The 135,988-nt window shown below is 43.6% G+C and overlaps 1 protein-coding gene, 1 long non-coding RNA gene and 1 pseudogene across 6 annotated transcripts; 1 reads left to right on the top strand and 2 right to left on the bottom strand.

The window, feature by feature from the left end:
* Nucleotides 1–3,991: 3,991 nt before the first annotated feature.
* Cyp19a1 (cytochrome P450 family 19 subfamily A member 1) lies at nucleotides 3,992–105,400 on the bottom strand. 5 transcript variants are annotated; one of them, XM_076925247.1, is made up of 10 exons: nucleotides 105,227–105,400; nucleotides 29,895–30,078; nucleotides 23,366–23,516; nucleotides 16,940–17,094; nucleotides 14,789–14,965; nucleotides 11,778–11,892; nucleotides 11,132–11,246; nucleotides 10,253–10,415; nucleotides 6,624–6,865; nucleotides 3,992–5,054 (listed from the first exon to the last, which is right to left on the bottom strand). In XM_076925247.1, the coding sequence occupies exons 2-10, from the start codon at nucleotides 30,037–30,039 to the stop codon at nucleotides 4,827–4,829; spliced, it is 1,491 nt and encodes a 496-aa protein (XP_076781362.1). In that variant the 5' UTR covers nucleotides 30,040–30,078; nucleotides 105,227–105,400; the 3' UTR covers nucleotides 3,992–4,826. The 5 variants fall into 5 exon arrangements, with proteins under 5 accessions (XP_076781362.1, XP_076781360.1, XP_076781359.1 ...); XM_076925245.1 differs by lacking the exon at nucleotides 105,227–105,400 and adding an exon at nucleotides 73,982–74,125; XM_076925244.1 differs by lacking the exon at nucleotides 105,227–105,400 and adding an exon at nucleotides 73,795–73,965.
* On the top strand, nucleotides 73,769–81,338 carry LOC143439220 (uncharacterized). Its single transcript, XR_013107567.1, has 2 exons — nucleotides 73,769–73,906; nucleotides 80,230–81,338. It is a non-coding gene; the product is annotated as an uncharacterized LOC143439220 (long non-coding RNA).
* On the bottom strand, nucleotides 104,684–105,236 carry LOC143438757 (large ribosomal subunit protein eL43 pseudogene; annotated as a pseudogene).
* Nucleotides 105,401–135,988: the final 30,588 nt, after the last annotated feature.

Consider the following 135,988-nt stretch of genomic DNA (forward strand, 5'->3'; position numbering starts at 1 on the left):
GCTATTTTTATGTTATGTTTTCTTGGTAACTCCCTCACCCCGCCCCCCCTTGGTGTGTGGTTCTGCTCTATATAAACCCTCCACTCCCAGCCCACAAGGTCAGTTCCTCTGCCCCTGCGTGGGATACAAATTGACCATCAGTCGACTGATCCAGAAATATACCTCATGCTGTTGTATCAAGAATGGTGTCTCGTGAGTTTTGGGGTGGTTGTGAATTCCTGAGGCTTCGGGGAGGTCCTCCCTTTGTGGGGGTGAGGGGTCTTACACTTGTGCTTCTAATAACATAGCATTTGCTGATACAAAGGCAATCGTAGTCTACAGTGTCTGTATGTCCATCCATCTGCAAGTCTGTCTGTCTGTCTGCCTGCCTGCCTGCCTGTCTGTGTATTCTTTCATCCTGTGTTCTGTTGATGAGATTTATCCACGTTGTTGAATGTAGTTGATTTGTTTGTTCCCATGGGTATATAAAGACACAATTTATCTTTCATATAGTGGGCAGACATTTGAGAAGGTTCTACTTTGTGATTATAGTACACATATTTCAGCCCACAGGGCCCATATTTTTATAGAATCTGCTTAAGGATTTGTGGGTTTTGTTTTGTTTGGCTCAAGTATCCCATAGCAACTGTACACCTCTAATGTGTGCTAAGTGAAGCCCAAAGCTGACCTGTTGTGGCTCTAAGGTTTACATGTGACCAGTGTTCTATATTCACATCGAGGCAGCAGCGAGCAGTATCAGCTTCCCAAGGCAGACTCAGGAACTCTGCAGCTGACCTTGTGACTTGTTTTGCAGTGTGCAGGTAGTGCTTTCTATGCCTCTTCTCCTGACCGAACTGCTTGACTGTGTGGCCCCCTCTCCCTTGGTTCTGCTCCTAAAATGCATAAAAGCGGCTTCTCTTCTAGTGGGTGCTTCTCTTCTCGCTCACAGCCTCCTCCCTTGTCTCCTCGGCTCACGCAGGCTAGATTTGGTCCAGGTCTTCCTTTTTACAGTTTGCCCTGTGCTGTGGATTCAGCCTGTTCTCCTCTGAGATGCTTTGATCATTGGTCCTTCTGTTCCCACCCCCCAACCCCCACCCAACCCCAGAACTTTAAGTCATTTCCTTAACTTAAATCACCTTTTTCAGATTGGCAACCCTCCTATTCCCAGAGTGCCTGGCTCTGACTGTTCACCAGGAAGGGTAAAGCACAGATCTTGACATGAAACAGGCCAAGTTAAAGGTTTGCGAACTGACCAAGTAAAGTGTGGGGTGTAAATAAAAGTGTGAGGACAACTAGAAAGATGTGAGTCGGACAACTACAGAGACCAAAACATCAGGAAGCACTGGACTTCAGTGTTTGGAACTGAGCTTGTAACAAAGGCAATAAAAGAAACTATAGATTATAGTGTGCTGTTATTAGGACAATAAAGCAAATTTTCAAAATAATATTTACAATAGGGTTAAGAGAATATCTTATTTATTGTTATTACTCCTAAAAATCCAGCATAGCAATGGCCTATAAATATTTTCAAGGCTAAATTAATAAGTTACTATTATCCCTGGATCATATGTCTTGAATATTCACTAGACAGCAGGTAGTCTCTAGTGTGTCACAACTCGAGCAGGTGAACACTATGCTTCAGCAGTGTTCAAATGTAGAAAACAAAGCACAGAAAGTAACTTTCTGTCTCATTGCTCCCAGTGGACAGCTTCTGATCTAAACTCGGGTGAACTTCTGGAGCCTCTTAGGAATCTGAAATGATAAAAATGGGTATTGAAGGGTATTTCCATTTACCAGGCAACAATATCAACCAAACTGACCAGCACTCTATGTAGTGAGAGACTGCCAGAAGCTTGGGAAAGCTGCACTCCCTCTGCTGGAAGCTATCAAACTTTAAAGCTCACAAACCTTTGCTGTGTCTGTCCCTGCTGCCTGATTTGAGAACTGCTGTTCTCCAAGCTTGGAAGTAAGATGAAAGTAAGGCTCAGAGAGCTCAGAGAGCTATCCAGTCCTTTGTCGGTTTTTAGGGAGTGGTGTATTGCCTACATTCCAAGTTGGAACCTCTGCTCTGACAAATAATGTCTTTGAATAGGCTCTGGGAGACTGGCCACTGTCCTGGCTATTTTATGCTTTGCAGTATCAAGATAGGAGATGGAAAAGCTAAAGGTCGTTTTTAAGAAATTGGAACAGAAGTCATGGGTTCCAGTTCTAACTGGATCACTTATTCAAGTGACAGATTCAGTTTAAAAACCGAGGTTTTTTGCTAACAGAATCTGAAGATGGCCCATATGTGATGGGTAATGTGTGCATAAAAGAGGGAAACATTAGCCAGTAGGTAGTAAACAAACACAAACAAACAAACAGGGATGCTTCATAAAATAACAAAATAGAGACAATAACTTCCTAAATTAAATTGAGTGCCTGACTGAAAATATCACATATTCCAATTCATCACCAATTTCATCTTAACAAGTCTATCTGAAGGTCTAAGTCAGAGGACAGCCTCAGAACTGATACAAGATACAGAAGAGAGTCCAGGTAGCATTATTTGGGGATGGTCAATACCACACACTCACATAGTGAAAAATGATTCTTAGAAATACAAAATGGCAATTTCCAATGGTCATTTACTAATATGAGAAGAGTTCTGAACCTATTTTCCATGTGGAAAGAGAAACAGCATCTCCATGAAAACCTGTGGGAAGTGATCAACACAGTTGAGAGGAGAGGGATAGTCATTCTCACAACTTGACCGTGGTAACGCTTACGTTCACGTATTTTACTGGTAACACACAATCTACTTCGTTGAAAACTGACCAAAATAGAATCTCAGTCACATTTGTTAATTAATGAGCACTTAGGATTTTCAAACATGTGTCCATCAGCCTACTGGAAAGCCAATAGACAGATTCCTCAGCTGTGGGAACATATGGTACTTGTCTAAAGAGGCTAGGCTCAACAATTGATCAAATATTTGATAATGGGAAATGTTTCCTCAATCATCACTTCTCTTTCTGTCCTCTCCATGTTTCTACCTCCAACTTCTGAGATTTTTTTTCTCAACGTATTTTTGTGTCCCTCATATCTAGATATAACTCTTTCAACTTTTCACTTCAGCATAAAATATTTACATGTGAAATAAAAGTAGCTACTCCAGGAGAATTAGTGAGTAAAGAACACTGGTAAGAGGTCTCTTCGACCATGCACTCTAGAGGACAATGCAGGTAGTATACAGAGGATTATCAAGTGTAGTATGATATGATCACCTTGATCATCGGAGCAAAATCTGGATGGTTATCTAGACCTGTAAACAGACAGATTTGGATGGATAGTTATATACCAGCTCTTTTTAAACCATATAAATTCAATCCAAATATGTCCTTTCTCACAACGTTCATACTTGAGTTTTTAGACTATCTATGAGCAAGTATGTCTATGCCAAGCTGATCTTGACAGTGAACAAGAAAAGTTAGATTGGAAATGGAGAAAAGATAGAATAAAAAAAATACAGTTTGCGCTGTCAAGGCACCTACATATATTTTACACTCAATTGTGGCCTTGTTGCTAAACAGTAAGACAAAAAGAACATTTGCATGGGACATGATGGCTGTCCACTCAACGAAAACATGTCATGTTTGTAATTGAACTTTAACGTTCAGTTTTTAAGTTACTGAACACTGGCTATTGTATACATTTATAGTGACTTTAGAACACAAAGCAATGTAAAGAAAATTAATCCATTTATTTGACTCCAATTCCATTTTACCCATGGCTACGGCGATTCAATGAGCTAGTTATTTGTTAAATCTCTAGGGTAACTCTTAAGTCTGAGTTAGGATGAAAAAAATGATTGTGAGGGTTTTATCCTTATTCTTTGAAAGAACAGGATTATGACAAAAAAAAAAGATGAGAAGGTACGTCAAAGGAAGAGATGATTCTTTAGAAGTTGGGGCTCACTGGCCTGCTGCATTTCCTTCCTCAGACTAATAAAGGAAGTAAGCAACAATACAAATAGTTTTTTTAAGACTTATTTATTTGAAATGCACCATGTGATTTTCCCCCTATACCACACATAGAGTCCTAGCTATATTTACTCAGGCTAATACTACTTAGGCATGTTTCACCTTAATCTATACCTACTACAGTCAAACTACGCATCTGAGAGCAGGAATTGAAAGTAACAAACGATACCTTCATGTTTAACTTTTGCCCCCAAACAGTTTACATGTGGATCCACCATAAGTAACTGGGCTTAACTTGTGGGAAGAGTCTATATTGTTACTTCCCACCCACTCTCACCACACACACACACACACACACCATGCATGCATGCACAAGTACACACCCAGTCTTGCACATGCACATGGCATATGCATGTGGACACACACACACACATGCGCGCACACATACACACACAAATGAAAGTTCCTTTGTTCATTTCTGCCTGGTCCCACATGCTGGATGTTGGCCTGGCCTTTCTAATAACTCCAGTACTTCTGCCAAAGTCATTTAAATGTGCCAATAATAGCTGTGAGACTCTAGCAGGACACCAGATGGATTTTACTGATGGCCTGTCTTTCTCAATGTATATTTTGTAGAATTGGTCCTTTAAGGCTTCAGTTTCTTCACTGGTCCCCAACATAGACTCCTTTCTTTTGCATCTGGATGGATGCCTGGCTTGCTGACAAATCACAGGAGCTATGATCATAAAATGCTTCAGATCATCAAATGTTCATGGTGAGGTTGACAACACCTACTCAATCAAATTGATGGCTTCCATGTAATTACTGATAAGTAATGTTCCAGAGTAGATAGACCACATTTGTTCACTGTTTGAGGTACTTGTCTTAATTCCTTGGAGAGAAAATTATTTCCACAAGGTGGCTGTTCTCATTTGGGTGCAAGGACAAGTTATTTGTTTTCGGCATGTTTTCAATACACCTTTTTTGCAATGTCTTCACATGGAATCGCCTCAAAATTGTAACCAGGACAGATTTCATCATCACCATGGCGATGTACTTCCCAGCACAGCTGCGAGGCCCAAAGCCAAACGGCTGAAAATACCTGTAGGGAACCTATGAAAATGACCAGATGATTAGCCAGAAGCATGAAACCATCTTTCTTTGATTTGTCTCTGAAAACACGGGTCAGTCAGAATATCCTGGCTTGACACTCTGCCATGCTGCTTCCTGCCTGAGACCAATGGCTATGGTTAATGAAGCATCCTTTTTAACCACTGTGCCTCTCCTGTGACACAGACCAGCCACAGATAGTCCCTAGTTTTGTTTTACATGTCAATAAGCTGGGATTTTTGCAGTGCAAATCACCACATTTTGAGCAATATTAGAAACCACGTAGACTAATTTCAGCTTTCCTGGTGCTTTGCAAGTTACTAAGGCAAAGTTTGTTTTTGCTTGACCTCATATAGTAGATAAAATGAAGACAAAAGCTATGGATGCTCAGACTATTAGTGTCAAGCTTCTTGTGTGCATGAGAAAGAGAGGGGACCTCAGTGGCCTGGGTTAGCCCCAAAGTTCTGATCCTCTTGCCTCTACCTCAGAGTGCTAGGATTATAGTAATATACCATTACATCAGGACTCTGAAAACTTTTAGGTACTGTGAAAATTAATGAGGATCATGTCTGTCTGTCTGTCTGTCTGTCTGTCTCTCTTGACTAATATGCATTTACATAACCTCAACATTTGCAAAAAAAAATTTGACCAATTAACTGACAAGGGATCATCTGGATTGCCTGTCTAGAATCACTAATTAGAGTATCAACCGTATCAACAATGGGTCCTCATGCTACACACAAGTAGGAAAAGAGGTAAACACAGAGAGCTATTTGGAAAATTCTGTCTTAAAAATATTGTTCTGACACAATGGAAACAAAAATCTCTCCTATACACCAGCTGTATAAAAAAGAATGCTGATTTTTTAAATCATTGAGTTTTATTGAGAATAGCACCCATTGTCTGAGGCTATTTGAAAGAATAAAGACAGCAATAAAACTAAGTCTTATTTGATTTCTATCTAAAGTAGAAATCTACAGTTGAAGCTAGATGATGCCAAAGTGATGCATTGTTTTCTTTTACTTCATTATAGAAAAAGTGACAAGTTTAGGGCTGGAGATATGGCTCAGTGGTCAAGAGCACTGGGTATTTTTCTAGAAGACCCAGGTTCAGTTCCAGCACCCACATGGTGGTTCATAATCATCAATAAACTCCGGTACCAAGGGCTGTGATGCCCTCTTCTAAACTCTGTGTACCAGGCACATAAATGCTATGCTTATGGACATGCAGGTAAAAACACTCATACACATAAGAATTTTTAAATTAAATGATAAATTTGAATGAAAGAAAGTGTTGCCTTAAATAAATCTTTGCCAAATTAAGGGCTTTTTATGTTTTGCTTCCCTGGGTGGCAACTATACAAACATTTTACAGAGCTACAGAGGCAACATCTTTGGTTTGGGCTGAAGGTGAGAGCCATATTCTAAGCTCTAGGACACAGCTGCTCCCGTGATGTAGGAGTAGGGCTGGTGAAGCTCTCTAAGTGTGTGGTGCAAGCACAGGACCGGAGCTGCTAAGACCATGGCACCAGAAGCAACATGCTCAGGCCTAAGGGGGGAAGGGGACTCTTACATTCTTCTCAAAGTTTTCAAGAGTAAATTCATTGGGCTTGGGGAAATACTCAAGCCTGTGCATTCTTCCAATGTTCAGAATGATGTTAGTTCCTTTTTTAACGGGGTAGCCATCAATCACATCATCCTCCAGGGCTCTGCGCATGACCAAGTCCACAACAGGCTGGTACCGCATGCTTTCATTAATGAAGTTTTCTACCACTTTTAAGTTTTGGACATCATCAATCCTTACGTCTCTGTCACCTGTGGAACAGATTTAAAAAAGGACAAAGAGGGTAATGTTACTTTCGTAGTGATAAACACTAAAGCTCTTCTTTTTCCATGGGACAATTTGTTCTTGATTAGAAATAAAAATGCCTTTAATTCTAATGCAGACCACTCACTGGGAACAAATGTGTTGTATTTGGTCCACAAAGGGCTTTATAAAAGTTTAGATGTAAAGCCATTTCTGGAAATTTCATAACAACCGCAACAAAGATTTCCTAAGATAATCTGAAAATTTGCTCCTAGTAGACCCACATTCCCAGCTGCAGTCAATGGGCAGGAGATGGGGCCAGCCACCTTTTCAGAGAAGACATGCCCTCTGCAGTTTTATGTGGGCCACACCTACTCTGCATCCCATATTCCTCTTATCTGCCTTAAGTCTTCAAGTTTTCCACCTACTCTACATTCTAGGGAACATTTACTTTGCTTCTTACTATATGTGCCAACTAGTACAGTAGCCACCCAGACAAGGGTGCAGAGGAGGCTACAGAGTCAAGTGAGATCGTGCACTGAGTCCAGTACATAAAGCCCACTCCTCCTGCTGCCTTCCCACACATGTCACTGACAGGCCCGCCACATCTGACCTCAAACAAACTGTTGCAGGAATGTGGCAAAATGCTTTCCACTCCTCTTCATAAACAGTGAGTGTCCCACCTAGCCCTGAGTGCTGTTGAGGAATAACAAGACAGTCCCAGTGCAGCCTGACCTGACATTAGTCAAGGAAGGTTAGATTGCTCCAGATATGACAAAATTTTCAAATACCCTCAAATGAGCCACTTTAACAAAATCAAAGTATCCTGGGGGTTCTGAGATATCCCTGTCATTCATATATATATATATATATATATATATATATATATATATATATATATTCCATATATATAATTTCCACATATATATAATTTCCACATATATAATTTCCATATATATATACATACATATATACATATATATGTATGTATATATATACATATATACGTATATATGTATATATATATGGAAAGAGAAAGAGACAGAGAGAGGGAGAGAGAGAGAGAGAGGAGTCTAGTTCAGAAAATTCTAAAGAGAAGCTTCATCTCAAGTACTGTGCTCTGTGCCCAAGGACCCAACAAGTATGCATAACTAGGTTGGAGAGATAAAGGGACAACCACAGAGGTTTCCAAAAGTATTTCCTATAAAGTAATGACCATGGACCACAAGAGGAAGCATAGAGGTTGCAATCTGTTCTGCATGTGGACCACAGGAGGAAGCACTGATATTGCAACATATTCTGCCTGTGGACCACAAGAGGGAGCCTGGATGTTGCAACATGGCCTGATGTTTTCCCATCTTTGCAGAGTCAGATGAAGAGTCCAGAGACGCTGAGATGAATGCATCTCACTCTCAAGGAACTTCACTAGTGATCTGATAAAAAGCATGCTCTCAAAATCAGTTTCCCCTCCTACACCTTCCTACAATGCCTTCTCTTTTTATTCCTCTAAACTAACTTCCTTCCTTCCTTCTTCCCTTCCTTCCTTCCTTCCTTCCTTCCTTCCTTCCTTCCTTCCTCCCACCAGTTTACAAGCCAGCAAAATGAGTTCTGTTTCATGCCTGCTACATAGACCCTGGAAGCCATATGGTAAACACTGAGAAAGCAGTCTGAAATTTGAAGCAGAGTTATCCTGTTCCTTTCTCTGCCTCACCGGGCATGTTCTCCCTTATCAATGCATCTACAGAACCCTCTTCTCATATATTCAATGAATGCAGTTTTTCCTTAGTGTCAACCACTTCAAGCAGCAATAAAATGAATGTCTTTTTAAAAGATGGTGCCATTCTATGACCAGTAACTTTTTTCACCAGCACTGTGTAAAGCCAGGAAAGTCCGTCTTGTGTCAGTCTTCTTCCATTTGCAAGTAATGTGTTCCAAAGAAGATCACAGGCGAAGGCAACTCCAAATGAGTGTTATGATCTCATGCTTCCAAAGAAGAGTGGGGACAGGATGCTGAGGCAGAGTCATGAAAATAGGGGAGGAAAACCAAGGGTCTGAATCGAGGACCCCCTACATATTTGTAGTGGACACTCAGTTTGGTCTTCATGTGGGTCCCTTAACAATTGGAGCAGGGGCTGTCTCAGACTTTGTTGCTTGCCATTGGATCCCCTTCCCCTACGAGGGCTGCCTGATTGGTCCTCAGTGGGAGAGGATGAGCTTAGTCCTGCTGGGACTGGATGTCCCAAGGCAAGGTGGTACCCAAGAGGAGCTTCCCTTTCTCAGAGATGGGGACTGAGCAGTGGGGGGAGGGATCTGTAAGGGTGGGACTGGGAGGAGAGGAGGGAGGGGGCCTGTGAACAGGATGTAAAGTGGAAAAAAAATAAATTAATGCATGAATAACACAAAGAACAATAAAGAAAATGAAAATGGGGGCGGGAGAACTGATAGAGCCCAGGGGCTTCTCTACAGAAGCCATGGGAAGAGTCGGGGAAGGGCCAACACCCATGGATTTGTGGAGAAAGAAGCTCAGTACCCCCTGGTCTGTGTTGTTACCTTTTTTATCCTCCCCCTGTCACAAAGTGAACCCACAAACCATAAACAGTAGCCATCTTCCTAGGTGGACCCACTAAAATAACATATGTAACTCATGAGGCAGGCAGAGTGCGTGAAACTCAAGTTCCACGTCTATGGAGTCGACCAACAGCATTCAATGTGCATTAATTGTGTGTGTACTGAACAAGTGCAGCCTTTATTTTGTAGTTACTCTCTAGATAATACAATGCCCTAACTATTTACATAGCATTGCCTTGCATCACACATTATAAACAATTGAGAGGTGACTTAATGTCTATGGGAGGATTAAGTAGGTCACATGCAAGTACTGTATGGTTTTCTAAGATGGCCAAACCTAACCATATCTGTGTCTGTGTGCACATGATGTAAGATCTCAAACTCGGGAGATAGCTCAACAGGTAAATGTACTTCCCACCAAGCCTGAAAACCTGGATTTGATTCCAGGAGGAAGGAGAAATAACTGTCACAAGCTGTCCTCTAACCTCCACATTCATACTATAACATGTACACATGTGCACACCCCTACACACACACACACACACACACACACACACACAACTAAAAAGCTCTTGAAAGACATACAGCAAACAAGTTGCCTATGTGTTGCTCTGGTGTTTGGAGTCCTCAATAAGCATACATTTCTGTTTTATACAACATATAAATAGGAAGGACTGTCATTTTCACCTGCTCAGTCAGCACAGCTGTGACAGAATTACTTTATTTTTCCTTAAGGTTTTATCAGACTCTTAAGCTGTATGGGGCAGCTGACACTCCCATTCCGAGGGTGTTCCAGAGGCACAGCTGTTTGTCTGGTAACTGCTTACCAAGGACATTGTGGATCTCCTTCAGAATTTCGGTTTCGACCTCCGGATACTCTGTGACAAGAAGCAGCATGAAGTAGAGGGTGATGGACATGGTGTCAGGGGCCGCAATCAACATCTCCAGTACACACTGATTCACGTTCTCTTTTGTCAGGTCTCCACGTCTCTGAGGAATTGAAAGAGGAGAAGACATTGGGAAAAGGAATTGAAATTTCACAAAATTATGGGAGGTGGCACTCAAGCACCAGACTCAACAAAATGAAGTCAGAGGGTTCTGTAATTGGTAACAGCATTGTACATATCAATAGTCTGCATACAGATAAACAAATAGCTGGTTACCTATGTACCATTGACCCTCCTTACACTAGAGTTCCACATCAATGAATTCAACTAACGAGGCATCACATATATTTTGGTTGTATTTTTGTTGAGCAGGTAAAGACTTTTTATAATTAGTCTCTGAGCAATGCAATATCATAATTATTTGCATCATATTAGGCTGTATTGGGTATTATTAACCCTATGGAGTGATACAAATTTTTGCAAGTACCATGGCATTTTAGAGATAAGAACATCCTTATATTTTGGTATCTGGGGGTGTGGGGGTGGGGGTTCTAGACTAAAGCTCCCAGATATTGAGAGATATTTTTACTCAGCGTCTTAGGTCTCCTCTCTTCCTGGTTTCGTCAATTATAAAATAGAAGAATTTGAATGATAAATGTCATTGAGCAGCTGTTTGGACTGTTTTGATGGGCTATCATAAGACTGCTAAAGAAACTTTTTAAAGAAAGACCATACCACCTTTATAAAAATGATTTTCTAAATAATGGTACATTATCATAATATATCAGGTGAGCAGTTGTGGTTCACTCAGGCCAATACCTCAGCGAAAATCAAATCAGTTGCAAAATCCATAAGGTCTTCCAGTTTCTCTGTTGTGGAAACTTTGTATCTTTTTTTTTCCACCAAAACAGCTATCTCATCTTTCAAGTCCTTGCTGAAGAAAAAAAAAATCATCAAAATTTTATCAATTTATACTTCCAGCAAAACAGATTCTGCTTGTTGAAAGGCATTAATAAATGAATTTCTATTTCAATTCTTCACAAACAAGTTACATGAAGTATTTATCTTACGATACTGGAGTTAACTGTGATTTCTAAACACTGGTAATAATCTCAAAGCTATAACTTTAATTCTATGTTTCCATTTTTTTTTGATATGCAGAAAGCCCTGACACTTATCAGTATTAGGGTTAGCCATGCTTTTGTGTCAACTCAAAGATAGCACAGTGTCCTTGTTCCCGAGAGCCCTCCGGGCCATATGTCTGGCTAAATGGGTTCTTGGCCAGAGACTTTCTTTGTTCTGTGGTCTGTCCCAATGCAATCAAATTGCTATGAATGTTTCACAAGTAACAGAATCAGCACTGCCCTCTGCACTCTGGGGAGCATAAAGCTTATCAAAGGGGCCAACAGCAGCAAAGACACAATGAACACTGTACATGTAAATCCTCCAGATGTGGACTACTTACATGGCTCTTTCATACTTTCTGTAGAGCCAAGAAATCTTAAAGAAGATGTTTGGTTTGATGAGGAGAGCTTGCCATGCGTTAAAATAGCCTTGGATCTTCTTCACAATAGAACTTTCTGTGAAACAAAAATCAAAGAGCTGAATTCCAGATAGTCTCTTCTAGCAGTGGATGGTCTAGCTGCATAGACTATGCGGCAAATTCATTAACTTATCTGCTCGGCACCCAAATTGGCTGAGTTAGCTGTTGAATTGACAGTTTTCAAGTTTGTGTCTGAGACCACAACTTATACTCTCTTGTATCCCAGTCTGGTTGGGCTTCTCACTCTCTCTGGCTTTTCTGGACAAAGAGTAGTAACTACAGTTATTGTGTCCTTGGTCCTGGTACCTAGAAGGGTGTTGTTTGGACAAGTTAGATGACTTGGTGGTTAAAGGTCCTTGCCTCTTAATGATTCGAGTTCAATTCCTGGAATTCACATGAAGGTGGGAGGGGAAAACAGCTCCAGAGTTGTCTCCTGCCCTCTGTGAGTACACAGGGGCACTCATGCCTCTTTCTCATTGGTGACGATGGTGACGATGACGATGACAACATTTAATTTTAAAACATCAAGCCTGTTACGGTGCTAACACAGTTCAACTGGTTCTGGAGTTAGGTGAGATATTAACTGGACTATGTACTGGGATTATCCACCTAATTAACAGCCATAGTGTTCTTCACATAGCCTTCACACTTATCTATATTTGGCCTGAAGTACAGAATTCATTTCAGCTTCTTCAGTGCATTGTTCTGAGCCCTGTACATTGTTAATAGCAGGTAAGTGATAATAAGTTAAATTGAATACAAAAAGAAAAAGAAAGTCTTTGCCTATTTTTTTAAAGTTACACACACACACACACACACACACACACACACACACACACACACACGGGAAAGGAATCAGGATTTTTTTTTAACTGACAAAATGCCAATCATTTCTAGGTTGCTTTACAGAGCTTTTAAGTTTAATCCTTATAGTCTTGCCAAAGGAGTGATAACATCTTTGTTTTGCAAATTAAAGAAACCTACAGTTGATAGAAATTAAGGATGCAGACAGTATGGTGGGCAGGTCAGCTTGGAAGTTTTAACAAGTCTGCAGTATAAAAAGAAACAAGCGTAACCCACACGGGTCACACAGCTGGGGTGCCATCGCAGTCTGGATCCAGCCACTGACTGATTGGTGCAGGGATTCACACTAACTCTTCCTAAGAGTTTCCCAGAGGACATGGTTTCTGTAGCCCCTGGGAAGTGCAGGAGACTGGCGATGGCAAGGCCAAGGGAGCTGGGAGGAGGAAGGAAGGGCTTTCAGCTGATCTGTGGCAAATCAGGTAATATACATATGGGCCAGATGGTCTCCACAAGCTTCTTTCCCCCACCTAGATTGTTTTTTTTTTCCTTTCGTATCTTCGCATGGCTGTGACTTCACTTCATTAGACCATTTTGAATGTCCTCTCTGAAGAGATATTTTCTGACCAGTCAACTCATGATGGGCATGGCCACACTTCAGTCCCACCTCAGTCCCTGTTCTTTACCCTGATTTGTTCTTGTTTCACGGCACTCATTATCGCCTAACATGTAACCTGGTATTTCCTGCCTCTACTGTTCACGTACCCCACTGCAATAGAAGCTCCTCAAAGGTCAAAACTTTACCCATCTTCCCAATTCTCTCCCCAGAACCTAGAGTATAAAGTAGGCAACCAATACATATTGGTTGAGTGACTGGATGAATCAATGAACTTGGGCATAAATTAATTTAGAGAAATCACATACTAATGTCAACAGCTTTTGGATGGTGGTAGTTATGTGCACATTTTTAAATGTTTGCTTTTTCTCGATTAGGGGAGAAGGTAGGATGCCTTGTGGGGTTGTTATAAATATTAAATGGCAGGCATACACATAAAGTATCTTTTCAAACTGTTTGGTACAAACAAGTATGTTTGGTGCATACGAAATACCTGACAGCTGTTATCACCATTTGTCAGCATCAGCTGCATCAGCACCATCATTTTTTCATAGTGAGACAATCAAGTTCTCATAGAGAGTGACTTTGAGAGGAGCATGTACATAAATACTTGTGTGTGTATGTATCATTTCCCAAAGAATGGTCAGAAATGGTTAAACATATCCAATTTACGAGTGCTATGTTAATGACCACGTTAACTGATAATGTTTACCCATGATAGAACGCTATGTCCTAGAGAAACACAGGAGATACAGAAGAAATGGGGTTGACCTCTACTTTGAAAGTTTATAAATGAATGAACAAGGCTGAAATGTTGGGGTGGGGCTACAGGGGAGGGGAGGTGTTGATTGTAAGGTCTGGTTCCTTAATTGGTTCTTGATTTGGTCAATAAAGGAGGCTGGGACCCAATTGCTGTGCAGAAGGGTCAAGTGAGACTTCCAGGTCCCAGGAGGAAAAGAAGACAGGAAAAGAGAAGACGATTTTTCAGCCAGGCTTTGGAACCAGAAGCACACTGCTATTATGTAAGTTCTCAGGGAAGCAGAACCAGAGGCCTCTGCCACCATCTGATAGCCAAGGAGGTCTGCGGAGGCTAGCTGATACAAGATAGCTGATAAGTTTAGGGCAGGAGATTCTGTGCCCAGCAATTATGCTAGTTGGCAAATTCTAAAGTAATAAAACTGTCTGAGTGATTTTCTTTCCTTGTAGCAAAGGTGGGTAAAGAACGAAGCAGGGTCAGTGCTAGCAGCTTGGCAAAGCTAAGCTGGAAGGAATGAACAAGCCAGGAGTGGGGCTGGCAGCAGCTGATCTCAGAGCTAAGTCAAGAGGGGCCAGAGTATGGGCCACAGTCCCTGGCAAAGTCGGTAAAAGGATTTTAAAATTATATGTAACAGTGGAAGGAATATCCTTAGGAATACTTAGAAATGCTTAACTAAAAGTAGCACTTTGCTTCCATGTACTGTCCCCACATGCCCTGTTTGAAAGGAGTCAGAATACATAAGAATTCAAGTTCCTGTACCGTCCAGGGGGATCCCCAGGAAGAGCATGTTAGAGGTGTCCAGCATGATGTGTCTCATGAGGGTCAACACATCCACGTAGCCTGAGTTGTTGGTGACTTCGTTGAGCCTGTCCAAATGCTGATTGACAGACTTCATGCAAACTTCCACCATTCGAACAAGACCAGGGCCCGTCAGAGCTGAAGAACAGAAATTTGGCCATCATAAGCACCAGGGCACACACAGCAGGTTATTTCACCTTTATATGTCAGGAGCAGTTGTCCTCAACATTACATTAAATAATAGGGTGGGAATTTCTATAATTGTCTCCCATACTTTCTTGTGTTATCCTGATTTTCTGTGAGAAGTACTTACCTTTTTTTTTTTTTACTAAAAATGAGTGCATGAATATTAAAAAGATGATTCAGATTCAAGCCTTTCTTTAAGCTCTAATCATTTCTGAGACTGCAGATAAAACATTAATACTTCTAGGATAATAACCAACCAGTGTTTTTTACATTTACTGTACATGGTTACCTTGAGGCGATGGCTTGGATTTTATTGGGGTCACATTTATTTTACATTTCAGCACGTAGATGGCTATTAATACAAACTGGTGAAACTGGTCCTTAGCTTTTTCCACCTAAGGTTCCTAGATAGCAGGGTTGTATAATGCCAGTCTTAGAAATGTTGAATTTGTGTCCTTCTTCTATGCTTAGCCTCTCTTCAGTTTACCTCCAGATTCATTTTATAGAGGTGGAGCAACCAGAGCAATTCCTCGGTGACTGGGGAACTCCTAAAAGAGGGTGACAACTATTTAGCAGCTTTGTACTTCAACCAATCCTGCATGAGGGACCTTGACACACATTTGTCAAACAAATGAATCAGACAAATGAATGGATGGGTGAACGAATGGATGAATGGATGGATGAATGAATGAAAACAAGTAGGATGAATTGGATCTGTTCTCCTCTTGCTCTGCTCCTGACCTAGCGCTGGCTCTAGTAAGCTGTCATAGTAGAGTTTCTTTAAGGTTCCTTCAGGACTAGTCTCTATTTTTTATGTCTTTCGTTATTCAGATTTGCTGCTAACATTCTTTAAATGCCATGAAAATTTTTGGGGTACCTTAAGGGCAGTATGCCAGAAGATCATCCTCTCAAAAAGAAGAAACAAACAACAAAGAAGTGAAGAAACATATTTCAGAGGACAGATTTTGCAAATAAGAACAGAAGCTTGACAGCATTGGTGGCTCCCAATAATCCCAGCACTCCTGCAGCAGAAGGATTGTTAGAAGTTCCAAACCACTTTGGGTTTAGGCCAGTATAGGTTACAGGCTACAGAGTGAGACCTTGTCAAAAAAGAATGTGGTAGAGGGTGTGTGCTGTTGGCAGAGTTGGGGGAGAGGAACAGAGGGGAAAGGGAGCATCAGAGAACTGGGAAGACCAGCCTAAGGATACTCTAAAGAGTCCCAAATGTGTAAAGAAGGCTGGAGTAGAAGCCTTCCTGCAAGTGGTGGGAAGAAACAACCTGAGCATTCTCTGTTCTCTGGGAATGATCACATTTGAGAGAGAAACATATCCCTCAATGCCCTTTGTAGGGAAGGGTGGCACCACATGTCATTCCTGATCTCCGTCTGGGTGAATGCAGGAGTTGCCTTTATGACAAGGAACCTGAAGATGATCACAGATGATCAGAATGCAATTTGATTGCTTATGGACACTGGTGTATGTAGATATGATTTAGTGTTTAAATGTGCCTAAAAATACTCTTACCTTGCTCAAAAGAAGATTCAGCAAGTATTCACAATTCATCAATAAAGAGCTCTTGTGGCAGTTTCAGTAAACAACTTCTGAACTGAAACACTAAACTCTTAGTTGAAATGACCCTGAGTATGCAGATCCATCTCTTCAGAGTTTATTGTGGCTATAATCATAGACTCTGTGGTTGTATCCTGGGGTTGCATTTACTAATGTCAGAATCTCAGGCAAATAACCTAACCTACGTGAGCCTTAGTTTCCGATCATTTTATGAGGTTGCTGTGGGATTAACAGTCAAATGTTTAGAATGTTTGTCCATATTATTTCAAAATTATGTGGCAGCAAAATTTAAAGCACAGCCTTTTTAAAAGAAGTACCATCGCAGACCTAAGAAAATAGTGTAGAATCCACATTTACCTTTCATAAAGAAAGGACGAACTTTTTTCCAAAGGTTCGGATTGTTGTTAAATATGATGCCATTCTCATGCATGCCAATGCACTGCAGCGCACGCTTGCTGCCGAATCTGGAGATGTAGTTACTGTTCTTCATTATATGGAACATACTTGAGGACCTGTAAAGAAAGCGAGCCATGCTGTCAATCCGACAGAGGGGAGGGCCTTTATGGCAGTTCACCTGACTGTGTGGTGGCTTTCTTAACAGAAGCATGTTGACCCAAATGGAAAGTATGATGTCGTGTTCAGGTTAAATAAGTATGCCAGGTAGCCTGAGAACATCCCTGTTGAGTAAGTCATTTCTACTTTCTGACTCCTTGGGTATCACTGAGAGGCCCTGAGCGAGTGAAGAGGCCCTGGGTGGATGTGAGCTGCTGGTAAGGCCATGCCAGTGATCAGAAGGAAATGGTAGAGTATTCCCTTCAAGTCCAAGAGTGGCTGTTGATAGTGCATTCAGAAAACATCCACCATCACTCTCTTCCCTGAATATTTAGAGACTGAAGACTGTTCCCCTATAGAGACTGCTCCCCTATAGAGACTGCTCCCCTATAGCGACTGCTCCCTTATAGCGACTGCTCCCCTATAGAGACTGCTCCCCTATAGAGACTGCTCCCCTATAGAGACTGCTCCCCTATAGAGACTGCTCCCCTATAGAGACTGCTCCCATTGAGGTTACCTAAACCTGTCTCCTCGATTCAGCTGTTTACCATAAACTCTGCCTCCTTGTTTACCTGTATGTAGCAACCCCACTTCCTTGCTCGGCTGTATGCAATGACCCGGCCTCCCCACTCGGCTCTATGTAATAAACATGCTGAGCTGGGGGCGGGGGGGGGGGGAGGTTGCCAGAGGTGTATTCCACTAGAATTAATTTTTAAAATGAGGTAAAACTCCAAAATAATGCTAGAAGTAGCTTATTTAGTTGGCATTTATTTCAGAAAAAATTCAAAATAAAAACCATAAAATCAAATTGTCTCTCAATTTAATTCTCAATCATACTTATAAAATGATCTCCTTTTTAATAAACAAAAACAAAAAATCAGATTTTTCAAATTGAATGCCAACAAATTAAGCTGACACTCCAAATTTTACTTAGGTAGAATTATCACTCTATAAAACAAGCTGAAATTACTGATAATTAAAATAAGATTCCTAGCTTTTCTTACCTCTCCTAACTTTCTCTACAACTAAAGCAGAGAGTATTTTTTTTTTGCATTCTTTGGTCACAATGTTGCATTTTCAGTACTTGAGGAATGAACAGAGCATTGGATTGTTTGTTTGTTTGTTTTTCTGCTCTGGTTCCCAGGAATTCTGTACACTACATTTGTCTTATGAACCCAACTAAACGTTAGTTTAGTTGCAATAGCTAATCCATGTGTCCCTTAGAGGGCGCTGTCATCCTGGTGATTTTCAGCCTGATGGTCTGCCAAGAAACCATCAAGGAAATATGGCCAGCCACAAAAATAAGTAGTTTAAACCAAGGTCTTTTCTCAAAGTGAGGCAGAGTTTATCCAAACGGAGTAAACTGGACAGTTAAGGAAAGAAGACTGTTGAAGGAAATGCCCACACTCATCCTGGCCATCACAGAGACTGATCCTGAGGAGAGCCGTACCAGCAATCCTAACAGGGAAATGTCTTTGTTGGAGAGAGTGAGAGTTTCCCAGCAGAATGCCCAAGTTCAGAAGAGACAGTGGACAGTGTAACGCTGCTGAGGTCAGAGGTCAGACTTTTAAATATGATTAAAGTTAAGAGATCACCAAAATAGCCAAACCTTCCCACCCCTGAGGGGGAGGAGGGAGAGGGAGAGGGAGAGGGAGAGGGAGAGGGAGAGGGAGAGGGAGAGGGAGAGGGAGAGGGAGAGGGAGAGGGAGAGGGAGAGGGAGAGGGAGAGGGAGAGGGAGAGGGAGAGGGAGAGGGAGAGGGAGAGGGAGAGGTTGACAGACAGACAGACAGACAGAGATCTTGGTTAAATTCAAGTGGGTCCTCCATGCCATTTGGCATTTCTACTCAATCTCCACCATCCATTCTCTTTCTCTCAGTCTCTGTTGTGAGTCCCTCCTCCAAACTAAGACTTTAGAAATTTTCCTGAGGAAAGAGTGGAAATCCCTTGGACCTAAGCTGTGCATTCAGCCTTCCTTCTAATTGCTATGAGTGAAAGGATATGTCCTATTCAAAGTCAGTCCCTCCATGTGTCCCTGGGACATCATCATATTTCACCCAGCACACGCACACACAGCACACACACAGCACACACACAGCACACACACAGCACACACACAGCACACATACACAGCACACACACACACACAACACACACAGCACACACACAGCACACATACACAGCACACACACCCAGCACACACACATACAGCACACACACACAACACACACACACACACACAGCACACACACACATTTTCTCCTTCATCGGCTGTTCCTTCTGTAGTTCTCCATCCCCATCAGAACTCACAGGAGTCACATGATCTTATTGTCTCTAGTTGTTACTGTGTTTCCTTTCAGACTCTGCCATCTTTGCTGTTTCTTGAACAGTTTAGACAGGCTCTGCCTCGGCGCCTCTACACCTCCTGTTCCTTCTGTATGATGCACATTTTCTCCAAATTTCTACCTGGGTCATGTCCTCACTTCGAGTCTTTTGAAAACTGTATTTATTTTATTTTTCCATTTGTGTGTGTGTGTGTGTGTGTGTGTGTGTACACCCACATCTTCATTTATGAAGGCATACTTGTGTTGGTGGAAGCCTTTGGTTGATGTTGGGAATCATCGTTGACTAGTCTTCCAACTATGTCCATTGAATCACCTCCCCAGCCTTCCTCCTAAGTCAGTAGTCAGTGAGGCCTGCCCCAAACCACCCACACACAATTATACTACAGTCCCTTCAACTAACCCCGCCCCAATCTTTTATTCCTAACTTTCTCCCACATGGTACATAGCTACTCGGTTTCCTCAGGACTGTCTCAACTTATCATTAGAAATCCCCTAGCTTAGAAAATTTCCTAATCTCAGGCAAACTGAACAGTTGGTCATCATGTATACACTCCATAATAACACTGCCATCACAGACAGACTGCACAGTTAACACTGTGACCCCAGGAGATTATGTCACCTGACAACCATCATGGTCATCTTATATATTCTACGATGACAAAGTGTCCTCAGGATGCATTTCTCAGCATGCACCCATATTAAGGAACACATGGTTATACTGTGCATGTCACTTCTTTATACACAGTGTACTAACAGTATGCTCTTCCGTGAGACCGGGAACTTTGAGGTCTTCTTACTCTCTAAATGTAATACTGCTGTATTCCTAGAGAAGAGCATGGTATAACGCCTTCTCATTTATCAAAGGAATAGAAAGTCAGTTACTACTGTTAGTACATAAGCTATCAATATAAGTTGAACAAATTTCTTGTAGATTTATACATAATTAAGACAGATAAGCAAATAAAACTTTCATTAGCATGTTAATTGTTAATTATCCTTTATGAATGATACTCAAATTATTTTATTTTTGTATTTTTGACAAAAATAAATGTACACACACATACTGGGCATATAACCCAGCATCCATAGGCCCTGGTGTGGAACATTAGCTCCCCAAGGGCGCTGTGTATGTTTTAGTGCAGATTCCATAAGCGCCCACATCTAAGGCCTTACCTCAGAGTCTCCAAGATGTCCAGGCAGCATGCAAGCAGCACTCCTGACTGCCTAGCCTGAAATTCTGAAAGAGCTCCTTTGGGACAGGACTAGTTTGAAAAGCTGGACTTTGGTCATCGCACATTTGCAATGATTCTAAACCTCAAACTTTTCAAATGGAAAAGAACTCCGGCAAAATAACAATCTTTCTGAGGTCCAGTGGGGTTGTTTCAAGAGGCACAGGTAGTTCTGGAAAGGACTTGAAGAGCGGGCAAGGGAGGGAGATGGGAACAAACAAGTCCTATTCCAGAGAGGAGCACAACGTTAACAACAAAATGGAGGGCTCAGAGGCAATTAAGGGGAACACAAAGACTCCAACAAGTGAGAGGCTCACTGAGGGAACATAACAAGAAGTGAGCTGAGACAGCTGGGGGAAGGGTAGGCAGGTCAAGTCTGTGCCACTGTTCGAGTCAGTACTGGGCTGGCCAGAGTCACTAACGGACGCTTTCCTAGTGAAGAAAGGTAGGGAATCCTGGCTGTGCCAAGGACCCAACTTTAGGGGCACCCATGCAGGCACCTGTGAATGTGTCTGGTGATACAAGTTTCTAAATGTCCACTCTCTGGGAGGGATTTTATTTACTACTATGTCCTCAGATCCATTATTCTTCATTTCAAATTTAGTCTTATACCAGCCTCTCCTTGGCTAGAATCAAGCATAACACAGTAAGAGGAAAACCCACCAGCACTGCTTAGTTCTTTGTGTTTGTCCTGGAGAAAGGCACTCTTGCCCAGAAACAGCTTCCCTTCTTTCCAGGTGGGAGTTTGCCAAACTCCACAGCTCTCTGGAATTACCTGGAGACCTTAAGCAGGCCTGGTATCTGTCCACAGCCAGGCTAGGTCTCAGGGTCTATGCCCTAGAATCCTATTCGCTCCTGGTTTACTCTAAAGCATCTCCCAAGAGAAAGCAGTACTCAGGCAGGTCTGCATTTGACTAGGTATCACCCTGTTTGCCAAGAGAAACTGGGGAACAGAAGCCATGCTGAATAGAGTAGGGCTAGAAAACTGTTCTCTGTGCTGGGGGTGAAACCGCAGGAGGAACTATCCTAGACAGTCCTAAATGGCATTGGTCACAAAACATTGTTTTAAAGACAATAACCAATTGAAAAGGTGACTAAAACACTAAAGATGGAGAGAAAACATCTCAAATTTGCTTGAATTAGAATGACCAGACTTCAGTAGATCTTAACATATCAAATCAAAGCGTAATCGTGGTCTAGTCACGCTGGAGCGATGCTTCTGAACCATCTGCAAACTTGGTGAAAGCAGACCCAGACCATGGGTGTTCTAGTCCAGATGTTTGTTTAGTAGGTCCTGGTGGGGTACAAGCGTGTGCATGTCTAACAAGTTCTGAGCTGTGCAGCTGTTGCTAGTGAAGGAAGCCCACCAGGAAACCTCTGCCCCATGACGCATCCACTCCCACCCTCCGCCACAGCTGCTCATGGCTCCCGAGATGTAGCCTGCCTCTGCCATTCTTCAGAGAACTACAACACCAGAGGACACCTCAGGCAAAAAGTAGGGAGTTAAATAGATCCAGAACAACATGATTAGGTATTATGTTGGAATTATAGGATGTTTTTCACCTGTGTGCCCTTCTTTGCGTATTTACTTCAAAGAACTGGGCTTCAAGGGCACTATTGTAATCGATAAACGGATGTATACATTCAAACAAATCAATAAAACACCCTGGTAGGTGTTAGCTAGTGGGAAAAGCCCTGTCAGGTTCATAAACATTAAAATATTTATGATAGAGTTGTTGTAGAAAACTTTGCTAAAAGTCAAGATAGCTGAAAGTATAGTGGAATCTTTAAAAATTTCTCCATTTTCTCAGATCGATAGACAAGAAAACTAGTGAGCAAGAAAACAGTTCCTTTTTAACAGTCAACAAGAACTTCGTAAATTCCAGGATGAATGCAATCCAGCCCAGTATAACAAGTCAGGAAGGAGAACTTTGGTTTTTAAAGGGAACTACTGGTCTCAGTTGGTTTCAGATGGCTCCGCCCAGACACTGGCACACAGCCATTGATTGGAGGACAGTAGCTGGTGGCTTCTGCCTTTGCTGTGGTTTTCAGTAGCCTGCAGGATAAACTGAAAGCTACTGGTCACATATCAGCTTCCAATTTGTTGTTTAAGGATTTGCGGGACTGTTTTTGTTTTTGTTTTTTTATTCGCTTACTTGTAGAAATAATACCAAAAGCTCAGAAGCAGGAAACATGGCATGTCTTCCCTAAAGCATGTTTGCCAAAAACCAAGCCATCTGGTCTCCAAGTTTCCACATTTGTGACTCAGAGAAATTTTGAATGATTTCCCAACTTCCTATGGTTCTTTGTCTACGTGTCTCTGGCTTCAACTCAAGAAGGTTTTAATTATTTTGCTTGTCCACAGTATCAGAGTGCTACACGGCCATTTGTCACCTTCATTTCACAGAGGGGGAAAAAAAATGCAACTTTACCAAAATATCAGGCTTCAAAATGAAGTGACTTTTTATAAAGAAAACCCAATATTCTTTTTAAAAATGGGGAAAGCATCAGCCTTGATTTTAAGAAGGCAGTAGAAGTAGTCGGAGCACAAGAGGAGTTTGGGTACTGAGAGTGGAGCCCAGGCCTGGCCCACGCTAAGTGCACATTCCTGCTGAGCTCCGCCCTGGACCACGCTAGCCTTGTTTATTCCCAGACTCACTTGCTGATAATGAGTGTCTCCTCTCCACTGATCCAGACCCTCGTGAACTCTCCATACATCTTATTGTAGTAGTTGCAGGCACTTCCAATCCCCATCCACAAGAATCTGCCATGGGAAATGAGGGGCCCAATTCCCAGACAGTAGCCAGGACCTACAACAAATCGTAAGAACACAGTGAACTTCTTAATAATGCCAAAATAAATAAATAAAAGGTTGTCCTTTCATAGTCAATCTTTTTTATATCTTCTGGAGTCTATATGTGAGTCACTCAATGTGATTGAAAACAAAAGCAAAGATGACACGAGACGCGCCACCTCTTTATGAATGAAAAGCATGTGGCTTCACCGTAGCTCCTCTTGATCCGTCATCAGAGCTCCACTAAACGGGAGGCTATACGATCTTTCTAAGAGTCTGGAATAAAAGTCAGTTTATCTGTTTGATGATGATAAGCATAGAAACTGTGACAGATGACAAGCTGACGAAACTGTATGGCTGCCCGCTGCTCTTAGCAGGAAGCTCTCAGTTGTGAACGACCCAGCTGACACAATGAGTTCACTAGAACCAAGCATGGCTTTCTTTCATCTGAGGGAAGGTCTGCAAGGATAACATCGTCCAGTCTCAAAACATCCACTGCTTTTAAAAGGCTCAGTTTATGAAAAGGTATCTTGAGCAAAAATCTCGTGAGGTAATACAAACCTAAGACCTCATTATTACAATGTAGAGCTCAGAATCTACACTAGGGCTCGCATGCCAGGATCTGGTTTTAGCAGAGGGCAGTGTCCAGCTTACAGCCTTGCTTTCATAGACAATGGGAAAATTATGCAGTGTGAGAACCCAGAGGAAAGTGGGGGGATTATATGTGGTTTATGTCACAAAGCAAACTTGTAGCTTGAATTTGTTCTGTTAACTTTGTAGGTTAGAACACAAAACAATGTGTTTCACTACAGCATTTTCATACACATGTGTAGTTACACTTTGTTGTTTGTTTGTTTGTTTGTTTGTTTTGTGAGACAAGGTTAAACTACTTAGCTCAAGCTATCCTTGAACACCAAGATTCTCCTGTCTCAGATGTCCAAGTGTTGGGATTCTAATCAGACCTTTTAGACTTTATTTTACTAGTGGTTGGTAAAAAGTTAGATAAAAATACTTTCGACACTTTAAAATTTATCATGGACAATGTTTTTTTCTAAATATTTTTAAAAAGTCCATGTTGTCAGTGAAATCGTTATAAAGTCACAAACATGTCTGGTTGTATGAGACTACAAGAGCTGTGTAATAATCTAGATGGTGTGAGCTTTCAGTTGAAACATCTGACCTGGACATTCACTCCCAAATTTGGCAAACCCTGCTTACCCATTCACTTTGTAGTAACCAAGTTCTTATTATTACATTTATCAGACCTCCTCCTCCTGTTTGAAGAAAAGATCTTTGAATCAAAAGATCAATAGAATCAAACTATAGTCAATGGTTTTCAATGTTCTAACTCTAGTAGCACACTATATTATATTATATTATATTATATTATATTATATTATATTTATTATAGGTGACTGCCATTATATTTAAACAATTCCCTTATGTTTGGTCAACAAGTTAAAGAATCAGATTTGATCAAATGTATATTTCTTCAAAATATCAGCTGTATCAATTTTTAATCTTTAAAATACATGTCGTAAACAAAATACCATTTATATTATAACAGTACGTCCCAGATGCTTGCAAGTGTTTTCAAATAGGCAGGGTATGTGTATATAATATAAAGAGTGAATTTTTGAGTGTTGTTTTTCACACACACACATACACACACCATATACACATATACACACACATACACATGCACACACAAATAAGTTTTTAAATGAAATAACAACAATTGTTGTTTTTCCTTAGAGCATTTTAGGCTGTTTTTATATTTAGATCAAAAGTGGCAGAATATTACATAACATATATTTAATCTACATGAGGCCAAGTATTGACTTGACTAAAAAAAGACTTGTCTACAACTATTTACTTAATAGTCAAGCTCCATGAAACACAAGACAATACTTTAAATGACTTCTATTTGAGAGGCACTGTTCCCCTACTAGTATAGTATAAAACATAAAAATTATCAAAATAAAAACATTTTGCAATGGGTCTTACTATGTAGCACCTGGTTGGTTGGCCTGGAACTTGCTATGTAGAGAGGGTGGCCTCAAACTCACAGAGATCTGCCTGCCTCTGCCTCCCAAATGTTGAGATTAAAGGTGTGTGTCACCATACCTGGCCAAAATGAAAACATTTATTTAAAAATATATGACAATGAAGATTTGTATATACTGAAAAATGAAGCTTGCTAGACAATATATGGGTTAAGAGTCTCCGTATTTGGCCAGGCAGCAGCAGTGGTTGTATAAGGCTTTAATCCAAGCACTCAGGAGTCAAAGGCAGTAGATCACTGAATTCTAAGCCAGCCTAGTCTACAGAGTAAGTTTCAGGACAACTAGGGGTACACAAAGAAGCCCCGTCTAGAAGAAAGAAAGAAAAATAGGAAAGAATGAAAGAAGGAAGAAGAGAGAGAGAGAAAGAGAAGAAGGGAGGGAGGGAGGGAGGGAGGAAGGAAGGAAGGAAGGAAGGAAGGAAGGAAGGAAGGAAGGAAGGAGTTGAATGCTCTACCAGAAAGAAAAGCAGAATTTGGGGTATTTAATGACCAACTATATGTCACTTTAGTTCATCCAATAAACATTTCCTTGTTTAAATATTTGTTCCAAGTCAGGGTCTAGAGATAACCACGATACAATTACTCTATATTCTTATAGAGTAGTAATAGATAAGATATAAAAAATATAAAATCAAATAATTATAACACATTATACATTATATCTATGTGCATATATATATTCCTGACATTTAAATATAAATCTTGAACCACAGATGGGTAAAATATGAGGGACATATTCTAGTTGCTTCCTCACTAGGCAGCTCTAGGCTTCTCAGATTGTGAATGCTTCTCTAGGCATAGACTGGACTGATTTCAGGAGAGTCCCTCAGCCCACTCCCAGGAGCAATAAATACTATATCACTATTCACTGATGTCACCAGAGAGCCTCCTTAAAGCCTACAGCTAGCAACACTTAGCAGCTCTCCTAGGTGGGAAATTGGTCTTCACACCTATGAATACACCCTCGAGAGACCCATGCACGAGCTTTTTTACAGCAAGACTGACCTTAGGACCCCAGCTGGAGACACTGTCTGATCTATGAACCATGAGATTTTTGTGCTGCTCAAGGCTGTGTAGCAGTGGAAAGGAAGCACAATGCTATCACTGTCTGGATGGATCCTACTGCCTAATGGGAACCAAAAGGAGACAAACAGTATACAATGTATTGCTAAAATATATTTAAAACAAGACAAAAAAAAAAAAACCTATATTGTCTGATGATGTGAAATTGGGTCACAAACTGTAACAAAACAAGGAAGTAATTGTTACAAAATCCAGGGAAAAAAACCATTTACCTCTGAAAGAGACAGAAGGGAAAAAAAGAGGAGGGAGTGAGGGAAAGAGGAAAAGAGGGAGGAAGGGAAATAGAGGGAGAGAGGATGGCATGAATCAAACCTAGAACAGTTAGCACCCTATTCCTTACACAAGACTCTGATAGCAATTCTGTTGTCAACTTGTAAAGTTTTCTGTGAAGTATTTTCTTAAGAGAAAAAAAGGAGCATTTTGCAATTGCTCCTCTTGTCATGCTCTGTGTGTGTGTGATGCCCAGGGAAGAATATATTATCTGTGGGAGAGAACCAGTGTCAAGATGAGCGGCCATGTGTTCTTGAGGAAGGAAGGGTTTCCAGGGAGAAGGCAACACAGCCTAACTAGAGGATTTGGGATATTGATCAGAATTGAAGTGACGCCGCCTACCACTAGAATCAGTCTTTGCTTCCCAACCTTGGCAGCCTCCTTCCCCTCAGCCTTTCCAGGTCAAGACCCACACCTTTGTTCCTTGTCCGTCCCTTGCAGCCAAGCACCAGATCTAGCTGGACTTCTCAGCAAGCATAAATGACAAGGCTTAGACCCATCCTTGAGTCACAACACATGGGATAAAACCTCTCCTCTTTGACTCCAATTTCTTAAAAAAAAAAAAAAAAAAAAAAAAAAAAAAAGGCACTGTCACCAACATTAGGAGACAGAGGGAGCAGGAAGCTGCCTTAACTGAAATGTACTAGGTAAGGCTTTTAGTCACTACAGCTTTTAAATTCCCTTAGGCTTTTTAGGACCCAGAAGACCTTCAAACTTGTGAACCCAAGAACCCAGAGAGCTATATTATTATTATTATTATTATTATTATTATTATTATCATCATCATCATCATCATCATCATCATCATTATTATTATTAGGAGCAATGACAGAAGAGTTGGGAGGTCAGACCAGTTTTCTTATTTCCTGTGCCTGATGTGAGACAGAGAATCCTGGGCTGTGCCTGTGTAGAGAACTGACCAGACCTCGTATTTCCAGAGCGTGAATGTAAGGTAGGGACTCACAGTCTGAGGTCCTCCTAGAGGTTCCTGGCCTTCTGTCAGGGCTCCTGTCTTCCTTCTAGCTGGGCATCAGCAGGCCATTTCCCTCTTCTGAGATTTAACCCTTTATTTTGTTTGGACTTTTTGACTTCTCTTACTTAAACCTGTTACTTGGCAACACAGATATAGATCATTAGGGGCTTCCCCTTCTATCACACGAAGGAGTTGGGCTTAAAAACCACCAAGGAAAGGTTTTACAGTATCAATCCAAAGGCTCTACCTCAAGCAGGATCACTGTGCTGTCTAGGTGATTGACACTGAAGACAAGCATTACCATATCCCTGGCCCAGAAGTGGTAAGCGCAGGCAGTACCACCTCCCTCCCTGACCCAGGCCCGAGCACTGTCAGGTCTCACTGTGCTTCTTTTAGAAGTACATGTTTTAGCCAGGTGTGGTGGTGCCTGATTTTAATCCCAGCACTCAGGAGGGAGAGGCAGATAAATCTCTTTGAGTTCAACATCAGTCTGGTCTACATTACATAATGAGTTTTAGGCCACCTGAACAGCCAGGGCTGCATAGTGAGACCCTGTCTCAAAAACAAAACAAAATACCCAACAACAACAACAACAAAAAAAAAAAAAAAAAAAAAAAAAAAAAAAAAAAAAAAAAAACTGTTTAAGGTGGCAATTCAAACACTCTGGGGAAGGGCTTGGGAATCAGCTAGCAAACTCCCTCCTTTAAAGTTGTTCTTATACTAAAATTTGAGAATTGTACGGTTTCCTTGACAGATACAGTGCTGACCCTTTTCTGTTTGTAAGATGCCTTTATGATATAGGTAGGTTGGACTTTAGCACCTGAGCCTATGACAGAGAAACAGAGTAGGGGTCTGCTGCACCCTACCCTCATTCTTTACCTTGGCTACTCCTTTCCCCTGACCAAGGAGCTCACCAGGGGAAACGGAATCTGTGGAAGGGAGCCTTCAAGCCGAAGCCATGATTACTGAAGGCTTTCTCCTCTGGAGGTGACACCACCAGGTCGATGTCAACAAGTTAACTCTGTCAGCTAAATTAGAAATTAAAGTGCCAGGCTGAATCAGATAGAAGGGCAACTATGGGGAACACTTCAGAAAGAATCCAGGCACAGCATTTGGTCCCCAGGGTAGCTACCACTTTCAGTTGCCCTGGGCAGAGTCTTGGTGCATTTGTGAATGCGTGGTTACTATGGTATTGAAACAGGCCTTGTTGGATATCCTATGGAGTTAGAAGCTAGTGATAACTGTAATGAACTCACAACTAAACTTAAAGGCATTATCTGAAATTTCTGTTTACTCTGAATTAACTTGATAATTCATCATTTCAGCCCCGGTGGCAAAACTGGTTACTGAGATTATCAGAAGAATTATATTAGTCTCCGTTTTTGACTGACACAAAGACCTTTGGATGACTGTCAGACTGTGATGCTCCCAGAGAATGGGTCTAGTCCCTGCTCTTCTTCCAATAACCAGCTCCCATTCAACTTCTATGGCAACGCCACTGTCACCACGCTGCCAATACGAGAAATAAAGAATAAAATTGAGAGAAAGGATAAACGCAAGGAATGGAGGGGAAGGTGTCGGTGCAGGCAGAAGGGAGGGCAAAGGAGAAGGAAGAGGACAAGAGAGAGGGCAGCCCACAGTCGGTTCACCTGCAGAGCAGGGCTGGAATTAATCAGAGTCTCATGGTGGTTGTTTTAACTTAACCAAAAATTCTGGAATTTGACCTTTGCCCACTCCATCTCAAACCTCCCAAAGCACCCATTTGTGATGTGCTCATCCGTCGTGGGCAGGCCATCAGTTTAACATTTCCTAGTCCTCATGAGTCCAGCTTGTGAACTGCACTGCGAGCACAGCGAGCACAGCAGCAGTTCCCAGGTTTGCATTTTTACAAAATAAATAAATTATATATATATATATATATATATATGACATATTACGCATGCCATGGACCAAAGGGCCCCGTGAAACACTTCTGTAGGTATAGGATTAAAGCAGCGGCTTACCTGGTATTGAAGACGAGCTCTCACAATTCCAAATCAGGAGAAGGAGGCCCATGATCAGCAGGAGTGGCATGGCACTGACAGGCACCGTTTCCGGGACCATGATGGTGACATTATAGTGCATGGGGTTCAGCATTTCCAAAAACATCTTGAGCTATTTGCCCTCAGACGGAAAAATGTAAAAGTTCTACAGGAAGAAAACAGTGAAGTTAGAACGTGACCCAGCAGTTTGGCTGTGGCTCCTGTCACTTGTAAGGGTGCTGGGCTGGAAAGATGGATGGGCATTTTGTTTTATAGTGATTGGACACTTAGACAAGACAAATTTGTGGTTACAAGTCAAAACAAGGATGGCCTTGGGAGGCTCAGGTTCTGCTCAACAGTTGGTCTGATAGAACCTTATCATCTTGCCCTTGAGTGGGTAGAGTGACGTGCACGCTCAATCGTAAGTCAACTCTCTGAAGTTCATTCCAGAGGAACAATCCCAATGCTGTGATTTCATCAGCAGCATTTGTTGAGGCAATCCTCCTTATTTAAAGCAAACTCAATTAACAAAACAAATCAAGAGCAGGTAAAGGCTCCCGACTCAGGTCTAACAACCAGAGTTCATTCCCCAAGACAGACAGACAAACAGACAGACAGACACACACACACACACACACACACACACACACACACACACACACACACAGGCTAAATTTAAATATATAATTATAAAAATAAATCAACATGCACAATGTCCCAATTCCTACCCTTGATCAAAATTACTTTTCCAAACTGTACTCTTCTATAGAAAGAATGCATTTCGTGGACACCACCAAAGTGTTCAAGGTGCCTTCATTAGGGCATCTATGGAATTCAAGATATGTTACACATGACAGTCTTTGTCTGGTGGCTTTAATGAGGACCTAGAACTAGAATCATAGGCTGGTTAAACAGTGTTCACGGGGAGGGGGGTCAGGAGGAGAGGCAGTGGGGATGGAGGGGGCACAGAACGGGAAGAATAAAGAGGGGAAAAGAAAATGATGGGGTGGGCAGAGAAGGAGAACAGGAAAGGTAATGTGCCCAGCAGCAAATCAAGTGCCACTCAGCCATCTGCTCCCAGTGATGGCTTATGCCCTGTGCATGTCATTCCCTTTAGGCCAAGCTACTAGACCTGCTGGTTTCAACAACGGCATGATGCTGAATGCGTCTTCAGTCAGGTTTTATCAATTCCTTTTACAGGGAGTAGCTTTAGGGATGGCAGTAGTCCAGAATAAATAAATAAATAGATAAATAAATAAATAAATAAATCCAAGTTGAAGAAGCTTGTATCATTATCATCAAATGCATTTTCCAGTGGCAGATGACCCACTCCAAGCTTAGAGCCAGAAGTTTAGGAGACTTGCCAAGATTAGCTGAGTTTGACCTCACACTGGTACTCTATGTCTACAAAAGTGATTTCCAATTGGATGCCAGGAGCTCTGTGGATCCCCTGATATCCTCCAGAAATTTTTGTATGTGCTCACATACACTTTTTAAAAAAAAATATTTTATCTGCATGTGTGTACGCACATATTTATGCAGGTGCTTGAGGAGGCCAGAAGAGGGAGCTAGAGTCACAGGCACTTGTGAGTTGCCTGCTGTGGGGGCTGGGAACCGAAAGTGCACATTCTGTAAGCAGCCAGATGGAGTAGGGTCTCTCCAGCCTTCACATGCACTTTTGAGGGGAGAAAGGCCATAACTTTCACCAGACTCTAGGGCGATATGTAATAATGTTTCTCCTCTGACCTGTTCGCAACCTTTGGTTTCCAGCCACCACTGAAATTTCACAATTGAATTCATTCAGTTCATTCATCATTTGTTAACTCATTATATTACTCTACCATTTCAATAATAAAGTTCAAGACACTGGAAAAGTATCTGAGCAGCTTAATTGTTACAGTTTCCCAACTGATGAGGTGGAGAATGAAGAGTCAGCAGCTGTTTGTAGCAGCTCCCTCTGTTCATCAGCAGCTACTTTGAACATGTTGAGGTTTTTTTTTTTCTCTTGCAGAGAAAAAGATGCTCACTAGAAAAAGGAAGCAGGCCAATGAGATAGCTTAGGGAGTAAAGGCACTTGCAGTCTGAATTTGAACCCTGGGACCCACGAGGCGGAAGGAGAGAACCAATTCTTTCATTGTCTGACCTCCACAATGGCACTGAAGCATTTGAACACACAGAGACACACACAGACACATACACACACTAAACAAGTTAAATAATGGGAGAGAAGAAAGGAAGTAATTTGAAATACTTTTGATAACTCTATTTTTTAAAAAGGAGTTCATGTTATATAATCCAGACTGGCTTGAAACTTGCAGGTGCCTGCCAGTACTGGGGCTATGGAAAATGTAACACTACATCTGTCTTAAGAACCTTGCTTGGGCCAGGCAATGGTTACGCATGCATTTAATCTCAGCACTCGGAAGCAGAGACAGGAGATCTCTGTGAGTTCAAGGCAAGCCTAGTCTACAAAGCAAGCTCCAGAGTGAGTTCCAGGACAGGCAGGAACACACAAAAAAAACCCTGTCTCAAAAAAAAGAAAGGCCACAAAAACTGCTTGGAGAGAGAAACAGAAGGAGAGAGAGAGAGAGAGACAGAGAGAGAGAGAGAGAGAGAGAATGAACAAAGAGAAATCACTTTAAGATATAAACTTATAAACTATTGTATATGAAAATATTTTATTATTTGTTTCTCTATAGAAGTATAAATTGTGGTAAAAGTAATGTTTTGACAGAAAGTTTTTAAGGTCATAGAAAATAACAAATATTCTTTAGAATTTCAAAATTGTTTTGCACAATTTCTGATTGCATGGCCATGTTTGCAGTAGTGAACGGCTCAAAGTGGAGGTTGCATATGTCTGTATTCAAATGGGGCTACAAATCCTGGTTCCTCAAAGATATGTAGGAGCCCCACAGGAGCACCCACCACATAAAGGAAAACAGAATACGAATTTTTACACTTCCAAGTACTTCGCAGATGTTAACCCATTTGCTCTTACATCAGCCCTGTGAGCTACAAATGATTGTCCCATTTTACACAAGAAATGGAGCCATAGCAAAGTTGAATTCCCTGTCCCAAGGTAGCCAGCTTTTGTATGGCAGAGTTGGGACTGACACCCATGTGGCCTTCTCCAACACCTATGTGTAATGTTGTTGCTTGTTAGGGAGTTCCTGGGTATCCACACTTCATCTATTACAGGGTAGGTTATTTAGAACGAGCCCTTTCTAAGGATTAAGCTTTCCTGCCCTCTGGGTGCAAAGTTCCTCTGAGACTTCTCTCTCACTACACTTTGGGTTTTGTAGTTGGTAGGTCACTCGAATGAACGGCATAGGTTAGTTGAACAGCAGCAGCTTTTGAATAGAGGAATGTAGAAAAGCCCTCAAACTTCAAGTTCCCTGTCAATAATAGCATGCCCTTACCCCAGAGCACATACACGTAGCTATTTCCTAAGAGTCGAAATGTTCCTTCCCGGAGACAGACAGGAAGCTCAAGATTTGGGATCTTCAGAATGCTGTGTGGTTCGTACAATCCATCTCCAGCATTACAGAACTGAGAAATGAGTGTTAATGTGAGGAAATTCTCTTTGCTGGAGATGCCTGCCACTTGATCAGAGGGTACCAGGTGTGTTACGGCTGTGAGTCTTCCCCTATGCTGGGTAGGGCCTTTTTGTCACCTGTGTTCCTGTGACAGAAGTAAAATCATTGCCTCATTAAGATAGATTTGGGAAGAATCATATCATAAGTCTGTTGTCAATACTCTAGGATGAGTAAATTCATGATTGTTCACATCTCCCCAGGAACACACACGCACACACACACACACAAGCATACTTGCAAACACACGTAAATGCACACTAACACACTCGCACACAAACATGCACACATGTGTTCACACACACTCACAAACGCATGTACTCACACGAGCACACGCTTGCACACCCACACCCGTGCACACAAGCATACAATGCATGCATGCACACACACTCACAAGCACATGCAATACTCACACATGCACATGCAATGCACCCACCCATGCACACACGCATGCACACAATTTTCAAATGCTCAGTGCCTTCAAGAGCAATATAACTAACTACCTGAGTCTTCACGCCCCGCCCCCAAGGGTCATCACCTCAAGTCTAATGCCTTCACTTAATGTCCTGGCCAACCTCAGGCTAATAAAATACCAAGTCTCTATGCAAAGTCCTCAGCTTGGTTCATGGCAAGACCTGAAGGGACAGAGTACAGCTTTGGTGTCCTGACAATCTTGGGGTTAGGGCACAGCCCTAGCTCCTATAGTCCCAGAAGGGAGTAGATACAGGTGTAACTAGACTGTATTACTATATTCTGCTTTTCTGTCTGTCCACCAGGGAGACTAGCTGGTCATTCTGAGTTTGAGGGATGAATACAAGTCTCTCTCCTTTTCATTCTCACCAGTATCCCCAGGCTCCCTCTTTTATGACCCTCATTACTGAAAAAAACATAACTTAGCCATGTTGGTTTCTTCTTGCTGCACCCCTTTCATTGAAATAAATGACTCCTAAGGTTGCCACTAGAAGCAAGACAGTTGTAACCTTGGCTCCCTGGGGATGAGGATCTTAAAAACATAAACATTTATCGAATGGGTTTTCAAGTGAGTGACAACTTCTAGAGAGGGTAGAGAGTCTTTCGGCTGGAGAACTTTCTGTTCTAAGAAGAAAGGGACTGTAGAGTGGAAGGCATGGTCAAGGTGGATGGGAAAGCTTGATGCTAATAAGAAGAAAGAACCATTATCAAGAAAGAAATATAGGAGGGGGAGGGGGAGAGAGAGAGAGCGCAACAGACAGACAGACAGAGACAGAGAGACAGGCACAGAGACACAGAGAAAGTCAGGGACTCAGAGCTCCAAAAGAGGGAGACTGTGTGGGGCACACTGGGCCTGACACACTCATATAGACCGTGGCTGTGGTAAAGATGAGAAGCTAACTAAGTGTGAAATGAGAAGCGAAGAGTGTCACCAAAATTTGTTCCTTGGAGAATATATAAACAACTGGTCCTTTATCAGAGGTCCTAAAGACAAGCTGAGGCATGATCCACCACAGCTCACTCTGGAGAGCCAATGAGTCCATCGGGCTTTACTTAAAGAGACATGGCTGAAAGGCTATGGGCTGGAGCACAGGGGCTTAAAGCCCCCACACTGGAGGGTCTGCACCATGCATGGCTGTTGGCACATAAATGAAACCCGGCCCTAGTCCTTCCTACTTTATATAGTCCAGCCTCTCCCTGACTTTATGTGTAATCAGGTCAAAATTGCACACCAACTGGTTAGGAAGAGTGGCTGGATACGAAAATGCAGATTCCATGACCCTCCCTCCCCTTTCTTGTATGAGGAAATTTCAACAGGCCCTGCTTGATGATCTTTTGCAAGTGGGCACAGCTCAACTCATGAAGATGGCAGCAGTTTGGCTTGACTGTCCTGTACATCAAAGGAGAATAATGAAAGTCAGTAAGCTCACATTTTCAGAAATCTTCAAACACTCTGGCCGCAGAAGAAAGAACATCACAGAGGTAGTGAATGTTGAGGTTGAAAAGAGACACGCTGATCATCTCCACAGTTCTGTAGACAAGATGGGGTGAGAGCATTGTAGGCTCAAGGAGGCCAAAGCCGACAGGCAGATGGGTCAAGAGACATTTGATATTTGAAGTAATGTAAGAAGGCCTTGATTTAGATTTGCCTAAACAGAGTCAGGGTCAACAAGAGTGTTAGGAACCATCCCTAAGCTCCAGACCGGAAATTACTACATTAAGGGATAGTGGTGCCATTCTCTGAGACAGAAGCAGTTCTGAGCCGTGGGAAACTCCTTGACACTTTGAGTTCGAGTTCCAGGAACTGTTCAAACATGCAGGTGTTAATGTCGAGGAGCTCAGCGGCACCTCTGAGCAGAAGACAGCAGTAAAATGTGTAGGTGGAAATTAACCCCTGGGTTGCGAAAAACACCATTCAATGAAGCTGTTCAGACCGAGAATGGTCTCAAAGGACACCAAGATTTAATGACAGAAAAGAGAACATAAGGAGAAAAATGAGTTAACAGGAAACACATGGAAGAAGGGGCCCAGGGAGAAGCTGGGGACCAGAGGAGGCAGACTTAGCCAGCGTCCTTGACGAACAAGGAGGTCCAGCTGATGCACAGCAGTTGGTATGTGTCCAAAAGGTATGAGTCAAGAGGAATAATGTTTTAAATTCTATGCTTTCAATGAGTAGACAGTGTAGAGACAGTGTCACTGGTCCGCTGATCTGGCCAATGTCCCTTCTGGGATGTCCCATCAAACGGTGTACGGACACTGGTTCAATAGTCACAGTAACCTAATAGAATACACTCAGTGCTCTGCCTCTATTTTGGGGGGTTTTTTGTCTTTTGAGACCACACTTCACTGTAGAGTCCATGCTGGCCCTGAGTATATGATCCTCTTATTTCGTTCTCCTGAGTGCTGGACAATGAGGCGTGTGTCAGAGTGAGCTGTGAACACCAACCTTTCTGACTTGGAAGTTCCCTCTGAGCCCCCACCACTCTTTTCGCTCTTTCTACTTCCTACAGTTCACTCTCCAGGTTTCCACGATCCCTGCTTCTCCTTGTGCTTTTATTTCGCCAACGACCCCTTCTCTCTTCTTGACTTACTAGCTCCTCCTGCTTCCCAATAACTTGCGCCCATTGCCTCTCTTTGGACACATTTCCTAGTCTCTGCTTCACCACACCACTGACACCCACCTTCATCCTTTGTTTTTTGTTTTTTAATTATGTGTATGCACCTATGATGTGAATGCCGGTGTCCTTGGAGACCAGGAGGGGGCGTTAGAGCTCTCTAGAGTTGGAGTTACAGACACTTCTGCTTAACATGGGAGCTGGGATCTGAACTTAGATCTTCTGGAAAAACAGTATTAGCCTTCACCCCAAACCCCTGCCTGCCTCATTTTGACCTCACTGTGTGGCACTAAACTCCATGTGCTGCTCCTTGCTCCTCTATATGTCTGTGCTATGACTTGCAACAAGCTTTCCCTTCCTGTCTCCACCCATTCCGTGCTGACTTGCAACAAGCTTTCCTTTCGGCGGCTCCCACTCCTGCTTAAGTCGGAGCTATGGCCCCGTGCATTATTAACCTCTTTGTGGGAACTTCTTCCAATCCCTCCTTGGCCCCACCCCATCCACCTCTCAAGCCCCAGCAGCCTGAACACATAACCACTTAGGTGCCTCACCAGGAGTCCACAGTTATGTTAAAAACAAATTTGTCAAGCCTCTCCAAACCTCCAGACCAGAGCCTTCTTTCAGCGTACTCCCTCCTAGCATAGCCTCCCCATGCCCAGTCACACAGCAAGTTATTTCCCAAAAATATCCTGTCCCTAAATAAAAGTATTTTTTATTTCCTTGGCCTTCTGGACTATATTTTACTTTTTATCAGTACAGGAAAGGTTTAATGGTTGAAGAATTATGTCTCCAGAAAAGCAACTTTTCATGTTTCAAAACAGCTTTGATAGATTTATTCATTCATAAATTGATATTTGTAGAACTTCCCTAATCCACAGAGTATCCTTGGGTTGGCAGCACTGCCGGCAACCTGGAAGCAGGAGACCAATTCAGCATGAACTGGGCATTTCCTATAGCTTCCCTCATGGGCCTGTGTCCTTGGGGGACAGACCTTCCACCCAAGGGGATATGGAGCCCCTTTTCTGGTACCTTTAGTGAGCAAGACCTGAAGCTCTTCATTGTCTACTTGTACAACAGTCACCCTGGTCCTATCCAGCTTCTGTCTGTATTCCTTGTCCTTCCTAGCACTTTGCCTTCCACCTGCCTGGCTGGGAGAGATTGAACTTCTAGTGCCCAGGTAGTTTCTGGAACCCAGCCATGCCCTGGGGATTTCAGGGGCCCAGCCATGTCCCGGGGGTTGATGGGACACAGCCATGTCCCCGGGGTTGATGGGATCCAGCCATACCTGCCTAAGAGGAATGGGGGATAGTTTTTTTTTCCTATTCTTATACTTGCCCATTTTCTTGTACTCAAGCCCAAGTCTCAGTCTGAGGAAGGCCCAAGGCCGAGAGGATCAAAGATCCAAGAGAGAATACAGTGGGCTAGCCCCGATCTAACAATAGCTGTTCACAGTACCTTCTGCTCAATTCTTGATGACAAGGTACAGCAGTCAGCTGAATGCAATTCATATCTTCCTTCTAGATTCGACTCGCTTTTAAATGTTCCTGTGGAAAATCTGAGGATTCCTGGGAGGACAGTTAATCAATCCTCTCTGTGTGGCTCCAAGTTTCAGAGTCTCCAGGAGCTGAGCAGGTGACATGCATGCTGAGGGGGATGGACTGGTAGCCACACAACATGGAGTAGCACAATCTTTCTCTAAAACTACCAGGTACAATGCCAAACAAAGTATCTATGAGTCCAGTGCCCACTCTGGTCTCCTTGAAGCCTCCCCTCAGGCTCAGTAGCTGAGTTAAATGTCATAACCTTCAAAGAACCACATTATGGGGTTTCTTTTCTGAAATTTGTTCAGTCATGCTTAGCGGCCAGAAGGTAAGCTGACCCTCCTAAGATCAGCTCCGTGAAACTCACTTTATCTTTAGAGATGTTGAGAATAATAATCATTTATACTTAGCCTTCAGATTTGGATGTTTTACTATAAAACTGCTCAAACTACTCTCTTTAAAGTAAAATGGAGTATTAACTGATTGAAATTTGTATCTTTCCTTCCATTTTCTCTTCTGCTTAAGGTGAGTTCCTGCAAAGACAGGAATGTGTGTTCTTCAACTGTGTTCCACTTCCTGAACCATAGCCAGGCCTCCAGACATGCTCACTGCAAGCCTGTGACCTTGCAGGCAATTCCGCTGACCTGACCCCCCCCCACCCCCGAAACCAAGCAATTGCCTAGTCATCACCAGCCACCAGATGGGACAGGTGATTGCAGGAGGATAGGAGCCGCCAGCCACACCAGGACCCTCTCTCTGTGTCCTAGGAGTTCCCTCTTTCCTGTATCTCCATGTGTGCTCCCTCTCCCTCCCTCTCTGCCCCTTCCCCCTTGCTCTGCCCTCATGCCTCAGCTCTCACCCACCTCTTATCTTCTTACCCAGGTCCTCACTGTTCCTCCCTTACCTCCAATAAACCTTTCACACCAGGTCTGTTTGCACCTTGTCATGGGCTCGTGAAAGGTAGCCCCGCGCTGCATTGTATTTAATAGCACTGTCCACACCTTCCGCGGGCATTCCTCTCCGGCTTTCCCCATCATTTTGCCCTGCACATTTAGGGCTGGATTGTTTTCAATCCTTTTACTTACACTCTGGTAAAAATCCTTCTTGCTTCTACTTGCTTGCGAGGGTTTCAGACTTATCCTCACTGGCCTCATCAGTGATCTCCACTCACAGCCCGGGTCCTTACTGGCCTATGCACACTCTACCTGCAAGACTTCCTTTCTTTTTCCTCCTCCTCTTCCTCTTCTACCTTGGCCTTCTCTTTCAACTTCCGCCTTCCACTGTTTTATCTCCTGGCTCCTTCAGGTCTTATCCTCTTCCTGAGTCAGCTTCCTCCTTTCTCAAAACTATCTCCTTCCTGCTGTAAACCTCTCCAAAATGGGTCCCGGGGCACTTTTGCTTTTGACTGGGAGGGTATCATAGAAAAAGCCTCAGAAAGTTTCATTAAAAAAACAAAACATTAAGGTTGCTGGGGAGGAGGTCTCATGTCCCTCAACAATGTGGCCATTGTTTAGCTACCCTTGCCCAAGTAGCAACCCTAATCAAATGAAGTAGAACGAACACACACACACACACACACACACACACACACACACACACACACAGGCTTGCCTGGAAGAGAGAGGGATGAGAACAAAGGCAAGATGCTACATCTAGTTCCGTTTCTAGAGATAAAGGAGGTAAGACAAACAAGCCAAAAGTTTCCAGCGGGTCATCTTGGCAGAGCCATGGCCACATAGCCATAGTTACAGCCACAGGCTTAGCTACCCAAGATCATTGGGTTACTAGAGAAGGAAAAATCCTGGGGTCTACACCTTTCCCTTTAGAAATGAGTCTGCGACATGAGACTCAGCAAAGTAAGATTCCTCGTTCGATGTCATTTAAAAGTGGAGGTAGTCTATCCATGGTCACTCCTGACGTTTGCTTTTTGTCACCTGATATGGGGGTCCTGGCCATCTTTCTCAGCAAGGTTCCAATAGGAAAAGCTACTTGTTCTATAGCAGGAGAGAGAAAAGAACCCACAAGGGATAGTGAGATCAATATGTTGTCCTGAGTCAATTTTAAGGCAAGCATCTCACCCACCCACCCAGCAGTTCTGGTCAAGTTCCTAATTAGACATGCAGAAAAGCACAGGGGGAGGGGTACACTGAGAAAGCTCACCCAGTCAGTGCCTCACACAAGACTTGACAGTACATGAGACATGCTGCCCATGCCACATTTAGTGAGCTCATTCATGGTACCCATCAGCTATCATGGGACCTTTCTCTACAACTTTAGGCCCAGTACCCAGCAGGAGTGCTTGCTCATTTCCTGCCTTCTTCATGACGATTTTCCAGTCCACCCCCACCAGGCCTAAGGCAGGGACATCTTTTTGCTGCAGCTTTGTCTGTGCCCTGACAGTGCCTCATTTCTCAGTATATGGTCCAGTTTCTTCCCAGTGTGTTATATCTAATGTTATCTCCCATGGAAGCCAGCAGGGACTGGCCTGTAAGCATTTTAGGTATTGATACTTGAAGGCATTTCAAACGCATTACAAAGCTGATGATTGCTTGGGGATCAGAGTCTTAACAAGGGCTCTAAGATCCAATTGGGGTCTTCTGTCACTGAAACCGTATTTTTTCTCCTTCACTGGATCCTGTCCCATGGAAGGGAGAAAAGAGTTAAAAAACAATTGTTTCCTCTCGCTTTATTTTTTTCTTATATTGCCTGCCTTGTAAGAATTTTTCAGTCAACTTTTGGTTTTTAATCTGAAAGGAGGAAGGGTAGAAATGACAGCATTAAACTATGAGAATTTGGTTGGGACCAGAAGACCTGAGTTCAACTCAGTGATTAACCAGCTCCAGGAGCCCACTCACTTTCCCAAGTGGTCTAATCTCCGGCTTACATTAAGCCAGATCTACTGCAGGGAGCTGAAGTCTGGGGTCAAGAACCTTGCAAGCTACACACCTGCAGCCATGGTTGCCGGTCCTTGATCTTTAAATTCTCCATGACAAGTAGAGCTGTGTGATCTCACGACTTGGACAGCAAGAGTAGAGGGTCCCCAAAAGAATATGAAGTTCTTGGGGTGGTCCAGATACTGTTTCTATTGCAAGATCCATATCCACACCTGAGTCTCTGTATCCAAGACTTTATCACCCTGAAGTGAAGATGCCCTTGCTTCTACTCTTTGGCCTGAATATGATAGACTCTTTTAACGTACCCCACCCCCATCCAAACAGCCAGTTGCCTCTGCAGTGCTTGTCATCACCGCCAGGGCCCTGCCCCTCCTTCCCTGGTGAGATCTTACTTTTATGTCCTCAGCCTCCACGGAGGCTGCCACGGAGCCAGGGATGCTCAGTAAGTGTTAACGAAGTGGATGAATAAATGGTTAACATCTTAAGATTTTTAGTTCGGGTGTAAAAAAAGAAAACTCCAAAAATCTCTAATACATTCACATATCCCTAGAAGAATGTTTTCCTTATCCTATCTGTGATTACAAATGCAAAGTTCCAACAGCTCAGTGGGCCTATAGCTACCACCCAAACAGCCAGATAGCAGCAGCATTACTGGTCTTTCCTTGTGAGCTTATCTGTTGTTTAATGAACAAACTGTGAGGCCACAGAGATGTCCTGGAGCAGGGCCACTCTCTGGCAAGGAAACTACTGAATGACCCCCAAAGTGTTGGGGTTACTTCACCTCCCCAGATCTCCATTTCCTTATCTATTAACAATGGGGGTTGGACCATCATCGGAAGACTCTGCACAGCCTCAGAAACCCAGCATTCCTAGCCTTGCCTTAATTCTCTAGCTTCTACACTCCTTCTCAGTGCCCTGGCTCCCTCTACCTCAGCTCCTCCTTGCCTTCTGAACTACTGCTGTAAAGCAGACAATGGTACCTGAGGGCCTAGGTTACCTGAAGTTGGAGGTGATGAAGGTTGGGGTGACAAAGCCAGGGCTGCCATCTCTAACTCGTCCTATTCTCGTTCAATCCCCGGGGCCCATTCTGATGCTGTGATGAAGGCCCTCTGAAGGAACACAGTCAGGAATCAACAGGCAGTGTTCAAACCCAGTGCGAAATTTCTGAACTCCCTAAGGTCTCTCAGCTGACCTCCAATGGACAACTCAGCACAGGTTTGGTCTGGTGTTGTTTCCTTTCAGCCTTAAATGTCCAATGCCCTGAAGCTCTTTGCAGATCCAAACCACCTCCATTGGCCAACTGAGTATTGTTCCAATTTGTATGTCAGTGAAATTTCCTTGGAGACTGCTCATTTTAACTGGATCCCAAATCTGTAGGTGAAGATTTGATGATAAAGTTCCAGATTATTTGGCCCATGGGGCCAGTAAAAATGACTTAAAGATAGAGTATATCTGGAACCTCAAGACCCCACCTGGGACTCTGCAATCCGTCAGTGTATCACTGCCTCGGGGCTACACTTCTCCCTGGGGATGTCAAAGGTCAATTTCTTTCTTCCACAGAAGAGCCCTGGTCATGGAATGCTCATGTTTGCTCAGATGATTGTCTTCACTCAAAGAATAACTAATGTATCACATCCTAGTCATCATGCTAGACTCTAAGCAGACAGACGAACTGTGTTCTTAATGGATTAATTTAGTCAAGATAATATCACCTCTACAAATACAATAAGAGTCAGGACTTGTACCATTGAATAGAGTAAGCAAATGTAGACAACGGAAAGTCAAACCCCTATGAAGCTAGGGTGCAGCCTTGTGAGCAAACAGCCAGGGGTGTTTTGTTGTTTTGCTTGTTTAAGATTTATTAGTTATGTATACAATGTTCTGCCTGCATGGATGCCTGCACGCCAGAAGAGGTCACCATATCTCATTATAGATGGTTGTGAGCCACCATGAGTTGCTGGGAATTGAACTCAGGACCTCTGGAACAGCAGCCAGTGCTCTTAACCCCTGATCCATCTCTCCAGCCCCAAGGACATTATTTTTGAAGTTACCAGATTGGAGTAAAGGCATATGCAGCTGAGAAGATGGAAAAGGAAATGACAGAGAGCCCATGGCCGCTTGCTCCCCTCCATCACCACTAACCTCTGTGTTCATGGACATCTGTCTCGTGCTTTGCCTCTGTTTCTCCATCAGAAAAGCAAAACCGGGGGAAAATGATGTCTCCTGATGTGGTTACCTCAAGGAGGAAATTAGATAAAGCCTTGTCAGAGTGCCCGGCACATGGGTCCATAAAGGCTGATATTAGGGGATCTTGGTGGTGAAAAGCAACTGTTTCTCTTGCAGAGGATTGGGTTTCAGCTCCCAGCACCCACATGGTGGCTCACTATCAGCTCCCACTTCTTCAGTTCCAGGGATCTGAAGTCCTTTTCTGAGTTCCTTGGACACCAGGCACACACACACACACACACACACACACACACACACACGAGAGAGAGAGAGAGAGAGAGAGAGAGAGAGAGAGAGAGAGAGAGAGAGAGAGAGAGACAGAGAGACAGAGAGACAGAGAGACAGAGAGACAGAGAGACAGAGAGACAGAGAGACAGAGAGACAGAGAGACAGAGAGACAGAGAGAACAGATATACATGCAGGCAAATCATCCATGTATAAAAATCTAAAAAAAAAAAAAAAAAGAACAAAAACCTTTTAAGGCTAATATTGGTCCTCAGTCTTCAAGGAGAGCATAATGAGATCTGAGAATGGCCAAAAGAAACAGGACGCCCAGGATGAAGTTGTGTCCTCGGCAGCCACTATAGAGATGAAGATTTGGGGATAGGTCACCATGCCTCACCTGGGAACCTAGAAGGGCCTGCAGAATATGGCAGTCTCCAAGAGTAGTTGCCTACTCCTGATCCCTTGATCCTCCAGCCAGTGCTATGAAAATAACCAGGAAGAACTGGGGTAACCTGGACACAGTGTGGAATCATTGACATTTGTCCACAGTGCACACCTCCACCTAGGCTTACCCGCACTTCATTTTTCTGGGTCATGGTTTTTATACTTCTTGGTGGTACCAGGGATCAAACATAAAGCCTCAGACCCACTAAGTAAGCCCCTCTCTCATTGGGCTGCATCCCCAAGCAAATTCCAGAACTCTGTGTTAACCATACAAAATTTGTTTTTTCAATTTCTGCATAATTTAGCCTTTATTTCATCAGTAAAGCTTGAGCTGGATCCTCCACCCTCTCTCCTGGCTTCAAAGGATCACTTACCCCTGCCTAATTCAACTCTCCTATCACCAAGCCAAGAGTGAGCCCAATGGGATCTCTGTAAAGAATTACAGTCCTTTTTAATTCTGGAAAATTTTTGGTGACTTTCTTTAAATACTGCCACCTCCTCTGTCCTGCTTGTTTTTCTTTCTGGAATACCCACCAAATATTGGGCCTTCTGCTTCTATTCCTATCTCTTACTTTCATTCTGTATTTTCTCTTTGTACTATGTTTTTGATTTCCCGTCTTGCCAATTGTTATTAATTGGGATTTTCAGTCTACCAGTTCAGACATTTTACTTCAAAGATATTAGCAATGCCCACTGCTAGAATCTTATGAATGCAGTATTGGTTGTGGTGTCTCTGATGCTGAACCATTGAGTTCTATGGTCCTAAGCTGATCAGTAATATCTGTGTCCTCACCTTGCGTCTTTTCTCCTGGCTTTAATCAAACATGTGGTGATTCTTAATTATATGATTACTTTGTGCCAGGGATTTCCATGGGCTGCTTCTGCTTGCCCACTTTGTAGGGAAGGAAGAGAAGACAGATGATTTTCAGTGTGTATTCCAGGCTCTTCCGGAAGACTGTGGAAGGGGCAGCAGACACTACTCATCACAATATATCAGTTGGACCTTGGGGCTTGGGTATACTCTTGTGTTCAGCTCCACCCTCCCATACCCATAGTTTCCTTGAGTCAGGTCTCTAGCCTGTAAGATATCACAGGTTTCCTGCTACCCTCCTAAGCCACTATCTCCAGTGCAGATTCCTGTTTGATTTCTGTCCCACCCATTTAGGCATCCCATTTTATACTGTGTATCATGTGCCTATATATTTACTTCACCAGATTTATTCCATGTTTAGGTTTCCAGAATTTATGCCTCACACATACACACGCACATACGCACACATGCACACATGCATGTACACATGCCAACACATACACGTGTGTACATATACACATGTTCATGCACAAACACACATATACACACACACCTGCCCATGCACATGCATGCACACACATCAATTTAACAATTCCAGAGATTTGGAGTGTGAAGAAATGCTGGCACATCTTAGTTCACCATAATGGTGCAAAAATATTAAGTTTTCAGTCCCACAGATTCAAACAGCAATTTCAGAATGGCTTTCGTGATATTGTTGAAATAAATACTTAGGTGTTCTGATCCTCTCCTGAGCAAGGGTTTTCTGTTAGATGCAGAAAAGATAGATGGTGTTCAGATCAACACTGAAAAGATACATAGTTATAGACCCAAACAAGCAAGCATGAGCAGCCAGGGAGGTCCATGAGCCATGTGGGAAAACAAGACAAAAGCAAATCTACAAACACATAAACAGTTTTCCTGAGAATAGAGAATAGCGGTAGAGATTCTGGACTGACATGAGAATTTCAATAAAAGCAGCAAAAGTTCTACAAAACAGGGTATGCTTGTTAATTTTTGTATATTAACACATATTAGAGTCATTTGGGAATATGGAATCTCAGGTAAAGAATAGTTGCCTGCATCAGATTGGCCTGTGGATGTATCTATGGGACATTTTCTTGATTGATGTGGGAGGGCCCAGCCTACTTTGAGCAGCCCTGGTTTGTTTGAAAAACAAACAAGCAAGCAAGCAGGTAACCAGCTTTCTTCCATTGCTTCTGCCTCTGGTCCTACTTCAGTTCCTGTCCTAACCTCCCCTGATGAGATGGATTGTGAAGCGAAAGTTTAAGCCAAATAAGCAGAGAGAGAGAACAAATAAGCAGAGAGGGTGTAAAAAGGGCCTCAGGGTGGGGGAGGCAACACTCAGGCCTTGCAGAAGCATGCTGTGCACATTCCGTTTGTTCCAAGTGCCCCTGTATTAGCCAGGCAGTAAATTCCCCCATGGTTTGGTAGCCTTTGAGGTGGTAGCCTCCTATGTGGAGAAGCTTGCCTCAATTGGTAACATCAATTTTTCTTTCCTATTATACGGGCAGTGAAGAGGAACCATAAAAAAAAACACAGAGAAGGTAACTTGAAGGAATCGTTACTCAAGAGACAGTTTGATATGTATACTAATAAGTAGGAAGCGGGGGCTTTCAACTGCTCAGAACTGGTTTCAAGTTAGGTCAGTTGATGCCCTGGAAAGGAAACAATCTCCAATATCTAACTCAAACCTACTTCAGACCAAAGTTGTGACTTGCTGGCTATTGATCCCAAGTTCTACAGGGAAGGTGTTATCAGTGTTATCAGTGGTCTTAAAAATCTGTGAATGTACTTGTCAAACAGCTCTCTTTCTCACTTGCTCCAGTGCCACAGGATGCAGTTGTACCTCATACTGTGGAAACTACCATGCTGACAATTATGACTCTCACAGTAATAAATAAAGATGCCCAAACAGTTCACAGTAGCATCATCTAGCTCAGCGAGAGCTCTAGCTTTGTTCATACAGAACCCAACAAGAGTTAGTCCACCAGCAAACACCATGGCAGAGTCAAAGTGGGTGTTCCCAGAAGAGGCGTTTCTGAACAATTCAGTAACTAATCACCAGCGCTTTGAAAACCTGTTCTTCATCCATCTATCTATCCTCTACCCTGGGAAAAAATAAAATCAGGAGCTGGCTTAAGATTCCACTTTTGAAGAAACAAGAAGCAGGGTACTTTAATAACCTTTATTTTTAGACAGGGTCTTGTACACCTTGGGATTGTCCCAAGTTTGCTATGTAGCTGAGAGTGACCTTGAGTTCCTGATCCCCTGCCTTCTTCCCCCGACCCCCAGGGGTGGGGTTGAGCAGGATTAAAGCAATAGGTAATCACACTAAGGCTTTAATAGCATGCATTTATGAAGCTGTCATCTCTGTTGAAGTTACAGGGCATTCATCGCCTCTAACCTGAGGGCTTGAGACTTAGTATACACGTGGGAGAAGGATAATCCTGGAACCAGCCCCATAAGTACAGGGGTAGAAGGGCCAGGATGAGTGCCTAACAAGTCATTCCTGGCTCATCATTTCTAGATGCCCTGATCCAATTCAGATCTATAAAGAACTCGATGTTTCACATAGTTCAAATAAACACATAGTTCAAAACTATACCACTTAACAGAGATGCAATGTTTGTTGGGCAAGTTACCAAGCCTCTTGATCCCATCGTCCTAAAACGGAGAAGCACCACCTGCCTCTCTTAATACATGAGGACTTTGACATGCACTCTCCCGGAACGCCAAGCACAGCCGTTAGATTTGCTCCCCAGGAAGGGGTAGCTGACAGTAGCACCCTTCTAAAGACAAAGATATTGAGGGTTGAATTTTGGGGAGAAAAAATGTCAGATGAGAGAGCATTGGATAGATAAGCATGAGTGATCTGCCCAAGGGAAGAATGACCTTGCTGTTAATGCTTCCCCCTTAGATCTCAAGTGTCCCGGTTCAGACAATTTATTGTCACTGAGATATGTTAGTTACAGGTGTTGCTGCCACAGCAGTTCATTGCGGCTTTCTCCTGGCAGCCTGGTGCTGAGGTTGTTACTGCCAGAGTGGTGGGGACAATGGCTGCCGTCCACTGCGTTACAGCTATACTTCATAAGGTGAAGTTTATTCTATGGTATGGTTACTGCACAGTCCAGGTGTTTACTGAACCTGATTTGCATCATACCATTCTCATACCATGTGGAACTCTTTGTGGAAACTCTAGAACCATTAGGAGGTGCAGCCTTGCTAAAGGAAGTGTGTCACCTGTGTGTGCTTGCAACATGCCAGCTGGCTTCCCACTCCAGCTGCCATGCCAAACCTGTTATTATATACTCTAGCCTTTGGGAATCCCAAGCAACTTCCTTAAGTTGCTTCTGGTTGTGATATTTTATCACAGAAAAAGAAAAATAATCAATATTATCATCAGGGCCCCCAAATTTCCCTTCTTGCTGAAAAAAAAAAGTGGTGTGCTTGTTACACAAGTGTTGCTTCTTGGAATACATTATGTTTAAAAATACTTGGAGATGGATAATTCTTTTTGGCCAAGTGCAAGGAACTATGATGTAATAAAGGACCTTGGAAGACATCTTGTGCTCCAGTCCCACTTGAGGGGAGATTTGGGCCAGGCAAACTGGACATTACACATAGCTTTGTCTTTGTCGTTCCAAGACAAACAGCTCCTTTGTCAAGGAAGAGGCTCTTATAAGGCTTCTTCTAAGAGCTGCAGTGGGCTGAGAGAGGAGAGGAGAGATCATAACAGGCCAAGAGATACACAAAGCCATAGGACAATCCTGTAAATCTGAAACACTCAACCCTGCAGCTAGCCTCACTCACCAGCTTAAAAATGAACCAGAGCAAGAATTGATGGTGCAGGTGCCAGGGCCACAGGAGCCTGGAAAGCTCTTTAGAGGTAGGAAGAAAATGCCGGGCAGATGGGGAGAATCCACAGGAAGCCGGGGTGTGTGGGCAGAGAAAAGAGGAGGACTTTCTATGTGGGCAAAGGCAACTGATGCAGTTTGTTAGGTTAAAAAAAAAATAGCTGGAATCGTGTTTGTGGTTTACTGACTCACTCGCTCTTCGTGAACTCCAAACTCCAGCTCAGCTCAAGGGGTGCAGCAGGGTCAAGTTTTCAGCATTGAGGGAAGAGGATGGACAGGGGAACACATAGACAACCTTATTTCTGCCTTAAGGCCCAGGAGCAATAAGGCCCAGGGGAAATACAGGAAAACAAATACAGACAGCAAGGGTTGTGTGGTAGTATACCTTCAAGGAAAGGAAACAAGCCTGAAATTACCAAACAGGAACGACAGAGAGATCAGCCTTGCTCAGAGGAGGGCAAAAGAAATCAGAATTCTTTTCCTGAACAACTTTCTGTCAGGTGTACAGGAACTAGAAATCTCAACATAGATGCTGATGGTGCAGAACACAAAGGCAAACGTATCTTGAACATTTCCCCAGAAACACTGGGCCCAGAGAGCTCCTGACGCCTTAGCCAATGATGGGAAATCTAAGGAGGAGTCAGGGAAAGAACTAAACCTGTGCTTTTAAGTTTTGGGGGGTGGGGGTGGCAGGAGTGGGGGGTGGAATCTGCTTAGGTCAACCCAGAGCATATTTGAATTCAATCTGCTACAGTATACATCTGGTGTGACTAAGTGTCTTGTCCCATTTAAAAGGCTACACAGATTGCCACAGCATGAATACACAGACAGCCTGGGAAGAGGTAAATTGGAAGCAGCTGATCTGTAGTAAGATGTAAAACTATTTAAAAGCTGAGGGGTAGTATCTTGGGCTAGTCTGGAGTTGGAGAGTTTATTCTCATCAAAGGAAGGAGTGGAGCAGGATCACCCAGGACCTTTCCATTGACCTCCCCAGTGTTGAGATTAGTCTGTGCCCTGTCCTAAGCTACTTGGTAATGTACACACAGAGCACTGCCTTTCCACACTGTGTTCTGCGGAATAGACTTCATCTTATAGACAGCTTTGGACTCCATCTTGAGAAGATGCAGGGTAACTGTGAACCTTGTTGGGCACATAAAATACCATCCAGCCAGCCAGCCAGCACCACCCACATGACATAGACTGCTACCTAATTCTCCTAAGAGTAGCAAGGGTGCCATCCTATAAATTTAACAAGAAATAATATGGCACCGTAGGAGCTCATGAGTGTACTGAAACCAGAATCGCCTGAGACACACCAGCCCAAGGAAAAGTATACAAATCCATCAATAAATTGCCTTACAGATGCGCTATTGCTTATATGCATGTGCTATAGCAACATGACATGGCTCCAATCCTGTCTCATCTGACCAGCCCCTGTGTATGAAGAGGTTGACAGAGAATGTCTTACTATCCCAGGGTCTTCAGCTTAGCCTTCAGCTTAGGTTCAGGGGGAAGTGGGGAGAAGGCGGGGAACGTCGTGGAGGAGGATTGACCAATGCAGATAGTCAGCTGCCCAACTACCTATTCATCCCTCTCAATCTGCCATTCACGGATCCATCCATCCATCTGCTCCTTTCCCTGCCCCCAGCCCTGCCCTTTGACTCTCCTGCCGGCCTCCTGCACCTCACTCTGGTAGTCTGACTCTGAAAGGACTCAAAGGCGGCATCAGCATCAGAGGTGCTTACAGCAGATCTCCAGTGGAGTTAGCTGTCTGACCTCTAACCTGGCCCCACCCACCCTACTCTTCTTTGTCTCTATGGGTCTACCAATTTTGGCCTCCCAGGCATCTTTGAACTCTGCTGGGGCCTAGCTGTAGGCCTAGCTAGCACCCTGTAGCTATTCTACAACCTTGATATTTACTGTCTTCAAAGATAATTTTAAGAGTTGAGAGTTAATTTTAGTAATTAAGATTTGAACAAAAGAGAGCTGGAGAGACGTCTCTGTGGTTAGGACAGAATACTCTCCTTGCAGAGGAACAGAGTTCAGATCTAAGCATCCTCAACAGGTGGCAAACAAATATCTATAACTCTATCTCTAAGGGATCTAATGCCTCTGGTCTCTCCAGACACCTGCACTCACTCTCACGCACGTGTGCGTGTACACGTACGTGTGTACACACACATACACACACACACACACTTTAAAAATATTTTTTAAAGATTTGGATGAAAGAGCCTGCATTTCCTATTAAAGAAACTGATATTACTTGTCAAATTTACATTGATGCCTACAAAGCAAACATCGCCTGTGAAATTCTTGTTATTCAACAATTCTCACACTGTAGCAAGATAAACATGTTTATATTTCTGACATAGCATGCTCTTGACAACCAGATAAATGAACACTAAGCATTATTAACATGCACTTCATCCAAACTGTGTTAAAATCAAGGGCAAGGATGTGTCTGCCCCGTGTGTTCACCTAGTGTCCTTCACCAACAGTGACAACTATCCATTCTTAGATTTCCAGGATGCCTTCCCATCCATTCCAGTTAGAAGTTGCCATTTGACCTCAGATAGCAGGTATGATGCTCTGATAAAGTTAGTATACAAATCCATGTTGGGCACTTGAACAAGCCCTGGGAGGTGGAGGATCTGTCACTCTGGGGAAGATAGAACCTCATAGAGACACGAGAAAGAATAGGATTCCAGTAAGACAAGGGGAGTGCCCATTCCAAAAGAACCGTGTGGTGTGTGTTTGTGTGTCCTGGAGGAGGAAGAAAGGTAAAAGAACTCAACATTCTATCATTACCCACCAACTCACTCCCAAGGTCAAGTCTACTTTGATCTTGAAAAGCCTCACCTGTCCCACCTGTGAGAGGAAGGCTCCAACTTTTCATCTGGAAAAGAGTCACAAACACCCCTGCTACTGCTGACTAGTTGCCAGAAACTGTGTGGCTCAACTTGGTGCCCTCCTACTTGAAACTCTGAAGAACACACAAATACACACACGGGTGCACACACGCACACACTTGATAGTAATGTTTTCTTAATACTAATGTAAAATGCCCCCACTTCTAGCAAAAAACAAAATTTTAGTGTCTGTTCCACAAAAACACACAAAACAACAGCTGCCCACTTGAATATACAGAAAAGAGAGAAGTGGCATTTCCTGGGTTAGATGGTGTCACGAAGACAAGCAAAGGTCCAGCAAGCAGAAGTTAGTCATTGAGCTCGGTCACTTATTTTCTAAGTTGGCCAAATAGATTGCACAGTCTTCGTGAATAGGGACCACAGTGCATGGCCTTGGCCCTGATAGTCTAGAGGAGAGAGAAACACTACAGAGATAAACAGCCAAGTAAGTGTCTCGTCTCTGTAAGTGATGAAGTAGTTATTTTAGCCATTGTTAAGACAGGTGCCTAACCTCAGTTACAGGAGAGGTGGCGTTCACCGCTATAGGAGAAACTGAAACTGCCAAAGGAGAGCTCCTGAACAAAGCTTTCTAAGAACTTAAGGATCTGGTCTTTAGAAGGGAGACTGAGTGGGCAGGTGAGACATGGCACCTTACACCAGGAAGCAAAAGACAGTTGCTAGGAGGACAGTGCCAGTGGGAGACAGACATTGTTCACTAAGTAAGTCTGCTGAAGGCTGGACCCTGGCATAGGCTAAAGTGCCCCGCACAGAGTGGACGCAGCAGGAACAGTTTCTTTGATGAGTTGGAAGCCGGAACTGAAAGGAGAAAGGAGAAAGGAGGGGGCTAAGAGGAATTGAGTCTACCGACCCTCAGAAAAGCAGCTACAACTGGTAGGAGAGTGACACCTGGAGGGACCTGTGCATTGACCGAGGTCTAATGGGCTTAACTTGGTTGCAAAGCTCATCACCAAGTGCTGAAGGAGAGAAACCAGTAGTAAGAAAGAAGTTGAAGAATTTACAAATCATATCATCACTGGAATAGGCCTCAGGCCAAGGAGTAAGGAACGGAGGTGTCAGGGGCCTGGTCTTAGCTGGGGGCCAGGGGCGGGGTGCATCATGCAGGTTGCATTGTATTTTCTTGCCAATCTTTTCTCTGGGAGTGGAGGGGTCAGGGTCAGGAGTGGTTGTGGAAGAAGGGGGCAAGAGGGGCGAGGCACAGTGAGGAGCGTGATAAACTACTGAGCACTGAGTGTTGAGGACTCCCCGATTGTGGAGAACGTGAAATTGGAGCAATGCTGCAGCGTCTAGCTGTGTCATAATCTCGATTGATTCTCATAGATGCAGGCCTGGGAAGGACACGTGGGGGAGCCAACAGAGGACAGACTAATATTTTTAGGACACTATAGGAAAAACTCATGGCCTCTGATCCCGGTAAAAATGAAGACTGGAAGATTCAAGGCACAGGCTGAGCGGAGAGGCTCTTGCTGGAGAGCATGGATAACTCAGAGCAGGCACTTGGAGTTGAAAGGTGAGACTTCAGGGGAAGAGACAAAGGGGTGACCAGGCAAATACATGCTGAGCCTGGCACAGTGGGAGAGGGATGAATCACTGAAGGTGCAGCATCTGGCAGCAGGGGAGCAAGAACAGTAGCTGGAGCAGCCACAGGGCCATTGTTACTTAGAATGACATTCCAGCACTTGGGAGGCAGAGGCAGGTAAATTTCTGAGTTCGAGGCCAGCCTGGTCTACAGAGTGAGTTCCAGGACAGCCAGGGCTACACAGAGAAACCCTGTCTCGGAAAAAAAAAGAGAGAGAGAGAATGACATCGTTCATTAGAATAAAATCAAGGGATGAGTGGAGAATAAGACCTGGGAAAGGTACTTTAGGGAGTGAGGGGTACAGGGCAAACAAATGGGTGTGGTTTTTAGATAAAAAAAAAGATATAGAAAGAAAAGTTCAAGGGGTGTGGTTTTTAGATAAAAAAAAAAAAATATATAGAAAGAAAAGTTCAAGGGTTGGCAGTAAGATACCTAGAAAACACAAACTCCAGCTCCCAACTCTGAAACTGGAGCAATGAAATGAAATGAAATGAAAATGAAATGAAATGAAATGAAATGAAATAATGAAATGAAAAACATTTACTAGGCAAAGCAGAGTCTTCAGGAATCTGTGTTGAATGAAGAAGTGGGAGTTGAAAGGATTGTGGCAGTGGTGAGGGGGGGAGATTTTGGTGGTGCTGGGGAAACAGTGTGGGAACTGGTGTGGGGGATACAGAATAGCAGAATAGCAAGCAGGCTTGTTGACCATGGAGACACACCTTGCCCCAAGCCAGGGCCACTTGATACCATTAACTAGATCTGACCCGCACCGTTAGTCTGTGGAGATAGCACTACCACTGAGTGAGCATGAGTTACGTTTCCAAGCTCTGGCTGCTAAGGCTCTTTAAAGTGTTTCCTGGGTCACTCTCAAATCAGATGTGGGATTGATGTACCTGTCCCTGTCACATTTTCTCATATCAAATCCTATCTCATCTGTCTTGCCAGCCCTGTCCCCTCCCACATACATACATCCATATTTAGATTCAATCACACCAGCCCCAACTTTCAAAAGTCGGCAACCTAGACCTCCATCCAGGTATCTGAGACCATTGTGCGTAAAGCTGGGTTTTCTTCTGGGGAGCTAGGCTTCTCATAACACAAGTTGGATTCTTATCTTTTGCAGCAGACCTTGCTGCCTCCTGCACCATTTAAACCACTGACTGGGCCATAATTGACATGCACTAATCATCAATACTTAAAGTATAGGATTGGGTGTGTTTTAATGTCTATGCAGCCATCCCCAAAGCCAAGACAGTTGAACCACCATTACCTTGTTGCGATCCACCTCTTCCTGCCCCTCCACAGACCCACCACCTCTCTGTTCCCTGTATTGTTGATGAGTTCACACTTCGAGAGTCCTCAGTCAGCATAACCACATGGTTCAGAGTCTCCTCCAGTCCCCATGACATCATGTATCTTCATTCTGAGATCCACCAGTGCCAGTTGTTTGGCCCTCAACACTGTTGGGAACTTTTCTAATGTATAGCCAGCCATACCCATGGTTTATCCAGTCCTTTCTTAATAAATTCTTAAGCTGTTATCCAGATCTGGCTGTTTCAAATAAGGGCACTGTGACAAATGAGTAGAAAAATCTTTATATGGCATTTATTTCACTTCTCTTAGGTGAGAAGCTAAGAAAATGGTGGAGTATACATTGAACGTTTAAAGAAAATGAGGTTCTCTTCCAAAGTTACCTGCCTCCCTGCCAGAATCTAGGAGTTCCTGACTGCTCCACACAGTCCTACCAACACTTGGGATGTGCCAGTTTGGGGATGTTAGCCATCTTCGGGGTGTCAGCTGTTACTTTCCTGGTAACTAGTGATTATGCACATTTTCAAATGAACTTGCTCTCTGGGGTTACAGTTTCTTTCATAAAGAGGTTGATCAAAACCTCTTACTCATTTTTTCAGTTAGATTGTCTATTGGTATTTAATGTTGTTTTATAATAACAATAATCTAGGCAGTCGGTCCCAGCCGACACAGGACTCCTCTTGCCGCTGGAACTGCTTGAGGCCAACTGCAGCTCTAGCTCAGGGGGGCTCCCACGAGTTTTAGACCTGCACTGCTGTCTGGAATGTATTTTTCAGGGTGTATCTATGCTCCCCTCCCAACCTGGGTGATTCTGCCCCGGTTGCAGAGAGTCTCTGGAGGTGATGGGATGTAGAGAAGGTAGAAGGTCATCTGAAGTAAAGACTCCACTTGTGCAGCGGTGGAGATCTTGTCATCCAAGCTAAGGTTGAGACTTTTTGCTGATGCAGCTGTTTGGGGGCCATCTGCATGTGAATGATGTTTCACATGCTTTCCTACAGCTGAGCTTCGAGACCTCTCATCATGAAGCTATACTTCTCTGTCTTCCTCTCTCTGCTCTATCACGGCTGCACTATCTGAGCTACTGTCTGCACACACACACACACACACACACACACACACACACACACACACACACCAGGGAGAGCTAACCCAAAAGCAAGCTCATTGTTTGGGTTATCCGTCCACATGGAGTCCCTTCAGTTAAGAGAAGGAACTGCAAGGCCTCCCAGTCCTTTATGAGGTCTAACCACTTCTTCCACAGTTATTTGTTTGTTTATTTGAGGCAGGATTTCACTATGTAGCCCTAACTAGCCTAGAACTCACTAGGTAGACCGACCAGGTTGACATCAAACTTGCAGCAATTCTTTTTCTGCCTATCAAATGCTAGGGTTACCCCCATGTGCCACCACTCTCCTCTCTGCCATTCTCTTGCCTGTATAGGCCCCTACACCCATCGCCACCCCAACTTTTAAACACTAACTCTACATTTTCATAACCTGATACTTCTGTAAACATTTTCAACCTTCAAAATGTATTCCAAAATAATTTTTTAAGTATCTGCTTATTAAGATACTCTGTCATTAAACTGGGTTTGATTCTTAAATAACACAAGCCCCCAAGTTTTTTAGAAATGAGTGCCATTGGAGGTGAGCTTCTTCAAGACAAGGACCATGTCTTATCTAGCTTTATATCGCCAGCTTCTAGCCCGCTGCTGAGGGCAGCATTTCAGCGCACTCAGGAGGATGCTGAACAAACACCACTCTGGTGTGGCCCTCTGTTCTTCAAATGCAGACAAACCTCTGCTTCCTCACAGGCAAAAATAAAAGGTACGCAAAATACCAACATGCCAGGTCATCAATGTCAAGTCTATACAATGGTGTCAGTCACGAAGTTACTCTGGGAGCCCAATGCTGGTGACTTCACAGCTCAGGTTTTTGGCACAATCATCAGAGTTTCTGCAACTGCACACCCCCACGCCCCTTGATGCTCCATCCTCCTGCAGGAGAGTGCCAGACTAAAACACAAGGCAATTAAAATGACCTGTAGGAAGGAAACTTGCTCCAACAGGAAGGCAGTCTGATAGCTCCCTTTCCACAGTCATGTCTGTGGATTGGGCTGTAGCTCTGCAATTTAAACATGCAGATATATCCTTATTTCTTTTCCGAAGATTACATAAATGATCGGTTTGAATACTAGACGTCCTAATGGTAGAGAGTGTTTCCTCTCCTCTTCTGCTTGCTAGTCACACAGGGAGGAAACTGTGTGATTTGGCAGACTGAGGAGCTCTTTAAGGACACCACTCTCTTCAGTTTTACATGAAACTCCACACTTAGGTTCAGCAGAACATTCAAAATGGGGATGGCTAATTGTGGAGGGTTGAGAAATCACCTTCGTATTTTTAATACTTTCCATACATTTTTTAAGTAGCCTTGCCCTTAATCATGCCCCAGTGTTTCCTGTCTTTAAAACTGGGGTAGTGGTCTGTGCTATTACCCTTCTCAAAGGAATTACAATTATCATCATACAGAGGAAAAGAGCACTGGACTCTGAGTCAAGAGAACTGTATTCTATCTTCAGCCTTTGAGGCTTGAGAACCATCAACTCAGTTTTCTTGGCTCCAAACCAGGAAGTCCAAATTATGCAATTTCCAAGTTGGCTCCCAGGATCAATAGTGATTGATACATACATTTAAAAACTAGAGTAAGTTCAGTGGTCCTCTTTTGCCCAGCATTGTCAGATAAAAGGAGGCTTGGTGTGCACTTTATGGTGGGATGCAGCATGAGATACATATGCATACAAGGCTTACAGGGTGTCAGCACACATGTAGCATATGTGTCATAGCACCACACACCAGGCAGGAACACAAGGAGGGAGAGGGTGTCTCATCAGACACAATACTAGGAAACTGGGAGCAAGACTTCTTGTCCAGTTTTGCACTAAGACTGTTCTTATTCAAAAATAAAAAGTACCAGTAAGCAAGTGCTTCAGACTTCCTAAGCTATCTGGCATATGACCAGAGAAAGTATCCATAGGTGTAGCTCAGCAGGGAGGAACTGGAAAAGAGTCAGGTTGTCGCTTATACCTTTTGGATGTGCTAGACACCCTCCTACTGAGATGGATTCCAATGTGGTAGGTGAAGTTCTTTGTCTGCCTTCACTTCAGTGATCATGCCAAGTCCAATCCCTCAAACCATTGGGGAAATGTGCAATACTGCAGAGTCTCTTCTGCCTATATATACACCATCATCCTTCCCAGATTGAAGGAAAACCACAGGGGCCTCACAGTTACATGCACCATCTGTGGCTTTAAGCAAGACTGCCCAAGTCTCTGAGCTGGTTGATGCAAGATCATAAGAAATAGGGTTGTGTGTATGGTTGTCACCTGGGTTAATCCCAGAAGCCCTTACTCTCTCCGACCAGCCTTCTGCCACCCAGAAACTGTTTCAGGAGAGTGTTGTTGAGGGAATCTTGCTAACACCAAATCCTTTGTCAAGGACATTTGAAGGGTCCAGATGGATAAGGACAATACTGTAAGCCCAAGGAGACAGGGCATCACCATCTTCTATGTATGAAATAGTGACCTTAGGGGAAAGCACATTGATTATCATTCTCTTCCCTACCTCCATGCCCACCCAACCCCATCTCTTCCCTCCATTCCAACGCTCTCCCTAGATGGCATGCCACTTGACCTAGTTTGCATCCTGCTTTGGCTTCTTCTCTGCAGGAGAAGCCTTCAACTGCCATGGTCCAGGGTCAGGGTTCCCACCAGGGAGGCCTGCCTCAGGCGGCTCTCACAGAAAGTGTGCCTCTGAGAGTCCTACACTTGAGACGTACATCACGGCAAGGACTGGCAACATAGCTTGTGGCTGTGGCTGCCACAGCCTGACTGAGTGTCCACCTCCAGTTCATAGACTGAGGCAGCCCCTGAAAGCACAGGACTCAAGTCTCTCCCTCCCAAAGAGATTTCTTCTGTGTAAAGATACCCAACTCACCACTTCCAGCCCAGTTCCTAGAGCCTTTTCTTTACTAAGAGGGACTGTTCCAATGGCATTGAGAAGAAGCTTGTGCCGTTGGTACAAAAAAACCTCTCAGGCTTGGGAGTCAGACTGCCCTGCGTTCAACTCCCAATATTTCTATTCACCGTGTAGGGGAATCCTTGGCAAACTGCTGAACCTGGCTTACTTAACATGTGTGTAAAATAGAGACATCTATACCTCCACACAGTTGTTGTGAGGATTAAACAAAACTGCATGACAGCAAGTTGACCAGAGCTCACTGAGGGCCTAGTCAAAGGTGATGCTCCAGTTACAACTCTTGCTTCTCTCACACCACAGAAAGACTATGCTATACCAAGTACAGCCTACTGAAGATGGTTGAGACATTGCTGCCCAAGACTGACTATATAGCATTTTAACAAGTTACAAGCTGACTATGTTAATTTGGACATTAAGGTATCTCGCAAGTAAAACCATCACGACATGTGGTAATTCCTCACAGCAATGTGACAGTGGACCTACTAACTGCACAGCAATGTGACAGTGGACCTACTAACTGCCCCCTCCCCATTCTCACCTCAAGCCTGAGGTTTTCAGGAAAATGACAGTTAAGTTTGTCTAGGGTGTTGAGACATGAATGTGACACAAACTGTCATATTTGAAATGAAAGCTCTTTCTTTTCCCAGTAAGCTCTTGAGCCTGGGTCACCTCCCTTTGACATTTCTTCTTTCCACTGAGATCATTTGTCCATGTGTGAATTTGTGTCCAAAATAGCCAGCCTTAAGACTGCAGAACAAGAACTGGCTCAGCCAGTTTGTTCAGACTGTTTCAAGCATAGATCTCAAACCTTGCGATTGTTTGTCCATCCTAGTAAAAGGCTCATCAAATCAGCCCAAACAGCAAGCTCTGCCATCCCTTGGCCCTTTGTCACCTTTATGCATAGACAAAACTCAGAAGATATGACCCACAGGGGAAATAACCATGGCTCCAACTGAAAACATGTCAAAAGAGCAATGACAAAACCCCCTGCCACCTGCACTACAAATGTTACTACTGGCTCTTCTGCTTCTCTCTCCTAAACCTCCTCCGTGTCTAAGAGACCACAGAGCACTTGAAACTGAAAACACACCCAGCACATTATACAATAGAATTATCTGTCTCTTTTTCCTTAACACTGAAGCCACAGGCACCTTTTTACAACAATCACCACACTGCACCAGAAATTCAGAGAATATTTAGTCCTAAAAGACTATGTGGTCCTCCATGCATTCACCGTGTACTGCTTATTAAAGTTTCTGCAACTCAGAATTCATGAGTTACTAACTCTCGATCGCAGCCGGCACAAGAAGCAATTTTGCCTGGAGTTGCTAGCAAAAACAACAACACAAGCCATAAGAATGTGCTCTTGGGATGCTTCTTAGAGGAACAGACATCCAGCCAAATCTTCAGCCATTTGTCCTGGTCTGGGATTTCCTGATCCAAGCTGTGTACCCCCTCCCCACCTATCTGTCCCCCCTTCTTGTTTTTAGAGACTGTCAGCAAATGATTTGATTTAGAGGAAACGGTGCTGCAGTTCATAGAGAAGCCAAAAATCACCATCACCATCCCGACTCATCTTTTCTGAAGCTGTGACATTCCCTATGCTGCCTGCGGTGTCTCTGTTCAGCATTGCTTCTAAGCTCTATAAAGATTCTTTCACTTCCCTCCCTCCAACCCCCCACAAACCACTTCTTCATTTCCTGTCCATTGAGTACCCCTAAATCAGGCTGATAATTACATAATCTTAACTAAAAGGCTACCGATGAAATAACTGTTTCTCGTTTCTAACTCGAATTTTCTAGAAAGATTTTCAATATCAGCTTTCAGGTACCTGAAAAAAGCAAGCAAGACACAGATGGCTATAATTTCTACTATTTTTATCTCAGGGGTGTACCTTTAAAAAAAAAACACCAATGGAAAAAGAAATGCTTGCTTTTGTGTTTTGAAGGGGAGGGGGAAACAGTCTTACTACCGCTAACAAACAGAATTGATGCTGGATCAAACAGCTCAAGTTTAGAAGTAAAACAATTTTGCTACTCTTTAAATATTTTGAGACTCCAAAAACACACTTGTCTCCCCACTGTGTGCATGGCTTGGGTAAGACAGTTTGCACATCCATCTTCCTACATTTATGGATTATTTGTCCCTTCCAATGAAACTCTGCAAAAGAGAATTTTCTCCCCTCCTCTCTCCTCACAACAGTGAAATGTTTTGAGAGGGTTGTTTTCTGATGACAAAATCCATGTCCAACTTATTTTGTTTTAAAAAAAATCAAGAAGCAGTTATTTAACAGAACACATTCTCTTATCAAAAGTTAGACAAGACCAACAACTAAGACCGAATAAAATGAGTATATTTCAAAGAATTTTGTTCTCTTCAATAGTTGCATGAGGTTTTTTTTTTTTTTTTTTTTTTTCCAGGAAAATGTGCAAATAGCATGGTTACCTGGATCTGCTGGTCACTTCTAGTTTTTGGACTCTTGAAGATGGTGGGTTTTCCTAATGATGCGCAGCCGTTTAAAAACCGGATAGCTTTTCTGGCAGGCACTCTTTGTGTGCCATCTTTTATAAAGGTGCTTCTTGTTGCTAAGAGATCAGTTGCTTAGAGACAAAATCATTAAAAAAAATATATATGTCAGGGGCCAACATAAATTATAACCAAATTGTGTCATTTCATCTCGGCCTCTGAATGTTTGGCTTTGTAATAGATCTCAGCGTACCAAGAGAAGCCAATTACTGATCACAAAGAAAAAAAAAAAAAAAAACTGACCACAAGGAGGGGAAAAGATCTGTGCGTACTCTCTGTGAACAGTGAGTGGTGCCACAGGCTCCTTGTGATGGGGTTACACTATCTAAGGACTCAAACTTTCACTCTCTGTGTTATCCTAGACAAGTTTTCTAAATGCATGGTTTAAAACACACCGGAGTAGGCACTCGGGTGCATACGTACACACACACACACCTCTCTGAGCAAACTTGAGTGCAGTTCTTAGTATGAATATGTGTGGAAATTGTCAACTACTTTAGTGCTTTCCAAAAGAAAATTTAAGATAAAAACACTATACTTAGGGAAATGTGAGTTGTACCAATTCAGTTCTAAGTATGTATGTATAGATATTATATGCATATATATGTGTGCATATATATATATATATATATATATATATATATATATATATATATATATATATGGTTTGGGTTTAGGGGGGCTCTCAGTCTCTTCATGATAATTTTGCCCAAAAGAAACTGTCACCCCTCAAGCTAACTCTTAGCTAAATGTAACACACACACAATGTTTACATCTCAGGAAGAATACTAAGTAAGAAATGAAAATCTTAGTTTCTTAACATTCAGACAAAAGGCACCACGACAAGCTCCTAAACAGGTAGAATTGGAAATGTTTGGGGCAAAATAAGCTAATCCCAAGCCATCTCTGCTCAGTTGCATAACACGATTCTCTCCAATATCTTTTCTACCTCTGTTCTTCAAGGTCTCTTTGTCCCCCATATCACAGGTGAGAGCAATGTTCGCTCATACAACACCAAATTCTTGGAATTGAAATCAAGGTAAGAGATAAGCCCATGTGTGCATGGTGGCACTTTAATCCCAGAGCTTTGGGAATCAGGGGCAAGTAGACCTTCATGAGTTCAAGGCCAGCCCAGTATATAAAGCAGTTCCATGCCAGCCAGAGCTACACAATAAGACCCTATTTCCAAAAAGAAAAAAGGAGGAGGAAGAGGAGAGAACAAGGAGGAGGAAGGGGAGGACGGAAGAGATGAAAAGAATGCCTTAGCTCTTGTTTGTTTTCTGTTTTTGTTTCCCTTTACGCCTCCAGTGAGTTTACCACCATAGTCCTGCATGCCTTGAACTTCATCATTAATCAGCAAGTATCTAGTAATCAATGCCCTGAGGCTAAGGAATTGAGTGGGAGCCAAGTGGGGATGAAGAGGTCCTCTTCTCAGCTCACATTTCAGTCCCAAACATCATAATGACCCATTATTAATCTGCTAAATCAATGAACGGCCCACAATGGGTTTGAATTTGTTTACACAGAGACATCCCTGTAAAGAAAGAAATTACCCAGGTAAAAATGTGACTCACGTAACACCCCGGGGAAAAAAATTACAAGAGGGAAATGGTGATTCCTACCAACCCACACTATGAACGGACACAGCATTTAAGTGTCCCAACGTGAACACAGATGTGTGTCAGACAGATGTCCTTTTGTGGGAGTGTCCCTTTCTAGTTTCCTGCACTTGTCTGCTCTGAGGCTGCTACTTTTAGAGAGGTGGGAAAGCACACACAGAAAGATCAGAGATAGGAGGGAATCAAGGTAGAAAAAGGAGAGAGAAACAATTTGTCTCAAATGGGAAAAATGAGAGTGCAACTTGAAGAGTCAAGGAGGAAGATATGAGTGAGCACGAGGGCAGAAATGATCTTTACCTTCCTTCTCTCCAGTTGCTAGTCCTTTGCAGAGGATTTCACATTAGAATACCAGTACACATTACTGTACAGATCAACTAAGAAACACAAAGGCGGGGAGAGTCTGGGGAATTGCAACTCTTCTTTTGCACTGGACTTTGTGTGAGTCTGTCCTCCATTAGAAACTAGCACTGCAGAGACATTTGTGTTTCCGACAGAGCACACGTTCTTCTTGTTCATCGATTCTGGTCTCTCTGGTTTGGCCCTAGTTTGCCCTTCCCTGTCTGGTGGTCATTCATTTAGAAATCTCAGCATCTATCTCTAAAGCATCTATTTACCTTACCTCTAGAGCATCTACCCTCCTTTGGCCACTTCCTGCCTATCAAGAGGTAACTGAGGCACCATCCTAGATTCAAGACATTGGCAGGCCATAGGCTCTCCTCTGCCTGGGTAGGAGCAGGGAGATGCAATGAAAGACCCATCCAGTTGCTAGTACTTGAGGTTACCAAAAGAAATAAGCTTGGCAAATGCCCCAAGCTCGAAGCTTCCCAAGAAATGTTTCATTACCAATGTAACATTGTACAAAGAAGTAGAATCCACTGTCATTTCAATTCTTGTTGTATGACAGGCTACTTGTCCATGGGTACCTGGATCACAGAATCCCCACACCTCCAAGCCCATCAATGCTGAAAATCTGCCCAACCCATGTAAGCTGCTTCTCCCTGTCCCAAGAATGTGGTAGTTGCTCTATACTTCATAGGAACCCAGAACAGTGAGCATTAGTCTCCAGGTCAAACAGATGGTATATATACAGTGACATCAGGCACCAAGGCATTCTCTGTAGAGATGCCTGTCACTGGAGAAGCCAACATTCCCTGATGTCACTCTCAACTGAGCCCAAAGATCCTGGTGCTATTACTTACTCCTCAATTGCCAGTAGTCCCCACCCCAAACCCCAAAGACTTAATTAACCTCTGGCTGCAACCCAACAGACACCATTTCTAGGAAGGATCAGACATCCCTTCATTAGCTAGAAGGAAGGATCCTTTGTGCCCCAGGAAGGCTCCTGTGTAGTGACTCTGCTACATCTTGGAAGTGGACTCTAAAAGAACAGATTGAAGAGAAACATGGCCATCTATTTAAGGATGGAGAATGTTTCAAAGGTTTAGGCTACCCTCTTAAAGGCTCTAGAGAAACGAGTGGAAGCAGAGTCCCTGCAACATAAGGTCGCTTACTTCAAGCAACTTCAGCCTTTGCTGGGCAGAAATTACTCTTGAAGCCAAAGACCAAGGGAAGAAAGAAAAAGAGGTCTTGCCCTGGAGCAGTCCCACCCACTCCAAAAGCAACCAATCAAGAGTAGGGTTGAGGAAGTGTGGGGAAGCAAAGCATAATGACTCCTCTTGAACTCTAGGCCAAGAGTAGGTCAGGTAGGAGCAAGGATCTGCTCTTCCAAGGGATGGCAGCTTCTGCCAACCAAAAGTCCCTTAGCAAGCTTCTCCCTGCGCTAATTGCCTTGGAGGGCTCTGAAAAACCTTTGTCAAAGTCCCCATAAACCTCTAGTATTCTAATTCTTAAGAGAAAGAGCCTGGGTTCTATGAGTAGCAGACCTCAGGACACATGGTCACAGCTACCTTCTCTGATCTCAGCCATCTGTCAAAGACCACGCAAGTCATTGGCTTTCAGGATCTGGAAATCTCAACTAAGTTTTTACCCCTGTCTACTCAGCTAAGATCTCTTATCCTCTTGATCCCCACCCAGATTCTTCTCAAGTGTTATCAACCACTTGTGCAGAATCCATCTCAAGGACAAGTCAGATGATATCCCATGGACTGTTGAGCCCGATGAACTTCTTAGGAAAGTTGACTTTCATCTCCTTTATTTTTGCCCACTCCACTTCCATCACAGAAAATGTCTTCTGCTTCAGTTAAACCCCCAAACTTCAGCCCGCTGACAGTTTGGCAGCAGACCTGCCATTCAATGGAACAGCAGCCTCCCTCTGCCAGGAAGCTATTGGAGACAGCTTCTGACAGGTTGAAGACTGCATAAAGAGTATCCCAACCACCTTGAGCTCCAGAATCATCACAGATGTCCAACTTTTCTTTTTTATATACTAGACATTTGAGGTAGGAAGTCTCTTGTACTGCAGTTTTGTAATAATATAACAAAGGATCAAGGTTTAATAAGCACCCAGCACAGTTCAATTTTACCACTTTTCTTAGAGACAGAGCCATGGTGTTCTTCTGCGGGATCATTTGGCTCTGGATGACCCTCTTCACAGCTGGTAATTTACATCCAGTTACTAGCTGACAATTCTCATGTGTTAACTGTACTCCTATGTGAGTCTTTTGCTTAGAGAAAAAAAAATACAAAGCATGAGGTGGGAAATCAGAAGGACAGCCATGTGGTAGTGAGGGGACTTTGGAAGAAAAAGAGAAGCCAAATATCTTCTTAAACTCATGAGGGGTCTCCCCTCATGAGACACATGCATGCAGTGTCAATCAGGAAAATATTCCACCAGAACCATTAACTCTGGTATCTTGTAATCTTTAAGAGAAAAAATCACGAGGTAATTACTAATCATGACACAATTATAAGCCAACAATGGTGTTTTATAGCAAAGTACAATAGTTGCAGCTTGCAAAGGTCCCCACTTATCCACCAAAGTGATCTTCATTCTCTTCTTCTCTGACCTCTGCAGTCACCTTTTCCTGTCTTCCTTTACTCTCTACCTATGTGTTCCTCTCAGTCATGGTTCATCTGCAGATAAGCAAAACTCCCCAGTCTCCCCAACACACACACACACACACACACACACACACACACACACACACACACACACACATTCCCTTCCTGTACATAGCAAAAAACAAACCTGGAGGAGACACACATCTTTAATGGAGTGAGCAGAGGAAAAAAAAAAAAAAAGCAAGCAAACCAAGTAGCAGCAAATTGCACTGCTCTGTCCAAATTGCATTTGGATGCTTGGTTTTATTGTGTTTTATTTTGGTTTTGTTTTTCCTCCTTGGAAGACTTGACTCTTTTGTGAATTTGTCTCTATCCAGCAGAGTACAAAATACTTTCGCATGAAGTATGGGGTGCATTTCAAAACTGCATATATCCTGACCAGGCATATCCAAGCATCCCAATGTAAGAGCACTGTCCTTAGAAGAAAAGGAAGAATCCTTCTCAAAAAAAGCCAACACCTCCCCCTAACTGCAAGCCAGGGACTCCTCACTTTTTGTTCTTTGGAATTAGCCCATTTGAAAGCATACAGATTCCTACTGGGAGATTGATGGAAGTCACACTGGAGGAATAAAAGGCTGGGACCTGTGCACAGGAGAGAAGTGGTTTAATTAGAAACATCGAACAATTTGCCCAAGTTATGGTTAATACGGGAAGCTGTAGCAGGTCCTTGAGGTTCTGACCTTGGAGGCCTCTGCAGGGCCCCAAAAATGTTTCTGCTCCAAGCTTATAAAGCTGAAGGAGCCTTTTTTTTTTTTTAATTCATCCCTGGGGTGGCACCAGCTGGAGGGGTTTACCTCCATGTGTTCTACCCATACCCATATGCTGCACACCCAGTGACACCAGCTACACATAGGCATGGGCTCCAGACTAAGTAGAGTCCTTTGTGGTGAATATAATCAAAATACATTATATACATGTATGAAAATGTCATGATGAAACCTGTTCTGTAGAGTTAAATATACACTAATAAAAAAATGAAAGGCCAAGCCTTTTGGAGATTGACTAGGAAACTGATTATAGGCTTTCTCACTTTACTCCTTAATACCCAGTCCTTCCCAGACCCTTGGACCAATGCCCAACCAGAATAATGAAGACTGTATCCTTCAAGGAAAGAGAAAATAATCACTTCCTAATGAGGAGACAAGGTGGCTGAAGTAGCCACCAAGTTAAGAGCATCATTTCCACCAGGTGAGCCCATGGCGCTCACAGGCCCATTCTCTGGCAAATCAGGGCTAGTCTGCTCAGAAGTGAACAGGAAGCAAGACCCCAGGCCTAATTGAAGTCAAGGTATCTTTAAACCTGGCCTCGTCTGGTTCTGCAGGCACCACTGTTAAGGATGTTATAAGTCTCTCCTCTGGATCCTTGAGTTACTGCAGGTGGCCTTGGTGCCACTGCTCTGTGCAAAGCAGCTGTTACTGAGCATGCTCTCTGTACCCCACCCAAGCCATGTTTTAGAGTCTAGTTTCCCCACCCAACCCTACTCAGTCTCCACCTACTCTCAAGGGCCCTCCTTCCTTCCCTCTTTCCCTCCCATTGTCCAGTGAAACCCATAAACCCACCATTAGAAAACTCGCTAGATAGTACATAAAATTACAAAAAAAAATTTTTTTCAAATAATTATTTCCCAACAATATCGGATCATCTCAGCCTATTTGTCCTCCTTACTCTTTCCTTTCCCAAAAATGGGTACATATAGCCACGCTGTTGAAGACCAAGCAAGGCCTTCTACAATGCTTTCATAGGAAGAAGGACTTTGCCCACTGGCAGGGCTCTCAGCTCCCCCTTTAATCCCTACCCTACAACCAGGCATCCCAACCATCCTTTCCTCATCCCTTACAGGAAAAGTCTAAGTCTTTCATCTCTTCTTGTAAATAGGAGACAACTCTGTTAAATTCTTCATCAGTATTCACAAAAGACACATTAAACATTTCACCCTAAAGGATGGGGGTGGGTAGGAGATTGTGTTGAAAGTGTTGGGGGTTAGGGGTAGGCTCCCCTTCCAACTCAGTGTCCTAAACAGTGTTTCTGCAACCAACCATCAGAGGCTGACAAGACTGGAGCTTGGACAGTCTGCTGTTTCTCTTCCCCCATGTTCCCACTCACCACTGAATTGCAGCCCACTCCTGACCTAGTGGAAGCCAGTCATGTTGCCGAGACTGAGTTGTACCATGCATGGCAGGTTCCAGACACCAGGAGCTCACAAACCCTTTATTTCTCAGTTTCTGTTTACCTTAGGTTCCTACTCAGTTTCCCAGAAACCACATAGAAGTGGGGTGGTATTACTCTTTTTAAAGTGCCTGGCACATAGTAAGCACTCAGTAAATATTAGCTATTAAGTAAGGATAGATCCAGTGTGGGGCCATGGGCGGTGCATTGCTAAGAGTAGACAGACCTGGACAGTAGCAAGCTTGAATTCTCAGCACACCCATAGTAGACTCCTGCACTTAATTCTCTGAACTACAGGGAGTTTCAGCTCTTTAAAATGGAAAAAGAATGCCTTTAAAGATAATGGTTACTGGAATCCCATTTCTAATCTCCAGAAGAGTTTAAAGGGTCAGCCAAAGATTGGCTAATCCACCCAAGACAAATGGCTAACTGAGTCATTCATTAACATATCAAAGTTGACCTACAAGGCCAACTGGTTCTCCCAGAGTTCCTTAGTCTCTCTACCTGTGGCTGTGGCCCTACTGGCTGTCATACCCCACCCCCTACCCTGAACTCTCCAGCCTACATATAGGAGCTGGGCTTCCTTCCCCCTAACTCCTCTGGCCACTATATAACTCAGCCATTTGAGCTATGCCAGTCTCTCGGCCAGTCTCTTGTCCCAGGCTGCCTCTCATTTGGCAACTCCTCTCTTGCTCTCCCTCCCCTTCTCTCCTCATGTGGCCCAACTCAGGGTCATGTTCACTCAGGACTCTTCCAGATGTCTCCGTCTCTCCCTCTGGTATGCTGTCCCTTTTATCTACAATAAGCCTCCCCCTCCACCATACCTAGGAGCAGTCATGTCCTTTCCTTTTTATTTCTTTTTTTCATTCAACAACCAAAAAATCTCTCAGTCTTCTGTCTTGAACATCAAATTTCCAATTAGCCAGGTATTACAAAGGGTATCCGATTGGTATCTTCTGTGGAACAAGGTCGTTCTAATGACCTCAAACAAAAAATAGCAAGCACGCTTTTCAAGACACATGCTTAGCACCCACAAATAGAAACAGCCAAGGGTCCCTGCACCCTCAGTATACACAATGAACCTGTCTCTTGTGAGCCAAGGTCTACCATGTTGCTTCAAGTCCTTTCCTTTCCTGCCCCTACCCTCATCATGTTTCTTGACCCAGAGAGGTTGGAATCATCACCACTATTTTCTAAGGTTTCTTGGATTACCTCGTCCTTTTACTTCCTTCAATGCTAAGCTACCTGGTAAGGTCACCAACTTTGATCTTCTCCTCTGCCTAGGACTGCCCATGCCCCATGTGCCCTGACAACAGGAGCCTAGCACCTGCATGGAGATGAAGACTCATTTAACTTGGAATGTCGCTGGGGAACCAAGAGGACTCCTCCTAACCTCCAGAGTGGTTACCTTTGTATAGGACCTTCCACTCCCAAAGGTCCCTCCCTGACTGAGAGACCCAAAGGTGACTGACAGAGCCAGCCTAAATTTGGCACAAAAAATAAAAGTAAATTTGAGGCAGATTGAAAAATAAATAAATAAATAACAAATAACAAACAGCCCCCTCCAAAATAAATAAGTAAAACCTTGAAAACTATGGAATCAAGAGTGAAGGCACTGAGGGGTTTTTGTTTGTTTGTTTGAGCAAGGGAACAGGCTTCATTCAGAACCATGCTTAAGTGGTAGTAGGCAAAGAGGCTAGCTGGGCAGGCAGAGCCTGGGGCCAGGGATGGGTACATGAGCCTAAAACAGCTTCCCTTCGAGATGGGAAGGAGACACTTAAGTGAGAAATGGTACCAAAGAGCTTACATGGACTTGGGAAAGAATTAGGGAAGGTAAAATGTGCTGTTAAACAACTGTGTTGTCCCAAGCCCATTTCAAAGGTGAAGCAGGGCTAGAACCAGAGTTTAGTGACGAGCATGGTAGCTTTGTGGAACATGAGAAAACAGGACTGTTGCCAAAGCCTACATAGGAAAATGCAGAACCAGGATTCCTGCCTAGATGGGTAACCCCATCTTTCCCCTCAAGTCCTTCCTGCGTCTCTAGAGAGGCCAAGAGGAGAAGCAAACTGCAGGGGAAGGCGACAGCTCTAAACACACTGAGGGACCACAGGGAACCTTCAGACACTTGGGCAGGGGCCAGAAACAGACAATAAAAACGTGGGAGGCAATTGCAGAGCCATTGTACTGGACCCCAGGCTCACATAAGTCAAATTTCCAACACAGAAGACAGAGATGGGGGCAATTCTCTGATCAGGTGTGGGAGGGATTGACTCATCTCAAGACCCCAGCACAAAGGAGATAATGAAGCAAAAAGCAAGAGTACAAGGAAAATCAGGGAATGGTCGTCTAACAGGAGTACAAGGGAGTCAGTGTGAAGAGAAAGAAAAGCACAAGAAGTCATAGGCTCAGATCTCTGTATTCTAACATTCTGAGGGCAGGCACAAGGCCCGAGACATCAGTGAGACACCCTGCATTCTCATCAATCTGTTTCACCCAGATGAGGGAAGACAGGCCATTGAAAGAGCAAGCATGGATTCTTCTTTCGAGAAATTTGGTAAAGAATGAGGAGGAGACCCGAGGAAGGGAAGCAAGGCAGAGAAGAAACTTGCTTTGAATGGATTTGTAAAAACAGTTGCACAACTCTTCATTACCCAAATGAGTGTTTAAGACAAAGATAGTCTGCAGCCATATTGCTTGCTGGCCCAGGACAGATCACACTTTCTCTGGGTCTAACTCTTAAGAATACCTCGCCTTTAACTCTTAGCTCCTTGCTGACCATGATTTTGCAAACATCACCAGCCTGCTATTTTATCTCCAATGTGATTCTAGGATCTAAGAGATTGTCATGTCCAGCCTGCCATGGGAGTGGCTATGGTGGCAGAAGCCTTACAGAGCCAAAGGTCCATAAACAGCTCTCAGGCATTTACAGCGGTTGGAAAACTGCATCTTACTTTTATGGATTCAGTCACTTACCCTCAACTCTCTTTGCAGCATTTTAACTACCTGGGAAGAACAGTGCTAAACCCAAGGGGGTGGGATAGACCTCTTTACTCAGGTCACCACTTATAAGGGAAATCCTGTCTCTGTACTCTTGGTCAAGTTTTGTAACTATTTCGGTGGGATGCCTTTGTCTAAATTGCACAAAGGGATGTAGGCTAGTGGGTGCTCTGCCTATACATTTATGTTGGGAGAAAAGACAAAGACAATGTCCTTCTACATGGTTTGAAAGCAGCTCTTTCTCCTCAAGAGACACCATTTTCTCTCATGGAGGCCTGATTCCCTAGACTACAGCTGTTGTGGTTTTCTGCCTTGAATGGAGGAACATACCCAGAAGAGCTCAGACGAAGCCTCTATCTGCAATGATGAAGTGATCGTGGGCAGAAAAGATCAGCCATGGAGGCAGGTGCTGGATAAACCATGAAAGGGGGCTGAGGCAATTTGCTGAGTTGTGAGAACAAGCCTTGGGGAGTTTCATCCCCATCAAAACCTGTTGCCATGTATACAAAATCTACACAAATGATTTTAAATGCCAGTTAGTCTGAGCTAAAAAAAATAAAAACCCTACTTGAACGAACCAGGCTGCAAGAGGTTAAATCATGTGAAAACTCTTGTTTTTAAAAGGAACTACATTCAGTTAAGAACCACTTGTGTAGGATATGTCTCAAATAGTGTTGCCATTTGTCAGGGGGATAAAAGTGCTTTAATCCCTTGTGCCAGAGAATGCCTGAGACATTGTATAATGCAACTAGAATAATTGAGTTTCTTGTTCATTACAAAGACCTCTAGCTGAATACTCAAAATTCTTCAGCAGCTGAGTGGGTTTGAAGTGAATTAACAAGGCTCTTTATAAAAAAAAAACAGTAATAATTTTGAGGTAAAACACAAATTTTACAATAGGATTTTGTGAAGCTATGTTGGATGCTTTTTACTCCAAGAAGCCCTGTGCATTATTCTTTGTTGATACTTTTAGGGTGGATTCAGAAAGACAAGTAAAAAGTTAGCCAGAAGTCTTCTATAGGACTCACTGTACCCCAGCCACACACCTTAAGTCTCCTCAGGATCTGCCTCTACTTCCAGTCTTTGGTGTTGGGGAGTAAGGGGTCCTGCCAAACTGCCTCACAGAGCACACCATCTCTGTGCTCATGGGTCTAAGAGCCCTGTGTTTCATTGTCATACTAGGTCCTCCAAGCATGCAATCCAGAGCCCAGACACTCTCAGGGGGACACTACTGTGGGATACAGAAAGCTAAGCTACTGCAGGATTGAAAACAAAACATAACAAAAACAAAAATAAAACGGAAAACCAAGTCCAAACTCAGGAAGACCCACACTTCCTCCAGCCAGCCAGATATCACTCAAGCATGGTCCAATCCGTCTCTTCTGGGAAGACAAAGTGCAAGCTGAGAGGGAGCCCTTCTTATCCCTGCCTGGGTGCTTTGGGAGAGTTGGCTGAAACCCATCATCACTTTGATGACAAAAGCCTTTGGGAGTGGAGAGAAGAGTGAGAAAAAGAACGGCATTGCACTGCCCAATATGGCTGGACCCAGAAAGGCGGGCGAGAGAACACTGGAAGATGCAGAATGTGACCGTTTTTTTTTGTTGTTGTTGTTTTTTGTTTTGTTTTGTTTTTCAAAACAGCAGGGTCAGACGGAGAACGACAGCCAAGAGGTGGACTCTGAGCCTAGTGAAGTTGAGGTTTTCATTGTTTCTGGTGGGATGAGACAACTAGGTAAGGACTAAGGCCACCCAGCTTCAAAGCTGGTCACAGAGGAGTGTCAAGGGAAGACAGGTGAGAGAGGCCTCTAGTTCAGACTGGGGCAGGGCTAGAATGCATGATAAAACAAAACAATACCCTTCCAGGCTGGTGTTACAGTCGAAGACTTGGTGGAAGGAATTTGAGAAGCACTGGGAAAGGGCATTATTCTGAGCCTGGAAGCAAATCGGAAAGAAAGGGTATGGATCACACCCACCAGCCTCCTCCTTCCTCATGGGCTCCTGGGACTATGGCCACTCCAAGTCATCAACCTTTCTGTTCACTTCCTCACAAAGAGAGCAAATTAAGGCCAGCCCTCAACAGAAGGCAATGTTGTTTCCAAAGTGACCCTCCTCACTCCCTCATCCCCCACCCCCATCAGACCAGGTCTCAGTGTCAGCCAGCGATGATCTTGGCACTAACATGGACCGGGAAGGCTTTTTTCATAAGGCTAGATTGTGTGCAAAGCCTGTCCTTTAGGCTAAAGTTGTGCTTTTTTACTTTCTTTCCTCTTGAGTATTTACAGTGTCCTTTGCTAACCATGAGATGATCGTGATATACAGACCAGAGTTCATAGTTTCCCCCTCACCTTTGTCTAGCAAAAATCAAAAAATGGTATTCCTAGTGACCCCCCTTCACCACCAGCATTTTTATATTTCTGCTTTTAAAATTGAAAGCCATAGTTAAGAAACTAGTGTTCAAATCATTTCCAAAATACACATTTTTTTGGAAACCTTTTTTAAAAATCAAGTTATTTTTGAACGTACAAAGAAAAATATTTCCGGTTAAGTGGCCCCAGTTAGAATTTACAGCTCTATCCCAGTATATCAGTTGGATTGTAACCTGTGTTTTTATGAGGCATAATTCAAAGATGACCCAGAAGGACCAGGTAGCAGACATTCTATTCTGGAGGCATTGGATGAATAGGTCTGTGCTAAGACTTGGGTTCATCTAGCCTGCACTCCCAGAAGTAACCATTAGCATTTATGTTATCCACATTATCTAAGGTCTCTTCAAAGGGAACAGATCCACACAAGGCCTCATAACCAGTTGATGGCAGGGCAGAGAAAGAAAGAGAGAGAGAAAGAGAGAGAGAGAGAGAGAGAGAGAGAGAGAGAGAGAGAGAGAGAGAGTAGAGCCAGGTCTCAATGTCTCCAAGCCCCCCAGTTCAGGATTGTATGTCAGACTCTGCCAAAGCCCACAAACCTTATGCCAAATTGGTGGCCTTCACCCAGGATGGTAGTGCTTACCAGGGGCTACAGACATCCCCTGTGCCGGGTGGCCAACCCTGGCTTGGTAGGATGTCTTCTCTTCTTGTCGGTTCTTCTTGAGACAGCCGAGGGGGAAGAGCGTCAGTGGAAGGTAAGACTTGGTCTTATGAGATATTTAGGTTTGCTGTATAATAAAAGTTTATTTATGCTATAAAAGTTTACTTACTATGCTACTGTAGCTGACCTGCCCTCTGGTATTCCCTGAGGCCAGAAACTTCAGTTTCTGGAACTTAGTACCTCAGCCCCAAAACAGCAGAGGATTAGGCAATGTGGCCTTTATTCTATCTCAGCAGAAACTGTTGGGCTCTAACTTGTGCCTGATAGTCTGAGGTCGCAGGAAGAAAAGACACTTAGAGAAGTTGTTATAGAGTTTATTACTAAGTTCCCTATGAAAAGCTATCTAAGGGGAAAAGTGGAAAGGTCCTAAGTGGGGAAAAGGAAAGAAATTCTAATAAGGGAAAAAAATTCTAAGGGAAAAAATTCCAGGCAGGGGAAAAGGAAAGGAAGGGAAGAATGAGGATGACTACTCTCTCTTTGTCTTTGTCTTCGGTACTTATGCATCTTTCAGAGTACATGGTCACATGTTACAAAGTTCATCACAAGTTCACACCAAAAAATCAAATCATAAATCAAAATAGAAGTTTACAACAGAGAATGTTTACATGCATATCCATTAAGAGTAATTATCTGGCTAAACATCCATCACCTGTCTAGCTCCACAGGTTCACTGAAGGTTTAAAACTATAAGAAATTAGTGAAGCTTTGTATAGATAAACCCAGGCAATATTTTATCTTCTGTCCCAACACCTGTAATAAATTGTGAATTCCCTATTAGTGACCTTTGGTTAACTGTTTTACAACCTCTTGGAATGTGCTCTGAGTAGGAGAAAGTCTGGTTACTATCTAAAAGCAATTAACTGATGACACTTGGGAGACTGGCAGAGTTCTCATTAAAGTTTTGACTATCAGAAAGGGATCTAATAGCAGTCCCACTATAAAAGAGCTTAACAATCATTGATATAATTTTAAGAATTCTTATAGGATCATCATTAAGACTTAAGAAGTCATCTATTTGTCTATATAGCATCACTACAAGACAATACATCTTCATGGATCTGTAGAGATCTGCTCCAAAGAGGTGCACTGCTATTGCTTAGTGATAGTTATATTTGTTTAATAATAATAGGAAAAGCATATTAATAGCAGGAATCTTTCCTAAAATAAGTAAGTCCCTTACAGCCTTGCTGAATAAGGGCTCACTTGTCGCAGATTATATAATAATCCAAGGCAAGCCATTTCAGGGTGATCACCTGCTAATTATTAGCTTGTCCCATTATGGCTCCTGACACCTCTGGCTCCAAGACTGTCTTCTTTCTAAGGACTTGGGGGTCAGTTCTAAGGCCAAAGCCCCAAGAGATCTCATTCTTCACAATTGCAACAAGGCTTTCCTGCAATGCACCCCACACACATGGACTCTGCCCATGGTATTGCACCCTCCTTCCTGATTGATATGTCCCCCAGAATGTCACTAGTCAATTCTACCTGGTATGTGTCCCAATTCCCTAATATTGAAACGTTCTCTTTGTAGTCTTTGAGGCTGAAAGAGCAATGATTGCAAGTATAACTACAGGACCTGTTATCATGACCTTAAATGTCAGGTCATGGGCAGGGGTGCTGTGATGGCATTAGACAAGAGAAGGATTTGGGCCACACTAAAGAGTGGGAGAAGACTCAGGAAAGCTTCATGGAGAAGACATTTGAGCTGTGTCTTGAAGCATGAGATAGAGGAGCAGCAGGCCTTCGAGTCCAGCTCTCCACCCTTTGCTATGGAATTGATCCAGGGAGCAAAGCCGGAAGCGACCCAGGAGCTGAGGCACAGTGAATGTGTTATAGAAACTGGATAGAAACTAATGGCTCCCTCCTTGCACATTCAGGATAGACCCCAAGTTGACATTATAAATTTGTCTGTCCACTTATACAAACTGGGGATGCATGTCAGCCTCTTTTAAGTCATTCTGTACTTGTCTTCTTAGTTTGTAGAAGGATTTACTTTTGTAAAAAAAAAAAAAAAAAAAAAAAAAAAAAAAAAAAAGTGCCATGAAAGAAAATACAAATTACAATGTATACATTTCATGTTTTAACTGTTACATGAACAAGTTCAATGAATAATAATGTTATCTCACCAGGGTTTGAAACATAATGCTATGACCAATCCAGTGGTTATAGCATATTTAGTCACAGATTGTGGACCTATGTATTTAGAGTTTTCTAAAATCAAATGACAGATTTTAGCTGTCATTGGTGAATCTTCATGTGAGGATCAGGAAGACCTGGCCCAGCTCCAAACACTAAGTAGATTCACCCTGTGTCACCATCTGCTTTACTTTCTGTCTGTAGAATGGAAGCAGTTGTTTAGGACTGAAAAAAAAAATGGAGTAGACCATTTCTAAGGACTCTTCCAGCTCTGCCATTTCCAGGACTAAGTTCAAGGAATTCTTTTGTTGAGCAGAGGCCCAGAACGTTCTCTTCACTTCTATCCATCATGGTTATCATTGTGTCTGAAACACTGACTCCCCTTCCCTCAGGAACTCTTAGCCTTGGTAACACGTTGACTCAAAAATTGCTCTACTGCTATTAATAATCACCGTCCTTTCCCACTTCAGCTGGGGGGCTTGAGGAGCTAACAGGGCCAGAGAAAGTGACAGGTGAGCAGCTGGGGCCAAGACAGAGAGTTACTTCAGAGTAACAGGCTGGTTGCTTTGCTTTGGATTAGGAAACTAGACCTGAGCTGACAACTGCTCTGTGGAAGCTTGCTTCCTAGATGTGGAGAGAGGGTAACTGGACCAGACCCCCATCTGCCAGCTCTGCAGAGGTTTGCTGATGCCAACAATGGCATATTTTTTTGTCTCCTTCAGACCTCTGTTTCAGAAGACCTCAGAGTGAGGTGAAGAGCTTTGGACCCTTCCTTCATTCTGAAGCCCTATCTACCCCATCTACTTCTCTCTGTAGGGCAGCTGGATTTCTTGCCACTACTGCCAGACTTTCATCTGGTCCCTGGTTTACATGGCTTTCTACTGAGCAAACAAACATTCCCACCCACAAAGGACAAAGGCCATCCATGTATAAACCTTAACATGTGTCAGCCAGGTGCTGCTATGGACTGGCTCAACTCACAACCTTGGGTTGGGAGTCTGCTTCTTGGTCTCGTCAACTAAGTTCAAATCCCCCAGTAAAGAGCTTATGGAACAGATTCATATATGGTGGTATTGTATGCCCAGATGACTACCTATGTGATGATTAAACAATTCTTGTATCAACGTATGGAAGAAACAATAGCCCTGCTGCAAGTTGCAAGTGAAATCTCACCTCTTAACGGAAAGTGACCTTAAGGAAAGCCTAGGGGAAAAGTCCAGATGACAGATGTCTCAACCTTCTTGTGTGTGGCAGGGCATGTGCTGACCCTGAAGGTGAAAAGAAGGCTCTGTCACCCATCTTCATCCCCCAGTTGGTCAGTTGCTACCAAGCATCATCCAAGGATTTTAACATTTGTCTTTCCTCCCCTACTCCTGCCTCCACAGCTCCTGGCAACTCTTAGGACCAAGCTGTTTCAAGCATGGCTTTTTGTTAAGTCAGCTACAGGAAGGAAAAGATGGCTGTGTGATCAAGAAGGTCAAACACAGCTACCCAAACACTGCATCTGCAGCCCGGGCCTATGCCAGGCTCGTGCCAAGGCAAGCCCATCAGAAGCCCATTTGGGTAATTCTTTCCTCATGCCAGAACAATCTCAATGAGAACTCCTTTGCAGGAATGTTACTGATAGAAAGAGGGTGGGGAGGTGCCACTGTTTTAACTTAGAACCTGGGTGTTTAACAACCCTCCATTCATGCATAGTCCACAGCTTATGCTGTATAGATTTTTTCTTTTAAGTTTTAGGGGAGCATTCAACCAATGGGTATTGAGCCCAGGGGTGAGAACATTGATCTTCCATGGGGCATTCATGGGAGGCTCTATGGAAGAGGTGACATTCGAACTATGTATGCCCAGAGAAGTTGGAGAGTGGAAAACCTTTATAGTACTGTATCTGTGGGAGGGCAGAGAGTGTAGGACCAATCTAGCCAACAAGATGGTAGGATTCCAGCCCATGGGGCAGAGCTAGCTACCACCAAATGTGCTTATTGTCTGCCTGGAAGACCTATGCCACTAGGGAGTTTTGAGCCCCATATGAGTAAAAGTCATGTTTACACCATTTTCTTCATGGAAATCCATACAAAGCTTTTTGAGGTAACTTGACGGCTGAGGAGTCCTAACTAATGACAGTCAATAACCTCAACTCAACCTCTTGCCTAGGCATCTTTGGAGTCTTCAAGCATTTTTCCACATGAGTTACCCAGTATATCATGCTTACATCACAGACTCTACTCTGAAGGCGGCTACTCCCAGCCTACCAACTTGTCATAGAGGGTTCTAAAAAAGTCGCTTCAGTGGTTTCTGACTGTATAAGAGATTGTCTCCGTGGAAGATGGTTTTGACAGAAAGAGGGTTGAGTTGCTTGAAGAATATTGAATGGAACTTGCTGTCCTGTCAGCTGATGGGATGGGTCAAGAAGACAACCATGCAGGGCTTATTCTTACCACATTTTTCCTGTCTTTGAATTCTGGACTCTCCAGGGCCCAAGCCTGCAGTCTAAGCAATACCATCCCCAGTTCCTCTAGCCCTCCTTTGGGAGCCACTCCCACTGTTGCCCCCTTGAAAACAACAGTCCTTTCCCCAATGTATGTATGTGGACTTCCTATTCATTTCTTCTTCAACCAGATGTTTGTGGAGATGTCTGCTCATATTTTTGCCTGTTGTTGCTTAAAAAGAAATAAAATACATGATACTCCCCTTAGGAAAAGCACCACTTTTGGAGATAGAAAAATAGCAAGGTGTGGACTAAATTGGATAGCAATGAGAAGTTCCAAGAAGGAGAAAGAGACAAAGAAAAATAAAGAGAAAGCTAAGAAAGGAGACCGCCTTATATGGAGAGACCATGCAGATAGTTCATGTCTAGAGAATACGAAGGGGAAATCAGGCCAAAAGGAGTCTACCACATGGGGGGTTAAAAACAGTTCTTTGCTTCAGCTTGGGAAAGGTGTTAAGAATGCTGAACTTTTGAGGCAGCTTGCTGGAGTCATACAGAAGATGGGGGGTTAGGAAAGAACAGGTATACAGGGAAACCCTCTGAAGGCAATTTCTCATAGTGGAATTGGTCCTTTTGCCTCCATGGGATCTTCCTCCTACTCTTCCTCCTCTTCTTCCTTCTCTTCTGCCTCCCCCTCCTCCTCCTCGGCTGTCTCTCTCCTCTCCTCCCCTCTGTCTGATACCCTGATGTGGGGCGGTAGGCTGTGGGAAGCAGCTGGGTGCTTGGTCAAGCATAAGCCTGGAATCCTGGACCCTTATTAGATGGCAGGAGTTCAGCTCTGTTCCTGGGCCCTGGTTCTTTTCATGTAGCTTCAGCCCTCCACAGCCCCTCCCACAGAGAGGTCTATGGACATCAGTCAGGAGGAACAGGCCTCAGGCCCTAGAGAGATTTACATACCAATGAGATGCCTAAAGGCCAGAGGGCAGAGCCAGTTAAGCATTCTTCTCCAGCCCCCCTCCTCTCTCCCTCCCTATTTAACTCAGGTCTGCCCTGAGTTTCATGGGGTTGCACATCCAAACTCAACTACCATCCGTCATGAAAATAAAGCAGGCTACAGCTATTTGGCTTAGCCAGCTTGCCTGAAGCAACAGGGGCAAAACCCTTCTTGCTACCCAGCCCTGTGTTCCTTAGACAGTTTCTTTTGCAAGGCTAAAAACTCCAGGTTGAGCCTAGAGAAACTGCATGACGCCTGCCAGTTTCTCCATGCAGCTGCCAGCTCAAATCCAGCTTCCATAAACACAAGCTTTCACTCCTTCTGACTCTTGACTCTCCTATCAAGCCTATGTGTCTCTTCCTCTAAGCTTTTCATCAAAGTTGGCCTTTTTCCCCCTTCTCTACATTTAAGATTTCTAAGAAAAACAAAGGGGGGATACAGGACCTCTCTGCCAGAGCACCCAGACGTCACATGGCAGAGCAAGCCCCTCCCCCACTGCTTCTAAACCTGCCATTAATGCTTCTTCCCCCAAACAGGAACACCTACAACAATGTTCCTGCTTCTCAACCAAAAATTTTCTTGTTTTTTGTTTAAATGTCTCCTTTTCTAACACTCATGATATATGCCCAACATTTTTTTTTCAATTTTTAAAATTTCTTCAAGGTTCAAAAGCCATCTAATTTATTCCACAGGTTAAATCAACATGCTAATCACCACTTCTCAAGTCGTAATAACTAATTTCCTTTCACAGACAAACTGATGCTGACTAAAACTTCCTCAAACACCTTTGCTTTTCTAGGATCTCAATGACAGACCATGATGTGCTTGCTCCCAACTAGCCTAATGCTTGCTACACACCCTTTACAGACATCCCCCTGCCGGGGTGCTGCTTTCCTGTTGTGATTAGCCTATAGGTGCTCCCACAAGTCCAGCAGAAACAATGCCATCTCCTGGAACCTGACTGGGACACCAAGTTGCCTTCTTCCAGCCACCCGTCTGACTGAAGACCCCAGACATGCACACTGAGACCCAGACATACACACTGAGATCCAGAGACACACACTAAGGACTCCAGAGACATGCTGAGATCCAGCAGAGACAATGCCACCTCCTGGACCCTGCCTGGGATGCCAAGCTACCTTCTTCCAGCCACCAAGTTTCACTGAAGACTCTAGAGACACACTCTGAAGAACCCAGAGACACACGCTGAGTCCTATAGAAGACAGATCCAGACCTTCCAGCTACAGATAAACTCTTTTGTCAAAGTCAAATAGCCAAAAGTTACATGTTAGTAAGGAAAACATAATGTCTATCTAGATTAATCAGATGTTATTACCCTCAAACTGTACCACCTGTGTTTAATTGTTTCAATGATCTCTTACCTTCCTAACCCCCACCCTCAGCTCCCCTTACCCTTTGGCTTAATTGTGCCACACCCTATGGCCTTCATAGTATTTTCTTTTGACTTCCTTATCCAAAATTTTCACTACAAATAACAATGACCCCCCCTTTTTAAAAAAAGAAAATATGGGAGTTGTGGGGCCGTGGGCTGTGAGAAGCAGCTGGGTGCTTGGTCAAGCATAAGCCTGGAATCCTGGACCCTTATTAGATGGCAGGAGTTCAGCTCTGCTCCTGGGCCCTGGTTCTTTTCATGTAGCTTCAGCCCTCCACAGCCCCTCCCACAGAGAGGTCTATGGACATCAGTCAGGAGGAACAGGCCTCAGGCCCTAGAGAGATTTACATACCAATGAGATGCCTAAAGGCCAGAGGGCAGAGCCAGTTAAGCATTCTTCTCCAGCCCCCCTCCTCTCTCCCTCCCTATTTAACTCAGGTCTGCCCTGAGTTTCATGGGGTTGCACATCCAAACTCAACTACCATCCGTCATGAAAATAAAGCCTATAAAACTCATGGACTTTCTCGTGTCATTGGGGCCGCACCATGAGGAACCATGGAGAAGGCCTTTAATGAGCCACTGTAGCTGTAGCCACTATGCCTAACTTCCCTCTGGAGGAACTTTCAGTGTTCCCAGCCAACTACCCACACCCTGAGATTATCTACAATCTTCTATGATCATTCTTGTCCCAAGAGTGCACAGAGCATAAAAGTAAGAAGCCATAAAACTTCCTTCCCAAACAAAGATAATTTCTGCTCTTGACTTGATAGAGGAACTTGTCAGTTCATTCTGAACACAAGAGCCATACTTTCAAGGTCAAACTCCTTCCATTAAGCTGGGAATCCAGAAAAGTTACTCAAAGAATGTTCCCCTTTCTCCCACAGGTTCTAGGATCAAGGGTCATGGCTCCTCCAATACTTTACTCTGACCAACACACCGTGCCTTCTCCCCTCCCCCCTCTTCCTTCCCCCTCCCCCCCCCATCCCTCCCTTATCTTGCCATCTAAAACATACTTCTGTTCTCTCAGGCCTGAATCTTCTGTTTATCACTTGAATGACTAGATCTAATTTATTTGTCACTTCCCTTAACATGTCAGATTATTTTGTCCTTCCTGAGGCTAAGGTAACTTCTACCTAAATTTGGATCACTAGACTTCTAGAAAAATATTATGATCAGATTTAGAAATAAAAACCCAGGGCCTGGAGAGATGGCTCAGTGGTTAAGAACACTTGCTTGAGAGTGTAGTTTGAGGATAACTTGAGTTTGGTGCCCAGCACCCACATCAGGCAGCCCACAACTGCCTATATAGCTTCAGGTTATAACTCTTCTGACTTCTGTGGGCGCCCACACATATACACATATGCAGACTCATGTACACATAAATAAATCTTTAAAAAGAGTCCCAGAGGGTAGGATGCCATTTGGGATTTAAAAAAAAAATTTATCCTAGAAAGTTGCACTTTGTAAACAGTTAAGATTTCTGTAATGGTTTCCCTGCCATAGAAAAATTCTCATATGATTTTTATGTAGTCACAAAACAAGTAAAGCTGTAATTTCAAAATAAGACAAAAAGAAAAAAGAAATGGTCTAAACTTTTTATGGCACCCCTTTTGTTGCCAGTTGCCCCCTTTAGATTGTGCTTTTGAGTTCTTACCAAGGAACTCACTGCCATTTTTCCCCACCCGATGATGTCGCTAAATATTTCAAAATCTATGCCTATGTTGGTTCCCCAGACAGACATGAGCCAAACATTGAAACTACTGCAAATTCAAGTGAACATTCCTGATTATATCCACTGTTTTAGGTCTCATCTCCCACTCTAATTCAAAGGGACATTAGCTACCCAAGGGAACTGGAATCCTGCTCAGGCTAAAGGTGTGTGCCACCAACTCTCCCATTTTCCAAGATTCATAGAGTGGATGGTCAGTGGTTGGCCTAGTTGCCCTCAGGAGGGCACTTTTTCAACTAGGTTTCACTGTCATCCATAATACATCTGAATAATTTTTGTCTAGCAAACACTGGGGACTTTAAAAGTGTTAAGGCAGCCATGTTCCACCCTCAATCCTCAGTGCAGTCTCCTTGACACTTTTTTTCTAGCCAGTTCCTAGATCTAGCACACACAAACCACAGTCATGGACCACAAGTGTCTGGCATCATAAGTAGAAGTAACCCTAATTTGTACATATAGATCGTCTCCTGGAAAGTACCCAGAGGTGAAGTTAAAATGCAGCCTCCTTTAAGGCCTCTATTTTCTGGGTTTCTCTTCTGAAGCCACATGACCCTTACAGTTGCCTTTGCTGTCTACTTCCTGGCAATTTTTGCCACTAAAAGTAAGTTCCTCGAGGGCAGGATCCATGTCTGATTCATCACTGGGTCCCCTGCAGGGGTGAACCCTGTATGAACTATAGAGGACATGAGGATGAACCCAGCCCTCACTGTGACTCAAAGTGCCAGGGAGCTAGAAGGAGCAGAGGGTGGGAGTCTGCTTTTTTCTGAGGCTGGCAATGCCCTCTTCTCTCTCCTGCTTTCTCCCTACTGATGCCTGAAAGAACAACAAAATGATGCTCTCTCTTGAACTAGCTTCTGCCAACTGTCACCATGGGACAGAATCCCCTGGGAAGCCTTCAGCTGTTAACAGCTTAGAATGCTGCTGTTCCCAGGAGTCTCTGCCCTGAAGAGCAGAGATGGGATCAGAATAGGGCATTGAAAAAGGCAAGGGTTGAAACTTAGCCAGGAGTGGTGATACAGCACTTTATCTCAGGCATACGCAGGTAGATCTCTGTGAGTTAGAGGCCAACCTGGTCTACAAAGTGAGTTCCAGACAGCCAGAGCTACACAGAGAAAGCAGAAAACAACAGAGTAGACAATTCTGTTTCTGAAGGACACGTTCTCCTGTTAGGGTATTGAGGCAGGACAGGGTGGCAAAATAGAGCCTTCATTTTTGTTGTTCTTTCTTGATGGAAGATATCAGAATTATTAAGGCAAGTCCCCAGGGACATAAAGATGATTTTTCCATCTCACATTCTCATGTTCAGGGCTTCTCAGAGGTGCAAGGGCCATGAATCATGTAACAGAAGTACAGTGGATGAGCAATGACATTCTTGTAGCATGGACTCCTCTCTTCCAAACATGAACTTCAGATCTTGACCCCACAGGCCAGTATCTGTATTTCTGTATTTCCTTAAGCCAAGAAAAGTAGGATGCATCACAGAGACCTCTCTATATGATTAAAATGCCATGTGGAGAAGAAGAATAGTTAAAGGAATGGGGCAAATGTTAGGGGAACAACAATTAGGAAAGAGATCAAGAAAGAGACCAGTAGAGAGGCAGAAGCCAAGGCTTCTACCCATTCTGGTATGTTCTGTACATTGTTGAGCAGGATTTTAGCAAACATTTTCATCTTTTGGGTCAGTTGCAAAATCTGACTGGTGGTTCATATCCTAGAAAACTCAGGAATTAACTTGCAAACTTTGCAAAGTTTCTGCGAGGGTTTTGGCCATTCTTATAAGTACCTATAGTATTTCACTCCTATTTCCCCTGATAATACCTGCCTTTGAGCATAATTGCCCAAACCAACCCTTCCTCCTTGAAGTTGCTTCTTGTCAGGTATTTTGTCACAGTAACAATAATTAAGATGGTCTTTCAAAAACATGTCAAAAGAGTTAGGGTCAGATTTGTAGCACCCACAGGGCAGCTCACAACCATTCATAACTCCAGTTCCAGGGGATGCAATATCTTCTGAATTTTGTGGTTACCAAGAACACACATGGTACATGCAGACAAAACACTCTTACACATGAAGTAAATCTGGCTTTAAAAAAATAGCTGGAGAGTTGGCTCAGTAATTATGAACATTTCCTGTTCTGGCAGGGAACAGTGGTTCAGTTCCCAGTACCGCACCAGCATGGTAACTCATAAGCATCCTTAATTCTAGGTCCAGGAGATCTGACAACTTCTTCTCACCTCCCTGGACATCAGGCATGCATGTGGCACACATACATGTAGGTAAAACTCTCTTACACATAAATAAATCTAAATTTTAAAAGTTAAAATGCTTGTAACTGAAAGACCAGTGGTTAAGAGCATTTGCTACTCTGTAGAGGACCTGACTTCAGTTCTCATCACCCTTGGGGGCTCATTACAACCACTTGAATCATTGGCTCCAAGCTATTCAATGCTCTCTTCTGGCCTCTGAGGACACCAGCATCCACATGCTTCATACACTCGTGCGTGTACACACATACACACACACACACACACACTAAGATAAAATATGTTTTAAATAAAAGAGAGGTAATACCAGTGTTTTATGTATCACACATATACACACACACACACACACACACACACACACACACACACACACACACACACACACACACAAAATACATCTTTTTAAAGTTAAAGTAAAAGAGACCTGAGAGATGGCTCAGTAGTTAAGAGTACTTACAAGCCAGGTGGTGGTGGCACACACCTTTAATCCCAGCACTTGGGAGGCAGAGGCAGGCGGATTTCTGAGTTCGAGGCTAGCCTGGTCTACGGAGTGAGTTCCAGGACAGCCAGAGCTACACAGAGAAACCCTGTCTTGAAAAACCAGAAAAAAAAAAAAAAGAGTACTTACTATAATGTGCAGGGGACCCAAATTTGGTTCCTAGCATGTAACTTTCACTCCAGGGCATCCAACACCCTCTTCTGGGCTCCTTGGCAGCTGCGTACATGTGCACATACCCCAACGAATACATATTTAAAAGTAAGACTTTTACAAGATGTTCAAGGTTAGAAAAAATAAAATCCTACAAGGTTAGAGTTATGTTTGAAAACAAGTCATTCACTGTACCTTACGTAGCAGCTGCTGACTATTAGCACAGACCATTCCTCAGTGTGTCATAGACAAATAAGGACAGAGTTGTGAGGGCGGACTGAAGCCTAGGGAAATGATGGAGAGAGCCACCAGGGAATAATGGAGAGAGAAGTGCTAATACTACAGATTAGGCACAAAGCCTAAAGCAAGCAAGGTGCTGCTCAGTCACTGTCACTGCTCACATTCATCCCTCCACGCTCCCACGACTCTGTTGGCCTACGTATGGCCTGTCCACTTATTGGCCTATCTCTTCTGGGCACCTAGGATGTGCATGAACTGCGTGTTGGCTCAGAGACACAGACACAGCAGAGGCTCCTTCCTGGAAAGACTTGGGAGCTAAGAAGTCATGTAGCCCTATCTCCAGTACCATAGTTAACAGACCACAGTGCAGATAAAGGCAAATCTCAGGAGTTAAGGAGCACTAAGGTCCTGCTATACTTTATGGTTTGTCTCTTGAGAACGCGTGTCGGAATTCGTTTGCTGTTGTGATGGTGTGGAGAGGTGGGTCTGTTAGGAGCTGACTTAATGAAGCTCTCAAGGGACTCTCATGAGGGATAAGTTACCTCAAGAGAGGGTTATGCACTGCGGTAGTCTCCCATTTCACCTGACAGTGTGAGCTTATTCTCTGCCATGAGTTGAAACAGTCTTCACCTACTAAACTTTTAGATTTCTACCCTGAACCAATTAATCACCATTCTTCACAAATCATCCAGAAATCATCCACAAATCAAGAGATGACTCAGTGCTTAAGACCACTGATTGCCTTCCAAAGGACCTAGGTTCAATTCCTAGCACCTACATAGTGGTTCACAACCATTGGTAACTCCAATCCTAGGGAATCTGATGCCCTCTTCTGGCCTCCAAAGACATTGCATGCATTTGGTGCACAGGCATGCAAGCAACACACACACACACACACACACACTCACACAAATTTTAAATGTAATTACCCAGTATCAAGTATTTTGTTATAGAAAGTAATGACTTAGGATCATAGAAAAATTCTAAGATGTCCAGTGTTCTTCTCCCTCAAACACATACTACTGTTGATGATGAGCAAGAATCTTGAATATGATTCAATGTTATGCCCTATCTTGCCACCTATGTAAGAGGGATTTCATAAATGTAACCAAGCCCCTAGTCAGCTGACTTGGGGTAAATTAAAGTGAGTATTTTCCTGGGTGGCCTTGACCTAATCACAAATACTTCTAACAGGAAGCAGGTCTTCTCAGAAATCCATGGTGACAAGCGTCTCCAGAGATGGCAGATAGCCTTAAAGAAGCAACTTGTCACAAATGCAGAGGGCCATGTATCAGAAATGGCAGAAAGCATGTCACAGTTGGAATTAAGAAGCAGAGAGCTAGCCAGGTCTACACAGAGAAACCCCCGTCTCGAAAAACCAAAAAACAAAACAAAACAAACAAACAAACAAAAAAAAAAAAAAAAAAAGGAGAAAAGAAAAAAAAAGGCAGAGAGCTTGAAAGACAACCTTATACCTCAGGAAACCGAAGCTATGACCAAAACCTTGATTTGTCTTTAATGTCAGGAGAAGATATAGCCTACCTATGCCCACATTCTCAGTCTATGTCAGATAAAAGGCTGTTTCAGATTACATTGGAAGTCACTAATTACATAGCAATAGAAAAGCAGTGTGTGGGATAAAGGGAAAGGATGTGCAGAGCAGAAGCAGATAGAACTGCTAGCGCCCCAAGAGAAACTAGGCAGCAAGAAAACCTCCAGCTTCAAGACTCTTGATAAAAATCACAAAGTAGATTTAAGCAGTCAAATACTGAGTGCTTAATGTGGGCGAGGTGATTGAAGCCTACCTAGTCCTACAGAGGAACCCAATCTCCTCCTCCAGTGAATCCCCCACCCCCTGAAAAGGATTAAACCCAAAATCCTCCCTAGAGTATTCAAGAGGAGACACCCTGACTGTAGCTCCAACTTCTACCCAATAACCAAATGCTGGAGAAAGGGCAGGGGTGAGATTTACATGCCTGAGAGGCTGAGCAAAGAACAGCAAATATTTCACTTCTATCCCTGGAAACTCAAGGCTGTTTTCTAACACAGTTCTTCCAGAATATTAAATATATATATATATATATATATATATATATATATATATATCTCCATAGCTTGTTTTTTCTCTCCCTTCCCCCTCCCTCCCTCTCCTTCCCTTTTCTTTTAGAAGATCCATGAGAGCTTTTATTGCTGATTAATCATTTTAATATTTGAATCTTTTAAAGAGGGTTTGGAGAAGCTGGGGGTTTTGTTGTTTTTCTTCTTTTACTTTTTTTTTCTTTTCTTATTTTTTTCTTTTGGTTCCTCCAGGCAGGGTTTTTCTGCATAACAGACTCCTGGACTCACTCTGTAGACCAGGCTTGCCTCAAACTCACAGAGATCCACCTGTCCTGCCTCTCAAATGCTGGGACTAAAGGTGTGTACCATCACACCCAGCCAGAGGTACTTTTTTTTTTTAACATTCGAAATAATCAAAAGTTATATAAGATTCACAGGGAATATATCTTTTAAAGGAAAATCTACCTCCTCCTTTTCCCTTCTCACAAGCCCTAAGTCTTCATGAGGAAAATAAATTTTTAGTGACAAACTTTATGAAATTGCCAAGTAGAAGGGGCAATAGAACGCTGAGCATCCCTTCCCAGGAGAATAACATGACTCTACTGTCCCATCGGAACATGGTCACAAACTACAGACCTACAGAAGGGCCATACATGGATGAAGAGCCTCCCCCCACCCAAGGAAAAACCCACAGTGTTACTGCTTAGGGGAATGAAAAATCAGCCAAACCTAAGGTGGCCAGGCTGCAGCCTTAACCTTTGAAGCAAGGATGACCATTCTGAGAGGTAAGGGATAAAAACATGAGGTCTGGGAAAGGGAAGGCACAAGTCTGGGAAAACTGGAAGAATCTAGGCATGTTTGTGTGGCAATCAGGCATTTGAGAAAGAACAGGAAGAATGGGGCATGTCGAGGAAAAGCCACTAACAGGGAGGCCTTAATTGCCAACCCCAAGCCTTTCCTGTAGCAATGGAAAGCTGCTAAGGGCCTTTGGAAAGAAGAAAAGCTAGTCTCACAATGATTGACAGTATTTAGATTGGTTCCACAGTGGAGGGCCTGGTGTAAGTTTATGATACAGAGGTGCTGGGCCATGGTAATAGAGTTGGAGAGAACAGTGATGTCACTCAAGGGAATCCAACAACACAGGGCTGCCAAGGTTTTCTTTCTGCACAGCTATTGTGGGCTCACTCCGATGCTCTTGCAGAGCTCATGACTAACTGAGAATATCTGAAATTACAATATGAGTCACACTCCAGGTGTACTGCAGTGCAGTCTTAGAGATGTACCTTGGGTATGAATAGGCAGCAGGGTGTGCAGCTTCCAGATAAGAAGCCAGTTCCAGGGTGGCCTCAGTTTCCTCCTCATGGTATTAATGTCTTAGAAGAGGAACATCCTGAGACATGATTAGCTTCAAGGCTAGTCATATTTCCACTCACATTTTTTACATTGTTTTGGCATCTTCTCTACAGACCCTGTGAACCTGAGCAATACTCTCATACCTTGACCCTAAAGACTAGGGAAACAGCAGTGGAGGCATTAAGGATAAAGGAGGTCACTGCTCCCTGAGGGTAGCAAGACCTCAGCCACAAACAACGGATATGATTAACGTCCTTGTGAGAGTCAAGACTTCAGCAAGGTTCACTTCTATTCTTGCTTTAAATTCAAAGACTTGTGGGAGGAGATAGGAGGAGGAAAAACTGACAGGAAACAGCCCTGGGTGCTTTGGGCTAAAATGAGCAGTTTCAATCATAGCACTAGGAAGACAGAAGTAGGCAGATCTCTGTCAGGTCAAGGTTAGCCTGGTCTATGCAGCTAGTTCCAGGCCATCCATAACTACTTAGTGAGAATCCATTTCCAAAGAAAATGCACTTCCCACATCCCCAGGAAAGGAGAACAAGATTCTGCCCCTCACTGTGCACTTGAGAAGGAGAAAGATCCTCTGTAAACACGTGTCAATGCTCCCAGCTCTGCTCTGAGCCACAGCCAGCAGGGATGATGAGTGGGAACAAGGAGAGAGGACTCTGCTTCCCTGAAGCTGCCTCTAATCCCTACAGGTCAGTCTTCTACCCCTGACTCATCCTTCTGGTCAGAGGAAAATGTTCTAGAAATGATCCTGGCCTCCTTGGAGGTACAACCTGGACAACCCTGAGCCCATTCTGAAGCAAGGATGAGTGAGGAGAAACAAGGTTAGAGGGTGATCAAAGGCAGGTGAAAAGTTGGGAAGACTGGGAGGGTCTGCACATACTCAGGCAGCCATACTTAAACAGCTGGAGTCAAAGGCAGAACAAACCTCAGAAGTAAAGCCAAGGCTTGGGAAAGGCTACTAGCAATGGAACGTGTTTAGTTTCTTTTTGGTTTTTCAAGACAGGGTTTCTCTGTGTAGCCCTGGCTGTCCTGGAACTCACTCTGTAGACCAGGCTGGCCTCGAACTCAGAAATCCGCCTGCCTCTGCCTCCCAAGTGCTGGGATTAAAGGCGTGCGCCACCACCGCCCGGCTAAGTGTTTAGTTTCTTAAGAAAATGTGCTAGCTAGCTTTATGTCAACTTGACACAAGCTAAAGTCCTAGAAGAGGGACCTCAATTAAGAAAATACTTTCATTAAGAGATGACTGTAAGGCACTTTTCCTAATTAGTGATTGATGCGGGAGGGCACAGCTCATTGTGACTGAAGCCATCCCCAACCCAGTCGTCTCGGGTTCTATTTTTAAAAGCAGACTGAGCAAGCCAGGGGGAAGCAAACCAGCAAGCAGCATCCCTCCATGGCTTCTTTAGCTCCTGCATCCAGGTTCCTGCCCTGTTTGAGTTCCTGTCTTGACTCCCTTCTAGAACAAACAGTAATGTGGAAGTGTAAGCCAAATGAACCCTGTCCTCCCCAAATTGCTTTGGTCATAGTGTTTCAACAGAGCAATCGTAACCCTAAATAGGACAGAAAACGCTCTGACTGTCTTAGTTTTGGGGCAGAGGGATTTAAGTACTTGTTTGAATTATGCTCCAAATGCATGTGTGAGCACACACATATCAACACACAGAGAACTTGAGCTTGGCTTCCCAGTGGGCATCCTCCTGTCTTGGAATCTCGAGGCCTCAATGTTGGTTGTACATTCTTTCTTACCCAAACACCTATATGACTATCATGCTGCTTAGGAAAATCCACTGACTGCATCAGCATAAAGATAGAATGTAGTCAGATCCCAAACTCTTAAAGGCTGCCACAGTCAGCAGAACTCACACTCAGAAGACCTAGACCCTACTCTGCAATCTACTAGCTAATACCTTGAGAAAAACCAGGGAACTTCTGTGTCCTAGACTTTTTGTCTATCAAGAATAGCAACACTTACTGCACAGACCGGAGTGGTCCCAAAGGTGGTAAGCTAACCAACGCACTGAGTACCCTTGCTGATACAACAGTAACTTATGAGAGGTTGTTAAGTGCCTCAAGTTCCTTTCTTCCTGACTTTTACCTCTGTGCCCTAGTGTTCCTTCCATGTAGAAAGAGAAGGGTGAATACAGAAAAAAAGAAGTGTCATAAACTAGAAGACATTGTGACCCCCAAACCCACACATTGATATTTAATATCCAGGGTGATTGTATTAGGAAATGGCAAGGTCTGTAAATAATTCAGTCACGAAAGTGGAGCCTTCTAGATAAGATGAATGACTTTGCAAGAATAAAGCCCAGAGAGATTTTTTAGTTGTCTCTCCACATACTAAAATTACAACAATCCAGTGGTCTGCAATCTGGAAGAATGTCTCACACCAGAGCATGGCCCTACAGGCACGTGATCCCAGACTCATCACCTCCAAGACCATAAGAAGTAAATGCTTGCTGGCTAAGCCATCCAATCCAGAATCACATGCAACATTAATCTGACCTACTACAACAAGGATATAATCTTGTAAAGAACTAATTCCTATGGCTAGAGAAATGGCACAGTGGGTAAACACACCTACTGCTTCTGTAGAGAATCTGGGTTCAATTCCCAGCACCACATGGTTGGGATTACAACTATTACAACTTCTAGAGGAGCCAATATCCTCTTCTGACTTCTGTGGGCTTTTGCCCATACATGGTATACATGCATACACACACACACACACACACACACACACACACACACTGTATAATCAGCTTTTAAAAAGAAGCCTCCTCAGCAAATGGCCTCAAATTCCTCTAATCTTCTTAACCTTAAATTTTATATTTATTATTTTATGTGTGTGGATGTGTGTACATAAATGCAGGTGCCCTTGAAGGCTAGAGATGTCAGCTCCCCCTGAAGCTGGGGTGATAGGCAGCTGTAAGCCACCCAACATGAGTGCTGGAAACTGAACCCAGGTCCTCAGCAAGCATAGTATGTGCTCTTAACTGATACCTCATCTCTCCAGCCCCCCCTTTTTTTTTTGTCAGATTCAGTTCTCTCTCCATATAAAAATACTGCTCTTCACACTTCCCAGAATCTTTAAATCTGAGTTGTCAAGGTTTACTATATAGATAGATGGTCTTCAAAAGCATCAAAGATCCTCAACATTGACATTTAACATCATTTCATTATTAATAGATCTTTTGACTAGGACACATGCTCCTGACAGTACCCCCTTCACACTTCAAAGAAGATAGTGAACATCACTACCTCCATATGGAGTTGCCCCAACAATGGAATCTTAATTAGGGTTTTAATGCTGTGAAAAGACACAATGACCAAGGCAACTCTTACAAGGACAACATTTAATTGGGGCTGGCTTACAGGTTCGGAGATTCAGTCCATTATCATTAAGGTGGGAATATGGCAGAGTCCAGAAAGGCATGATGCAGGAGGAGCTGAGAGTTCTACATCTTCATCTGAAGGCTGCTAGGAAAATACTGGCTTCCTGGCAGCTAGGATGAGGGTCACATTCATAGTGACACACCTACTCCAAAAGGGCCACACCTTCTGATAGCTCCACTCCCTGGGCTAAGCATATATAAAGTATCACATTGCACTCCCTGGCTCCCATAGGCTTGTTCAGACATGAGTCTATGGGGACCATACCTAAACATAGCATAATACAAAATACAGTTAGTCCAACTTTAAAGCTCCCCATGGTCTATAGCAGTTTCAACAATGTTAAAAGTCCAAAGTTCAAAGTCTCTTCAGAGATTCATCCAATCACTTAACTGTAATACCCAAATCAAGACTGGAAACCAGCTGGGCAAACTCAAACTTTGTATCTCCATGTCTGATTTCAAGGAGGTCTTCAGATCTCCAACTCCTTTTTCATCTTTGTTGACGACAACAAGCTTCTTTCTTCTGGGATGATTCCACTCTGTTAGCAGCTTTCCTCAGCAGATAGCCAATGGCTCTGGCATCTCAAACATCTTGGGGTCTCCAAGGCAACTTCAACATTACAGCTTTTTGTTTCAATGTCTGGAATCCAGACATGATCTTCTGGGTTCCTCCAAAGGGCTGGGATCATTTCTTCAGTTCTGCCCTCTAAGTTCAGGTTGATCTACTCCACTGCTGCTGTTGTTCATGGTGATCATCCCATGGTATTGGCATCTCCAATATACTGGGGTCTTCCTCTGTAACTAGGCTTCACCAATAGCTTCTCATAGGCTCTCTTTATGGTGCCAAGCATCAAATACTTTCCATGGCCCCTTCAACTACAACTGATGCTGCACCTCCACCAGTGGCCTTCTATGGCCTCTCGCAGTGCCAAGCCTCAGCTGCTCTTCATGACTCCTTCATGCTTCAAAACCAGTACCATCTGGGTGACTCTTACACATTACCAAGTACAGTTACAGCACAAGGTACAACCTTGGCTATCTCTAGCACATAGCTTCCTTGTGCTTTCAGAAAACACTTACCAGATTTCACCTCAGTGATGCTGGTCTCTTCTTAATCACTGCTAATTTCTTAGCTCCAGCTAACCAGCATCAATAGTCCCAGTAGTCCCTTCTATTCTGGACTCTAAAGCCAGAGCCATGTGGCCGAAGCTGCTGAGTTCTGCTGCTTGCAGGAGCTGGAACATGGCCCCTTGTTCTATTGCATCATCACCAGCTTTCTGTTTGCCAACGTTTTTACTGCTTAAGCTTGGCTGTCCTGGATATTGTTCTATAGATTGACTTTAAACTCAGAGATCTGCATGCCTGTCTCCTGGGGTTAGAGGTGTGTACCACCATGCCTGGATCTAAATTTAGTTGGTTAGAATCTTGCCTTGAAGTCCCACTCCTTTAATCTGCTATCTCCTAGAACACAGGATTCAGCTCCATTTTACTTCCTGGTGTACCTTTAATACCAGAACCATATATTTTATACTTTTCCTTTCTAAGCTCCCTATGCTTGTTCAAAATGCTCTTCATGAGACTTAACTAGAGAACAGTCTCTACTGGGCTTTTTTTTGAAATTTCCTTTGTCAGTGCAATTAATATAAATCCTCTTTACTTTACCCTCAGGTAGACTCTTCAGACAAGGGCAAAAAGAAGCCACATTCTTCATCAAAATACGACAAAAACAGTCTCTACGCCACATACTGAAATTCTTCTCCTATGAACCTCTTGGACCAGGCGTGCACAGTACAAATCACTCACAGCAACAAAGTCTTCCATATTCCTACTAGGATGGCTCATTAAGTCCTACTTAAAACATTTCATGGCTTTCCAAATCCAAAGTCCCCAAAATCGACCTTCTCCCAAACAAAAGCATGGTCAGACCTATCACAGCAACACCCCACTCCCAGTACCAACTTCTGTCTTTGTTAGGGTTTTATTGCTGTGAACAGAAAACTATGACCAAGGCAACTCTTATAAGGACAACATTTAATTGGGGCTGGCTTACAGGTTCAGAGATTCAGTCTATTATCATCAAGGTGGGAACATGGTAGCATCCAGGCAGGCATGGTGCAGGAAGAGCTGAGAGTTTTACATCTTCATCTAAAGGCTGCTGGCAGAATATTGGCTTCAGGTAGCTAGGATGAGGATCTTAAGTCCATACCCATAGTGTCATGCCTACTCCAACAAGGCCACACCTTCTAATAGTGCCACTTCCTGAGCTGAGCATATATAAACCATCACATGTGGCAAGGTAGCCACTGGGCAAAAATTGCCCCGATTCATCTGCAGACAAAAAAAACATTGTTCAAGAGAGAAAACATGATGTGGGATAGTTGACAGCGTAGCTCTGCCAGGACAGAGTAAGCTAGTCCCTCATACTCACTTAAGGTCTGTCAGATGGTTCTGAGCCAGAAGGCTGAAGACGGATGCTCCAATATTATGAGGAATATAGAGGAGTATCCAGGCAGCCAGCTGGCTCTACAAATTGTTTAAGTTTTGGAAGCTATATTTGTGTTTCCTCTGTATTCAGATAATATTTAATTCATTCTCAGAGCTCTGACAGGGTTGAAGACTAATTTTAGTCTCATAATCAAACTTAAGTTGTTTAACATTAAGGAAGATGATCTAGACTTGAAAGGGTGGTTTTCAGAAGGTAATACAAATTAAATTCAACAAAATTCAGACACAGAAATGTAAACCATTTAAGTTAGGATAGATGATAGAGTAATTTATCTAAATTGCCAAATATAATAGACTAGATGTTTAAATACATATTATACCTTACAATTTACATAATTGTTATAATTATATTCAAAGCATATCTGAGAGAAAAGAGCCTTTTTAAATGAAAAAAGGGGGGAAATGTTGTGGGTTTGGTCTAATGCTGCTTGTATTATGTCAATCTGGTCCCCAAAATTGCATGAGAATCTGCATGTCTGCATGTAAGACAGTGAGGGAACCCTGCCCCCCAGTTGGTTTTGATTGGTAAAGTTGCTAGTGATCAATGGCTGGGCAGGAAGACAAAGATGGGACTTTTAGGATTCCTGGACAAGAGACAGAGGAAGGAGGAAGGAGAGAGATCTGCCATGCTGGGAGAAGGAAAACCAAGATGTCATATCTGAGAAGGTGCAGGACAGAGAACATAGTTGCCATGTAGGAGCTGGGAAAGGGTGACCCCAGGAGGGCTGCCCAACTGGGTCTAGGGCAGCTAAGATGGAATATAGGTTTTAGTAAGTGATGACTTGGGAATGTCGGAAGGTGGATTAGCCACATGGAGGTTAGAAAGTGGGCCAGCCATTGGGCTGTTTTAGACATATCAAAATATAAAGGGTGTGTGTGTGTGTGTGTGTGTGTATGTGTGTCATTCGGGAATATAAAAAATTGGGGTGGGTAGCAAGAATGTAAAAAGAGGTTCTGACGCTGAGATCCTGTTTCCCAACTGGTTCTTGATCTGTCAGTAAAGAAAGCTTTGGGCCAATTGCTAGGCAGAAGGTACAGGTGGGACTTCCAGGTCCAAGGAGCAAAAGGGAGACTCGAGGAAGGAGAAGAGTTTCACCATGCATTGGAAAGAGGAGAAACAGGCAACCATGTGAGATCTCAAAATGAAGTAGCCACACAGGTCACTCCTACAGGTGGGTAGTCAGAGGAGTTTAGCAACTGAAGTTTAGGGCAGATGGAGAGAAATTGATAAAGGCACACTTTTCCAGGCAGGAGATAGTGGCATTCAGCAATTGTGTCCTAAGGCAAGTTGAAAAGGAACAAACGTGTGTGTGTGTGTGTGTGTGTGTGTGTGTGTGTGTGTGTGTGTGTGTGTTTTGTTCGAGGATTCAAGGGAAGCCGGGTGGAGGCTAGTAGCATGGTCACTTCCCAGAGCTAAAGGAAAGTAATGCATAAAGTTACATGCAACACAGGCATTCCTGGCCACAGCTGCTGGGATCATTTGTGTAGCATTAATTGGGTTCAACTACATGTTTGTGTCCAGGAATGTGCACAAAAGAGCAGGTACCCACAAAGGCCAGAGTCATTGGATCTTCTTGAAGCTGGAATTACAGGCAGTCATAATCTGCCCAGCGTGTATGCTGAGAATCAAACTCAGATCCTCTGTAAGAGCTCTTAACCTCTGAGGTGTGCCCCAGCCCAAGCCCTCATTTTTTTTCTTCTTGACACTTTGTTCTGAGGGTAGGCCACATGGTGTGAAAATTCACAAACACACACACACACACACAGAGAGAGAGAGAGAGAGAGAGAGAGAGAGAGAGAGAGAGAGATGCACACATAGAAGAGGTGAAGGAAATCTGCACTGGAAAGGAAGAAGATTGCATGTGGGACTTAAATCATTTTTGGTTCAGTTTATACACATGTAACACACTCAAATTGCACAAATTGCACAAATTGTTTTGAGAACAAGAGTGATAGTGAGTGTAATAACACACACTTACAATCCCAGCACTCAGGAGTTTAAGGGAAAGGAATCACAAGTTAGTATGAACTGCAGAGAAAAACCTTGTCTCAAAAAACCAAACAGTTTAGAATAAAGAAATTGAATGCTTGCTTAAGCCACTTGAAGCAAATATCAAGATTTTAACAAGACCCAAGTCTCAAAGCATGCTATCAAAATATCCAGGATACAATCTGAAAGCCTGGGATGACAGAAAAACTTTATCAGTTCTAAAGAAGAAAGATAAAACAATATTCGAACCATTAAGCGTATTATAACAGCTATTATAACTATTCTTTTTGAAATAAAAGTAAATTAAATGAATTGAAAAATAGTTCTTAGTAAAGACACTAGACTTAAGAGAATCAAGTGAACATTTTGTAACCATGGAATACAATGTCTGAGACTTTAATAAGCCAAAGGACTCAGTGGATAGGGTAGCATAGATCATTGATACCTATGATCTTCGTATTAAGAAAGCTGAGATATGTGGGTCAAGAGTTCAAGGCCAGGCTGAGCTACGTGGAGTCCAGACTGGATACAGCAAGAGACAAATGACAGAGGAATCGGCAGACTGGAGGTAAGTCAGCAAAAGATATTCCCCTCATAAGCAGAAGAAACAGGGCTTCAGCATTGCATGGGGCACCATCAAACAGTGTTCACATCATTGGAGTCTGTAAAGGAGAGGAGATAGCAACTGATATAAAAATATATTTGAAAAATAATGACTGAATGTGTTTCCAAATTTGGTAAAAGACATAGTTCAAGGAATTCAACAAAAATCCAATGAAGAAAATGTAGTAACACTTCTAGCATCTTACCTACTTCCTTACCCAACTGGGCTCTGAAAACATGTTTGTAACCCTGAGATAAACGAACAAGGGCCAGACTCCTGACTGTTAATGCTGCTTCACTGACTTGTGAGTGTGTGTGTGTGCGTGTATCTGTGTGTCTGGGCGTTTATGTGTATGTCTATGTGACTGTATGTACCTGTGTGTATATCTCTTTGTGTGTTTCTGTGTTCCTTTGTGTGTGTTCAAGTGTGTTTGTATGTCTGTTTGAGTGTATGTGTGTGTGTGTGTGTGTGTGTGTGTGTGTGTTTACGTGAGAGTAAGTATGGGCTGAGGTTAAGAAAGTAGAAAGGAATCCAGGAGAGGAGAAAAGGAGGCTGAGAATAGGGACACATCAACGTAGTATGAAATTGGCAGAAGACATACTGGAGGTGGAAGGGTCCCAGTGGGGTCAAAGGTGAAGAGGTGGACAGGAGCAGGTAGGAGACAAGGGTCGACCAAAGCTACGAGTGTATTAAAGTGCCAAAAGGTAAAATGTTACTTTGTGTGCTGACACTTGTGCTCTTGAAAAAGGAAAAGCTCCTCTGTCAGGATCTCAATTCCTTACCAAAAAAAAAAAAAAAAAAAAAAAAATCTGAAGATTAAGCCAAATGTTCTTTAGTTCAAAAGTTTTCATGTCCATCAACTCCTATGTGGAGTTCTGATGAAACAGACTCAGAAGGTTAACAACCTTCATAATGGGGCAATAACTGAAATGAAGGTGGTTATGGAACAAAAGGAGACTCCTGGAAACAGGCTTGCATTTGGAGCGGCTTCCTGCTGACTACCACCGAGAACCCAAGACTAGGGCAGGAAGCTCTGTTGATAACTTCTCCCTCTCAGTAAATGCACTTCCAATTTCTCCCTGTTTTGAAGATGCTAAAGAATGGGATGCCTTGTAGAGTCACATTCTGAGTTTGACGACAAATCTGTGAGGACGTTTTAATTTGCCTCTTGTGTTGTAACTGCCATTTGTATCACATCTCACAGCCTATGGACACATTCTGTGTGCATTGCCCTACTTTATAGTCTCAATGTGGTAGCAACCATGTGTCTCCCTAGAGAAAACAGTCTGAGTCAGGGTAGAGGGATTTACTCCAGAAGACCATCCAGGACAAAGCTGGAGAAAGAGCCAGCTTTCGAGGCTTCCAATTTTGTCTTTTGTTCAACACCAAGATCAGGAGTCCTGAGAATCCTTTAGCCAAGCTGTGAGTTTCAGCCATGGGCCAGGGTCCAATCATCTCACATCTAAAGAGCCAGCTGAAGTAGACTCAAGTCATCTCAGCTCCTTCCTCCAGGGATCAGGATGATGTTGGAGCCAGCTCCGAGACTTTTCCATCCTTCTGCTGTCATTTGTCTCATCCAGGGCACTGGTAGAGGCTCCCAAATCTGGAAAGTTCTGGACCCCACACCAGATAAAAACATCTTCCCTCTTCCCTCTTTGGCACTACGGGAGTGCTGGGGTTTAGTCAGGTGGGCTGGGTTCTCCAGACTGCCTCTACAGGTTTGACAGCTCTGACAGGCTTCACTGTATGCTCCAACATCTGCTTTCACTATACCCCCTCCCTAACAACAGAGTCCCTTGGTCCCATTTAGCTCTGCCAGAGGTCATGCCCCACTCCATGAACCATTCTTGACTCATTTATTTACACTGCCTCCTTTTCAAGAAAAACACAAAGACTGTTAACCCTGAGTCATGGTACTCTGTCATCTACTGAGAACAAAAAGGAACTTTACAAAAGTGACAGCTTGCTGAGAAGTGGTGTCGCATGCCTTTAATCCCAGCACTTGGGAGGCAGAGGCAGGCGGATTTCTGAGTTCGAGGCCAGCCTGGTCTACAGAGTGAGTTCCAGGACAGCCAGAGCTACACAGAGAAACCCTGTCTCAAAAAAAAAAAAAAAAAAAAAAAAAAAATGGCAGCTTCACTTTATCTATGCACCTTTCTCTTGTGTGCTGGTCAAGCCAGGTCAAAACTTAGAGCTGGACACGGTGACACGGTGGTTGCATACTGTGGTTTCCTTGTTCTGGAGGGTGTCCCACGATGGTCTCCTGGCTGGGAACAGGGTGAGAGCAGGGAGGGCTCGATACTGTCTCCGCACTGCCTCTGGCCTGCATCTCCACTGTCTGTAGGTCTCCGGCCCCGCCTGATGTGGGAGGTCAGGGTCCAAGGACACAGAGTGTGGGCAAGAGGGGATATTGACTGCCCCTACTGTCGCCTCCAGTCACTTGCTCGATGCTGCTGTTGCTGACCGGTCTCTCCCAGGTGTTGCACCTGTCTCTCCACACTGAGCCGGTCCAGGCCCGGGCTGGGCCGATAAGAAGCCAGTTAGCTGGCAAGGAGGCAGCTTGGTGTCCCAGGCAGGTTCCGGAAGAGCAGAGCTCTCCCCAAGTGTTACAACTCTTGTGACAGAAACTCTCGGACACCAGGATGATTCTTGAGCACTTTACTTCCCCTAAATAGAGCCCTTATATACAGTTTTGGGGTGGGTTAGGGTCTGGCAGCAGATAATGCCTATTGGCTTGGTCTGAGAGCTTGAAGATACCTCATCTGCATGTGGGAGAGCCTGAGGGACTGTTCCTCCTGACTGATGGTCAAATCTCTCCGTGGGAGGGGTTATTGGAGGACTGAAGCTAAGTGAAAAGAACCAGGGCTTGGGAGCAGAGGGAACTCCTGCCGTCCAATAATGGTCCGGGGTTCCAAGCTCGTTCTCGACCAAGCACCCAGCTGCTTCTCACAGCCCACCGACCTACTGCATACCTGTAATCCTAGCACTTGGTGAAGGCAAAATATCCTAGAGCTCAGGACCAGCCCCAGTGAGCTACATAGTGAATTGCAGGCCACCCTCGGACACATGAGATTCAGCCTGGGGTACATGAGATCCAGCCTGGGGTACATATCTATACACATCTCAATAACAACACTATCCCAGAGTTACTGTGCTCTCCTCTTCAGGATTCGGACCCTTCTACCTTCTGGCTTAGGTAGCTAGAGAGAAAAAGAAAGCAAAGTTTGATGCTAGATGCCATTTGACCTTGTACTGGCGATGCGACCTTGGGATAATTTGCTTCTCTCAAACTTTTTTTTTTTTGTCATCCTCTAAAAGAGAATAGCAGTGCTTATCTCAATGATGTGAATATCTTCTATGAAGCATCTAATACAATATCACTCTCTTCTAATTCTTATATAGAGCAAGACTGTGGGCATGCAGTGCTGGGTAGTTTGGGACATAGACCTTGGACCATAGCTATGTCATTGATAAAATGGAGCTGGGGGCATGATTTTTGCAAGAGGATTGAGAAATGAAGATAAGTTCATCCCAGCACTGGGCCATGGTAGACCCTAAAGAAATGCATAGTCATAATTATACCGATCTCAGAGGTCTCCAGCAGGGTCCAGTATCTCTAGCAAACAGTCCCCAGGAAGGCTGTAAAAGTCCTTAGATCAGAATCAGTGCAGAAGTATGAAGGCTGGGACAAAAAAAGGAGACACTACCGAGTTCTAAGCCATCAAAAGGTCAAGCAAAGACCAGTACTTGGAGGTATGGAGCAAGATACCCAGGCAGGACATGGGACCTGGAAGGAACTTGCCCCTTGGAACTACTACTGCATATAGCCAGTCATATTGTGTGTCTTCCACAGCCTTGTGATCAGTCACCCCAATGTGTCTGAAGGCTCACATCAGTGCAGGATGCCAGGCAAGGCTTTACAGAAGCAAGAAATCATGAAGCAGAACCCTAGAAGCTTATTTTCCTCACAGTGGAAGCCAGTATCTCTGGGGTACCATCCCCGGCTGTCTAGTGCCTTGAGCTTCCTACACAGGTGGCCTGGGACACCTGAAAAACTCTGGGCCCATGGCACCATGGGAGAGCAGTGAGATTCATCTCTCCAACCCTACTTTGCAACAAGACTTTCATGAGCCTCCCTGGAGAAGCAACCTACTCTCCCAAGACCACAACCCACTGGTTGTGCTTTAGTTCTGGTCATTAAGGTCTTATTTGTCTCCTTCATGAGTGATGGTTTCCTCTATCCATCCCTTTTCTGTCGGGATGGGAAATCAGTCACCAAAGCCTGCTGACCATACTCAGACCTATCTCTCAAAGATCCCTCAGAGCCACGAACAACTCTCTTACCTTTCAGAACCATTCCAGATTCAAGCTGCCAACACAACCTCTACCTAAATGGACTCCCCACATCTCCCCCTGACCTTCCAATCTTCTTTTCATCCCAAGGCCCATGATGATAATTATATGGCACATTATTGGATAGGGAAATGCCAAAGACTACTCTCTTTTATTTTTCTTATTACTTTTTTTTAAAAGCAGTACTGGAGATTGAACTAAGCCAGGCTTTTGTACATGTTAGTGTGAACCTACACCTATAAATTTTTCCTATCAATTTTATTACAAATAACAGAGTTCAAAATATCCCCTACCTTCTCCTTGCATCTAGATGTGAGCCAGTGGCTAAACCCCTACCAGAAAGATATAAGTATCACGTATGACAAAAAGCCTGCTTTGAGGAACAGAACACATCCTTGGCCCTCCTTGTCCTTTCTGCTGGCTTAATATGTGAGGTCTGAAGCCTCACCCCCATATAGGATTAGGAGCTGAGGTGTTAAGAATATTGAAACTTCAGGACAGGTGGCTGGGAACCTAGAAGCCAGAGCTAGAGATTTATTTCTTGTGGGCTTTGCTGACATGAAAAACAACTCTCTTGTTTAAACTCTTCATTTTCCTGTCACATAAAACGGAGTCAAATTCAGGATAAAGAAAAAAAATGCAAGTAGGCTTTAGACACACGAAGGCTTGGGAATGGAGGTTCTTATCTGAAGGATCAAGAAGAAAACGGATGAGCAAGAGGAGGACCCATGGGAGGTGAGGCAAGTGGACTCGAGAAGGGAGGTTGAACACCAATCTATTAAGCTTTGACTTCATCCCGTGGCAGACAGTCAGCACAAATAGACTTCCTCTCAGACAGGACTGCCCAAGGTCATCCAGCAATCCAGCAGCATCCCACAGTTCTAGGCAGCCTCTTGGACTTGGAACAGAGGTGGGAACGGAGATTTTATTCTTTGACTCAGCCAGAGCACTGGATTGTGCTGCCAGCTCCCATTCCCACCCTCACACCTCCAAGAGGAGACTTGACGATCTTCCAGCAGGCTGAGGGTCCAGGCCTACCATTAACTCAGAGGATTGTTCTCGGACTCTGCTCAGACACACCTGGAAGGCTGACTAGCGAGGAATCATTTTTCTGTTATCTAACACTGCTTTGAGCAGCCTGAGATAATACCATCCTGTTGCACAGGTGAAAATGTCAGGTCTCCAAGAAGTGAAACCATCTTCCCAAATCTACTTAGCTGATGATAAAGTTGAGGTACAAAACCGAGTTTGTTGGACCCTAGAGACAATTCTACCACATTCCAGCACCTTCTCAGCCCTGCCAAAGCACAGAGCAGTCTTGTCACTGTTCAAACTACCAATTAAGAGAGCATTTGAGCGCAACTATAATAATAGTCAATTACAACTTTTTTCATAAACTCCAAGCTCTGCGTACTTACCTGAGTTGGTGTGCTGACCAGAACAAAGACCTGCGGCCAGGCTCCAGATGTGTATGCCCCCTACAGCCAAGGCCAGCATCCTATTCTGAAATTATAGAATCTCCACCCTGCCTCAGCATTAGCTAGTCCTGGGGCTGGGCTGTCAAGTCCTCCCAGCATGGGTTCTAGAGGTCACAAATTCCAGCAGGCTGTTCCATGGAATCAGGGACACTCTGTTCCTCATGCCTTGTTGTGGGAGGCAGGAAGGTCCTTGTGCTCATAGATAGGCACTAGAACCAGGAATTCGAAACACTCAGGCTTATTCCTTCAAAGGAAGGGTTGTATTACCTGTTATCCACCCTGAAGGCTGGGAGGAGGAATGGTTAATAGCCTGGTGACCTCTGTGCTATCTGTGTGGAGACCACATCAGATCCTCCTCAAGACCCTTATGGTGAACTTATCAATCTATAGACCCTATCTTTATGGAAGGTATCATACATGTTTTACAGAGTTTCAATATAGTCACATCTTAAGCTTTATTGTGCACACGGGATTGAGTTCATTATCACAAGGAAAGTTTTCACAAAATTGTATTTTGCTTAAATATAGCTAAAACTCAGGGGCAGGCTCCAGAGGTTTGAACCAAGACCGGCTACTTAGTCATCTTGAAACAAATTACCTTCCTGCCTCCCACAGGTCACTACTTCGATGGCTGTGGTTGTTGCAGAGACCCCCAGCATCCTGTCCGTGGCCGTCACAGCTAGAACGCCTTTGTTATTATTTGAGCTGAAAGTTTCAGGACACAAGTGGCCATTGGAAATGAACATTTTCTTGTTACCAGCATTTTGAAAAGTTGAGCTGCATCTTGTTAGGCTTCCAGGGGGCATCTTTCCAATAATGTGGTATGTCCAGTGTTCCAACGTGAACCACATATTCCCCCAAGATCACCTTCCTGCATTCTTCTGGAATATCCACAGGAAAGACCATGAAGAGCCAAAGGGAGTGGATGGAACCCTCTTGTATGAAAGGCCCTCTGCATTCACTGTCCAACTCTGAGGGGACAGTTCTTTGCCAGGCTCTGTTGTCAGCTGTCCAACCCATTCATGTTTGGCTCCGTCACTTTCCCATCTACTAAATTCTTCATGTTCTTTTCCAACCTCTCCTGAATCAAAGTCAGAATGAGTCCATGTTTTATATTATAAATATATTAAACTTGACCTTAATTCTAGAAGATTTTAATTTGTTAACAGAATATTCATCCATTCCCTTATAACCAGCAACCCCGTTCTCAGAAACAACTTTTTTTAAAAAACATAAACTAACCCATTTATTGCCGGCTAGGCGAGTCTCAGATGGTAGGGCTTCTACTGGTCTTTGTTTTCCTTTTTAGTCTTCTGATGGCAGACTTCACTGTGACTGCAGAGGTGGTGTTATAGGTTCAGGCCCCACCGGCCACTGTTTTTATGCAGGAACCACAGTGCCAGATGCCCGTGGCTCATTTCTTCATCTTGGTCTTGCCACAGAAGGAGCAAGCAAGCAAGCATACTTGGCATGCTGGCAGATTTCAATTTTCTTCACCATTTTCCGGAAGGAGGCACTGCAGCAGGTCCCATATTTCCCAACAATTGCAACCTTCTTGGTGCACTTAGCCACATCACTGAAACTGAAAACCAAGCCCAAAGAGCTCAGAAGTAATTCTTAAGGCACCAGAACATCAGGTGAGACATAATTGTGTTTATAGTGAAGAGATAAGAAGATTCAAGAAGATTTTAGAGTATGCTCTGTCAGATGTGAAAACAAAATCCTTACAAATACTCCCCATTCCTAGTGTGGTCAAAAGAACTGACCACAGCTTACCATTAACCATGTAGACATGCTGAATGAGTCACAGTAAACTTTCACAGCTTGGAGTTTATCCTAGGTGAGGGGAGGGTATTCCCAGCTAAGCTGAGGAGATCGGGAGCCTCAGCCCTGCTCTTCTCCCTTGCTTCTTCTAGACAATGCTTCTGGGCCTCTTCTGATGAAAGTCACACCAGGCAGTACATCTCACAAAAGAGATTTATTGGAGGGACAAATCCAGGGGTGGCTGCTTCTGCTCCCAGAAGATGACATCAGGGACTTGAGCAATGTGTTTACACAGGATTTCTTAGGGGGAAGAGCTTTCCAGGTCAGAGGTTTCCAGAGTGAGGATTAGTGAGATTTCTTGTCCTGAGCTTGAGGAATTCAGAGATTGGTGGATTCTCCTGTTCAGTGATTGATAGGGGCTTGTGGGAAGCTCAGGGGTTGGTGGGGTTTTCTACTCACGGATTAGTGGCTTTTCACCCCATTTCCCTGAATTGGGCTCATGGATTAGGATGGGAAGGCCTTCCCAGCTGCAGGCAGCTCTGGCTGAGCTGCTTGGGGAAGCTGGAAAGGAGGTGTTGCCACCATGGACAGCTCCTATGATGTCTGCGGATGAAGGGGGAAGTTGTGGCTGTTTTGACAGGTGCCACCATTTTGCCAGGTGTGCCCATTTTGACCGCTTCTACAGCTGCTCAGAGACTACACTGGGTAGGAGAAAAGGAGGGCTAGTGGGGAAAGGGGCACTGATATTATTAGACTACTTCCTGCTGATAGGGGGCGTAGGGTTCTTTAGGACAATTTTGATCTTCATAGTCAGGACATCTCCAACTAGCAACTACAATAGCAGCAGCAGGAGGAGTGGCAGCCACTACTCCTCTCTCAGGGCTTTTGCATTTATATACCCTTTCAAGTCCCCAGGATTCCAAATGTCACACACTTGCAAAAATTATCTGCAGCAGGCAAAATCATGCCCCTGCTAAAACCCAAAGCAAATCATAGTCAGCTGCTGTGGACAATCTGAAGCAGCCCCATATCCCACACCTGGAATTAAAACAAAAACATATTACCATAACATTTCTATGTTTCTAAAGAAACCAAAACTCTCACTGCATTTCCCGCCTTTCTGTTTAAGCCATTAATTGTGCTGTGTTCAGTGATCAGTGGCCGATGTTTTCAGGAGACCTCTCCTACTCAATTCTAATCATTTTACGTGTTTATGCTATCCACAGCTTTTAGTTTCCTGTTGAAACATAGTCTGTGTTCCCAATGCAAAACTTTTGCAGACTCATTCTGACGTTAACGCATGCTTATAGTATATAGGCTGATTTAATTCTACATTTTTGTTTGTTGATGTTTTTTTCTCTAACCCGGTGTCTCTTGGTGGCTACTGTTCCTTTCTCATTAACATTTAGAAACTTTAAAGTTAACAAAGCACTATTTAGTCTATCCCTGGGCGATTTTATTCTTCCTTTTAGTTTTCTAAGCATCTCTTTTAGAGTATGATTTTTATGACAGATTATCCTTAGGATTGTGTGGTATACCTGTCATGGGCTTTATATTATAATATGCACAGAATTGCTTCATCTTACTGGAGACATATGTGGAGACATTGTCAGTCTTAATTTGTGTACAGGTATCCCAGTAATACCCATTATTTCCAGTAAATTACAGTAAATTACTTACAGTAATTACAGAGTCAGCCTTTTCAGAGCTCAAAGCAGTTGCCCATTGAAACCCCAAGTATGTATCAATGATACGATGTGCAATCTTTAGTTTTCCAAATTCTGCAAACTGAAACACATCCATCTGCCAGATTTCATTTCTGGTGATGCCCTAGGGTTACTTCCAGTGGACAATGGAGTCTGGTTACACAGAGATCAAGCAGGGCATTTTTTTTTTTTTTTATAATCTCCTTGGCCTGTTTCCAGGTGATAATTTTTTTAAAAAAAATCTTTACTGTTTTTTTGTTTGTTTGTTTGTTTGTTTTTTGAGACAGGGTTTCTCTGTGTAGCCCTGGCTGTCCTGGAACTCACTCTGTAGACCAGGCTGGCCTCGAACTCAGAAATCCGCCTGCCTCTGCCTCCCAAGTGCTGGGATTAAAGGCGTGCGCCACCACCACCCGGCAAAATCTTTACTGTTAACATGGTGTTTTTCACAAAATTTTGAAGCTTCTAACACATTCTCTATTAATAATTGATTAGTTTCCTCATTTTCTTGCACCAATGGATCTGGTAAACCTGTCTGAGACCAAACATGGGTGATATACGATGGATAGTTCTATTTCTGATTGTCTGTTATAGTTTCATAAATAACAAAGTTAGTTCCAAATTAGTGAATAAATGCAGCAATTTCTGTGTACAAAACAACTATTTCGACATATTGAGAGTCAGTAATTATATTAAAAGATATAGGAAAATCTAATACCATAAGGATTGCACACAACTCTGATTTTGAACTGAAGTATATGAACTTTGAATTACTTTGCTTATTTTGTCTGACTTACAGCCAGCCATTCCCAACTTATTTGCATCAGTATAGAATTTAGATGCTTGAGAAACTGGCATTCTCTTTCCAATATGTGGGAGAATCTAATTCTTTTTATAAACTAAAGACACTTCCTCTTAGGAAATTTGTTGCTACAAGCTCTTTGTCAATCTTCATTGATTACCGATAGTAATATAATCACAGGTTACATTTTATCTCAGGTTAGTTACATTTTACCACAGGTTACATTTTACCACAAGATAATGCCAGGGACAACAGGGAGTGGGGAATGTGTGCAGCTTTTCTACATCATGGATAGAACCAGGAAACAGGAAGCTCTGCCCCCTTCACCTCCCCCCCCCCCCGTGTTTTAACCTATATAAAGATATGTTCCTCCTTGACAATATTTATCAGCCCTGTTGATTGATTGATCGATGAGCAACATGATAGGCTGGGCCGTATTTTAAAATTACACATACATAGATGGGCTATTTCCTACCCTTGCCCTCCAGACCCTTCCCCTTCCAAGGAGAAGATTCTCCTACTTAGTTAAAAATGGGCATTTTGGTCATTTCCAAGGACTAATAAAGCCACAACTTTCTGGGAAGTGTCCTGGATATTCTTAGTTATCATTAGGCTTATCTGATCACAAATCATTCCTACTGAGTTTTAATGCTAACAAAGACATAGAGCAAATAAAACAGTCAGTTTAGAAGTCACTAAGAAGAGAGGGTCTGTAATGTTAATTAACCCTCATTTTGATTAATTAAGTCACACAATCTGTGTGGCAGACAAGGTCTTGTTCCAACCCAAACTGTATTGAACCCAGTTATTTGAATCCATCTTTCTTGCTAATAAACAACACAATCACAAAACTCAGCCCACATATACATTGGAAGCTGGGGTTTGGGTAGTTTGTCTGTCTAAATCCATGATAGAGAATGATTAGACAAGGAAACAGTACAAGCTTGACCATAATTAAGAACCAAGAAAGCTGCTTACATGTTAACTGTCCATGTAATTCCAACGAATGAACATAAGAATTAAAAAATTAAAAAACCCCACATATTGCTGACCAGTAGATTGAGTGTTAAGCGAAACCCCATTTTAGTGTCCACCATGTGTTCTACCAGGTCTATGGATTCTAGAGGACACTAATTTTGAAACAAGTTGAAGTGATGTTGTGGCTTGGAGAAACTCAAGTTGGAAATGAATAAATAATAATCTGTATGCCACAGAGGATACAGAACAAAGAGAAGGCAGTTCTGCAGTGTGAACCTTGTGCAGGAGTTCTAGGAGACCCAAACTGACCAACACACAGACTATTCAAGAAGTCCATTTAGTTAACATCACTAAGTAGGTGGTGGCTTCCTCTGTTCTCCTTTGACTAGAGTCTGACCTCACCATCTTTTGAGACTGGCAAGGTTTAAAAAGCCTGGAACACTGGCCTTTGGCAAAACAAAAACATTTCTTACACAAGCCAGAGGCAAACAATAACAAAACTCTGGGTAAATACCAAGAATAAATACAGAAAGAAAACATTTTCTTCTTTCCACAGAAAAAGGAATGTCAATCAATTTCTGTCTGTCTCTGTCTCTTTGACTGTCCCTCTGTCTCTCTGTCTTAGTCTCTGTTTGTCTCTGTCTCTCTCTCTGTCTCTCTCTGTCTCTCTCTCTCTCTGTCTCTCTCTCTCTCTCTCTCTCTCTCACACACACACACACACACACACTTTCCACATGTTGTGCACAGTAATCTGGAAGTGGGAAGCACAGCTACAACCTCAATACTCCCAGTAAGTATTAAAGACAGCCTGAACTACACAGGGAGAGTCTATCTCAAAAACAGGAAACAAGGTGGGTGCAGAGATGAAGAGGGGATAGGGGATAGACAGAGGGAGGACGAAGAGGGGAGGGAAGGAGAGGGAGGAGAAATGAAGTAAGAGAAGTAACAGAACTTTTGCCTAGATAGCTTTTCCACCTTGATGTGGAAGGTGAACAAATGTGGCTTAGTTTTTGAGTTGCTACTTGGGAAGGTCTTCTTTTGCAGATGGCTACCATGAGTGCACAGTAACTTTTGAACCTCCAAAAGCTGGACTTCCAGATGGCCAGAGCAAAATTCTTTAAAAAAAAAAAAATAATAAAGGAGTAGCATTTTGGTCAAGAAACCACCACCAGCAGCAGCAGCAGAAGCAGAAGCAGCAGAAGCAACAACAACAACAACAGCTGCTCCAGGACAAGGCTCCAAGTAGCCAAGTCTGACTTTGGGTTCACTTGGATCCTGTCTCTCTAGCACTAGAAATGCAGACGCCTACCACCAGAGCATTTTTATTTAAAAAAAAAAAAAAGCTCCAAATCTTGCTAAGGATCTAAGAAGCAATGTTCACAAGATACAGTAGTATTCTTAAAACTCAAAAACTGCAATTTATGAAATAGAATAGAGATGTATCATAGAAAACTAAAGTCTACTGGCTAGACCTTTGGGTATGAAGGGGCAGGGTTGCTGTTAGCTTACAGGCAATTCCACTGGCCTGTTCTCAGGGACCTAGCAGCTGCTTGTTTCATGACTTGCTGCTGCCACCAGGTGCTCCAGGTATGAACAAAGGATAAAAGGACCCATTAACCACTCCAGCTCCCTCTTCCTCTCCCCCTTCCCTCTCACCCTCCCTCTTCCTATCCCTCTCTGTCTGTCTCTCTGTTTCTCTCTATGTCCTCCCTCTCTCCCTCTCTGCCCTCTCTCTCCCTCTGCCCTCTCTCCCCCCTCTGCCCTCTCTCTCTCCCTCTCTGCCCTCTCTCCCTCTGCCCTCTCTCCCTCTGCCCTCTCTTCCTCTCTGCCCTCTCTCTCCCTCTCTGCCCTCTCTCTCTTCCTCTGCCCTCTCTCTCCCTCTCTGCCCTCTCCCTCTCTGCCCTCTCTCTCCCTACCTGCCCTCTCTCCCTCCCTGCCCTCTCTCTCCCTCTCTGCCCTCTCTCTCCCTCTCTGCCCTCATGGCTCTGCTCCCCAGCAGCCATGATGCTTTCACTCACCTCTATCCCTTCCTCAGGTCCTCACTCCTCTCTCCTTCTCCAGTAAACCCCTTTTACACCAGATCTGTTACATGGTGTAATTTCTCAGGTACATATTTTAGCTCGGGCCCGCATTATATTTTATAAAATTATATTGCCCCCTGACTGCATTTTATTTCATAGCAATACTAATGTCATCTGACAAGCATGAGGCACTAGAGAAGCCCATGGAAGAAGCCTGAAAGCTCGTGTGTTAGTTTCTAGGTCAGTCCACCATGAACACACTAACTATCACATCATATCTTTAATCAGCTGCAAACTGTACTCCACTCAATCATGGACTTTTAAGCCTAGAAATATAAAGCAGCTTGCCTATGGCCATCTGGACAGGAAAGTCAAGAATCTAATCTTTCGGGTTGGTTATAGTATTGTTTTCCCAGATCTACAGTGTACCCAACCATTTGTGTACACCACTAACCATCTAAAGTGTTTATATTTTTGGTTTGAGTAGACAATTTAAAAGTCTCAATTATCTAACATCTTGCTTTTCAAAATTACTTGTAGAATTTACAGCTCATCAAACCACCTAGTCCAACCTGACTCTGCAGCCATGGGGTAGTGCACAGCACCACACACAGTCTATAACTCTCTGCCTGCTCAACATGAATCAAGCAAGTGCAAGATGGTTTCCCACTGCTGCGACATTGCTTGGAGCTGATGGGAGAGAAGCTAATGTGGGAGGAGCGAAGAGAGAGAAGGAGAGGAAGGGGAAGAAATGGAGGGAGGAGGAGCAGGAGAGAAGATGGCTGTAGACACCCACTCGTCTTTAGCAGTCTCCGATAGTTATTCCTATCTAGGTTAGTTAATTGGGTTAACAATTCTAATTGTGTGGGCATCATGTTAATTGAGAATTACCAAATATATGTACCAATTGAATAGTCATTAAGTATTAAGAGTCTTCATTCTACCAGCTACTGTGGGCATGCGTGTATTTTGGGGTTCAGCCAAGTTTTGTGGAGACAGCATGGTAGATTGGCAGAGCCATTTCCCACACTGGCGTCTCCTAGGTGCCAGGGCCGATGTTTCTGGCTGGGTGGAGCTGCTGTCTCGCTTATCTAGCTGTGGTGCACGTGGCCTACAGCTGCTTCCAGCTGTGGTGTGCTTGGCTCTGGCTGCGGAACATGGTGGCCTGAGCTAAGCAGAGCTGCCGCTGCTTAGATAGTCCACCCACGCAGCAGCAGTTTTTAAAATATTAACCTCAAGAAGGAATAATTAAGCTTCTGATTAAAGTCCAAGGGACCACTAGAGGGGCTCAGTTGGCAAGCAGTTAGGTAGAAAGCAGAAACCAGCCAGGTATGGTGGCCCAGACCTGAGATTCCAGCATTTGGGAAGGAGAGGCAGAAAGATTGGGAGTTCAAATGCATCCTATAGAGATAGCTCTGTCTCTATGTTTTGTAGATTCTAGGCTCTAAAGAACCCCCATGACACACTCCAATGCAAGTCTGAGCCATGCTCTTGCCTTCTGATCGCTAACTCTAGGGAACTCCACCATCTCAGCTTTTAGTCTACCCTAAATAACCTGAGCACTGATAGTATCAGTGAGATACAACTTGGGTCCATCCCAGACTCAGCAGGACCAAGCAGGTAGTCTGACAAAGGGGTACCAATTAACACCCTCTGAGATCTGGGAATTTCTGCCTCTTTCCAGTGTCACTTTTTGTTAGGAGACGCAGTGAGCGTGACAGCATTCGCCATTACAAGATGGCGCAGGCATCCTGTGCTCCCACAAGTAAACAACTAACTACGCAGGTGCAAAAGGCAAAAGCCCGCCAAAGTCACTGCCCATCCCCGGGGCGTAATATGGGGTGATGAGTGAACAGCCAATCAGAAGTGAACACGCCACTCTAGGGTACATATAGCAGTGCCTTTCCCGGGCTTTGGGTCTTTCCGCTTCTGCTGATACAAGAATAAAGCCTCGCTGTAGTAACCACCCGAACACTGCCTCACGTGTCTCTTTCGCGGGCGAAGGGGACTCACTCGAAAAGGGGCGCGGAACAATTTGGTGCCGAAACCCGGGAATTTCAAGGTGCTGCAGGAGATCCCCCGAGATTCGGGGCGGGTTAAAAGACTACAGGATCGAGGTACGTCTCTGAGAGGTATGTTTGGAGTGGAAGCCTTGGTTGCGAGCGGATTTTCACCCATTGCCGCCGCTGCAGTAGTCGACCTCTTGCTTGCGTTGCTTTTGCTTTTAGCTTATTTGTGTTGTGAGGATCCAGCTCGCAGCACAGCTATTAGGGCAAGTCAAGAGGTTTCAAGAGAGGTCCACTCCAGGCTATCAGAAACAGAGCGTGTTAGCCGGCATCAGGCCAAGGAGCCTGGAAAGGAGAAGCAGGCAAAAAAGCCTGGGCAACAGAGGCAGGCCAAGGAGCCTGGTCACAGAAAAGAGTACTCAAAAGGAACAGGGGCCACTGCAGGGCCTGTTAAGGTTAAGGACCCTTCACCAGCTGGTGAAGAGAGAGTGGAGTTCGGGGGACCCCCCTGTACCCCATTAAGGAGCCTGCCTCCATAGACCTTGGCAGCTCCGAGGAGGAGAGCCTAGAGGAGGAAACAGCCGCCTGTGCAAAGGTTAGCCGTTCTGGGATAAGACTAAGAAAGACCTTGAATCCCTCGGCCCCATCCTTGCCTCCGGCTTATGCCCCAGGCAGTGCCTCTAATTCATTTCTCAGCCCAGGAGATGGGAGACAGCTACAGCTTGCATTTCCAGTCTTTGAAGCGGCAGAAGGCGTCCGTGTTCATGACCCAGTAGAGTATAGGCAGGTCAAAGAATTAGCTGAGGCAGTACGTGCATATGGAATTGGGGCTAATTTTACTGTATCCCAAGTGGAGAGATTAAGTACAGCTGCTATGATGCCAGGAGACTGGCAGGACACAGTGAAGGCGGTACTTAACAATATGGGCCAATACCTAGAGTGGAAGGCCTTGTGGCATGAGGCACTGCAAGCACAAGCCAAGATTAATGTAAACACTGAGGGACAACAATTATGGACTTTTGACATGCTGGCTGGAGTTGGCGTACACGCGAACCACCAGACCACTCATCCCGGGCAGGTCTACGCACAGCATCAGCTGCAATAAAGGCATGGAAGTCTCTCCCTAGGAAGGAAGGCAGTAACCTTTATTTGTCCAAGGTAATTCAGACATCTAATGAGTCTTTTTCTGACTTTGTGGCCCACATGACTGAGGCAGCTGGCAGAATCTTTGGGGAACCAGAGCAAGCAATGCCATTAATTGAACAGATGATCTTTGAAAATGCCACAGCTGAATGCCGTGCAGCCATTGCTCCTTGGAGAGCCAAAGGGCTACAAGACTGGTTAAGAGTCTGTTGCGGCTTAGGAGGTCCCCTTACTAATGCTGGACTTGCAGCAGCTAACTTAGAAATGGCTGTAGTCCTCCTTAAGGGTCAGAATCATGGAAAATTCCCTTCAAAACATATGGCCCGATGCTTTGCCTGTGGGAAGGTGGGACATATGAAGAAAGAGTGCCCAAATAATCAAATACCATCAAAGCTGTGCACTAGGTGTGGAAAGGGCTATCATCTGGCTCGGGATTGCCGCTCTGTTAGAGATATAAGAGGTCAGATCCTCCCTCCAAATCCCTCAGCCATTAAGGAAAGAAATTTTTCAAAAAACGGATATGCGGGCCCAAGATCCCAGGGCCCCGAAAGATATGGGCCACTGCTGAACACTCAGGGGACTCTTTTCACTGCAGAGCCACAAGGGGTTCCGCAGGAGTGGACCTCCTCTCCACCTCCCGAGTCTTATTAATGCCACACATGGGGGTGCAGCCGATCCCGGTTGATTATAGAGGCCCCCTGCTAGGGGGAAGTGTCGGCCTTATTTTAGGCTGCTCCTCTCTTACTTTAAAAGGGCTCGTGGTACACCCCAGTGTAATAGATCAGGATTATACCGGAGAACTTCAAGTTCTCTGTTCTAGCCCACAAGGCGTATTATCCATCTCCCCTGGGGACATGATTGCCCAATTGGTTGTCCTTCCAAGCTTACATGATTGTTTTCCATCCACCAAGAAGCTTAGAGGTGCTCATGGGCTTGGTTCCTCAGGAACTGACTTCGCTCATCTGGTGGTTGACCTTAAAACTAGACTCACCTTACAGTTAGCAATAGAGGGGAAGAACTTTGCTGGAATTCTGGACTCGGGAGCGGATAAAAGTATTATTTCTTCTAATTGGTGGCCTAAGGCATGGCCTGTAAAACGATCGTCCCACTCCCTACAAGGATTGGGATATGAGGCCAGTCCCACAGTCAGTTCTCGCTCGTTGACTTGGCAGGCACCAGAAGGTCAAACAGGAAGTTTTATACCTTATGTGCTTCCTCTCCCTGTCAATCTCTGGGGAAGAGACATCTTACAAGACCTAGGGCTAGTTCTGACTAGTGAATACTCCCCACAAGCTATAAACATTTTGAAGAGCATGGGATTTAAAGAAGGGAAGGGTCTTGGCAGGAACGAACAAGGAAGGTTAGATCCTGTCTCACAAGAATCAAACACAGGAAGACAAGGCCTGGGTTTTCCCTAGTTGCCATTGAGGGTTCTATGCCCATACCCTGGCTCACAGAGGAGGCTGTGTGGGTTCCTCAGTGGTCCCTATCCTCTGAAAAATTGAAAGCTGCTACAAGACTAATTAAAGAACAAGTGCAGCTTGGTCATTTAGAACCTTCTACCTCTCCCTGGAATACACCTATATTTGTCATTAAAAAGAAATCCGGAAAGTGGAGGCTTTTACATGGTTTAAGAGCCGTCAATGCACAGATGCGACTATTTGGCTCTGTGCAACGAGGCTTGCCTTTACTCTCTGCCTTGCCTAAGCAGTGGAAAATCATAATTATAGATATTAAAGATTGTTTTTTCTCTATTCCTTTGTGTCCACAAGATAGACCAAGATTTGCATTTACACTACCTACTATTAATCATTTTGAACCTGATAAAAGATATAAGTGGAAAGCTCTGCCTCAGGGCATGGCCAACAGCCCCACTATATGTCAGCTGTATGTACAAATGGCCCTCAAGCCAATTAAGAAACAATTCCCCTCTCTGCTGCTGGCCCATTACACAGATAACATTATTATGTGTCATAAGAATTTAATTACTTTACAGACCTCATACCCCTTATTATTAAACACCTTGGAACAGTGGGGTCTACATGTTGCTACTGAGAAAGTTCAATTTTCAGAAATTGGCTCCTTTTTAGGGACGGTTATCTATCCAGAAAAGATAATTTCTCAAAAATTAGAGATTCGTAGAGACCATTTACATACTTTGAATGATTTTCAGAAATTATTCGGTGATATAAATTGGTTAAGACCATTTTTAAAAATTCCCTCGGCCGAGCTGAAACCTTTATTTGATATTTTGGAAGGGGATGCTCATATTTCCTCACCGAGGGCCTTAACACCGGCTGCGAGCCATGCTCTACAAGTAGTAGAAAATGCTTTACAAGATGCCCAGTTAAAACACATAGATGAAACCAAAACCTTTGACTAATGTGTTTTTAAAACTAGACACTTACCAACTGCTGTGTTATGGCAGGAGGGGCCTTTGTTATGGATTCATCCCAATGCTTCTCCCGAAAAGATTATTGAAAGGTATCCAGATGCAGTTGCTCAACTTGCCCTTCATGGACTAAAAGCAGTGATTACCCATTTTGGAAGGGAGCCTAAGGTTTTGATAGTGCCTTATACTGCCCATCAAGTCCAAATATTAACGGTGACCTCTGATGTTTGGGCAGTGCTGGTTACTTCCTTCAATGGTCAAATAGATAATCATTATCCTAAGCATCCCATCTTACAATTTGCCTTAACTCAAGCTATCATATTTCCACATATTGTGTCTCAGGAGCCACTCCCAGATGGAATGGTAGTTTATACGGACGGGTCTAAAACAGGAGTGGGTGCCTATGTGGTTAATGATAAGGTTATATCCAAATAATACCATGAAACCTCACCTCAAATTGTGGAATGCCTAATGGTGTCAGAGGTTCTAAAAAATCTTTCCAGGTCCCTTAAATATTGTTTCAGATTCCTTCTATGTGGTTAATGCAGTGAAAGCATTAGAAGTTGCTGGGTTAATTAAGACATCTAGCAGACTCGTAGAAGTTTTTCAAAAGATTCAGCTTACCCTGGCTAAGCGAAGATTCCCTGTCTTTATAACTCATATTAGGGCTCACTCAGGCTTACCGGGACCAATGTCCCGTGGAAATGACCTGGCAGATAGAGCCACAAAGTTGATTGCAATTGCCCTTTCACCAAAATTGGATTTGGCTAAAGCCTTTCATAAAAGGTTTCATATGACAGCTGAGACACTACAATGTCAATTTAACATTACTAGAAAGTAGGCTAGAGATATCGTGACTCAATGCCAAAACTGCTATTAATTCCTACCTGTTCCCCATACCGGAATTAACCCTTGGGGAATTAGGCCATTACAGATCTGGAAAATGGATGTTACTCACATCCCATCCTTTGGCAAATTACAATATTTACATGTCTCCATTGATACCTGTTCTGGAGTTATGTTTGCCTCTCCATTGACTGGAGAAAAGGAGGCCCATGTTATTCAACATTGTCTCGAGGCTTGGAGTGCCTGGGGAAAGCCTAAAATCCTTAAAACTGACAATGGACCAGCCTACACTTCTCAAAAATTTCAACAATTTTGTCGCCAAATGGAGGTGACACACCTGACGGGTCTTCCTTATAACCCTCAGGGACAGGGCATCATTGAGCGTCGTGCTCATCGTACCCTTAAAACTTATTTGATAAAACAAAAAGGAGAAGTTGAGGAAGCTCTGCCCATGGTGCTACGGGTTACTGTTTCTCTGGCACTTTTTACTCTCAACTTTTTGAATTTGGACAGTCAGGGCAATACAGCAGCTGATCGCCATTGCCTGGAACCAACTAGGCCAAAAGAAATGATAAAATGGAAAGATGTTTTGACTGGTCAATGGAAAGGCCCGGATCCTATTTTAATAAGATCCAGGGGAGCGGTTTGTGTTTTTCCACAGGAAGAAAACAACCCATTTTGGCTGCCAGAGCAACCTCTCCCCCCCCCCCGCCCCCCCCCCCCCCCCTCCGAAGGATTCATCTGCAGACGCTCTCAGTTCTCATTTGGACTCTCCTAAATTGGGTTCCTAGTATATATAGTGAATTTAGATGGCTATCCTATCTGCTCTTCCAAAACCTATGCCCTTGCCTTCTTAAAAGGCGCCACTTCTGCTAAACAGAATTTCTCCTATACCCTTAACTGTAATGCCTCACTCCAGTTTGTATGTATCCTCCATTTCTTTTCATCTTATCCAACAACTCCTTTAATACTTATACCAATGTAATTCGCTTTATGCCCCAGTGCTGGTCTGCTCTTGTCTATAAGCAGGCCCTAATAGCCAGTATACCACTTGGATCCCTATTCCCGTTCAGACGTCTGGGACCTTGACCTTATTTCGACAGAAGAGAGATTTTGATATAACTGCAGCCATTATCACTGCTGTTGCCATCTCTGCAGCTGCAGCTGTGACAGCCAACATGGCCTTGGCTGATCAGGTTACAGCAGCTACTGTTGTTAATCAAATTTCAGAAAAGACCTCTGAGGCTTTGACCACTCTACAGAAAGTGGATGCATACCTGGCATCAGGCATCCTGTTGGTCAATCAGAGAGTGATTGCCTGAATAATTGTGGTACCTGAATATTTAGAGGTGTTTGCGAGTGGGTACTCGACAGGGAATGTTCCACAAGTGTGGATATATTTCCCGAAAGTATGCCTGATTGCTCAAAGGTTTGATGCCAAAAACCTCCTTTCCTGGTGGCGCCCCACGGCGGAGGCTCCCTTTCCCTGTCAAAAGGCATCGAGATGGGTATGGAAAGTATTACTCATTGCACGACGACAAAAGAAGAAACCCATTACAATATCTCATTTTGCACAGGGGATCAGGCCTCTGCTTTCCCTCACTGAGTTGGTACTGCGCTTGATAGACAATAGGCTGTTCCATCTTAATAATATTGATAGGGGGAGATGTTAGGAGCCGCAGTGAGCGTGACAACATTCGCCATTACAAGATGGCGCGGGCATCCTGTGCTCCCACAAGTAAACAACTAACTGCGCAGGTGCAAAAGGCAAAAGCGCGCCAAAGTCACTGCCCATCCCGGGGCGTAATATGGGGTGATGAGTGAACAGCCAATCAGAAGTGAACATGCCACTCTAGGGTACATACAATAGTGCCTTTCCCGGGCTTTGGGTCTTTCCGATTCTGCTGATACAAGAATAAAACCTCGCTGTAGTAGCCACTCGAACACTGCCTCACGTGTCTCTTTCGCGGGCGAAGGGGACTCGAAAAGGGGTGTGGAGCAACTTTTGATATTCAGGCTTGGGCCTCTTGTGAAACAGAAAGGGACTTTTTGGTAGAAGTAATTTCCCTAACCACAGTAATAGGAAGATAGACAAGGCCACTTCTAATGGCATTGGAGAAATCTTATAAGGCAAGTAGAAGTGGAGAATCTCCTTCAAATCCACCCAAGACAGAGAAAGTTTCTCAAGGAAACTCCATCTCATCCTGGGAAGTAGAAGTGCTGGGTATAAAACTAACCTCTCCCCCTTCAGTGGGAAAATCTATGGTCAAGAAAAGTCTCAAATAAAAACGTGGCGTGGCTTTTCCACCTCTTCACTGTCACTCTTTCAAAATTATGTTGAATTTCTACTACATGGTAGGTGCACATCAGGATCTGCGAGTCCAATGTATGAGATGCATCTTAGCAGGGGTGCTAAGATATAATAAATCTTATAAGTAAAATAGTCAGGGGCTATGTCCAAAAGAGCCTTGTGGGGGCCCAACAGAAAGGCTTGTCTTGCACTTTGCAGGGAATGGGAAGCTGCTAAAATACTGTAACAGGGGAGCGACATGATCAGCTCTGTACAATAAACCACTGCCTGGACCAACCACCCAAATGCAATTGCATAAGCTAGCAGTCTGGAGGCAAGGAGAGCACCAGAAAATCTTACAGTGACTTGAGTGACTGGTGATGAGGACCCGTGTTGAGTAAAAAGGCAGGGAGGAAGGAACATCAGAGAACATGCACATACATTATTGAATAAATCATGAATAAAATATGAAACAAAATCTGCTATCACCAATAGGGTGATTAAAAAGCAAATGGTACTTTCCTCTATCAATTCAATATGATTTGCTTGCGCTCTCTCTCTCTCTCTCTCTCTCTCTCTCTCTCTCTCTCTCAGAGGAAGACTAGAGGAAAGTCTTGGATGTGTCAAGTTTGTGGCCTCTGTAACCTTCAAAACAAACCATGCATCAGTAGTTGGCCTTAGGTTGAGAGTTCAGAGAAACTGCCTGCATCCCAGGCAGGTAAGTGGTGTTGTAAAGCTTTAGAAGCTGATGAATTCAGTGGTGGACATTTACAAAGAAAGAATGCCCACTCTCACCTTTGAAAACAGGAGCACTGGCTGAATGAAGGCTGATAAACAAAGGAGGCTGGGGAGGAAAAGAAAGCCAGGGGAAAGGGAGAAAAAAAATAAAGGAAAGTAGTGTCCAAAGGCCAACACGGGAAGGGCTATCAAGGAGAAAGTTTCAATACTCAGAAATTGAGGCAAGATTGTAAGTTCAAAGCCAGCCTGGGTTACAGGGAGAGATCTAGGCTCAAAAAGCGTGGTGGTATGGGGGAATGAACAAGACTAAACTATAAAGGGATCTATCCCTAAAAATGCAATAATAAAATCATTGCTTTGTATGCTAACTTTAAAGTTACATTTCAGAGACACTGAAGGGAGAAAGGAAGGAGGTGCTGAGGAGTGTTGAAGTCTCAGAGTGTACAAGTAGCTCCGTCCTTCTGACTAGAAAGTAAGTGTCCATTGTATTTAGTACAGAATCCCTCTGTGAACTGGCCAGGTGGGCTCACTGGGATTTGAGGGATAAATGTGAATGAAGGAGTTGAGACCAGAAACACAGAAACCCTCAGAATGAATGCACAGCATTTAGAAGAATAGGTGGAGTTACTGTTTTAAGGGGGCCCTCAAGATACATCTTCTATTTTTCCACCACAATTATATACCAGTTAAATGTGAGGAAAAGACTGAGGCAGATGGAAATCCAAGAGGCAAAGCAAAGAGTGAAGAAGGTAGCATTAAGTGACCTATGACAGTTTTCTAAAATGAGAAAAAGATCCATAGATTTCTGGCATCCCTGGAGCACCCAGCCTCCTCACACAGAGATACCTATGGTGAGCATGTGAGAAGAGTCAGTGAAGGAGCTGGCTGAGGCAGGCAGGCTGGCTAGAGGGAGAGAGGGAGAAAGAGGTACATGACACCTCTTTCCTTGTTGCAATTTAGATCTGGATTGTTCCCTCATGCTCATGATTTACCTTCAGCAGTTGGCATGAGGTGGGAGGCGCCTAGTGAAAAAACATTAGGTCATTGGGACTATGGCCTTGAATGACATATTAGGTTGAGACCCCAGCTTCTTCCCCATCTTGCCACCAGGAGATGAACAGATTTGCTCTGCCACACTCCCCATTAGCTCATACAGCCTGATACAAACCCAAGGGCCACAAGGGCCTTGACTTGAAATTTTAAGCCCAAATAAATCATAGCTCTGCTTTTTATCTCAGGCATTTTTGCAGAGTGAAGTGAAGGCGACAGGCATTCTTCTTTGTGAGTAGAAGTAGGGAAGGAACACAACAGTATTTCAGGGAAATCTGTACTTCCTGTGGGAATAAAGAGTGCAGTTGCTTCAGCAGAGAAACGGACATATGCCAAGCCAGAAGGATAAAAGTGTAGATTATGGACTCCTGGAAAGTCTTCATATGTACATGAGTATGTACTATTGTGGAGTTGGATGGGAGGAAACATGAGGAAGGATTGTGCAGGAGACACAATGTTTTATATGGAAAGAGAAGATGGGACCATTGGTGGTTTTGGTGTTTTCGCACAGTTGAGTGTTAGCACAAATGACCACAGCTTCGTGCTGAGTTATTGTTATATAGCTGCTAAGTCAGCACCTCCCACTTCAGATTTTTGCCTTGTTGGGTGTAATATTGTGGTTCTTTCTGCTTTGCTCATCTGGTATCTTTTCATCCCCTCCTTTACAAATTTTCAGTTTTTATATTTTATTTTATTTTATTTTATTTTATTTTATTTTATTTTATAGAACGGGTCAAGCTAAGCACTTCTGACTAGCTGAAAAACAATGCAGAGCAGATTGACCTCCAACTTACAGTGGTCCTCCTGCCTCTGCCTCCCAAGGGCTGCCATTGCAAACCTGTAGCACAGCATGGAAGTGGAAGCTACTTTCCTTTTGTCTTAGAATCCATTAACTCGATCTCCCCACATAGCCATTATGTTTACTAGATTAATCCTTTTTTTCTCATTTATTTGAGGTATCAGCTTTATTTTTCAGTTCTACAAACGTGACTCTCCTTTGTCACTCCTAATTAGACTCATAAGATTTGTTCATGTGAAGGTAAAACCCACTGCCCACATTCCCTATTCCCTCCTGCTCCTCCACCGCAGACACTTCCTACACCTTCACCACAGGAGACCCATGGGAGACTCATCGTGCTCTCTTCTACTGGACAGTTCTAGTTCCAGGATGTTGCTAGCATTTCCCTTGGAATATTCCTCTTCTATATTTAGCACTTATAAATTACACATTATTATCCATCTAAATCTAACTGACAGGGTCCTTCCTCACCACTTCCCCTCCCCATCTTTCCACCCTCCATCCTGAAGCCTTTAATTGTTGTTTGGTTAGCACTTACCTTATCATTCTCCCCTTCTGATGAAAAATATGGTAACATATCTTTCCTTTTGTTTGTTTTTGTTTATTTAGTTTTTAGAGATTGCATCTCAAGCATTTTAGGCTGGCTTCAAATTCACTCTGAAGACAAGGATGTCCTTGAACTCTTCATCCTCCAGCTTCCCCCTCCCAGTGCTGGGATACAAACCTGTGCCACCATCCTGCCTGTGCCACCACCCTGCCTGTGCCACCATGCCTGCCTGTGCCACCACCCTGCCTGTGCCTGGTCCTTTGTTAACTTTCTTATCCCCTCACCCTTATAGAGGTCTTACTACAGAATTTTCGAGATGCAGTAGTCTCCACAGTTAGCCAATCTTCTCTGTTTCCAGTGTTGTAAAAATAAATAAAACTTTTAAAAAGTCCTGTAACCCTTGTATTCTCTTTCTGGAAGATGGAAGGATTTTCTTTTTATCTTTACGACTTCAGGAACTGCCAACCTGTGAATCACTTTTCCTGCCAGAAACATACCAAGACCTCCCGATCAGCCTTTGGAACTCTCTTTAGCCTGAGGAATAGTTCATTGCCTATTTTTCTTTCTTCTGCTGAGCTTGTTTGTAGATTTTTATTTTTAGGAATCAGAAAAAAAAAAAAAACCATTTAGTACTGTATAAGAAAGTAAGCATTGATGTCATCATTCCCAGACTTTCACTGGTGTCATCATTCCCAGCCTTTCAATGATGTCATCATTCCCAGCCTTTCAATGATGTCATCATTCCCAGACTTTTGAAGTTACTGTTTTTAGGTTTGGTGCTCTTCTTTATTGCCTCTATTTCACTCAGATCTCTGCTCAGAGAATGGGTCCAATGATTTCTATTGTCCTCATGCTCATAGCCCGTGGCTGGGGCAGACACAAGAGTATATTCTCCTGCTCTCTTTCATCTCCTGGTCTCAGCATGCTCCTACAAGACCACCGTCATCTAGCTGGGTGCCTTTGCCAGGGCACCTACCAGTGACCAGGGCTTTGGGGACAAACCCTGGGCTCCAGAAGCCCCAACAAGCGAGACTCAGCCACCTGCCCTAGTATGCCAATTACATAATAAAAGGAAAAAGCAGGGAAAAATAAGATTCAATGTGGTCACACTGGAAAGGTGTGGTCACACTGGAAAGGACAGATAGAGGAGGTGCAATGGTCCCAAATCCACTGGAGGGTACTAACATGAACTTTAGTTATAACCACAGGAAGCACTAGTGCAGCCGGGCAGGAGGCAAATACAAATCAAGAAGCCCCTTTCTTTACTCTTCAAGCAATCAGAAGAAAAACAGAAACACCAACATAACCACAGAACCTGTGATCTACAATCTGTCCTGACTGCAAAATATACTAGTGCAATGGTGGCACCAACCTTGTGGGAGTGACCAAGCAATGTCTGATTGACTTAAGACCCACTCCATGAGCTGGAACCCACACCAGACACTGCTTGAGTTCTGAGAGCCAGAGACTAGATAGTCCAGAGACCTAGGGTGAAAACAAAATACCACTGGTTAAAAAAAAAAAAAACAATAAAATGACTCCTAATGACATTCTGCTGTGCTTGTAGATCAGTGCCTTGTTCAGCCATCATCAGAGAAGCTTCCTCCTACAGCAGATGGGAAGAAATACAGAGACCAACAGCAAGACATCACACACATACACAGAAGGAGAGAGAGAGAGAGAGAGAGAGAGAGAGAGAGAGAGAGAGAGAGAGAGAGATCTTAGAACACACAACTCTAAACAGGATGTCTCCATAAAATCCCTCCCCTCAGAACTCAGGGAACCTTGTGGAACAGGAGGCAGAAGGAATTGAGGAGACAAAGAGGACAGAGGACACCAGGACAACATGACCCTCAAAAACAATTGAGCAAAACTCAAATGAACTCATAGAGACTGAAGCAGCAATCAGAGGGCCTCCATGGGTCTGCACAAGTCCTCTGCATGTATACAGTAGCTTTCAGTTTAGTACATTAGGAGACTCCTAAATGTTTAAACAAATGGGTCTCTGAATCTTGTGTCTTCTCTTGGATCTCTTTTATTTTTCTGTTAGCTTAGATTGCCCAACTTCCATATGCTTGTTTTCATTTTATCTTATTATATCGTATTTTGTTAAAAAATAAATATTTTTAAAGCCCCTTTCCTATTTATTATGAATAGAGTATCAATGAACACATACTTGCAAGTATCTCTATAGAAAGAATAAAATTTCATAGAGTGTATGCCTAGAAGTATAGTTAGACACTAACTTCCACTCCCAATGACAATGTATAACGGTTTCCTTTTCTCACATCCTCGCCAGCATTTATGTAATTTGCATGTCTGGTGATGGAATTGTAAAGTGATTTTGATCTGCATCTCCCTGATAACTGAAGTGTTGAACATTTTAAGTGTTTACAAAGCACTGGTGTTTCTTCTTCTGAGAACTTTCTGTTAAGTTCCATAGCCTGTTTTTAAACTGGGTTATTTGGATCCTTGGTGTAGATTCTGTTTGTGTAGTCTGGACATCAGTTGTCTGTCAGATGTATAGCTGGCAAGGATGCCTTTTCATGTTCTCAATTGTACAGAAACTTTTTAGTTTCATGAGCTCCGAGCTGATAGCTTGGATTGTCCAACTTTCATATGATGGTTTTCATTTTATCTTATTATATTTTATTTATTATATTTATTTATTATATTTATTTGTCAACTCTTATTCTTACTTCCTATGGCACTAGAATCCTGTTGAGAAAGCACTTACTGTGCCTATATCTTGATCTATGCACTACATTTTCCTCCAGAAGTGTTCTTGGTATCAAGGTTTAGATTGAGGTCCGTGATCCATTAGATGTTCATCAACTGATGAATGAATAAGGAAAATGGATCCTAGCTTCAAATCTTTCATGTGTTTAATGTGGAGTATATGTGGAATCCAGGGAACTAGAAATGGAGCCATAGCATGGGGGGGTACATCAAGGGATGGGGAAATCATAGAGTCTAGGTAAAATGGAACTGAAGAGGGAATAATACTGGGGACAGAGAGATTCAATCAGGAAGTAGGATGGCAGGGTGGGGAAATGAGACGCTTTAACCAGAATGACGTGAGAAGGTTATGTGAAAACCTATGACTTTGTGACCTAAGCAAAAAATACATCAGGAGAAAGAAGAAGAGGAGATGGAAGAAGAGGAGGAGGAGAAGGGGGAGAGGAAAAGGAGGAGTGCATGTACTATGAAAGAACAGGGCAAGAATACTGGAGGTTGAAGGTTTAAGGTTTATACTGGGGTCAGGGGAAGAAAGTGGGTAGGGGTGAGCTAATCAAAACTAAGGATGTATGAAAGAAAAAACTTATGAAAATCTACCAACTTGTAAGCTAATTAAAAACTGTAATTTAATTTAAAAAAAAAGTTAAACAGGGGTCTCTTGCAATGGTAGACAGCGCTTTCCCAGAAGACATAGATTATTAAATAAAAATCTCAGTGCTTGTCATCGGAGACTTCTCTGCAATCTACTGGTCAGGGAAACCCTAAAACAACACAGGCTATTTGTTATTGCTCTTGGTTGCCCACCACAACTGGATAGTAAGACCTTATTGGTGAAGCTATAACACACTTTGGTTTCTAAACATAGAGAAATCAATTTCAAACTGGCCTGGGAACTCTCTCCCTGCTGACTGGTTTTTCTGATGCTGGAAGATATTTTGCAGACTGATGGGAGAGAAAAGACATCAATGATCTCACCCAGTACCGGACCCTGCATGCTACAATACCAACCTTCTAGGCAAGATGTGCCCACTGGTACCATAATGACAGGACTGTTAGAGGGAGGTCCCCAACTATGTTCTGCTTGGATTTGAGACCTACTCCATAGGAAAGAATTCAAGCCTAGCACTGTAAACCTGGTCAAAAGGTCTTAGGCCTGGTGGGAAACCTACTACCGTTATTCTGCTAAATGGACATGCTGTCAAACTGCCTTAGAAATATTAATGTTTATATGCATGAATTCATGTTGCCCTCCACCTTGATCATAGATTCTTCCTTTTGTGGTGGGTAGTGGTTAGCGCAAAAACACTTAACTGCTCAAAGTCTCGAGATTACGTGATTTTTTTTTTTTTTTTTTGAGTGCTCAGCCATAGATGGGACTCTGGAGGAGTGAAGTCTATCAGCCTTCCCACAGCCCAAGGTTCAGGAAACAGGGCAGAAGGAGAGGCAGGAAGAATGTTAAGAGCTGGAGGGTGGGGAGAAGTTCTGGGAAATTCTGTCTTCCTGGGGGCTGTTGCACACGTGAAATCAGAACAGTGTGGGGACCACTTCTAAAAGACTTTCACAAGTTCAAGACAGTCAAAATGTCAGCATGGGTAAGCGGCCACCAAGAAATGCCTGGCTAAGGAGCTAACAGTACGTAATTGCTGCTGCTGGAAAGAGAGTCACTTTTCTTTGGAACATGGCCATTGGTAGGTTGTCCATCCAATGAGTGCCCCCCAACACACATACACTGAGATATAAGCAACATTAACTAGACTCCGTGGGTTATAAAAATAAAACAGACATGAAATAGGGAGACAGAGGTGTTGGGGGAACCCAGGGAAAGTCAGAGAATGGAAGGGATAAATTTGATCAAAATACATTGAATATGTGTACATTAGCAAAGAATACAAGTTTAAAATATTTTTAAAATGCGAACACATTTGTTTGTGTGGAGGATGGAGTAGGCACCACAGCAAAATCTGGAGGCTCAGAAGACAGTGTGTCGAAACTGGTTCTCTCTTCCTGCCATGTGGGTACCAGGGACTAAGCTCAAGTTGTCAGGCTTGGTGGCAAGCCCTCCTCCCTGGTGAGTCATCATGCTGGCTCCCTTGCTATTCTTCCTGGCTCTCTTGCTATTGGTTGGAAGTGGATGATGCTGATGGAAATGAATGTGGAGAACTGAATGTCTTTGGCCTGGCTGCAGTGAGCGCTTCCCAGTTGTTCATGTGATCATCCCACTCTGTGTGCTGGGAATAGAGGAGTGTTACCCTCAAAAGCAGCGCAGAGGCTGGAGTGAGTCTCTGCAGCAGATTCCTTGTCACCCCCGACCACTACCCCACCTTTTAAATTAGAAAGCCCTGGTCTGGTAAGATGGTTCAGAAGGTGAAGATACTTTCCAACCAGCCTGATGATCTGAATTTTATCCTTTGGTAGAAAGAAATTTTATACCCACGTGGTAAAAAGAAAGTTGTCCTCTGATCTCTGCACTTGGGCTACAGCAGGCAGGCAGGCAGGCAGGCAGGCAGACAGACAGACAGACAGACAGACAATAAATTTTTTTTAAACAAGTCCATATCAAGGTGTGGTCTACTTGGTCATTGTCTAGATTCTGGTTCTCCAAGGTGACTCAGAAAAAATCTTGTGACCTGGTAAGACAAGGTGATTTTCAATAATTAATTGACCCCTGGCCCTAGGTTCAGCCTCCCCTTCAAGGATAATTGTTTTTATGTAGTGGAAGCGTTTGTTTGTCCCTTGCTGGAATCCAAACTGACTAGTGATTTAGCACAATGACTTACTCTGACAATCTGAGTTTGACTCCGGGTACCTACACAGTGAGAGAATCCGCTCCTGCCATCCCTGAGCCGTGCACCACTCTGACAAAAACTAAAAGAGATGGACACAAAATGAAGACCAAGCTTTTAACCTGGTAGACACAAGTAAGGGGTCAATGATTTTCAGTAAAAGCAGCTTTCAATATTGCTTCATAATCTCAGAAGTGGGGGCGGATGTATCTGGAGATACATGTTCACTCTCACAGCCTTCAGAGAGTATCTGGAAGAAAGGGCAGGGCATCTCAGCTCCTCTCAGTTCAAAGCACAGGACTGGAGTTGAGCTTTCTCCCCAGGGGGGAAGGAGAAGGCTTTTCTAGGTGGGACCAACCTTCCAAGTTATGGTCTCTGGGCTCTGCAGGTGCCACCCTCTCCAGGCCTAACATTGCTGGGACTCTGGTACTTCCACCCGGTCCCTGGAGGGCTACAGTCTGTCTTGCTTATCACTCTGGCTTCCAAAGTCATTGAGGAAAGGTTTTATACTCTTGGAGGTCTCAAATGCATCTTTCCTCCAGGTCCCCTATTTATCTGTGAGCTACAGTGATGGCAGCTTCCTCACCTAGTCTCAAAGAAAGCCATGTCTTGTCATTTATCTCTTCATACTCTCCATAAAATGTCAAGTCAGCACCTGATTGCCACTCTTGCCTGGCTTATATGTGCAACATTCATCCAGCCATTCAGCACTTGGGTCTTTTACTTTTGGAGCCAAGTATCATTCTGAGCCCTTCTCTACCTCACCAATCTGAAATCTCTCACAACCCTATTCTCCTACTTTCACCTTGCTACCCTGAACCCCAGCTTTGGACCCTAATGGTTCCCACCTTCAATGAGCAGGTGTGTGTGTGTGTGTGTGTGTGTGTGTGTGTGTGTGTGTGTGTGTGTTTGAATGTTTTTAAGGTCTTGACTGCTTAGCCTTCCTCCAGCCTTGAATTCTTTGTCTGTGGAACTGAATAGGATGTACCCTGGAGCTGGGCAGGTCACTAACATATGCTTACTCTGCACAAGGCTCTAGACTCCACACCCAGTGATAAACGTTTTTTAAAGACCTGCCCACTCACTTCACAAGCCTATTATGGGACTCAAATGACAGAGGAAAGATCTTTGAAAATGGAAGTGCTCTTATCCATCTGAGGCTTTGTTTGCTTTGGTTTTGTTGTTGCTGCTGTTGTTTAAATTTTTTATTTCCTTTTATATGTGTGCCTTTTATATGTATACATTCTATATGTATACATTTTATATGTATGTCTGTGTACCACTTATCAGCATGAGCCTGCAGAGGTCAGAAGAGGATGTTAGATCCCCTGGAGCTGGAGTTCTCGCTATTGGTGAGCCTGAACCTCTGAGAGCCTTTCCAGCCTGGTGAGGTTTTGTTTTATCCTTTCAAAAGCCATAGCTCAGGTTTCAGAAGTACAGCTTTTCAGCACTAATTCACACCCATGGATTCAGCGGTTTCAAATTCACAAATAATCCCCACAATCTCACAGAACCCGAGCCTAAAGCTCCATATTCTAATTGTGTCTGAGCACAACCTCTGTCATTCACTAAAAAGCCACACCTGCTCATGAGAAAGGAAAAGGTTCCTCTCTACATCTGACCTGGTCATAACTCAGCCATCGGTAGACCTGACAGCCACACTGTCTAACGCAAATTGGGTGGTTAACAGCGAGATATGGGGATGCTCCAGATTCCCCTTCAAGAAAAGTCATGCCTTTCCTGGTCTTAGGGTTGAGATTAGGACCTACCTCTGCTGCAGAAAGCCACCTAGCCCTAGGTCTCACCCATCTGTGGACAGCCTGCTTCTGCTCTGTGACTAAGTAGGACAGTAGGAAGCCAGCCAGCCATTCTGGCCCAACACAGGGAACTTTCTGTTTTTCCAGGATCTTCCACTAGAACCCAGGCTGGCCTGAAACTATTAAGTAGCCCAGAAAACTCTGATGACAGTCACCCTGCCTCAGCCTCCTGAGTATTGGGATTACAGGTGTGAGCTACCATGCCTGGAAAGATATTTTGACAGGAAGTCCCACAGTTCCCAGTTCCATGGTGAGCTGGCCAGGTTTTGCAGGGTTGAATTGAGTTGGATGGAAGAGCTAATTTCTAAATTCTAGTTCCCCACCCTTTCCTTTACAGGTGCTGATCCCTAAGAAATATCTTGCACCTCAGATTCCATCTTGACATCAACTTATGACAATTTGCTACAGTGAGCTATGTGAGGGCTCAGGGGAAAGGCTATGTCTGTTACAAAACTGGAAAGGACAAAACAGTTGGTGACAGGGGACTTGGAATGTCCACAGCTACAACCATGGGCAGCTTGCCTCTTACAAAAAAAGCAAGTGATTCAAAGGTGTAAAATACTGAGCTGTATGTTAGGTGAAAGTCTGTGGGTCCCTACCTAACTTGGACCTAAATCTCCCAAACATAGCAAAATCACCAATTCTTATTCCTAACTCCAGATATATCCTTATTTATGCTGTCACCTTGGGGTTGCAAAGCTGATTTCAAAGAAAACGGGAAGACATGCTATATATTATTTTAAAAAAAACTACACTAGAAAACAAACAGGATATGATAGTTCATGCCCAGAATGCCAGCACTTGGGAGGCTGGCACAAGAGAATTGCAAAGAGTTTGAGGTTAAATATGAGTTACATAGGAACTACCAGATCAGGTAGAGGAATACTGCAGGATAAACAACCACAAAAGGCCAGATGTTGTAGTACATGCCTGTGATTCCAACACTGGGAATGTGGAGGCAGGAAGACCAGGAACTCAAGATCATTTCTAGCTGTACAGCAAGATCTGGATATATGTGTATCCTGTCTCAAACCAATCATATCAAGCTAGGGTCAATATTAGCCAACAGACACCTAGATGTTCGACACAGGTCTGTTTTTCAGTATTCTTTATATACACAGATGAAGTTATTACATTCTAGAATTAGCCCTCCTGGTTCATTTGAAAAGATGGTAGAAAAGCCCAGGTTAACCTTGGTGAAAGGAGAGAGCAGCCAGAGTTTCTCTAGTGACTGTAAGTACTGGTGATAAAACGTTATGTTTTAGCATGCAAATCTGTCATATACCAACCTCTGTTCTCTACACTTGAAACTTCTCATAGCTTTCCATTTACAATAAGGACCCCAGCCCTAAAGGTTCCACCCATTTGGTCTGTCCTCTGATCCAGCTTCTGCCTCTTCCCTCCCCTCTCCCTGTTCTGAATTCTATCTATGCTGCAGCCATGCTGGCTTCCACTTTCCTCAGATAAACCATAACACCGACTACTGTGGAGCCCTGCATGCACTCTGCCTGAGAGCCCAGCCTTGTCCCAGCCTTGCTTGGTTTAGCAGCTGTTCTAAGCTTAGGCATTAGTTCTAAAAAGAAAGTCTTTACCAGCTCCATACCAGGTCTAGAACAGGATCCTCGGCCACGTGACTTTACAGAATTTTACTCCTTCTGCCACAGCATTTACCCCATAGTCTTATTTAGAATTATACTCTCTTGGAGTCAGGTATTCTGGCACAAGCCTATAATCCCAGCAGTCAAGATGCTGAGGCAGGAAGACAAGAGTTTAAGAACAATCTTGGCTGCATAATGAGACACACACCCCCACTGGGGGCAAGGAGCCCAGGGGAGTGGTGCATGCCTCGAATCCTAGCATCCAGGAGAGGCAAGAGAATCCAGAGTTATCTTCAGCAACACAGTGAGTTTAAGGCCAGATTGGTCTACATGGAACCCTGTCTCTAAAATTAATTAATTGTTTCTATTAGTTAATATTAACAATGAGAGTTAAACTGAGGTTGAACGAAGGCTATATAATGACAGTTTTCAAAGTGACTTCTTAATCACTGACAGGGAGACAGTAGGCAATGGAGAGACAACAAAGCACAGAAGTCAAAGCATAACGTTGAGTCTTAGTATACATCAAAGCACGTAAGAACTTATATTAAATAACATTATTCACTTCATAATCAGGGAAACAGGCTATGGAACGGATGAGCTGGAGACTATTTCTCAGTTTGATTTTATTCTCTGGAGCCCTAATGTTAGCTAGATAAAATTCATTTTAGTGACTACTATTTAACCTCTGGGGGAAAAAGTATCTGCTTTTTAATGGAAAAATTGTTCCTCATTGTGAAGGCAGATGTTCCACATTGTATTCTTGGCTTCTTTGGTCTCCAGTGGAGGGAACTTGTGTATCTTCCTGTACCTCCACCGTATCTTGAATCTCTTGTGTCAATAAAGAAAGCCAGACTGATAGCTAAATTTTTTGAAATTAATAAGTAGAAAGTACCAGCCCATCCAGAGAGAGCCAGGCAGGTCACACTGTGTAAATGCATCTGCCTCTCAAGAAATCTCAAGAGGCTTAGGAATCAGCAGATGAGGGCCTCACAGAACCAATCTCAAAGTCAGAATAACTCGAGCAAAAACTCAAGTTTTTAAAGTTTCTGAGGCACTTAAAAGTTCAGCTTTAGGCCATTAGGACATCTCAGGACAAATGCACTTGTCACTGGACCTGAAAACCTGAGTTCCATTTCTGGGACTCACATACTGGAAGAACCATGTCTGGCAAGATGTCCTTTGACTTCAATATATATGCTATGGCACAGGTGCACTTCAACATACACACCCAGATAGATAGATAGATAGATAGATAGATAGATAGATAGATAGATAGGCAGTAGGCAGACAGACAGGCAGATGGATAGATGACAGATAGATAGATAGATAGGCAGTAGGAAGACAGACAGACAGATGGATAGATGACAGATAGATAGATAGATAGATAGATAGATAGATAGATAGATAGACAGTAGGCAGACAGACAGACAGATGGATAGATGACAGATAGATAGATAGATAGGCAGTAGGAAGACAGACAGGCAGATGGATAGATGACAGATAGATAGATAGATAGATAGATAGATAGATAGGCAGTAGGCAGACAGACAGATGGATAGATGACAGATAGATAGATAGATAGGCAGTAGGCAGACAGACAGACAGATGGATAGATGACAGATAGATAGATAGATAGGCAGTAGGAAGACAGACAGACAGATGGATAGATGATAGATAGATAGATAGGCAGTAGGCAGACAGACAGGCAGATGGATAGATGACAGATAGATAGATAGATAGATAGATAGATAGATAGATAGATAGGCAGTAGGCAGACAGACAGACAGATGGATAGATGACAGATAGATAGATAGATAGATAGATAGATAGATAGATAGATAGGCAGTAGGCAGACAGACAGACAGATGGATAGATGACAGATAGATAGATAGATAGATAGATAGATAGATAGATAGGCAGGCAGTAGGGAGACAGACAGACAGATGGATAGATGATAGATAGATAGATAGATAGATAGATAGGCAGGCAGTAGGGAGACAGACAGACAGATGGATAGATGACAGATAGATAGATAGATAGATAGATAGATAGATAGATAGATAGATAGAATTCTAAGAATTTTGAAAGTGCAGTTCTCAGAAAGCATCAACATATTTCTACTTGGCACAAATCTGAGCTGTGAGAGGAAAATGATGGGGACCCCGTACCTTTACCATACTGTGATGCAACTAAAAGAGTATGACATGGTTCAAAACCATAGGATCCATGTTCATGGGTTCACACAGCCCACAGTAACAACACTAAGCAGAAGCTGCCATAAGCCAAAAACTTTACAAGTACTTTCTCATGAAATCCTAACAGTTGTGGGCTCTTTTGAGAGGGTTAGTCAAGATACCTAAAGTCACAGTTCAAAGGTAGTTTCAAGGTCATCTCTATCTGATTTCAAGGCCCACATTCATGGACACTGAACCAGTGAGGCTTGCAGAGGTCAGGGAAAGGGAACACTTGGCCTTGACAAGAAAATGGCAGTGTGGGATAATAAGTCAGTGAAGGAATAAGGTGTTGCTGGTGGTCAGAGGGTCACAGGCAGGAGACAGAGGGAAAGTAGGAAAGAGAACAGGGAAAGGCAGCTGGTTAGAGATACCATGAGAGGGACAAATGAGGGTAGCCCTCAGACAGGTGATAGTATCATGTCCACTCTTCCCTGCATGGGAAGACTGAGGAAATGTCTCACAGGAAGGAGCCAGCCTTCCCTTTACCCTTCTTCCACCTCTCTCTTTGCTCCAGCACAGTAGCCCAGGTGCTCTACCCACTCTTCCCACTAGATGGTCATGCCACAAGCCTTTTGAGTCCCAGACGCCAGGAGGAGCAGCTTCTTGGCTCAGGAGATTCCAGTGAATCCTCATCTCCATGCTGTCTCCAGCAGTGGTCCTGACTTCAAAGAAAGAGTGCATTTCAGGCTAACACTACACTTTCAAACACTGGAAACCAGCCTTGCAAGGAAGGTGAAGCACCTGCTCCATGGCATAGGAACATGGTAAGTTCATGGCAAGCGCCATTAGCACCACACATAACTGTTCTTAGAAAGGTCACTCATAACTTCACTCTCTCATCCAGCCACTCACCAGGCAGATAATTATCAAATACCCATTCTGACTACCTTACCTGTTGGGACAACAAGGACCAACAAATCTGTCACTTGATCTCTGGAGTCTTACGTTGTGTTGCTAATGGTGTTGATGACAGGTTGTCTATCACAGATGTAATGAATGGTAGGATAAAGAAATGCTTGGAAGGCACCATGAGGCTCTGTCTGTCCTGATCCTCTTTCTCAGTCCTGTATCTTCAATGCTCACCACAGAGACCGACACACAGGAAGGGCTCAGTTAAGGGTTACTGAGTTAGATAGAGAACCCGTGGGTGCTAAGCCCCAACTCTGTCTCTCTGTACTTTCTCTCTGAGCCCAATCCTAACATGGATTGGAAAGAATGGACATACAACAACTTTTCCAACAGGATATAATACATTTGAACGGGAGGAACTGAAAAAGGTTATCGATACCACTGCCATCCCCGCCAGGTATCACATTTGGACTCTTCCTGCTTTCTAAATTCCATCTCTTGTAGCTGATCTTCTAAAAATACTCAGGTTGGTTGGAGTTTCTACCGAAGCCCAAAGATCTGAACCTGGACTCAGGACTGTGGTTAAGATGGAGCTTCAGTTGTAGTGTGCTTCTCCAAAGGCTTTGCCATAGCTCACCCTGAAAATACGTCTGATCCAAACCCCATCTTCTCTCTTTCGGGAGGGAGGCTATCAGCATGAACTAAATGGCGTGGCTATACAAAGCTCCAATGTTCCCTTGTCCTCAGCCTCACCCCTTTCATGATTTATTCTTTCCCCGGGACTGGCTCAAACAGCTGTGGCTCCCAGGCTAGAAGAGCTAAAGGGTCCTTCTCCTTGACTGCTGCAGGTGAGCTGGCTGCACAGAGCCACTGTTTCTTTTGGCTATCTGACTATGGAAGCAGCCCTCTACTTGAGTCCTCTAATCTGACCAGGACAGACTGATAGGCCTGGATTTCTAGGGAAGTAGTGCCATTCTGAGAGAAGCTGACCAAGAGTGAAGAGGTCTTCTCAAGAGGCTCTGAGGTGACTCAATTCGAGAGATGGTGGTTGTGGGAGAGGGTTTTGAGACAGGGGTCTCACTATCACTGAGTTATCTAACCAGTCTGGCTTCAAACTTAGGATGCTGCTGCTTCAGCCTCCAGAGTGCTGAACACTGACTCATGAGGCAGAGCAGGCACCTGAACTTAGAGGAAAGCAAGACTGTTGGTTGTGAAAATGAAAAGGTAAATGTAACCTAAGGAAGTTTCCAGTCCTGAGCAGGCTCTGCAGCCCTTCAGCTGAAAAAAACTTCAATATGTTTCCAGGAATGTACTTAGAATATCTCAGGTAGGGACTGGAGGGATGGATCAGTGGTTAAAAGCACTGGCTGCTCTTCCAAAATACCTAGGTTCAATTCCCATCCAAAACCCATCATCTACATGGAGGCTGAGAACTC

The sequence above is a fragment of the Arvicanthis niloticus genome, chromosome 26 (genome assembly GCF_011762505.2).
Source record: "Arvicanthis niloticus isolate mArvNil1 chromosome 26, mArvNil1.pat.X, whole genome shotgun sequence".
Classification (NCBI taxonomy): domain Eukaryota; kingdom Metazoa; phylum Chordata; class Mammalia; order Rodentia; family Muridae; genus Arvicanthis; species Arvicanthis niloticus.

Bases quoted from the DNA above. Each gene is read 5' to 3' on its own strand.
- Cyp19a1 (XM_076925247.1), bottom strand. From the start codon at position 30,039: ATGTTTTTGGAAATGCTGAACCCCATGCACTATAATGTCACCATCATG. The intron at 6,866-10,252 runs GTAAGCAGTTAC...TCTGTTCCACAG, and splicing joins GGAGATCCACAATGTCCTTG to GTGACAGAGACGTAAGGATT. The intron at 5,055-6,623 runs GTAAGAGTCCCC...TCATTTTCATAG, and splicing joins TTGAAAACTTTGAGAAGAAT to GTTCCCTACAGGTATTTTCA.